This window comes from Cupressus sempervirens, chromosome 8, assembly GCF_028749045.1.
Source record: "Cupressus sempervirens isolate cs-2001-9-10 chromosome 8, ASM2874904v1, whole genome shotgun sequence".
NCBI lineage: Eukaryota > Viridiplantae > Streptophyta > Pinopsida > Cupressales > Cupressaceae > Cupressus > Cupressus sempervirens.
Genome location: NC_143125.1, coordinates 440179945 through 440324123, shown reverse-complemented (window position 1 = coordinate 440324123; position 144179 = coordinate 440179945). Strand labels below are relative to the sequence as shown.

Genomic DNA, 144179 nt, shown 5'->3' with positions numbered 1-144179 from the left:
TGTTTTACATGGAGATATTTTCATACAAAATACCCACAACCTAAAGTATTTTGAAAAACTCTTTCAAGTCCGCTTCAAATTCGGCATACAAAATGACATATGGCGAGCAGTATTCAAGGCACCACATAAACCTTATTGTGCTAACAGTATTTCTTTAATGTTGCATACAGCCCATGTCCAAGCTATGTTGTTTTTTTTAACCACTTTTTTTAAACTTACGTTGCCATTTACCTCCTTTTTAAATGCCACAACATTTACGTCTTTAGCATGTCTCGTGTCACGTAAACATAAACCTTTTAAACTTGCCAATTTGCCACCTTTATTATATTAAAACAATTTACCACCTTATTTCAGTATGGTCAACAATCTCCCCCATTTTTTGAGGCAAAAAATTTCATCATCTAATATATATACAAGATGATATACAAAAACATAGATTCAATCTCTTTCTCATATACCATCTAATATATAGAGGATAATGTACAGATGTTTTGAGAATAAAGGGTAAATATGTTGAATAAAGAACAAGTATGCTATAAACAGATTACTGGCTAAACACATAATATTGAACAATGTTGATACTGAACTAATCACTGGTACATCAAAGAATGTTGAACATAGAGAACACAAAACACTGATCACAATATGCCACAGAACATTGATTCTAATATGCAGAGTACATTGATCATATGCCACAGAACACTGATCACAATATGCAAAGTATACTGATCACAATATGCAACCAATTGTTGATCACAATATGCAGCCAACAACTAAAACCAACTAATGAAAAATATACTGAAAATATGCTAAATTATGCTAAATGCTACACCAAAACCAAATGAGTAAACACCAAAACCAACTACTATCTCCCCCAAAAAATTTGCATCAAAAAATTTAACCATCTTCTTTTAATGTAGAAGAAAATTTTGTGAATAGGAGCAGAAACCTAACATAGAATATGTGTTTGCAAAAACTTTATATCAGCATTGGTTGAGAGAAAACTTTCAATCGAGTTCTTTAGCGTTCAAATGATTCCCTAGGTAGAGCTTTAGTAAAAATATCTGCTACCTGTCCTTGAGTGGGAACATAGATCAGCTTGAATTCATTATTAAGAACTTTATCACACAAGAAGTGAAGTTTAATAGCTACATGTTTTGTACGAGAGTGCATTACTAAATTTTTACTTAATTGAATAGCACTCATATTATCACACATGATAAAGATAGGCTTTGGGACTTGAATACCTAAATCAGTCAATTGATAATCCATCCAAATCAGCTAATTGCAACAGGCAGTAGTAGCAACATACTCAGATTCATAGGTAGACAATGTAACACATTCTTTTTTTTTGTCATGCCAAGCAACTAAACAATCACCAAGAAAGAATGTTGCTCCACTAGTACTCTTTTTATCATCATATCCACCTCAATCTGCATCAGTATAACCAGAGAGTGTAAAATCATCATTGTGAGGATACATAAACCAAAGTCAAGTGTACCTTGAATGTACTTTAGAATTCGATTTATTGCATTAAGATGAGATTGTTTTGGATTAGACTGAAATCTTGAAACCATGCACATTGCTTGCATTATATCAGGTCTAGGTGTTGTAAGATATAATAGGCCTCCAATCATGGATCTATATATTGTTTGATTTACAGAAGGTGAGTCACCATTCTTTAATAACTTGCAGCCTATTTGCATAGGAGTACTAACTGGTTTACAATCAGTCATATTAAACTTCCTCAACATTTCCTTTGCATATTTTGTTTGAGAAAGAAAAAGACCGCGTTCAAACTATAAGACTTGCAGTCCAAGAAAAAATGTGAGCACACCCAATAGTGACATTTCAAACTTAGATTACATAATATTTGAAAAATGTTTTGCTGATTCATCATTAGTAGACCCAAAAATAATATCATCCACATAGATTTCAACTGCCAAAATATCATTATTTATAACTTTGATATATAGAGTACTATATGCTTTTCCATGAGAGAATCCATTAGCAATTAGATGTTTATCCAACCTGGAATACCAAGCTCTAGGAGCTTGCTTTAGACCATTTAATGCCTTTTTGAGTTAGAAAACATAATCAAGTTTGTCAGAAGATTCAAAACCTTCTAGTTGTTCCATATAGACTTCCTCTTCAAGATACCCATTCAAAAATGCAGTTTTAACATCCATTTGGTAACTAGTAAACCTTTTATAACTTGCATATGCCAGAAAGATTCTAATTGATTCCATCCTTGCAACTGGTACAAATGCTTCACCAAAATCAATTCCTTCCTATTGAGCATATCCTTTGCACACAAATCTAGCTTTGTTCCTTATTACTTTGCCATCTTCATTCAGTTTATTGTGAAATACTCATTTTCCACCTATGACATTTTTGTTATCAAGTCTAGGAATAAGTTCCCAGGTTTTGTTTTTCTCAATTTGGTTTATTTCATCTTGCATAGCATTTTTCCAGCAAGGATCTAATAAGGCTTCAGTGACAGTTTTGGGTTCAACATCTGATATCAAACAAAAATGTTTAGCAATATTTGTTTGTTCATTTGTTTTGGCCTTTCTTCTAGTTAAGATTCCTTTTTCTACATCTCCAATAACTTGAGACTCGGGATGTCTCTTAGCAATTATCCTAGATGAAGTTTTTATTTTTGAACCAATATTTGTTACTTTGGGAATTGAACAGTTTTCTTATTTAGTTTCATCAACAATTTCAGACTCAACATTTTCAAGGTTTTCATCATGCAAAGTTTTTGATTTTTGAAATGATGCTTCTTCAAGATCCTCTTTATTATTGCAGCATACAGAATTTTCATCAAATACAACATTTATGGCTTCCACTATCTTATTCAACCTTTTGTTATAGCATTTAAAGGCTTTGCTATGTGTAGAGTATCCAAGAAAAATCCCTTCATCAGATCTTGAATTGAAATGTTCTAAAGAATCATCATTCTTTTTGATGAAGCATTCACAACCAAAAATTTTGAATTTTTTAACATTAGTTGTTTTGCCATTCCATAATTCATATGGAGTATGAGCTATTTTAACTCTTATTTGTTCTCAATTTAAAATGTAGACAATTGTATGAACAACTTCTTTCCAAAATTTATCAAGTAATTTTGTTCATTTAGTATAGTTCTAGCCATCTCTTTAACCATTCTATTTTTCCTTTCCACAACACCATTTTGATGTGGTGTTTGAGCAGTAGAGTATTGTCTTTTAATGCCATGTTTCTCAAATTACTCAATGAATTCTTGAGAAGTGAATTCTCCACCCCTATCTGACCTTAAACATTGTAACTTTAAATCAGTTTCTCTTTCAACCATTTTTCTGAAAATTTTGAAACGATCAAAAGCTTCTGATTTGTGTTTTAGAAAAGTTACCCAAACCATTCTTGAATAGTCATCTATGAATAACATAAAATGTTTTTCACCATTTAATGATGCAGTTTTAGTAGGTCCACATAGATCAGTATGCACAAGTTCAAGTGGCCTATTAGATAAGTATTCTTTTGTTTTAAAAGATACCCTCATTTGTTTTCCTTTCACACATTCTTCGCAAATGTTCACTGGTTTTCTGATTTGAGGTAGCCCTCTGACCTTTTTATTCTTACTAATCCTAGCAAGATTATCAAAGCTGAGATGTCTCAATCTTTTATGCCACAACCAATTTTCTTCTACCTGACTCATAAGGCAAGTGTTAATTAATGATGTTTCCTGAATTGTAGAATCAATTAGATTATAAAGGTTTCCACCTGTCCTTAAGCCAGTAGCAATGACTTTATCCCTTCCATTTTTAATTAAGCATCCTTTAGCATTAAAGGAGATAGAATATCCACTATCACAAATTTGACTAACACTCAAAAGATTATGTTTCAAACCTTCTACAAAGTATACATCATGAATAGGTGTATCTTTGTTCAAAATTATTGAACCTCTTCTGTTATATAGGCTCTTGAATTATCACCAAAGCAAACAAACCCTCCATCAAAATATTCTAGGGTTTTGAACTTGCTTCTACATCCAATCATATGATGTGAGCAGCCACTATCCAAAAACCATGTTGCAAGTTTTTGAGCAAATAGGGTTGTTTCAACTATTAAAGACTTTTCAGATGTCTTAACTTGTTTCCAAATCTGTTTAGGTTTTAGATTTAGTTTGCATTGATTTGCAAAGTGACCATAATGAAAACATCTTAAACATATGATGACTTTTCTCTTACTTTGACTAGTACTATTTTCACAAAAAATCGCCTTATGCCCAAAATTATTACAGTTAAAGCAATAACCCTTAAAGAAGAATTTAGTTTTATGTTTAGAAGACTCTTCAAATGAGCATTGCAAAGCATTCATTTTTTTTATCCTTTCCAACAAGCTAAATTTTGTGATTTTCAATGATCTGATTTGCTTCTTCTAATTCTCCTTGAAGTCTTTTATTGTTATTTTCATGATTTAAAATTATTATTTTTAATCTCTTAAGCTCTTGTAGAGATTTTAGAAGTTCTTCTTCAAGATCAATTTCTTCATCTAAATCAGATGAAGATTCAGATTCACTAGATTCAAATTTAGAAATGTTGATTATTTCAACCATGAACAATCTTTCCCCTTCTTCATTCATCAAGATCACTAGACTCTTCATTTGAGTCTTCTTTTGCTAGAAGACTTTTCTTTTTGAAATCCTTGAATCTTTTGTTTTGATTCCAAGGTTTCCTTTTTGAAAACTTTTCAGTTTTCTCATCATTGTCTTCTAGTTCTACATTTGGACATTTTGCTGCAAAATGTCCTAATTGACCACAACTGAAACATTTTGGCTTTCCTTTATATTTCTTTCTCATTTTCCTAACTAATAATGCTTCTAAAGCATCTGTTAAATTTGAATCACTTTCTTCAACCTTAAAGGCTATCTCTTTTGATGTAGAACTAGCTTGATTGCTAATTCTCATTTCATAAGCAGTTAGGGTTCCTTGTAATTGATGCAAAATCATTTTAGAAAAACTTTTCTTTTCTTCTAAAGTGGAAATTTCAGTTTCAAATTTAGGTAGAACTGACCGTATAACTTTTGAAACTATATCATGTTCTTCAATTTGTTCACCTAGACCTTTTCTAGCATTGACTATTTCATCAATTTTCAAGAAGTATGCTGAAATATTTTCATCTTTAAGTTATCAAACTGTGTTTTGAGAGTTAACAATTTTGACTCTTTAACCTTTTCATCTCCTTGATAAATAGTTTCCAATTTTTCCCAACTATCATTTGCTGATTTACAGTAGACTACTGTAGCAAACACATCTTTGGTGAGACCACACAAAAGAGCATATATTGCCTTTTTATCCAGTTCATATGTCAGTTTATCATTAGCATCAGTAGGTATTGTTGGTGGGACAGTATACTTCATAATAACAACATCCCACATTCTAACATCTAAAGAATGTATAAACGCCTTCATCATAACATTCCAAAAAACATAGTCATTACCATTAAATAATGGAGCCTGGTTAAGGGAAGCTCCTTTAGCTTGTGCCATTTTACTTCTAATAAAAATCCTTGGAACAATTCCTAAAAGGAATTCTATGCTCTGATACCACTTGTTGGAAGTATTATTTAGTTCTAAGAGGGAGGGTGAATCAAAACACATTGATTTTGCTTAATCAATTTACAAACTTCAACTTTAAAGTTTCATAAACTAAATGCATTCAAATCTTACTCAAATAATAATCATTCACCATGCATGAATAAGAAAAACATGAACTCACAGAAGATAGAGACACGTATTTTTGTCGAGTGGGAAACCCTCAAAATTCCTTAAGGATTCATCATAGAGAGAAAAACCACTCCATGAACCTGTAATCTTTATTGAGCTTCAACTCTTTACAATCAACAACAACAACTGCTCAGGGATTCAACCCTTTCTATCTCTTTTTCAATGGTATTACAACCTTACATACATATATAACTGTATGTAATACACCATACACCTATACATGTAGATAAGTTTATAATCAACCCTTTAGATTTCTTACAACTTCAAAAATGTTTTGTGTCTCTGCCTTTACATCACTGTATCACACTATATTTTCAAGTGTTTACAATAGTCTCTTTAAATAGAGATGTAACTCATACAAAAAATAATCAATTTTTTAAAACTGAACTAGTTAGGGCCATTTTAGAAATGCCCACAAGATATGTGCAGTTAAAACAACTTTATACAAGTTAAACCACCTAAATCAAAATTAGTATAAGCCATTTATAATGACAAACGAACCAGTGGAACCAGTAAATCTTCAACCTTTTTAGAAGCCTTTTTGAAACAATGTTGTTAGGGTTTATGAATGAAACCCTGTTATATTTTTACACAACAATCCATTCCTTGAAACGATGTTGTTAGGGTTTATGAATGGAACCCTTTTATTTTGCACAAAAAATCCATTTCTTCAAAGGAAAACTTTTATCTTTTCAAAGAAAACTTCATTACCATCCATCAAGATTTTCAAACGATATTTCTACTAGATTGTGAAATATTTAGTCAAAAAACCTTTTAAGAAATTGAACAAGAAGTCGGCCATTATGCATACTTGTCAGAAGAAAATATTCATCCATTTACCTCTTTCTCAATTGTGGTTTTTACCACTTTTCTTTTGCACTGTTCATAATCATTTTGTCTCTCTTTTTCCTTTTTCCTCAGCCACCATTATCATGCACAGAGAGAGAGATCAAACAATAGTGAGAATCCATACAAAAAAAAATGCAGATGAAGAGAATATCAACAAGTTCGAACTATAACATTTTACATTTCTATTCACTAAGCAAAAACCCTTTTTACTTCACAAAGCAAGATCTTCCATATTTTTCAGCCTTCTTCACATTTGTAGAGCAAAAACAATGTTTTACATGGAGATATTTTCATGCAAAATACCCACAACCTAAAGTATTTTGAAAAACTCTTTCAAGTCCGCTTCAAATTTGGCCTACAAAATGACATATGGCGAGTAGTATTTAAGGCACCACATTAACCTTACTGTGCTAACAGTATTTCTTTAATGCTATGTACAGCCCATGTCCAAGCTGTGTTGTTTTTTTTATACTTAAAAAAAAACTTGCATTGCCATTTATCTCCTTTTTAAATGCCACAACATTTATGTCTTTAGCATGTCTCACGTCACGTAAACATAAACCTTTTAAATTTTCCAATTTGCCACCTTTATTTCAGTATGGTCAACAAGACTTTCCTTTTAAACATTTCTATCGACAAAAATCCATTTTGAACAAATCATATATTCGTGGCATTGCATAAAAACATGATTTCTTTGAAGACATTTGGTTAAGCAGCTCAAGTGCCTTAGTCATACCATTAAAACATATATATAACCATAACCAGTGCCACCAACAAAAGAAGCTCTATTCTAAACCTAAAATATTCATCACTAAAGATAGATCTGGTAGCTAGGTATATGATTTGTTAGTTGTAAGTAATGCAATGAATATAATGAGCCCCAAAAGAACTCTTAAAGGAAAACTAGTGGCATATAAGTTTAATTTATCTATCCAAATCGCATCATCGTGAAAGGACTACAATATGTAAATGTGAGCATTGATTGAAAACCCCACATGGCCCAACAATAGAAAGTGACCTTAATTGATGATTGTGATAACCAAGATTAGTGTGTAATTTTTTTGCTTTATTTTAATTCTTTTACTCCTCCAATGGTGAGGGTCACTGATCGCAAGAAAATAGAGGAAGAAAAAGTTCTTTTTTTGTGCAAAGACACAAAATGAAATGGGAACCTGGCTTTAGAATCTTATTATGCGAATGATAGTTCAAAGATAACCTTTGAAGAGTCATATATTATGGGAAGGGTTTTCTGGGGGGCTTAAGTTTTATTTTTGAGGAAGATGACCTTGAAAGAAAAAAAAAATTAGTTGTAGGGATAGGGGGGATGTCCTAATAGCTGCCCAAGCTAACTCTTATACAGTGAGTCAAATTTCAGTAATTTTTTTTAGTATGTTGGAAATATTCAAGACTAGCTAGGTTATTGAGAGGGGAGGGGTGAATCAGTAACCTCAAAAACTTTATCAAATTCATATCTTAATTGTAATAATCCAATTACCATTTATTGATCTATTTGTATGCATGAGAAACTGAAAACATAAAACATTCATAACACTTGAACACAATAATTTGGTGACCCAGAAACCTTCCAAATAGAAAGTAAAACTGGGGTGGGGATGATACCCACAAAACTTCAATACTGCACATAAAGTTGGTTGGTTAAGGCTTACATCGATCAATTCTGATGATCTACCCTATTAGGTGCAATTAGGACTGCTAGGTCCACCTTGTTAAAGGTTTTACAAACACATAACGAAGTATGCACTGGGTGAAGAGATTTGAGAAAAGACTATTAAGTCTACCTTGTTAAAGGATTTAGACTAGTTCACTTGTTAGGATGAAGAAGTAGATCTCTAACTTACAACTGAATTACTAATAGAGATTCTTCAAAGTATTGATCACCTTTATGTGATAGATATGACTCTACTGCTCCTTTACTGATATGACCTTACAATACACTTTGTCTACTATTGATTCGCATTTTCATGCTTCTTTATCACAATATTGTCACACTTGGATATGATACAATACATTACATATATATACCAATCCAATTTACATAATTACAAAGTCGAGCATCATGCAAGTTAACACTAATATTACAAAGTTGGCCCATATGTAGATACTCGGGTTTTGAAGATTGACTTGGTGAAGTTCTGATACTCAGCATCCACTATCATTACTCGACATCATCATGCACTTGGTAGAAGTAGAAGCTCGGTCCATACTAATCACTTCAATGTAGTCTTGAACTCGATCTGCACTGGTGACTTGGTAAATACTATGTAACTCAATAGAAACTGAATTACTTGTTTACCATGACTACACTTGGTAAACACTAATCTCCATACAGCTCAATTAACACTAACTTCGCTTTACATGAACTGCTAGCTAGGTAGAAATTGCAAAGCTTGGTAACCACTAAAATGCTCGGGTTGAACTGCTAGACTTCACGCTGACTAAATTCACTTGGTAACCACTGAAATGCTCGGTAGGAACTGTAGTGCTCGGTGGCTATTGAATTACATGGAAAACACTGTAGATTGTTTAATGATCTCGGTAACCATACAAAATCTGAATAAGTTTTGTCACTAATAACAAACTTGATTGAATGTCAACAATCTCCCCCTTTGGCATTAGTGACAAAAACACTTATTAGCCAAAAGTTATATACATCACAATGTGATACTAGTTCAGTATGGTATATTGTTCTTGAGAGAAGAAATTCAAAAATTTGTCCTTGTAAGTATATATAGTATACTATATCTGCAAATTCTCTACTATATACACTTTCTCCCTTTGCATGATTCTCCTCCATACAATATATACAGTATAACAAGTATCTCTCCCCATATATAGCATATTAAGTGTCTCTCCCCCTTTTTGACAATAATGCCAAAGATTTATTCAAAACTTATCTGCATGGAGACACCAATATGAGAAAGAAAATCAGAATGTACCTTAAGTATGAGTGCTAGAGTTTTATCCCAATTCTCTTGCAAGACTTTGCACGTATATAGAGCAACTTGAACTTTTGCAGATAGTTGTATCATGTGGTCTACAATCGAGAAGTTGTTGTCATGGATCAATGTTTTTTGAATAAACAATATGCTTCTACATTGTATCCATGATGGGAAGGATCATATTCTGAATATCTATCAGTGTAGACTAGATCCTTGCTTCTTCTCTCAACAACTCTGCTTGCATATATGACAAGAATCTAATTTTCATATGATGTGCAGAGCTTGAACTAGAGTCAAGTTGCAACTGTTGTGCACTAGCCTTCAAATCTTCATCAATCTTTGTTAGTTTGCTCTTTATCTCCTTTGTGAACTCAGTAACATTACACAACTTTCCAAAAAGTGATGTTACATTTGTGCAAGAGGTTTCAAGATTGGTCTAAATTGATGAAAGCTCCACTTTCTGGATAGCTATTTGCTAAGCAATGTGCTCAAGCACTTTATTATCAAATTTATTTTCTGCTTTCTCAATCAATTTATCTTGACTGCTAGAGTCCTCCTTAAACTTCTGGACTGCCTCTTCTAATTGCAACAAAATGTGTTGAGAAGTATCAACTTTAACACCTATAGCCTCAGTCAAAATATTTTTGGCATCATCTATGATTTTATATTCCCTATCTCTTTCTTCTCTCAATTTCTTATGCTTTGCCTTCTTTTGGAGGAGTTGACTAGCTATATGCATTTGGTCTACAATGATATTATCAAAGTCTCATTTGGGAATTTCAATTTCCTCATCTAGGTCTATATCCTCTTCTATCTCCTTTCCTCTACTCAAAAATATTGTACTTGGTTGAGCCTTAGGTTCAACTATCTTGTACTTAATGCCTTTGAATTCAGAATGGAAACAATAGTAGAGATAGTAGGACTAGCAGTGAAAATTGATATAGTGCCAACAGATGGAGTACTAACTGATATGCTTACTAAAACCAAAACTAAAGTACTTATAGTAGTTTCCAAAACTATAGTAGCCAAAATTGTAGTACTCAAAACTGAAGTACTTACTGCTGAAGAGCTCAAAATTGTAGAACATACTATATCGATTGCTGATGATGTTGACTCGGTGGCTGAAGAAGAGGGAGGTTGCAGCTTGGTAGATGAAGTGGTAGACACTTCTATCAGTGATGTGCTGAGCTGTGAGGGAGCGAAGAGTGATTGGACATTTGATGTATCTGTTGTGGTCACAATCAAACTTGTTGAAGCTGTCTCTGAGCTTGATATGGCTGCTGGTTTGCTTGGAGACTGAGGAAGTGAGGCAATGACTATGGCAACTATCTTCATAGGGTCAATCTCCTCATCATCATCTTTGTCTTCCTCGGTAGCTTCTTCCTGTTTATCTTCTTCAACATCCTCATTCTCAAAATGTGTTGGCTCAGTGTAAGTTTCTTCTTCCTCATCATCATTGTCATCATCCTTAACTTCTATAAGGAAGTCACTTTGTTTATGCAAGTGATAAGCATTCTTACACATACTTGTGGCATTATTAACCACATGCTCTATATCCTTGATCAAAATTAAACAAGTATTAAATCTAAAAGTCATCTTATCTTCATTTTTCTTTAAGGACTCTTTTACCTCAACATCTGTCATGCTAAGTAGCAACTACCTCAGGGTTTGTGCATAGTTATATTTTGTTGTTTGTGTAGCAAAGTCCCATCTTGGCATTATTTTCTCTAATAATTCATTAGAGATTTGGGAGGCTATCTGATCTAGCGAATACTTCCATTTTCCCATCTTAGTTAACACCAATTCTTCAACTTGTTTCTTCTCAACCTCTATCTAGTTTCATACTTAAAGGATTTGAAGTTTGTTATGCTTGCACCTTCTTCCAATTGTTTCAATTTTTCTTGGAAGGTGGGAGGAGATTTGCTGAAGACAACTTCACCGCCTTTCTTCCTAGACCTCCTTGTAAAAACTATAGTGGATGGCTTGGTGATGATCACCTTGCCTTTCTTCTTTACTAGTTCTTCTTCCTTTTTTTATTCCTCTTCATCCTCTGCTTCTTCAACATCTTCTCCTTTGCCCTCGATCAACATAAGAGGTATGCTTGTTTTGAGTTTGGCTATCCTCCTCTTACCTTTGTTAACAGCCTATGGAAGCTTGATTTCAAGCTCTATTCTTGCCTTGGCCTCATCATATGTTCCAAAGTGTGGTGCCTTTGGATCAACAGGTTCATTAATCGAGGCTTCAATTGTGTCCTTTACTTCATCTATATCCACCTCATAGGGAAGAGGTTTTACCCATACAATTCTGGGTTTTATTGCCTGAATGTAGACTCTATCATAGTCTACCATGAAATAGACATCATCTTTGTAGTCTTCAACCAATTTCTTAGGTTTCTTAAATTTGTTATTCATTTTCTCCTTGAAGACATCAAAATGGTTATCCATTATGCTAACAAAATTTTCTCCCATTTCAAAAATATATTCATTAATCTGATATGACACTAGTACATCCTTTCTCCATACTACTGTGCCTTTTGAAGGGAAAATCTTCTAAACATAAAAAAAATAAACAAGTCAACAAAGAATCAAATTTGCAAGGGTTTTTTTTGGAAGTTCTAATACTTTCCATGTTTTTGTTGAATTGCTTCAACAACATATTTGCAAGATCATATGACAAGTTGTTCTTCACAACCTTGTATGCCAAGTCAACAGCTTCACATGACACACTGTTTAGACAGCTAGAACTATAAATCTTGTAAGCTATCACATGTATGCTGAATTTTAGTTCTACATCAGTTACATTGCTGATCTTCATACCTCTATCATCCCATTGGCTAGGGTTTTCTTTTCCAACTCCACCCGACCTAGGGTTTTGGTGGTTTTAGCTTTGGTGAGCATGGGGAGGCCGGTGATATGATGAATCATTTTCTTGGTGATCAAAACTAGTTGCTCAAGCCATAACTAACTATTGTGAACTTGACTAAGGATGTATCTGATCTATTTTATTTGAAAACTTTGGGGCAGGTGGGGAATGTGAGTTAAACCCTTGTCTTCCAAATGTTTGTGTTTGGGTTTAAGAATCCCATTCACACATAATTCTCCTAGGGCATCATCCATTTCTAGGGTTCCAAATTCCTAAATTGCACATTTGAAATAAGTTTGGACATCGTTAATGAGTAGTACGTTAGGAGGGATCTGCAATTGCACTCTGTTTGGGTCGAGAGTTTTAGCAATCGCCGACACAAGTTTGAAATCAAGTGCTTTCCATTCTACTCCTCAGACCAACATCTCTAACCCTTTCCTTGCTTTGCTACTGATGCTTGATGCCATGGCTACTTGGTAAGCTACGAAAACTTTGAATAACTTAGCTGCAAATTCTACTCAAAGTCACTTGGTCCCTTTGCAATTCACTTCTTTGCAATAACACTTAGTTTCTCGGTGAAAATGAATTTGATTTCCTATTTTTTGTTAAAACTTTGCCATTAATGTTCGGTATGAAGGTAGCTGTGATCACATCATGCTTGACATTATACTCGACAGCCTGTCATCCACTATTCAATTGATTACTCGGTGAAGGCTTCGTGACTCAATAACCATGTGTGACTTGTTACTCCCGACCTTGCTTGGTAGAGTCCATGACCCAACCTTGCTCAATAGAGAAGTCAACTCAGTGATAACTTTACCAATCTCACTTGATGATCCTTTTGTATCTTGAATACTGATTTGGATCTTTGTCACCTTTTAATTGGAATTGTTTGAATGTGATCATGATAACGTACTTCCAGTTCTTCCTTAAGAACTTAAGTTGGAAATGGTGGAGTCACCTACTTCTTGAGTCACATGACCATCATTACTTGAACTAGCTTCCTTGATAGATTTAGGAATCCATTACTGCCTCATCTTCTTTCGAATGTTATCTGCTTTTGTTCTCTTTTCATCTTCAACTCTACCTGTATTCATGCAATTCTCAGCTAGATGACCAAGTTTGGTACAAGTGAAACATCTTATGGTGGTATCTCTTTTCCTTGTGTGATGTTTAACATAGTTCATGCCAATGTGTCCTTATTCTCCGTAGTAATGATATCTACACCAAGTGTTGTAGTCCTAACTAAATCTTGCTTTCACAATTTGTTCTATTGGATTGAATGATTTAGTTATGCAATCTGATGCCTTGTGACCTTGTTTCTTGCATTTGTGACACTTTCCTTCAAATTTTGGTTTCTCTTTGCATTCATTGGCCTTGTGACCATGTTGATTGCAATTGTAGCATTTACCATTGAATTTTGCTTTACCATTACTCCAACATTTGTTTAATGTATAACCTATCTTACCACAGTGATTGCAAGTAGGTCTTTGGTTCCTTTGAGCACCTTATTTGGAGGATTCACCTTCTTCTTTGTATCCAATTCCTGCTTTACCTTTCTGTCTATAGAGATTTTGCTCATTTAGTTGATTTAATTGATTCATGTTTGCTTGGGATTTCATCATTCTTTCATTGATTGTCTTTTTAGTGTTTAGGTCATTGTTCAATCCTTCACTGATTTGCTTTTTAGATCTCAGCTCATTTATTATTCTTTCATTGATTTTTCTTTCTAAATTTAGATCATTCCTTAATCTTTCATTGATCTATCTTTGGCTCATGATTTCCTCATTTGCATTGGAGATTTGATCCATAAAATTTGCATGTTCAAGGGATTGGTTCTGGATCTCATTGTTTCTTCCATCCATTTCTTCTTTCATCTTGTTCCTCTATTCCAAGATTTCACATAGCCTTACTAACTAAATTTCTTGTTCTCTTTTGAGCTTTCTTACTTCTTCTTGCAGGGAACCATTATTTTCTAAGAGTTCTTTGATTGCATAATTTTCTTTATCTGAACTGCTTGAAGGGAAAAAGTCTTCAATTCTTTATTCAATGTACTGATGATCATTCATTTGATTTGCAAGTTCCTTCCTTCTTTTCAAGGATTGAGAAATTTGCTCCTTAGCTTTCTTAAGTTGTGCAATGGCCATTTCTAGATCCAAATTTTCATTGTCAATTGCCTTATCAAGTTTGAATATCTCCATTGTCCTTGATCTTTGCTCAAGCTATCAAACTTTATCCTGACAACCACAAAGCTCTTATACCAATATTTGGAAATATTTAAGACTAGCTAGGTTACTGAGAGGGGAGGGGTGAATCAGTGACCTCAAAAACTTTATCAAATGTAGATCTTAATTGTAATAATCCAATTACCATTTATTGATCTATTTGTGTGCATGAGAAACTGAAAACATAAAACATTCATAACACTTAAACAAAATAATTTGGTGACCCAAAAACCTTCCATGATCCATTCCTTGTAAGCTATACACTTATTTTTATGAGTAGATGCATGCCTAAGGAGTCATTAAGCATTAATTACATTATCATAATAAGGTTTTTCTTATTAACTTATATAGAACATTTTATAGACAAGAATGGAACAGTACTAGAGGTTAGACCTTTAAAAGACTTGGGGCTTACTATAGATGGCCTTGCCAAGCCACACACAAAGTCTTTGTAGTTCAGTTATTGGATCTTGTACTATATGATTGTAATATCCCTTTCAAAATAATAATTTATTTATTTAAATTATATAATAATATTGATATAACTATAATATCATCAAAATAATAATTGTATTTAATAAATGATCTCACTATACATTAGTATTATTCACTATTGATATAATAATAAATAAAATATGATATTATATATTAGTATATTTCTACTACCATAGCATTATATGATAATAACTTAATAATAATAATAATAATAATAATAAAATATAAAATTGAATATAACATAATTGATTTCTATATATATATATATAATGTTTTCAACTACTATAAAATTAATACTAAAAGACATTAGTAGAGTCACACCATTTCAGGTATGAGAAGTATATAAGGGATCTTGAAGCATTCTTTGAGATCATCTAACAAGGAAATTCATTCAATCTTCTAGCATCATTCAGTTTCAAGCCCAACAATTTGGGAACATTACAATTGGTATCAGAGCACCGATTCTGCTAACCTGTGAATTCACTCAAAGAGGAAATATGAAAGATTTACAGACAAAATTATACATTCTTCTTATATATTGAAGATCTAAAAGGGAATAGACTGAATATTACTTCTAATTACCTATACCAATGCATATTTTAAAAAGAGAACACTTTTAAACTTCACATTGATAGTAAGAGTAATGCTATGTATAATCCCACAAAACCAAGAGTAATAAAAATAATAACCAAGTGATTATGTGACTATATGGTTATATTGTGTGAGATTGTGTGAACCTTGACAAGTCACTAACATATACTATGTTTGACGACAGAAAATAATAAAACAATCAATAATGATATCTAATCATATTCACTATTATTGTATTAATTGATATTGTCAATTTTTACACAATCAAGACATGGAACCATACAAAGGAAAAGAAATATAATGATATGGAAATATTTAATATAAATCTTACACTTATTAAGTTGAAGGAAGTGAAGAATTCGGAATAGTTTTTTTTCCAATCAATACCAACTTCCTCCTCTACCACTACTTCTCAGTTAGCTGCAACTCAAGGAAAAATTCCCATACAAAACTAAGGGGTTGGACCTAGCACTCCAAATTTCTTAGGATTTCAGAAAAAGGCCCATTTATATGGAAAGATAAACAAAGATGTCCTTTATAGGTATCCTTAGTTTACCTCATCCTATCTCCAATGACTTGAGAGATAAAGTCACAGAGTTCTTAGGAAACAATGTCATCGCTAGTGAAGAATATCTCATAAAATTCACTAACATGTTGAATGATTATGAAGCAAAACATGAAGATGTTGTCATGAAGTTGTTTGTACATTCACTCATAGAAGATGTCAAAGATTGGTTTAGGATACTTCCCGATGATAGCATTGGTTCTTGGGATGATCTAGAGAAAATTTTCAAGGAGCAGTATAGGGATAACACTAATGCAAGCTTCATGAGGAATAAGTTTAACAATATTAAGAAAAAACAAAATGAATCTACATTTGATTTTAATGCGAGGTTCCAAAGAGGAATGTACAAGTTATTCCAAGTTATGAGATTATGTGAGAATGTATGTCTCACTACCTATTTCAATGCTTTTGATAGTAAAATGGCTTATATTCTGAGAGACAAAGATCCTAGGACACTAAGAGATCCTTTCAAGATAGCCATTAATATTGAGAATAACATAAGAGCATCTAGAAAACTTGGAAGGATAGATGATCCCAAATTGTTTAACCCTAGGGAAAACAAGAAAGATGGTGATAACCCTATCATAGCCAAAAAACTTGAGGAAGACAAAATAGATCAGGTCTTGAATTTTCTTAAGAATTTGAATCCTCCAATATGTTAGAAACAATAATCCACCAAGATAACTAAGAGAGGGGGTGGGGAGAGGGGTGAATCAGTTATCCAACAATTAAAACATTTATCTTCTTTAAACAAACTTAATTATTCAACCAAAGTAAACAACAACCATAATAAAATGCACATAGACAATTACACTAGATATGTTGACTAGGGAAACCCCCGGTGGGAATGATGCCCACAAGATGATGTACTAATATAAATATTCCTTATTAGAGGATGGACCCTGTTAGGAGTCTATTGCAACATTTAGTACATAGAGTCCCTGTTAAGAGACTTTGAATCCATGTTAGGAGATTCCAACCCTATTTGGAATTGTGCCAACCTTGTTAGCAGTTGTAGTACAATGTATGCAAGATGAACCCACTACCCAAACATGCAATTTCAACTACAAGAAGAGCTCACTATTCAAACATGCAATTTACTATTATGTTCTTCTTTCCTTTTTCTATCAACCAAACCAATCACTGTTAGACCTTGTAGACCAAGTCACAAACCTCGAATCCAAATATCAAACCTCAGATCACTTAGTAAAAACCTTGGTAATAAAGTTTCCTTCACTTCTGCACTACTCTGCTCAACTTCACATTATGCTCATACTATTGTTTATCATAAATTATAAAACCATATAATTCATACCATACTTGATAGAGAAAAATGTCCTTCCTTTATACTACATCCTTAAACAAATCCCTCAGTCGGTTGTTAGATCTTCTCAATTAATTATTATAGGACCACATTAAGAACACGTTACACTTTAGCGATAGCATTAATCTTCTACCTTGCAACTTGAATATCTTTCTATACATGCAATATTATGACGAGCGATCTTAGCCACGTCATCATCAACATGTCCTCTTCATGTCCTCAATCTTGATTCTCAAAATATCAACTCTACCAAGAGATATAACAAGTTTACCAGAACATGCCTCTATAAACTCTATCTCAGAATAGACACCACCAACACTTACATAACTTCTTCTAGACTAATCATTTCTTCTTCTGACATTAACTGCATATACCAGATACTCAGAATTATCTCCCATAAGCTCAGATAGTTAGAATACTCAACTAGTCATTTGTACCAACTTGATCTTTCTGTTGTTCTTTTGTCAGATACCAAATAAAACTGCTATGTTGACATCAATGACAAACTCAGTCATGAATGTAACATATCATCATAGTAACATATCTATAATACTCCCCCATAGGAATATCATCAATATTCATGCTTTCAACAATGTTGTAACATAGTAAACCATGCAACTAAGCCTAATACTGGTGAAAAGCCATAGTTCAATAATAACTATAATAGGGAAACCACGTTGTAGAATTAACCATACAACACACAATGGAAAGCCCATCAATAACCCTACATAATGAACTAATGACAAAATTACACCATATCCACTGCAGAGGAATTTTGTGAATATGATATTTGAAATGCCTTGGTGTTGTCAATCTCCTCATTCTCCTAACTACTATGTAGTTGCTTGCCATTTTCTACATCTTAGTAGACCCAACCAGAAAAGGGGGAGGAAGAAAAGAACCATGATGATGTAGCTTGCAACATGATTAATTCATGTGATAATTATGAAGAGTATGATAATGAAGAGTTTGAAATAGATGTGAGTGATCAACAAAATATATAGCAGTTATACCATCAGCAAACAATTTCAGATGATGAAGATCAAGTTGATGGCAGGACATGTAACATGATTTTAGGTGTTGAGCATATGAATATGAGAACACCTTCCAAGGAAGAGATTGACAGAATAATCAAAACATTGAGATGGTTGCTAAAGTTCATAGTACCTATAATCTAAGAAATAGAATAGTAAATAATATGTTGGGAAGGCATTAGGTATTTTCATTAAGGATATAACCCACAAGATGAATGATGGCCACAAAAAAAAGGTTCAAATGGTTGTTAAGATCAAGGACAATAACCCAAGAAAAAGCTGTAAACTCAAGGTGTAGAAGTAGTCAAGATGAATACAGCTGAAAGGAAGTTGAATCTTGATGTTGTTAGACAAATTGAGGATCCAACTATTCAAATACAAGCAACTAAAGGTATTTTATGCAAACCCCTTACTTATGACCCTGTTGATATGATTTTTATGTTATCACAAATTATCATCAAGGTCCTTTTATCCAAAAAATTTAGGATAGAGTAACATACAAATAAGGTCCTTTCTTGGTTAGGGGGAATTGGGAATAGCATTGTTATCAAAGGAGAGTCATCATTAGCACATGAGGTACAAGTTGTAGTAAAAGAAAATGAAGATAAAGGAGTCATATCCCAAATACCCAAATGTATTTGGATAGTTCATCTAGAGCTTATATAGATAATATTGACCCTTTATTCCTTAGCTTGATTATAAATGGAAAAACCTTGAAGAATTGTATGATTGATTTAGGAGCTTCTAATAGTGTCATGCCTTTCAAAATCATGGAAGCCCTCGATCTAAAGGTAGATACCAAATAGGGTAGATATTGAGCCATGGATGCAACAAAAGTCCTTGTTATAGGTACCATAAATGCATTGCCATATAGGTTAGTTGCTTATCTTGATGTTGAATTAACCATGAGTGTCCTAGTAGTTGACATCCCTCATTAGTATGGAAGGTTATTCTCAAGAAAGTGGAGTGTTGCAATTGGAGGAAGCTTACAATATGACTTGTCTTTTACTACTTGACACATAGAGGAAAAAGATATCAAGGTTAATAGAGAACCAAGGGCAATTCATATGATTGAGGATAACATTGATACTAATTCTACATGTTTCTTAGATATAAAAGTAAATTCTTTCAGGGCTGAAATTACAATTTTAGAAATTGAAAAGATAGTCTCATTGATTTCACAAGAGGAAATAAGATGCATAGATTCATAGAATGTTTGGATGATGTATTTTGATGGGGATGTTCCAAAGAAGGATCAAGGACCGGAGTAGTTTTTATATCACCTGAGAAGAACACATTCAAATACTCCTTCACCCTAAATTTCAATTGCACAAATAATATAGTAGAATATGAAGCACTTTTACTTTGACGAAAAGTAGTTGCAAGTCATGGCATTAAAAAGTTGCATGTTACTGGTGATCTTGAGTTAGTGGTGTCTCAAATTAAGGAGACATATGCATCCAAGAACAAGAGATTGAAACAATATAGAAATATTGTATAGATCTATTTTGCATCCAAATGATAATTCCAAGAAGACAAATGGAAACAAATTACTTGTATGAATTGAATGGTATAAAAAGATGAATTCGCATTTTATAAATTCAAAGTCGAAGAAAGAATTATCGTGCAAAGGGCACTCATTGTTTTAAATAATCTACAAGTTAAAGGGCTTCACTACATCAATACAGTGTAGTAGACCGTGAAAACTAAAAATAAAAAGGCATATGATAGCCAAAAAGTGACAAGGATTTTAAATAGTCATCTTATGGAATATAAATTTTGCAATTCACAAAGTCAAAGAATAAACAACAATAGCATGCAAGAGAAGATAACCGTCCAAATAATCTCATCCAAGAAATGATGAGACAGAAGATAAGGTGTGCAAACCATGAGAAGTTTTTAGGATACAGTTTCTATCTTTAAATAAATGACAATGCAAGCGGATTAAACAAAGAAAGAAGGGCGTTGACATGATAAAAAGGATAAAAAATGAAACAAAGGAGAAAATAATTTGATGGATAAATTAATTGAATCATAAATGACACAGAGTTATAATAGAAAATGACTAAATTCATCCACACGATGACATTTACAGACAATGTGTAGAGGAGGAATCAAGAGTCTCGATGGGGGTATCACAACTACAAGAAATAGATGATATAAAATTATTAATATAACATTTTATTATACGAAATAACATAAGCTAATCGCATACCTAGCACAGGGAAAAAAAAGACAATGAAAGAGATGGAAAATATTATTACAAGCCAATGATAACATAAGAATGCAAGGCACTGAAATATAAGGATATTTGAAGAAGGAAAATATGATATACTCCTTGAAAACTATCAAACAAGTATATGTATGCGGTCAACCAAGGTTTGAATGGTAATACTGTGACTTTAAGGTACAAACCCCATATCCCTTCCATTAGTAAAGCTCTGTATTTGTCTATAATATATTATATTAAAAAGAACATTTATTGAATAAAAATAGAAGGAAGTATGATAAGTTAAAAGGTAGATTTATAATATAAGGAAGAAAGTAAATTATTATGTGGAAAGAAAAATGTAACAAGAAAGACCTCATATACATGGAAAGTAAGAGGGACAAGTAAAAGTAAGCTTAAATAGAAACTTTGCACATGGATATGGTAGGGTTAGTAAAAAATAAAAAATAAACTAGCCAAAAGTGATAAGGCTACCATATTAAAAGGTAATTTGATTTATTTAAAACTTCAATAATTAAGTAAAGTTTAACTTTTATATTATATATATATATATATTGAAATTATAAAGAATCAAATTTATATTTCTTTCAATATGAAAATTTCATCTCTTACTCTATATTGAGGTATTTTTGGATAGGGAGTTTGTGGAAAGTAAAGGCGGAGTAATTTCAAGCATGTGGCAGATTATCCTAATACTAAGGGTTAGGCCTTGAGGGACATTGCATGTAGTATGGTTCACACGACCTTTGCACAGTAAACCTACCATCTAAGAATGACCTTAGTAATTAGAGAAAGTAATGGAACTTTTAAATAAGAAATAAAGTGAACAAGTTGATTATACTTTCAATTTGATAATATGTTTAATGATTCCATAGTGCAAATAGCCCTAATTGGCAAATATTATGATAATGGGTCAAGTATATAAAAAATGATCATTATGAGAAGGTGTCTTAAGGTAGGGAGTTTGTGGAAGGGAGAGGTGGAGTAATTTCATGCACATGATGGATTATCCTAATACTATGTTTAGGCCTTGAGGGATGCCACTTGTAGTTTGTTTCCTGTGACCTTTGCATAGTAATTCTACCATCTTAGGAATAAACTTAATAATGAGAAAAGTCACAGAATTTGATAGAATCCATATGACAAATATTTTGAAACAATGGGGAAGATGCACAACATTTACAGCCATAATTGGTAAAATATTTCCCTAACCTTCTCTTATTTCTAAAATGTAGCTAACAAAGTTTTGACACGTATACTGTGTGTATACATCATTTTTGCTTTGTGGCTTCATGCATTTATGTGTCTACATCATGTCTTCTCTGTGTCTTCATGCATTCATGTGTTTACTCCATGTCTACTTTTTGTCTTCATTCCCTCATGTATTTATGTGTAAGAGTCGTATGTTCATGCATACCATGCATCATCCTACATCCACTTATATGCTTCATTTATTGATTCTCTAAGAAAAGTTATGTATAATTGATTTTTTCTTGAGAACAAGAATAAATTGAGAGGGAGGATTGTAATATCCCCACCAAAATAATAATATCTATTTAAATTATATATAAATATTGATATAACTACAATATCATCAAAATAATAATGGTATTTAATAAATGATCTCAATATACATTAGTATTATTCACTATTGATATAGTAATAAATGATTATAAATAAAATATGATCTTATATATTGATATTACCATAGTATATATGTTACTAATTTAATAATAATAATAATATTATTATTATTATTAAAATATAAAATTGAATATAACATAAATGATTTCTATAATAAATAAATATAATATTTTTAACTACTATTTAATTAATATTAAAAGACATTAGTAGAGTCGCATCATTTCAAGTATGAGAAGTATATAAGAGATCTTGAATCATTCTTTAAGACCATCTAACAAGGAAAATCATTCAATTTTCTAGCATCATTCAGTTTCAAACCCAACAATTTGGGAACATTACAATAATACAAGTTCATAATGGCAAGACCACAAAAAAAGGAGAAGCGTCAAAATCTAATTAAAGGGTGACATCATGAGATCCAAGATACACTACACAGCTCAAAGGTTTCTCAAGGGGCACTAGAGGCAAACACAAGGTTAACTAGAGAGAATCCTAGGGTACAAGGAAAAGAGTGTCATCACATAGCCCTGTAACTTTGGATTTTTCCTAGCAGTCTCTCATAGAACCTCGATCCCTAAGTGAGGACTTGTGTGGAACTAGCAACCTTTGGTAAGAATAAGGAGTTGGGTATGTGCAAGATCATGAGGGGTTAAACTATGGCCTTTCGTAACAATGAAAAATTAACAAATTAGGGTTAACTTGACAAGAAATTTTGAACTAGTTATGAACCTTATATCAAAAAGTTGTAATAATAGAATCTGTTGGAAACTGAATGTAGTTTCTAAACTACTGGCCCTTTTCTAAAATAAAAATTTGATTGGTCAAAATTTTGGATTTCAATGCAGTAGTACACAAATTTTGGAAAAATAAAAAGTAGGTGTGTCTTCGTCCATCTTAATCACGATCAAATGATAATATTCTTTATAAAATTTTATATATAAGAAGTATACTCATGTCTAGGTGTGACACATATTTTTTGCAATTTTCTTCAAGAAAATGATTAATTATGAAATTTTTGCTATAACTTTTTTAGAATAAAAAAAATCTCATGTCTGACAACCTTATCTAATTCAAAAATTTACAAAATTAAAATTTTATTTTTTTGCCCTGTAGTAAGCAAGGCATAGAATGTGATGCATCTTTGAAATTTCAAAAATGTTATATTCTTTGAAAGTTATAGTTGTTTTTGAATTAGTATATCAATAAGCACTTTATAGGTAACTCCATTAGAAAATAAGTAACAATTACTTAATCAAATTATAATTTGACAAACATTATATTGATGGAAAGTTGAGACTGCTCTTAAGAAAATCCTTTTGTTTCATCAAATTTGGGTGGACAAAAGTTGTCAACTACATGCTCGAGGTCAGAAATTCACTAAAACAAGGCAAAAACACATCTTTGGGATGTTTTTGGCATTGACTATGTAGGTCTGGTATCCAAATCAATACCAAGTCTAATCAACTACCTGATACATATTGAGTACCCGATTTTCCCGAATAAGTTATTTTTTTAATACTCATAAGCCCTTTTAAGGACTCTTAATATGTATTTGTTTAAAGGTTTGAGGACCCTCCACTTCACATATAATGGACATTGCAAAGGATCAAAAGGTGTCATAGGATACCTTATAACCCCTTTTGACCCACTAGATTGCACACTGTCTTAAAGGGTTTGGAGACCCCTTAGTACACATATAATGTTTTCAAAGGGTCAAAAGGGGTCACAGGGTACCATTGGTTTTCACTAAATGTTTCCTTAGGGGTCCAAGGATCCCTTAGCACACATATAATAATTGTAAAGGATTAAAAGGGCTCATATAATACCCTACGAACCCTTTTGACCCATTAGTTGACATGTGTGTGTCTTTAGTGGTCCTTGGACTCTTGACCACACACATAATAGTTCTACTAGGTCAAGAGAGGCCATAGGGTACACTCTGACCCCTTTTGCCTCCTTGGATTGCATTATGTGTGTCTTAAGGGGTCTAAGGACCCATTAGCACACATATAAAAGTTCTAATGATCAAAAGGGCTTATAGGGTACCCAATGACCTATTTTCACCTATTAATTGTCATTATTTATGTCTTTAGGGGTCTAGAAAACCCTAACCACACATATAATAGTTCTAATGGGTCAAAAAGGGTCATAGAGTACACTATAAGCCCCTTTTGACCAATTAGTTCACATTATATGAGTCTTAAAAGGTCTGAGGACCCCTTAGCACACATAATATTATTGAAAATGTCAAAATGGGTCATAGGATAGCCTATGACCCCTTTTGGCCTGTAGGTTGTTAATATTTGTGTCTTTGGGGGTTTGAGGACCCCTAACCACACATTTAATGGTTCTAATGGGTCATAAGGTACCCTATGACCCCATTTGACCCATTAGATCACATTATGTGTGCCTTAACAAATCTAAGGACTCCTTAGTTTCAAAAAAAAAGTTTCTTAAGGGGACCCATAAACATACATAATATGATTGAAGGGACAAAAGGGGTCATAGGATGTTCTATCAAATAGGTGAAAAAGGGTAATAAGACCCCTAATCACACATAATATGATCAAATGAGTCAAAAGTTCATATGGTACCTTATGACCCATTCGAACACATTATCTAGTCATTAGGGTGCTAGGACCCCTAACCACACATAATGTGATCAAATGGGTCAAAAGGGGTCATAGTGTACCTTATGGCCCCTTTTGACCCATTTAATTGCAATATGTGTATCCTTAGGTGTCCTAGAATATCTAAGAAAACATGACCCCTTTTGACTCATTGGATCACATTATGAATCATTTGATCAATTTGATCAATTTGTGTACTTAGGGGTTCTAGGACCCTAATGACATAGATAATGTGTTTGAACGGGTCAAAAGGGGTCATAGGGGAGCCTATGATCCCTTTTCACCCCACTAGATCACATTATGTGTGCTTAGGTATTCTCAAACCCTTAAGGATATGGATAATATATTCTAATGGGCTACCCTATGACCCCTTTTAACCTTTTGGATCACATTACGTGTGCTTAGGAGTCTTGGGACCCCTAATGACATAGGGGAAACCTATCGCCTTTTTCTCCACTACTATATTTAACCTTGATCTTTGACATTTATTTTCGATGTCAGGGGCACATTTTGTGAAATTGGTAATTTTTTTAATTTGCCCCCTATGTTCTTATAATTTTGACTATCTATTTTGAGACTATCAGAATGTCGACGATCATGGGAGATACAAAAAAATGATAAAACACCAAATAATTTTTACAGTCAATCGCACACGCAAGGAACAAATCCAACATGATGAGGTTTGAGTGCCAAATTCTAGTGTGAGTCACTCAAGGCTACAAAGCCCACATATCATCAACACTACTTGGGTAAGGACGTGTACTGCTTCAAGTTTATGTGATTTAAAAATGAAGCATCTTGAAACCTAATTTATTTTATTTGAAAATGAAATTTTTTGAAACTTGATTTATGTCATTTGAAAATGAAATTTCCTAGCTTGAAACTATATTTTGTTTGAAAATAAATTTCTTGAAATCACAAAAAAATTGTACAAAAACACCATCAATTATGCCCAAAGAACACTAAACCTTTGTCACATTTGAGTAACAAAATTTGTAGCACCAATCTTTTTGGGATGATTTCCTAGCTATCAATACCAAGTTACATCACAAATTTGACGCCCTATCCCAACTATACAACACACTCATTCCCATGGCATTCATATATTCATTTAGTATATATATTGACCTTGATTGTGGTTTTTTTATTTTATTCTGTGGGGTTTTGATTTATAAAGATAGGTGCAATTTGATGGGAAATAGTTGGAAATTTTTCAACGGGAGTAAGAATATATACATTATATTTTGACACCAAGAAAGCTTGTTGACAATAATGTTTTTCTTACACATGTACATACCAAGTTAATAGAATCCATTTCAAATTGGAAAGAGAATTCATTCATATTCATCCTTGATCTTTGCCTCTCCATACATCTCATCACATCCCATTTTTCCACATCTAGTCCTTTACACCCTTATAAGAAGTCAACACAACAACCCACATATCAGATGTTGCAAAGGCTAAGTGGACATCTCACAAATTGAGTTGGGTTGGGTTTCCTTGGCCTATATAGTGGAGGACAATTGAAATGATCCATTTGTTTTCTTGTGTGATTGTGAGCAGATTGGTAAGTGAATTCAATGATGGAGGGTCTTAAATTTGGTTACAATCATGATAAGGGTGATGCACATTTGCCTCTTGGATTCAAGGGTCATCCCACTGATGAAGAGCTCATTACACATTATCTCATGAAAAATGTTTTGGACAATAGTTTCGCTAGAAGGGTCATTGTTGAAGTGGACCTCAACAAGTGTGATCCTTGGGATCTCCCTAGTATGTTCAATTCCCTCCCTTGTTCTTCATTGTGTGTATAATCTCACACACCCATTTGATCACAAATGATGATATGTGCAATATACTGAATATCGAGTATTTGTATTGAGTACTATAATCCCTTCCATTTTATACATTCATAGTTTCTTTTTATTTATACGCTCATTTCATTTCATATGATCATCTAAAAATTATGTCAATCAAAGCTCTCAATTGTGTCCTCTTGTTTGATCATCTCAAAACTTGTTTATGTAGGCTCGCTCCCACATATCCATGTGCACAAATTATGCCTAGATAATCTCACACACCCATTTCTTCTCATGGTGCATCATATATATTGTATGTATACACTACCTCTTACCCTTGTTTGATACATAAATTATGTCAGTGTAACCTCACACACCCATTTCTTATTATATCATCATCTATATTGTCTATATATATACTATAACCCTTGTTGGATGTACAAATTGTTCCTGCATAATCTCGCACGCACATTTTTTCTCATTTTATCATATATATTATGTGTATATAGTTATAATATATATTATAGTATAACCTTGGTTTGATATAGAAATTGTGTGCATAATCTTAACCCACCCATTTCATTTCATGTTGTCATATATATTGTGTGTACATAACATACTTCAACTCTTGCTTGATGCAATATGAATTGTTTAATCTATCAACACCTCCCCCTTCCCCTCCTTTAGTGATAATAATATATTCACATACTCTTCTAACAACATGCAAGCATGTCTATGGTGATTCTTTTCTTACATATGTACACACCAGGCTAAGGGAATCCATTTCAGACTAGCAATAGGATTCATTTGTATTCATCTTTGATCTATGCCTCTCCATATATCCCATATTCATGTCCCCTTTTCTCATCTCTCCTAACACCTGTATAAGAAGTCAACATAACAATCATGGTAAGAGTGATGCACAATTGCCTCCTTGATTTAGGTTTCATCCAACTGATGAAGAGATCATTACACATTATCTCATGAGAAAGATTTTAGACAATGATTTCATAGGAAGGGTCATTTCTAAAGTGGACCCCAACAAGTGTGGGTCTTGGGACCTCCCTGTTATGTTCAATTCCCTTCTTAATTGTCCATTGTGTATACCATCCCACACACCCATTTGATCTTGAATGATGATATGTGCATACTAAATGTTGAGTATCTCAACTGAGTACTCCAAAATCATCCATTTCATAACTTAATTTGTACACAATGGATTTCTAGTTTCTTTATACTCACACACCCATTTCATTTCATATGATCATCCAAAAATTGTGTCCATCTAAGCTCTCAACTATTTCCTCTCATTTGATCACTTCATAATTGCTAGATGATGATTATTGTAGAGGAGTAGTTCCAAATGTTAAGAATAATAATCATTTGGACTTATTAATTTGAAATGCTAAATGATGATGATTATAGAGGAGTAGTTCCAAATGTTGATGGAAATTATTAAAGAGTGGCCTTGGGGCCTTCTCCTAGGGCATTTGACCAACATTGACTCATGGACTTGACTCTTGGTCCACATGACCTTTTTGGGTCCAAAAGAAAATACATCAAACAACATGATGATCATAAACACATCAAACAACTTGTTTGGTGCTACTTATATTTCTAGAAATATAACAATGTCATTCACATATATGTTTGTTTGGTTATAGATTTTTGTCTATAACATGGTTTATCTAAGGTTAATGATATGAGATTTCTTAATTCAAAATATAAATAATTTTGATGTTATTTATGGATTAGATTGTGTCTTAATATTTCAATCCAAGTTTCAAATCATACTAATTGTGATCTATTATCAAAATGGTAGATGAAACATTGATTAAATACTAAGATAGTTATCTACATTCTGATGGTAGATCACAAAAACTAATACAGAGATCTTAATAAAGAAACTAAGACATGCTCTAATCTAGAAGCAACATTAATCAAGCCCTTACCATGAGTTGAGTGTATGTATTTGAGTGTAGGGAATCTATTATATTTAAGTAGATTGAGGAAACTTTCTTCTTCAAGTTTCTCTTAATAGGGACATGGTTCACACATAGCAAACCATCTAGATCATTGATATATACTCATTTTTGGCCCCTTTTCCAAATCAACAAGTCTAACTATTGGTACAAATCATCTATGTCATACACTCTATCCTTGAGGCCCGATTAACATTACAATCAAGACTTTTATGAAGCAATAGTTTTGTGGTTATTTTGACTACAATCCCATGACTCCAATCATTATTATTTTCAAAAAATTTCATTGTTCTTTTTAGAAATATAGTTTGAAAAGACTGTGGTGTGAATTTGAAATATTTTAGAGGGATTTTAGATTTAATTGTGTCTAGATCTACTTTGTATTGGTTGAAATATTTTAGAGAGATTTAAGATTTAAGATTTATCTTAGAGTAGGTCATGGACATTCACCAAAGCATAGTGAAAATAATATTATTCTCAAAAAAAAAAATATAGTTGGGAATGCATTGGTAGATACATATGCAAAATACAGAAGATTAGACAAGGCACGTTATTTTTTCACATAATGCTTTAAAGAGACATCATCTCATGAAAATCTACGACTATGGGATATACAATAAATGGATATATTAAATATAGGTTGTTCAAACTTATAAACAAATGGAACTGTACATTTCTAGATGCATACCTCTAGATTTTATAGGATTATGTTAGTTGGAAAGGAAGACTTCCACCATCAACCACTATGCATAGTTCCATTTGTTTACAATTTCAAACATCCTATATTTGATATATCCATTTAGTGCATATCTCAAAGACATACTTTCTCTTCCATGGAATGGTCATGTTGTACAGATGGGCCAAGGGGTTGTGTTTGTGTTGCAACTTAGTGCTAGAGCGGAAGACTTCCACCATTTGATAGGAAACAAACATAATATATAACTTCTTAATGATTACTCTAAAAACATGTTGCAATATTGGATATTGATGACTCATCTAGTGGTCAAAATTGGTGATGGTTTATTCTTTCACATAATGCTTTAAAGAGATGTCATCTCATTGAACCCCATGATTGTGGGAAATGCAATAAATGGTATAGGTTGTTCGAACTTGTAAACAAATGGAATTGGTGATGGTAGCTATCATGAAACATTTCACAACTTTTTAGCATGCTTCTTACCTATGCTAAAATCGAAGTTTGGGAATAAGGTATGGACATCAAACAAAGCATAGTGGTTAGTGGTGGAAGTCTTCCTCTCCAACCAACAGAATCCTATCATTCGTGACAACTACCATCACCAATCCCATTTGTTTACAAGTTTGAACATAAGGGTGGACATCAAGAAATTATATTTTGTTTGTTTCTTATCAAATGGTGGAAGATTTTAATAATATTTTAGTTCATAGATTGAACTAGACAATAGTTCATAATAATCTAAATTATACATTAGGTTGATCTTTTATTAGTTCATAACAAAGTTAGGTTGAACTTGTATAACTAGGATAGCTCATAATAATTTAACTATAAAAAAAGACACATGCAAAATCATTTTCATAGTGAACTGCAAAATGAAAGACATGATTCAACTAGTATAAGGTTGGAATGCCAAATTTGCATGTGAGTTACTCAACACTGCAAGCACACATATCATCGACACTACCCAGGTAATGATGTGTGCTGCTTCAAGTCTATGTGATTTGAACTACTATATCATCTAAATTATACATTAGGCTAAACTTTTATTAGTTCATAACAAAATTAGGTTGAACTTGTATAATTAGAATAGTTCATAATAATTGAACTATTCTATGTATGATTTCCAACCTTTAACTATTCCAATTATAAACTAATAGTTCATACAAAATTGTAATGTATTCCAATTATAAACTAATAGTTCATACAAAATTGTAATGTATGAAGCCAACCTTTAACTATTCCAATTATGAACTAATAGTTCATAACAAAATTTAGTTATGAACTTTTATGGACCTAATGTAATGGGGTTGAGCTTGGATAGACCATTTTAGATGCTAGTTTGTACTTGGGCACCTTATGATGAGGTAGAGTAACTTGTGCTATGCCTCTTTGTAGAGATCGTGGCTAGAGGTCTTGTCCTATTGCACTTTTAGTTGCCCATTTAAGGACTTTGTGAGAGGTTTTGATACTCTTTCAGATGAGATTGATACTTTCAATTGTTGTAACAATGGATGGTTAGAGATTAGAGTGAGTTGGTTAGACTTGTAGAGAAGTCAAAAGACTACTCTTGCATTTGATTAAATTTTGATCCTACAGTTGGTGTGACTCATTTTGTTTGACTTGCATGCTTTTAGGAGTAAACCTAGTCTTTGTGGGGGATGCTCTAGTGCCTCTCCCATTTTCATTCTACATGTCATCCTCTTGGATGAGACCTTGATGTTATTGTCTATAGAGTGGTCATGTTGGGACTCATGATTGGTCTACACCCTTGGGGTGATTTTACTTATGTTGTTGTATCAAAAAAAAAATGCTTTACGTTTAGCTTATGAGATGTATGATATGTTCCAACGATTTCATTGAGGCATGTGTTAATAGTTACCTAGATGTTGATGGTATTACAATGTCATTTCACAAGTACTCTTGATATGTGAGCAATGGTTGCACTATGTGGCATACTTGATTGTTGTACCTTATTCTATTTCCTATCGTAGCGTTGACTTATATGATAGATCATATTGCTATTAGTATATTTATAGTACTTTCATTATGATGCTTATGATGTTAGCTGGTGTACTTTGCACTTGTGATTATGGATTTTATATTATGATGATTTCATGGGATTTTATGATATACCGGGCCATGTATGTTTTTGGGTATTTTAGTTATTTACTACCATGGATATATGCTTATAATAATGAGGAAATGGTTTATTTGTATTTGAGTTTGGGATTAAGGATTATTTATCTAGAGGATGTTCACTTGGACTCATGGTTATCGTGTCATTATGTTGCAGATATTTGTCTTTTACTTTTAGTTGGTATATGCTTGAATAAGTTTGAAATGATTATTTAAATGCTTTAATTTAATGCAATGTTATATGATTATATGTTGTGTATAATGTACTACACCATTGCTACACATTTTGCTTATTGATGGTACAAAGTGGGAATGAAGGTGTAGTTGCTTGCAAGATCTACATGGTGTCCCCATTCTCCTTTAACTATGATTATGCATGTATGTTCTTAGGATATTTATATATTGACAATCTGTACTTGATGTTTTCTTGTTTGCTGAATAGGTAACACGTACATTAATCTCAAGTTACAAGAATTGAGTTTGTACCTATATCCCCAACAATGGTACTAGGAGATAGTGAATTTGACCTTTCATATTGAGCTAAAGTCGTCTGTATATGGGTGATGTATTCAAAATTATTGTTATATTATTATCCATCTGGTATATGCTAGTAAATCTAGACTTCATAATGGATTATGTGATTAGACCAGTAAGTGTGTTCATGCATTTGAGATTTCATGGTTGTTGTGAAAGCTATTAAATTAATATATTGTTTTAATTGTAGTTTGGTATTTTTAATTATTTAATTTATTCACCAACGAAATTTTCATAATTGGATTCCATATGCATTGAATCAATTTAGTTAATTGGGAAAAGGTGCCAATAGTCTATTAAGTAGATTAGTAGTCTATTTTATAAGTCACTATAATAAAGTTCTTATAATAAACAACAAGTGAGTTTTTCACACTCAGTTGTTTTATTTGTGTTTTGAAAATTGATTTTTTCTTCTCTAAACCCCTTTTAGAGAATTTGAAGATTTTCTTGTTGGATGATGTTGACTCATTGAATCTTTATGAAGAGCGACTCATTGGATCTGTGGTTCAATTCCTGACATTTGTCATGATTTTTAACCTATTTGAAGCTTCTGATATTTTTTCTTCTCATTCTCATTTTTTTAGCATTTGGAGTGAGGTAGGGCCATCTAGATTTTCTAAGTTACTTCCTTTTAACAATTTATTTGTTCTATTTAGAAGTAGGGGTTGAGAACTAGTGATCCCCCTCAATTTCATGCAATTCCATGATCTGGTTGGATGGGTGTATTTTATTTGATTAAATGGGTGGGAAATAAGGTTTTCATCTTGTTATGTTGCCAAATTTTGTATGTGTATTTGAAACTTGAATTTTATTTGATTTTTGGGAGTTCGGGCACATTTTGGAAATGTGTTTTAAAGAAGGTTGAATTTTGGGTATTTTGTGTCCTGCCTCCTTTTGTGCAGTACCCAGAATATATCTATCACCATCTTGGCTTGATTGGAATTATGATGTTAGTAGCCTATGCTACAAGGAATAGGATTGTTGAGTCAAAATGGTTATAGAACATTCTAGTGATTTAATATCTCGATTTGAAACTATACTTTCAATTTTTTAAATGATGATTTTTGGTTCCTTGTTAGTTTTTGCTAGAATTTGAGCATTGGTTGCTTTTGGGCATTTTGTAGTATTCTCATGTGCTAACAAGATGAATTATGGATTCCATGGGGATTCATGCTCTTGGAAAAGTGGCCAATTGATCTATGTGTTGTTGTACCACTTTATGGATTCCACTTAGTTGCTTTCATCAAGTGTAATTTATGCTTTTTATTATATTGTTGCATTCCTTGAATCTATCTCCATTACACAATTGTTTGTTTCATTGGTAAGCATGAAGTTGGTCATACGCACCCATGAGCACATGAGTGTTCCTTGTCGAGATCTTATGAGACAAAAACTCTTGAATTTAGGCCAAATGAGTATTTAAGCATTGGAGTTGGGTTAGGAAATTGCATTTTCCTTGTAATTCGCATTGTATAATGAGAAATGTGTGTAGGATTGACGGGTGAAGTGACTTCTCATGGCATCTCAGCTTAGAAGTGGTTGATAAGGTACATGGGGAGGTTTAAACAAGTGATAACCAAACAAACACATGAGCTAATAAAACTTAATGCGAGATAAGTGATGTAACCACATGGATGATCGCTGGGGTCTTAAGGAAATCAATGCAAGGGTGGTGTGTTTGATGGTAAACAATCTTCTATGAAAGTTCATGTGATGGCACATTATGAGGCCTCCTAAAGGCTTTGATTTACCATACCATTATACCACTTGGGTCGATACGAGCCAAGTGATGACACTCTACTAGAGTCCTTACATAGTAATCCTATAATGTGTACTAAGTAGTGACCCAAACTATTGCATTATGACATTCACAAGTGTATTTTTACCTTGAGTCATGCATTGGTTAGCATGTGTAGCCTTTTGTGCATGTCCTTTGTGATTGTGGTCAGGTCATTGTCTCCATAAGCACAACAAGGTGGGCCTATGAGTTCCACATGGTTGGATAATGTTGCTAACCTATACCATAAGGATGGATTCGAGAATAGGGACGATCTTCTTCCAATTGTAGGACTTTGACTTTCTTTCTCACTCATCCTGTATATTCTTGTTGATGCTTATTGTAATAATTATATGGTAGATGTATGATGTTAGATCATTTGGATTCTTTTATGTGAGTTATAATTATATGTTTTTGATGTGATCGAGTGTCTACATCCTCAATATGCATGTTTTTGATACTCCTCGATATGGAGCTAAATTTTTCTTGTTTATGGTCATCAGACAAATTATTGTACGCCATAAGCATTATCTCATATGAGAGAGTATTTTGTCACACGAGGAAGAAGTCTTTTGTATGAGAAATGCTTGCTTGTATGATTTTGGAAACTATATTCTGTGGAGTTATATAAATTATTGTACAAGAGTCAGTCTTGGCTCGTGCAAGTATCTGACAAGAACTATCATAACTCAAATAGTAGGTACATTCATTATTGATCAAAAAAATTGATTTGTTTTTTTGGATTCCCCTTTTGGAGACACATCTCTCCAATTCAAAACATATCAATTAGCAATCACCCTAGCAGTAATAAAATGCACATCCATATTTGTCTATGTGGTTAAACTGACTAATGAACTTGTATGATCAACCATGGTAGGAATTGTACTTTGGGCTTAAAATGAACACCATTATGGAAATGTATATTGTAGTAAAAGGTTAATTTCATTTAATTTATTAAATTTCCTTTACTCCCTTCTTAAGGTTTCCCTTTATGCACTTGCATTTCCATTTCATAATTAATTAGAATTATTATTAAATGTAATTTAATTCTTAGGTTTTCCCTTTTAGGTTTTCGATCTCCTTCTATAAGGATTGATCTTTTGTAATTATCTCTAATCTTTTCCATCAGATAATATAATTTTCCATATTTTCAAAGCAAAACCTATGCCTCTTATTTGTCTTTTCTTCTCTGTGATAGGTTCTTGCATGTAGGTGTTCTTTGGGTTTTGTGGATTTGTATTGCTCAAATCCTACATGATATTAAAGCTTGACCTATTATAGCTTGCTCTTATTTGGAGAAAAAGAAGAATGAGGGTTTGACAAGACATATATGGTTTTTTTCGGGTATTTTCTGTGAAAATAGGAGGGTCTCTAATTTTTAGAGCACTTTAAGGCCAAACAGACCTTATGGTTGGATTTAGAAGGTGTCACAACCCCCATTTTCATATAACATTTATCGATTTTGGACAACGGTGATTGGGGAGGCAATTTATTTTGCATACCAAGGTAATAAGACCTCTAGCAAACACATGAAGAAAAAATCACAATTTTTTAATTTAAAAAATGCATTTTTTTTTAACTTAGACAATTTTAAAAAAACTGCTATGGATTATAAACTGCTAGTGGTTTGTTGTTAATCACAAGTGGTCATAGCTAAACCACTTGTGGCCAATAGTTTTGGCCACCCCCACACCACCACCATCGGTGTTTGCTACCAGCACGCCATTGTGCCTCCACTTCGCTCACGCATTTCTTTGTGACTCACCTCCACCGACCGCCCCACCCAAGCACCACCTAATTCTTTAAAAAAAATATTTTCTAGCCTTCTAGAGGCCCTAGCAGTCTTTTTTCTCTAACTTGATCATGCAGAGTTATTTTTTTGATCCAAAAGAAGCACCAGAAAGGTGATTTAGAGACAAAGATGATGGTGAAGGTATTTTTTGGATTTTTTTCATTTTAGTACATGTTTTTTTTATCAAAGTCAGATGGTGCCTTCTATCTTTTGGGGGGCATAACTTGCTCGTTTTAGATCCATTTTTCAATCTAAAAGAAGCACTGGAAAGATCTTCTCAAGTCCTATCTAGATAATTTGTTATTTTCATCATTATTTCTCAAAGGTACATGTGATTCTTGTTAGATTGTGGTGACTGATCTAGAAAGTATTGTACATACTTCATAAATTCTTTAGGGCTTGAGGTGCTTGCTTCATAAATTCTTGGGGGACGAGTTTGGTTTTTTGTAATATGGGGGGTGTTTTGTATTATTATTCTATTATTTACATCAATAAACCATGATTTTTCAAAAATAATCCAACACCTTCTAAAACAATGGTTGACACATCTTCTTCTCTAGAACTTCTGACCCCTCATAACTATCACACATGGAAGTCCCTGATGACACGACTTCTTTGACCAAAAGAGTTGTGGTCTTATTTAGATGCAATGCAACCAATTTTACAGAGGCCTTTTGAGGTCATGCATTACATGAACAAGATGGATGAGGTGATGGGGTTTGTTGCTTTATAGGTATCCGATAGTCTACATTTTCATCTTGATGGGTGCAATAGCCCTCTAGCTATGTGGACCAAGCTTGATGGCTTATTTAGTATAGTGAATGAGTTCAAGGCACTTCTAATTGAGGTAAAATTTACCTCTTTTATACTGGGTTCTTTTCTATCCATTGAGGACTTCTTGATGAAGTTCAAACAATAGATATCTTTATTGTAGGGTTGTGGGAAAACCAAGATTGACACTGCATGCATTTACCTGATCCTTTCTAAGCTTTGTGGAAACTTTCAAAATTTTGCTTCTACCTTATATTCCACCAAAGATGCTTTGGGTAATAGATTTACCATGACATCCTTTGATATTTCTTGTGATCATTTAACTTGAGGACAAGCTAAGCTCTCTTAGTTGGATTCTCGCACAAGCTCATAGACTTATGCATTGGTAGCTTAACCATCTTCTAGGACAAAGGAGAAGAAACATAAGTCACATCCTACAGAGTCTCAAATTGATTCTAGCCCCCACATCACATCAGACCTACCTCCTCTTTAGGGAGATAAACCAAAGCTAAAAAGACCAAAGAGTGCTTATTGTAATAAGCCCAATCATGATGAGTCACGTTGCTATGAGAAGAAGTTAGATGGTTCAAATTTGACAACTCTCCTTCAAAAGAGCAACATTGATATTCTTCTACTTCTCACATATATTCTTCAGCATCATCATTTCATTCAAATGGTAAGGATATAGGAAAGGGTCATGCACTATGTGCAACTACTAGTCCACACTCTTCTAGATGGTTCTTAGATTCAGATGTTTCACACCATATGTCATCTTCTTAGGATTTGTTCTCTTATTTTGAGGCTTCTCCTACTCACATTTTGATGGGGAACAACATTGTTATGACTATATGTGGGAAAGGTTCTATTAGCATTGATGATGGTACATTTTATGATGTACTGTGTATTCCATCTTTGTCCTCTATTTACCAGATTATAAATAGTGGGGTAGGGAAGACAATTGAGTTTGCATAAGATTTAGTGCACATTAGAGATAGTGAGACATGCAATATTATTGCTACAGTGACTATTGATAATTCTTCCTACCTATACTCTTTCTCTTATTTTGGTCCACCATCTCCACTATCAGAGACTCACTCTTCTTCTTCACAAGAGACTAGTGAGGTGAATTTAGGTCACTTGAACTTATGTGTTGTTCCTGAGACCAATGTTGTGACTTCTACACCTCCACCTCCTATTTAGGTTTTATCTCTTATATATGATTATTCGTCAGCATTACCTACCATTGCAGCTCCAGTCATCAAGCTACCTACTACAGTTGTTGAGGATATATCAGAGGACACACATCTCCTCTTAGATGATTGATTCAATGCAAGTGTTATCCCACCTCTATTAGAGATTCCATTTCAGGATTCTCATACATTCTCCTTTGAGCACCAACTAGGACTTCCAGCTTCAACTTGCATTCAGGGGTTTCACCCTCTTGTCCACTACCTTTGTTTCTTTTAGATTGGAGACACATTGGTATGCTCATCGAAACAAGAGTTCTACCATTCTGGGGGGCTATGCAGACTCAAGCCTCTATCATGGGGGGTTTCATTGTACTTATGGTCTTGAGAGAGTCTCTCGAGATATTTCATTTGTGCATCCTTTTCTACCTCTTTTTAAAGTAGGGTATTTTCCACTAGGTTTTCTCTATTTCTCCATTTTATAGAGATTTTGTTGTGATTGGGTACCTCATCAAGCCTTTGCTAGGACCCAAGTTTTGCTTTCAACATTGTAGTTTCCTTGTTTTTTCTTGAATTGTTTGTAGTTGCATTATTGTTCATCTTAAGTGGGGGTGTTAGAGTAAAAGGTCAATTTAATTTCATTTATTAAATTACCTTTACTCCCTTCTTAAGATTTCCCTTTTATCTCTCAAGGATTCCCTTTTAGGTTTTTCGATCTCCTTCTATAAGGATTGATCTTTTGTAATCATCTCTTATCTTTTTAGTTTGATAATAATTTTTCATATTTTTAGAGCAAAAGCCTTGCCTCTTCTTTGTCTTTTCTTCTTTGTGATAGGTTCTTGCATGCAAGTGTTCTTTGGATTTTGTGGATTTATATTGCTCAAATATTACAAAAATATATTGTAGTATGTTAGCATGAATGCTGATGATACTACTTTGGGGGAGTACCGTAAGCATTGGAGAACATTGACATGTTGCATTCATGATTGTGTTTGTCATTGATGACAATATGGTAGGGTTTCTATAAAGACCAAAAGTATAGAAGTTAGAGATCTTGTGTTGCACATTAACTGAGTAAGGGTTAAGTGATGTGCAATTAAGGACATGTTCCTGAGAGTGTCCTGATGAGGTGGTTAAGAAGACAAAGTCTAAGTCGAAGATGTATGACAGTTGTGTTTGATTTACTGTGAGCAGCATAGAGAACAGAGCATCTGTTTGGCAGTTTCTGATGTTTGCATTATATCTTTTAGCCAATATATAATGAGGTGATGTGTATTCAACCAATGACAAAGGACAATCAGGTGGTGATGTCAATAAGTGTGCAAGACCTAGAGTCACATATATAGAGTTTTGTATAGACTGTCAGTTGACAGTTCTATTGTAATTGTAATTAATTATATGTTTTATTTTAATTAATTAGAAAAGCCTTAAGGCCGAGTCAAGGAATTATTATGAAGATATGGTATAAAGGAAAGATGTTATCCTTGATTGTACAGAGTATCAAGTATTTATTGTGTATTGTATTTGTGAAGTGCGAAAAGGAGTAGAGTGTTGATTGAATGTGTGTATCCAAGGGATTATTGGATGTGCAGTCCATGATCTAGTTACATGATCAAAAGGAGTAGAAGTCTGGTTGACAGGATAGAGACATAGGAAGGAATTACAATTTAGTTCTATTATTTTGCAAGGAATAATACAGAGATCATTTGGATAGTGGATTCATTGATCTTAACCTTGAAGCTGTTTGGGTAGTGGGTCTAGCTGTCTTCCACAATTCTTAATAGGGTTGGCACAAGTCCTAACAGGGTTGGAATCTCCTAACAGGGATTGAAAGTCTCCTTACAGGGACTCATATGTACTAAATGTTGTAACAGACTCCTAACAGGGTTTATCCTCTAACAAGGGATATTTATATTAGTACATCATCTTGTGGCTACTATCCTCACCAGGGGTTTCCCTTTGATCAAGGTTTTCCCTACTAACATATCCGATGTATTGTGTATGAGTTTCTTGTTGTGGTTTCAGTTTACATTACTCATATTGTTAAGATTGTTTAAAGTTGTTATTAGTGATATTAGGAGGATAACTGATTCAACCCCCCCCCCCCCCCCCCCCCCCCTCTTAGTTATGCCAGTGGACTATATATTCTAACAATTGGTACCAGAGCATCAAGTCCTTGAAGGATAAACTTAACAACTTTGGGAGATTGATGGTGAATCTTTTCAGAAAGGATAGTCCGAGATTTGATGGGGCCAACTATGATAGTTGGAAGGAGAAGATGAAGACTCATTTATTGTGCATGGGTCCAAGATATTGGCTCTTGACAAAAAGTTAGAAGACAATCATTAAAGAAGAAAACCTTAAAGGTTGTAGTGAAGAAGAGAGATATCTATTCATGTGTAACATGAGAGAAAGAGAAGCCCTACAAACAACTCTTCCAAAGAATGAGTATAGTCAGGTAAACTCATTTGCAACATCTCATGAAATTTGGAAAGCATTAGAATCTACTTGTGAAGGTGATGATCATGCAAAAGGAATGAGATTATAGAATTGGATATGTACATTTCAAGATGCTAGAATGATGGAAGATGAATCTGTAAGAAGTTATATTGGCAGAATATAAGAATTTGTTGTAGGTATTCGGTCTCGTGGTAGAACTAAGGAAGATGATGAAGTCATCTGGAAGATCATGAAAAGTTTTACACCACCTTTCAAGCCAATAGCACAGATGATTTAGCTGGTGATGCCTTGCACTAAGGATTTCACTAAGGAAACATTACTTGGAAGAGTAGAATCAACAGAAGCAAATTTGAGATAGTCTGGTGAACTTACAAGAGTCAAAACAACCTTTAGTGCCCTAAAATTCAACCTAATTTGACAAGGAGTGCAAGCACTCGTCGAGATTTTGCTGGCAGCAACAGAGCTGATGAGGACAAGAAGATTGAGGAAGGAATAGCCCTTCTAGTGAGAAGAGAAAAAGATGATAACACAATATTTAAATGTTGGACTTGTAATGAATTTGGTCATTATGCATCTAAATATCCTAAAAGAGAAAATAAGTATAAGGGAAGGTTTAACCCTAGAAGAGATAGAGATATAAATTATTTGTATGCAAATGAAGATGAAGAATCTGATAAGAAAGGTCAAAGTGAAAGCGATGATGAATTAAGATTTGTGGCTATCAAGGAAGACGATCTTGATAGAGAAATTAGAGAAGAAAGAGCTCTAGTTACCCAAGTAAAAAATAAATTTGATTTGGATAATTGATAGTGGTTGTTCATATCACATGATTGGTGATATGAATAAGTTTTTTAAGTTTAAGAATCATGATGGAGGAATTGTTAGAGTTGGTAACAATGCAACGTGTCATATAACATGAATTGGATCCATTACTCTTGATGGTAAAAGTAACATTGATGTTTTCTATTTTGTTGATGGATTGAAGCGTAACTTGTTGAGTGTTGGACAATTGATGGACAAAGGTTATCAGTTATAATTTACTGAGAAGACCTGTACTATCAAAGACAAAGATGGTAAGATGATTGGAACTGACACTAGATCTAGAGGTAATGTATTTCAGTTGAATCCTACTGAGATGAAATGTTTGGTAGCAAAAGTTGATAACAGTTGGTTGTGGCATAAAAGATTTTGTCATATAAACTTTGATAATATTGTGAAGGTTAGTAGTACATTTTTAGTGAGAGATATGCCTAAGATTGTTAAGCCTACTAACATTATATGCAAGGAATGTATTTTGGCTAAGCAGAGGAAAGTATCTTTTTCTAGCAACAAGTTCTCTGCTACAAAGAAATTGGAGGTTGTTCACACATATCTGAGTCGTCCTACAACAACTAGAGGATTCTATGCTGAAAGGTATTTTATGATTTTTGTTGATGATTTCACTAGAATGATGTGGGTAGCATTTCTTAAAGAGAAATTTGAAGCTTTTGAGAAGTTCAAGATATTTAAGAATAGAGTTGAGCATGAATTTGGTGTTAAGATTAAGTGTTTGAGATCTGATAGCGGAGGATAATTCACCTCTAGAGAATTTAATATATTTTGTGAAGAAAATGGAATCAAAAGACAACTATCTGCACCTACAACACCTGAGCAAAATGGGATTGTTGAGAGAAAAAATAAATCTATAGCAAAAGCAGCTAGAGCAATGTTATTTGAGAATGATGTTTCTAAGACATTTTGAAGAGAAGTAGTGTACACAATAGTATATACTCTAAGCATAGTACATATCAGAAAAGGTATGGACAAAACACCTTATGAGCTATGATTTGGACATTCATCATCAGTCAAATATTTTAGAATATTTGGGAGCAAATGCTATATTAAAAGAGATGATGACATTGGTAAGTTTGATCCAAGAAGCAATGAAGGTACGTTTCTTGGCCACTCTTTGAAAAGTAAGGCTTATAGATGTTTCAACTATAGAACTAAGAGAACAGTTGAATGCACAAATATAAGGATTGATGAGAAGTTTGCAACCAAAGAAAAGATGGTAGATTATAATTTAGATGAAGAAGAGGATAACTCTAGAATTGTTAAACAAAAAGTTGAAGTTTTGTTTAAGACTAACAATGACTTGCAGAATGATGTGCTGACTTTTGAACACAAAGGAGAACATAGTTCTGAACCTAGAGAAGAGATAAGAGTTGAAATGTCAACTCCTACTCCTAACAAAAATTTGACAAGGAATCACCCACCTAAGCATATAATTGGAAGTAAAGAAAAAGGTGTCATGACAAGGAATAGAGTAAATGAGGAGATATGCTTGATATCTCAAGTTGAATGAAGTGCGTAGAATGAAGCAATCAAAGATAATCATTGGATCCAAACAATGAAGGAAGAATTAGAACATATAATAAAGAATGACACATGGGAATTGGTTCCTAGACCTAAGACAAGAATGTGATGGGAACTAAATGGGTTTTTAGGAATTTAAGATGAACGAGAAAGGAGAAGTTGTGAGAAACAAGGCCTGACTTGTTTGTAAAGGTTATGGAAACATATGCACTTATAGCAAGAATGGAAGCAATAAGGATGTTCCTAGCTTATGTAACAAATAAGAAATTTAAGGTTGATCAGATGGATCTTAAATCAACATTTCTAAATGGAGAATTAAAAGAGGAGGTTTATATTGATCAACCTGAAGGATTTCCCTTAGCAGAAGGTAAAGACATGGTATGCAGATTGAAATAAACTCTTTAAGGTCTAAAGCAAGTACTAAGAACCTAGTATGCAAGGTTGGATAGTTACTTGGAAAAGCTTGGAATTGCTAAAGGTACGATAGGCAGTAACTTGTATCTAAAAGATATTGAAGATGGTTTATTGATCATTGCAATATTTGTTGAGGACATCATTATTGGAGGTAATGATGAAGCCAATGATAAATTTGTTGAAGAGATGAAGAATGAATTTGAAATGAGCATGATAGGAGAAATTAGTTTTTTCTATGATTGCAGATTGTGCATAATAATGATGGTATATTCATTTTGCAAACTAAGTACCTAAAAGATCTATTGAAAAGGTTTGGTTTGGAAAGTTAAAAACCTATTGGCACACCTATGATAATTGGTCACAAGTTAGCCAACAAAGATAAGAAACCTACAGTGGAGCAAAAGAAGTATAGATCAATGATTGGAGGTTTGCATCATCTGACTCACACTAGACCAAATATAGAAAATGCAGTTGAGATTGTAGCTAGATTCCAAGTTGATCCTAAGAATATCATTTTGTAGCAATAAAGAGAATATTCAAATATCTGAAAGGGACATCTGACTATGGAATTTGGTATGACAGATCAAATGATTTCATTTTGTATGCATATATTAATGCTAATTGGGCAGGAAGTATGGATGACAAAAAGAGCACCAGTGGTGGAGCATTCTTTCTTGGAGAAAGATTGGTTTCTTGGTTAGGCAAGAAGCAAGATTGTATTTCACAAAGCACTGTTGAGGCAGAGTATGCTGCAACAATAAACAAGTGTAATCAAGTTATGTGGATGAAGTAAATGTTGAAGGATATCAAAATTGAGACTGAAGAACCTATTATCATTTACTATGATAACACAAGTATAGTGAGTATGTCTAAGAATCTCATATTACATTCTAAGACAAAGCATATATCTATTAAGTATCATGTGCTGAGAGAGAAAGAACCATAAAAGGAGTTCAGATTGGAGTATGTAAGTACTAAGGATCAGATTGCAGATATCTTTATGAAGCCTTTGCCTAAAGATACATTTGAGTACTTGAGAGGTATGCTCGGGGTTATGCCCTTGCCTACTTCTGAATTGTTGATGCAGAGAGTGCATCAATCCAGTGGTGTAGAGCACTATTATTTGACTGGACTAAATGATGATTCCTGTACAGGGGGAGTATCTGGTATGTACTGAGTCATTGAGGACTCTTGATATTTGATATTTGATATTGGTATTGAAGAGTGTCTTTGGACACTCGATCTGGTTAATAACTTGGAGCAACTAGTTAGTAATTGGTATGTAACAATTGATATTGAGTTTGACACCTTTGACATTGATGTTAAATGGGGGAGAGAATGTACATGAAAAACATATTGTAAGTAATGGGGAGAGAAGTACCTATTGAGATGGCAATGGAGGAGAGTTATAGAAAGATTCATGTATGTGCACAAACATAAATGTAAGTGCACAGAAGGAAGTGTAAGTGCATAGTAAGATATCTCTATGGAGGAGATATGTAGCCAGAAAGTATTGTAAGTTATTTATTGTGAACAACTGTTGCCGATCCTAAGAAGATGAGTAGTAGCAGCAACAACAAAATTTAGTTTGGTATTCTTGGAACTTAGATTGTTTTTCATCTATGTTGATATCAATGCCAAGGGGGAGATTGTTAGCATGAATCCTGATGATACTACTTTGGGGGAGTATCCTAAGCATTGGAAAATATTGACATGTTACATTCATGATTGTGTTTGTCATTGATGACAAAATAGTATGGTTTCTGTAGAGACTAGAAGTACAATAGTCAGAGATCTTGTGTTGTGTAGTATTTGAGTAAGAGTTAAGTGATGCACAGTTAATGAAATGTTCTTGAGAGTGTCCTGATGATGTGGTTAAGAAGATGAAGTCTGAGTCAAAGATGTACGACAATTGTTTTATTTGATGTGGGTAGCATAGAAACAGAACATCTATTTGATATTTTCTGATGTTTGCATTATATCTTTTAGCCAAGATATAATGAGGTGATGTGTAGTCAACCAGTGCCAAAGGACAGTCAGGTGGTGACATCAATGAGTGCGCAAGACCTAGAGTCGCATGTGTAAACTTTTGTATAGAATGTGAGCCACTAGTGCTATTATAATTGTAATTAATTATATATCTTATTTTAATTAATTGGAAAAGCCTTAAGGTCGACTCAAGGAATTATTATGAAGATATGGTATAAAGGAAAGATGTTTTCCTTGATTGTATAGAGTATCAAGTATTTATTGCGCATTGTATTTGTGAAGTGCGAAAAAGGAGCAGAGTGTTGATTGAATGCATGTAAATGATCCAAGCGATTATTGAATGCGTAGTTCGTGATTTGGTTACAAGATCAAAAGGAGCAGAAGTTTGGTTGATAGGATAGAGATAGAGGAAGTACAATTCAATTCTATTATTATGCAAGTAATAATACATAGATCATTTGGACAGTGGGTTCATTGGTCTTAACCTTGAAGCTGTTTGGGCAGTGGGTCCAGCTGTCTTCCACAACTCCTAACAGGGTTGGCATAAGTCCTAACAAGGTTGGAATCTCCTAATAGGGATTCAAAGTCTTCTAATAGGGACTCATATGTATTGAATGTTGTGACAGACTCCTAATAGGGTCTATCCTCTAACAAGGAATATTTATATTGGTACATCATCTTGTGGGCACCATCCCCATCGAAGTTTTCCCTCTTATCAAAGGATTCCTTAGTTAACATATCTTGTCTTATTGTGTATGAGTATCTTGTTGTGGTTTCAGTTTACATTACTCATATGGTTAAGATTATTTAAAGTTGTTATTAGTGATATTATTTGGATAACTGATTCACCCTCCTCTCTCAGTTATATCAATGGACTATATATTCTAAAATAGTAATCTTGGATGAACTCTTGCATGATGATATAGTGAACTAATGGACATGAGTAACTGTCGCATGGACTTAATAGACGCTTGAGAATCTTTGGTGGTGTTGTAAGACTTTTTCTTGCATTGTGTAATGTATTTAATTACATATGATATCAATGTTACAACCTTTCCCTAAAAAAAAGTGTTTGTATTTGTTTTGATCCTTATATCCAAGGATTCTCATTAGGGTAGTAAAGTATGCAAATTTTTTAATTATGGAAAACCCCCATATTTGACCCATATCTTGCTCATATGCACTATGGCCGATCTTTTGAAAAAAATGTCAATGCTTTTAAAAGTGGATAGAGACTGCATGTATTTTGTTGAAATTTTCTATACACAAAATACTCTAAAATTAGTGATGGAAAGGCTCTCTCTCTCTCTCTCTCTCTCTCTCTCTCTCTCTCTCTCTCTCTAAGAAGAGACATATACCTTGGTGTTTGGTTCTCATTCAAGATCTTGGTACGAGGGCCTACCTCTATTGATTGATTCATCTTATTACAATTCTTTGTTTTAATCAAATATGAGGGTTCACATGTATTGTTCTTGATTTTTATTTATTTATAGAGGCTCATCTATTTTTCAATGGTATCATCTATTTCATGTCTAAAGTCAAAAGCAAAGATGTCTAGCAATTGCCATAATGGCCCGTTTGGTTGCTAGAATACAACTGGAATAGGAATAGGAAATTAGAGTATGATTTGTATTCTTTGTTTGGTGCGTGGAATAGGAATAGGGAATAGGAATACATATTCTCATTTTAGCCCCAAAATGAGCTTTTGTCCATTCCAAAAAATACCTGTAATTAGAATTGCTATTCTTGCATTCATTTTAACTTTCTCAAATTTGATTAAATTTTCAAATTTGCTTTGACCTGGGGTGAGTGCTGGAACTTTGTTTTCAATATTTTCAAATATTTCAGCGATTTTCCAATGGTGCCAATTGCATCTTCAAAAATATTTTCAAATATTTGCAAGAGATGCTGCTATCATTTTGCTAGGCAGAGGTAAATTTCCACACTTCACAATATCGCGACCCACCTCTTCCAAGTCCAATGAACAGATCCCAATTGGAAAAGTGTAGAATGTGAATAGATCCCAGTCGTCATCATCTGATAAAATATTCATCTTAAAAACATGAGCGTTTGAATTTTGGGCAACCTCCACATTTCTTGTGGTCACCACAACATTGCAATCTCTATGGGCTGGCATACCAAGTTTATCCATGAGATTATTTTCTGTTGAAAGCTCCCACAAATAATGAAGGACTATAAGACATCTTTGCCTTTGCAGACGGTCATTAATCAACTTGACCACTGTTTCTTTAGAAATGGCACCAATTGCAAGTTAACCCTATTCCAATTTAAGCTTGCATAACCAAACAAGGGATAAACAAGATTGGATTGCAGTTTTCCATTCCTATTCTTCATTCTCCATTCTCATTCAAATTTTCTATTCTAATTCTCAATTCCTATGCTTGCAACCAAACGGGCCCTAATGGAATTGTGGAGCACAAATGGGTCACAAAAGAAAAACTGTGAGTTGTAGTATCATTCTAGATATTGAGTTTGACATGTTAATGCACCATTACAACTACATGGAAGTCTATAGATTGATGGTATTTGTCATATTTTTAGTGGGAATAATCTTATTTGGCTCTCTCAATTGACAAGAGGCTTGAGATAAATTTTTAGACATTAATTTTACTAGATGGTAAATATTGATTTTAGAACTAGATTTAATAAAAGCTACAAAAAAATTCAAGAAAATTCTTCCTTATCAAGAAAAATATTTTTTATTTTAAAATATAAATATAAATAATTTAAAGTCAAACTTTTATGATGATTATTATAATTAAGCCGATAGGCTTATATGTGGGAGCTTTGCTCCCGGATTTTACAATTTTCCGCCGGAAAATTGTCAGCCTTTATTGGATTTCATATTTTTTTGACAATGGATCTTTCCTTTAGCAATTTCTATTTTCGACTCCTAAAAACTATCACTTTTATTTCTAATTTAGTCTCTAATTTATATTTTCTATTCAACTCTTCATTTAATATATTTTGTTTAACATTTGTTTATAAAAACAAACTTTTCAATCAAAGTAGAATAGTTAAATTTTGTGTGTGAAGGTTTTTCTATGGTGTGAGGAGGGTTTCACCTATTTTCAACTATTTGGATTTATAGGTGCAATAATGTTCAAAAATCCTTATAGCCTCATTTATTAGTTTAATAGTGCTGATTTTTCTTGGTTTTTTAATAGATTTTTGAGTTTTATATTGTGATAAATTATGTGAATCAATTAATCATTTTCTTTACACCATATTTTTAAAACTATGTAGTACAAAAAAATTAGTCAATCATTGAATCATTGGTGCTGGAAAGAAGGTAAAAGAATGTCCGAGGACTGTATTTTATTTTTGTGATAGATTATTCATTTTCAATTAGGCAAGAATCTTTTTTATGTTAATTGTTTAAATCAAGAGAGCTATATTTCCACACTCTATTCTATTTGGATACCATTATTTGATTCAAGTCTATTGAGAATCTACTTTTATTGATTATTTGTGATATTATATATAACAACAATTAAAATTGGGGTGTGTTGCTTATATATGCAAGCAATAAGATTTAACAATAAGAGCTTTACTGAAATACATATTACATAGATTTGATATTGAAGACCTTGAATAGGAAAAATCATTTAAACATCTTCACAAGAGAGAAGTTCAAAAATAAAATGATAAATATAGAAAATAAGAAAAATATACATTTAAAAAAATAAAGAATGACTTGGATTAAAATAGAAAAAAATATAGAAAGTATTTATGCATCTAAATTTTACTTTACTATTTCTTGAAATTAAAATTTAATTTAATTTTTGAATATACATTGATTTGCATGAGGTTTATATTGACATTTTAGAAATAATTTAATTTAGATTAACTTTCTATAGTTAATATGAAGTGATTTAAAGTTAAAAAGATGAATAAAATAGAAAGATTGCTATATTGTTCATATATCTATATATTAATTTCTATTCTATTTTAAAATTATAATAAAAATATATTTATAAATATAATATAATTTATTTCTATTTGATAACTATTATAATTAAATTGATAGTTTAGCATTACATAATAAATATTTTCCAAATTTAAAAAGCTTGATTTTAATTTAATGAGGATTACATTTTATAAATTTAAAAAGTTTGACTTTAATTTAATGAGGATTCACCTTAGTTCAATTAGAAATAGATAAAATGAACAACTATGAAAATTTATAATTAAACAAATAAAAATTTATACAAATTATATTTTGAAATATTTTTAATTATGCTTTAGTAAAAATAAATATATAGAAATGTTTAGTTGCATAAAAAAAAATATAGGCTTGCATATGTCTAGATATTATTAATAAAAAAATTTAGTTAAAAATATTAGATTAAAAGTGTAGATTCATTTTTAAAAATGTGCAAATTTTTCATTTGATTTTTATATGAATATTAAAAAATTGTCCTCTCTAATTCACTTTTTTTTGGTTTCTTAAATCTTTATTAAACCAGAATCTTAACTTAGATTATTTCTATTAATATTTTTAAAAAAATCTTAAGCTACATTACTTCTATATGGTGGTTAGATATTTTAAATATCTTGTATAATAGATTCTTTCTATTTTCTTGAAGTTTCTTAAATTAATACAAATAATATTTAAAGATTTTTTAAAAATAAAAGCTTTTGTGAGTTTGTTGAGTTAAAATCTATTTGCAAACTATGAAATTAAATTTATAAAATAAATTTCCAAAATTTGTGCAAAGATTATGTTTCTTGCAACATGGTTTTCCTCATGAACTTAATTGACTTTGTAGTTTGCATTTTCATCACTAATTTCAATATAACTTTTTGAAATTTGTGTATGAATGTTAGAAAAATAATCATAAATAGATGATGTTAATTGAAATGATGTTTACATAGTATTTTTATGTCATGAAAAAATTTATATGCAGATATTTATATTACATTTAACAAAGATAGATTGTTACTATGCAAAACAAATATAGTCAAGGTAAATTATGAAATGGTTAGATATAAAAAAATAAAAAATTATATTTTGATTTAATGATACAAGATATTTATAACATTTATTTCGTTGTATTTAGATGGAATTATTGATAAAAAAAAATTTAATTATTTATATATTTTTTATTTAATACATTTTAAATTTTATCTAATTAGTTCTAAAAATGAAATATTTTCTATCGGCGCATTGTTGCATGCACAAAAGCATGCGACTGCTAGTTATAGTTATTGTTAGAAGACATTAATCTATAGATCTCGTACAACTTACAACAGTTTCAACTTCCAATTAAAAACAGAAACAATTGCGTCAATTTGGCTACATATGGGAGAGGCAAAGTGAATGGGTTTAAGTAAAGTAGAGAGGGCGAGAGGATCAGAAGATAATGGCTTTCGGTGCGTTCAGACCCCCCGGTACACCTTCCTCTGCATTCGGCGGCTTCGGTTCGAATCCTGCGCCTTCTTTTCAGCAGCAGCAGCAACAGCCAAGTGTGCAAAGCCAGCAACATATTCATCTATTCACCAATGAGAAAACGCCTGTTACATACCAAACCAAGTGGGCCGATATTCATCCCGATTCACAGAAGCTTTTATTGCAAATCGAGTACTATATCATTTTCCCGCCTTCCTTTTTAATGTTCTTAATTTTATTTTTTATTTTTTCTTAGTTCTGAATGCATGTTGCTTCCGCTGCTCCTTTTGTTTTATAGACCTTTTTAAATCGGTTATGCCCCTGCAAATGACGAACTATAATGGTTTTATAAGCCGAGCTTTCTAGAATGTTTCTTTCTGGAGAAATAGCAAATACGAAATAGAGAAAGGAGGAAGAAAAAATTGAGCAAAACAAACAAGACTTTACCGAAATTCTTAAAGTTTACGAATGACGGCTTTCGTAGTTTGTATTTGGTTATTTTGACATAAAGTTTAGGCCACTTATGATCGACTTGATCTATGAACTGTGGATGCTCTCAGCTGCGGTTTTCAGTTGAATAATGACAATAGTGCAAATGTTGGATAGTTTAATATTGTTATGGTCAGTCTGAAAATGAAAACAATAGTCGCAAAAATCTTTCGGGTAAAAAGATGTGTAAACTAAAAATACAAGATTTTTTTCAAACGATGGGAAAATAGGGAAAATCTCAGATTAAAAACAAAAAAATAGAATGCCAATCAAAGGATAAAATCTTGTTATCATTTTGAATCGGAAGGCATTTTAAAACCATAGAGTTATATGGGGCAAACATGAACGAGAGTCTATGAAAGGAAGCTGAAGTTCGGAAACAGTTCGAAATGCTAAATCTAACAGGAGAGATGGTGCTGAAAAACTTACGAACCCTTAAGCTGTTGCAAACTAGGGAAACACATATGAATTCAGATTTAAGCAAATAAACTCACAACATGGGAAATCCCTTTTGGGAAAAACCCCACCCATCAAAAGCCAGATTCAATTGTATTATCAGCAACAACAATAGTTACAATACAATTTTTGAGTCAATGCTCATCAAGAGATATTGTAGCAATAGAGAATTCTAGATAATATTCGGCACTTAAATGCTTCTTAGAAAATATCCAACCTAACCACACAAAATGCACTGAGTGGCTGCATATTTATAAAGCTCAACACAATTGGAAAGAACCCATGGTTTCCAAAACCATCTCTAATACCAAATAGGTATGTGGTGACAACATGCTAAACCAATGACATGTTGCACATTGAAACTTCCACTGCAACAAATCATAACTCAACCATAACGAGCACCATTCCATTTGCAACACCTACGTCACTCCACTTGTCAATGATTAAATCCAATATAAATATAAATTGCCCAACATTAACTCTCTATGACTCTTTTACCAAACTAGTAACTGCCATAATCATTACATAGATTAAACATAGCAACTTATTACACTAGCTCCTTAACTTGAGGACTTCTAAAGTGGGTTAAAAGAAAGAAATAAATAAAATAGCATGTTTGGACTCGAAGGTTGAGATACCTTTATCCTAACATTCTCCCACTCATTGAAGACTTGTCAAGAGTCAAAACTCTGTGACCTGCTCAAGGCTTCAAGGCCCATAGAACCAACACACCATCTGAACTTCTCAGTGCTCACTAGCTTCGTTAATGCATCTGCCACATTTTCCAAAGTACCAATTTTTTCTAACTTCACCTTTCCATCTTCCACCATATCATGAACAAAATGATACTGTACATCAATATGCTTTGTTCTGGCATGGAAAGTAGCATTCTTTGCTAAACAAATAGCAGTTTGGCTACTACGATAGATAGTAACCTTTCTTGCATCAAAACCAATATCAGAACAATCCCTTAAGCCAAATGGTCTCTTTAGAAGCATGATTAACTGACATATACTTTGCTTTTGTAGTGGACAAAGCAACTGCAGCTGCCACTTATTCATCCGACTAATTGCACCACCAAACATTGTGAAAACATATCCACTGGTGGATTTTCTTCTATCAATATCACCTGCCCAATCTGAATCCACATCCACGAATGCAAACTTGAATGTCGAGATCCAGTAGGATTACCATGAAAATACAAGGAATACCCAAATGTGCCCTTTAGATAATTGAACACTCTCTACTTGGGCAATGTCTGGCCTTGTACAGACCATAGCATACATTAAGTCGCCTACAACACTTGCATAAGGTACTCTAGGCATGTCCTCCATCTTAGTAGGAGATTTTGGACTATCCTCCTTAGAAAGTTTCATTCCCTGTAACATTGGAACAACTAACTACCCACAAGCTGTCATGCTGAATTTCTCCAAAACAGAGTTAACATACTTCCTTTGGCTCATCCTAAGCTTTTTGCTAGCTCTATCTTTAATGATCTCAATCCCAAGAATATATCCAGTTGCACCTAGATCTTTCATTTCAAAATGTGCTGCTGAGAGACTTCAAATCTGAAATTATCCTTTTACCATTGCCAATAAACAACATATCATCCACATACAGGACTATGATAAGAATGTGACCATTTTTTAGATTTATAATATGCACAATGGTTAGACTTGGATCTCAAAAATCCCAATGACAACACATAGGTGTCAAACTTTTGATACCACATTCTAGGAGATTGTTTTAAACCATATAGAGATTTCTTCAACTTACAAACAAGGTTTTCTTTACCTTTTTCAACGAAATGCACTAGGTGTGACATATAAATTTCCTTCTCCCAATCAGCATGAAGGAATGTTGTCTTTACATCCATTTGCTCTACTTCAAAATCATAAGTTGTTGCAAGTGATAACAAGAATCGAATGGATGTCAACTTTGGTACAGGAGAGAATATTTCACCATAATTAGTTCCCTCCATTTGAGAATATCCCTCCGCGACCAACCGTGCCCTATACTTCTCAACACTTTCATCTTGACCCAATTTCTTCTTGAATACCCATTTACATCCCATAGGTTTCCATCTTTCAGGCAAAGGTACTAGATATCTTGTAGCATTCTTCTTCAATGTTGCCATCTCTTCGTTCGTGGCTTCCATCTAGGAATTTGCATCATTCATACCCATAAGCTCTCTAACAGTCCTAGGTTCACCAGTGCTAGTAATCAAAACAAATATACAACTGGAAATTAACAAAAAATATCGAAACCGTTCAGGCGAATAACAATAACTACTAGGTCGCTTCCTATCAAAAGTAGACCTCCTCAACGTTTGAGGTTGAGGGCTTTGCTCTTCTTCAGAACTTTTAGAGCTACTTGATCTCTCCTCATTATCAGGTCCATTAGGAGCTTGTAGTTCTTATTTCTTAGGGGTAGAAGGAATATGAACCACTTCTTTTCTCTATTTCTCTTCCTTCTCTAACTGCAAATCAACCATGGAAGGTTTTAGCTCACGAAATATTATACTTCTACTGTAGAGCACCTTCTTTGCAACTGGATCCCAAAGCTTGTGACGGTTCACACTGACACCATAGCTTATGAAGATACACTTAACTGTAGTGTTCTCCAACTTTGATCTTTTCTCACTTGGCACATGAGGATATGCCTCACAACCAAAGACTTTGAGATGTCTCAATGAGTGTTTCTTGTCAGACCACGCCTCTATGGGTGTCTTCTCAACAAGTACTGAAGTAGGAGATCTATTTATTAAATAACATGCAATTTCTACAACTTCAACCCAAAACTTTTGTTCAAGTCAACACCACTCAGCTATTGTTAGCCCTCTCCACAACGTTCTATTTATCCTCTTTGCAACTCCATTTTGTTGTGGGTGTATGGAGTTGTTATTATGGGAAGTAATTGGTAAAATACTTGCTTAATATTAATAGAGATCAATAGATAAATATATACAAGTGAATAAACGATGTTTCCTTAGGAAATGATCGTTAAGAGTAGAAACATTCTATTCTAGCTAACAGATAACTAATAACTAACTAAAAGCTAACTAAAGGCTAACTAAATATTAGAAAGATTCTAGTATTTACAGTAGATTACAATAGATAACCATTAAATATAAATAGAAACTATCTATTATTGTAAAAGTTGTCTTATGTCTCTCAATTCCATGATCCTTAGAGAGCCTGTCAAATTCAGTTGAACAAAACTCACTGCCATTGTTAGTCCTCAAACACTTAATTTTTCTACCAGCCTAATTTTCAACCAAAGACTTAATTTCCTTAAACCGACTAAAACATTTAGATTTACTTATGAGGAAATACATAAATGTTCTACTATAATCATCTACGAATGAGATAAAATACACATATCTAGATATTGGAGGAACATTAACTAGACCAAACACATTTGAATGAATATAATCCAAAACCCTAGAAGGCTTATGAGAATTGGAATAAAAAGAAACATGGTGTTGTTTACCATAAACTCAATGTTCAAATGAATAAACGATGTTTCCTTAAGAAACGATCAGCAAGAATAGAAACATTATATTCTAGCAAAACAGATAACTAAGAGCTAACTAAATATTAGAAAGATTCTAATATTTACAATAGATTACAATAGATAACCATTAAATATAAATAGAAACTATCTAATATTGTAATAGTTGTCTTATGTCTCTCAATTCCATGATCCTTAGAGAACCTGTGAAATTTTGCTGAACAAAACTCATTGCCATTGTCAGTCCTCAAGCACTTAATTTTTCTACTAGTCTGATTTTCAACCAAGGACTTATATTCCTTAAACCGACTAAATAATTTAGATTTACTTCTGAGGAAATACATAAATGTCCTACTATAATCATCTATGAATGAGAAAAAATACGTAGATCTAGATATCGAAGGAACATTAATTGGATCAAATTCATTTGAATGAATATAATCCAAAACCCTAAAAGGCTTATGAGAATTGGAATAAAAAGAAATATGGTGTTGTTTACCTTGAAAACAATGTTCACATAAGTCGAACTCCATATTGCAATCATCAAGGCCTTCAACAAGGCTCTTATTTTGTAACGCTGTAAGACCCTTCTCACCAATGTGACCAAAGCTTTGGTGCCATAACATTGTCTTCTGAGCTGGGAGCTTCATTTCTAAAGCATTTGCATCCTTAGGTACCTAGAAAGCACGATCATCAAATGTAGAAATAACTGTCTTCTTCTTTTCTTGATCTGATGTTGAGGATGAAGAATCCAAAGCCTTTTTCTTGGACTTCACAGAAGCACTATTGCACTGAATCGTGCATGCATCCAATGTATACAAGGTGCCAATCCTAACACCCTTAGCAAGCATCATAGATCCTCTTGTCATCTTATATCCACCACTCGAAAAAATGACTTGCGCACTCACATCACTAAGATTGTTGACTGAAAGTAGGTTACAAGCCAAACTAGGGATATACAACACCATCAATCTCCTTCACTCTACCACCAGGGAATTTGATATTGACTTTACCACAACCAACAATATTCAAGTGAGAATTATTATCCAAATACACCTTCCCACCATCAAATTCTTCATACTTTGAAAACCAATCTTTGTAAGATGTCATGTGGAAAGAAGCATCTGAATCTATCAACCACATATCTTCTAATGCATGTGTTGCCAAGTCTGCGACAAAAGCATCTACATCATGTTGAGGGGATTTTTCAGAGTAAGAATTAGAAAAATCCTTGTTACCTTTATTTCTCTTCTCCTCCTTGCACTCTTTTCAAAGATGACTAGGTTGCCGTAGTTCCAACATTTTGTTTTGGAGATTAAGATCTCCAAAGGAGACTTGAATTTACCCTTCTTGTCCTTCTTCTTGCCTTTCTCCATTGTTTTACCATGAGCGACTAGGGCCTCTTATTTTCTTTGCATCTCTTTAGATAATAGCGAACCAACCACACCCTCCAATTTGAAAGTGGTAGTTATGCTTCCAATAGCCATAACAAGGTGATCCCTTGAGTCCGACAAAGAACATAACATAAGCATGCATTTATCTTGATCATCAATCTTATCACTAACAAAATTCAATTGAGCAACTAGCATATTAAATGCGTTCAAGTCATCAACAACATAACCTCCTTCCTCCATCCTGAGGGAATACAACTTCTTTCTTAGGATTAACTTATTTACCAAGGTTTTACCTTGATAAATATCACCAAGCTTCTTCCCAACATCAGCTGCAGTCTTTTCTTCATGGACATTGAGGAGCACTGAATCAGCCAATCAAAGTATTATCAAACCATTGGCTTTTCGATCCATCTTATCGTAATCATCTTGCAATGTAACTTGAGGTTTCGTTGAAGAAACCACAACCCATAGATCTCTATCTACTAGCATGTCCTCCATTTTGAGTTTCCACAAATCAAAATTGCTGTCATTAAATTTATCCAAATCTACTCTACTGGATGTGCTTGCCATATCTAACCGGCAACAAGGTTATGAAAAATTCCCTTGCAAAACTCCCACTAAAATTAGATCAGCACAAAAAATCCGTCTATTCAACAACAATAACAAAGCTAGCTAGGCTCTGATACGAATTGAAAGGAAGCCAAATTGCGGGAACGCTTCCAAATGCTAAATCTAACAAGAGAGATGATGCTGAAAAACTCTTTGGAAGCCTTAAGCTATTGCAAATTAGATAAACACATGTGAATCCAGATTTAAACAAATAAACTCACAACACTAGATATACGTGGGAAAACCCTTTTGTTTACCGTACCGGGTAGAAGGATACTTATTGCATGTAGTACAGTAAGATATAACACATAACAGATACTTTATTCATATACGCAAGATACACTTAAATGCTTACAATCTGATTATTCTCCTTACAATGATTCCAATAATTACCATTATGATCAATAGTCCCTTCCGGACGATGTATATATACTTTCCCAAAGGGGTGACTCAACTGTTGCATGCCCGTTCAGATATAATTCTACCCGCCGGCTACACTATAGAATTTACCGACAACATCATCCCTCCCAAAAAGTAAAGTCGTCTCTGGACGACAATTACAAAATATCCAAGACAGATTAACAAAATGGAATACATTAACTGACTAACTATAACAAGATAGATTTGATTCCGTCACATCACATTCACATTCCTCCCATGCCTGCACCAAATTGTTCTCCAAAAACATGTTGCATCTGTAGCCTCTGCTAATACAATGCTGTCACCTTAGCCAATCTGACCTTGATAGCCACTTGTGTCGCATTCTGTGCTTCCAACTCTTGGGTACGTTGAGCCAAGTGTCACTTTACTGCCTCCAATTGGATGATCAGCTCCTTTCGAGCTCTCTATGCATCCACTAAGACAGCCTCACATCCAACACCTACTCTGAGTGCCTCAAAGCGTAGCACCCCTCTCGAAAGGCTTGCTCCAGTGCTCTCTCCACCTTTGACAGACAAACACTCCATGGCTGCAGCAGCTCTAGGTCTCATCAACTGGTCACGGTTCCCATGATTGATAACTGAACTAATTGGGGGTATAGGGGACAATGCCCCTAGTGGGGTCGATGGGGTGTGGGGTCTTGGAGCAGAGCCCTGGGTGCACTCCCTATCGCGATACAAGGCAGGGTCAAGGGGCAGTGCCCTCGCCGCCAAGACCAAATTAGCACTCTCAAACCTACACAAAAGTCCATGGAACACACAATTTTTGTGATTTTCTTCCGATCCCATATTCTTCTTGCCAACCGCTTATGTTTTCTTCATTACATGTTGAGGTCTTTTCCTCCGGTACGATGTCTTTCCCTTCGGTACTATATCTTTTCCATTGTCAACTATTTTGATTTGTCGCCTTTTTTTTAGAACCTCCACGAGTGTCTCCTACTCGATCGTACAGTGTACGACACTTCATTGCTTTTGATACGTACAGTGCTTCCTCTTCTTATACCACAACTTTACTTCGTATTGTGTGCGGCCACACGATGGATTGCTTCTGCCGTAGTCGTATGGCCGTTCAGTCTCCTTACTACCGTACGGCCTCCCCACTCTGATTGTTGCTACCGTACGATATGGTTCTCCTGCTACCGATGTCCGTACAAATTTGTCATACGGTCTCTCTCCTTCTTCGCTGTACAGTCATCCAATCTCCAAGCAATTTGGCCATACGGCTACATGGTTCACTTATGGGCCTTTCCCTGCAACTTTCCCAGCCGTATAGTTTATCCTGATTTATTCCTCTGTATTGCCGTACGTATTCCGACCTTTTGCCATACTGTATGGTGTTTGTTCTCTTGAATGTATTCTCCAAGTTTGTATGATATCCCTTGCACTAGATGGCCGTATGGTATGCCTTTCCTTCTGCTTTTGAGTGTTGTACGTTGCCTTTGCAATGTCTCTCTTCTTTTGTCTTCCGTACAGGCCGTACGACACACTTCTGTGCCACCAAATTGTCGTACGGTGTTTAGTTTCACCCTTCCCTCATGCTGTACAGTACCTCTCCCTTTTCCATATGGTCGTACGGAGGCTGTTTGTGTGCACGATTCCTCTTTGCACTTTCATGAGCCGTACAGTAAACTATTCCTTCCCAATAGCAGTACAGTTCCGATTTTCTCCTTTTTATGCTACTGTACGGGTCTCAAAGGTCGTATGGCACTTAAATATTCTATTTTTTATACTCATCCTTTTATTACTTTCGGGTCCGTACTCAGAAATTATGCTCAACTTTATATTTTATCTACATTTACATATATACATTAATAATTACTACTTTTATACTGTCTTTCAATTGTTCATCCACGGAGGTGCGTTATTTCTTTCATGATAGACTTTCAGCTTCGACCCATTCACTGCATCGGCTACTTCCTTCCTGTCGACCATCCATAATTTTATTGCTCTGTTATTGCCCACTTCACGGATTTTATATGGTCCTACCCACTTTACTTTGAACTTTCTTGGTTTGATCTCATTCCGCCCATTATACTTCAAAACTAACTGGCCTGGTTGAAATTTATTCAATTTCAAATGTTTGTCATGACATATTCTCTGCCTGGTTTGTGTAACTTCCGTGGCCCATTGTGCCTGCAATTGTCGCTCATTCAGTTTATTTAAATTGTACAACCTCTCTTTGAGACTTTCCATATCTCTTAGTTTGTTCTCGATCGTGATCCTTAAACTCAATACCGTGAATTCCATCGGCTGCCACTCTTTGCCGTCAATAATTGTATTCTTGATTCTAGAACATTCACTTCGTACAATTGCAGTTTTTATTAAGCCCTTCCTCATTGTTTCCTGTGAAGACCGTATGATGTGTTTTCTTTGCTGTCGACACCTTTTTGCTATATTCGTGGTTTGGTGTAACCTTTTCTTTCCACGCAGTCTGTTCACCGTGTACCGTATGGTGGAATCTTTCCTTTTGTTGGGTTTGTACGGTATGTTCTTCCATTCAGCTTCAGTCATAACTGCCTTTCCTTCTTCTGCTTCTCTGTATTCCTTTGGACATTCATTTTCCTCTCCTTTCTCACCTTCGTCAACCCTTAACATATTAGAGCTTGTAATCCTCCATCTGCCAGTGAAGTAGGCCATTCACCGAGTCTAGGTCTCGACTCTCAACACTCCTTCATCTGGTTCTATTCTTTTCTTTTCTTCATCGTCACCTTCATTTTCACCTTCGAAATTTGACGACGCTGCCTCCTCACCTACCATCTATGTGTGTAGGTCAATTATAAATCTTTGGCCTCTGCATTCCATGGATATGGTATTTCGTTTCTAGTCATGTTTTACTTTTTCTTGTACCAACCAATCCCGTCCAAGGATAGCGTCATACCCTTTTCTTTTCAGTGGAATGACTACAAAATCTAATAAAAATGGTTGCGTTCTGATAGTTATCCGCTGTGCCATCAAGGTTCCCAACAGTTTGATTCTATGTTGATCCGCCATGAGTAATTGGAATGTAGGTGGCCACAGCGTAGGTTGTCCCAACTTTTTCCATATATCTTCTGGTAACACATTCACGCCTGACCCTCCATCCACAATTGTGTCTGTAAGTACAGTTCCCACTTCCCAGAATACCCATCTTGACTACTGCCAGATGCCTTCCTGTCATAAGTGCTAGTAGCATTGGGTCTGCTCCAATTGTTCCACTATCGTCCTTTCCTGTTTCCTCCATTGCTTTCGAAATCGGTGTCATATTCAAAATCACCTCCGTAATTGAGGCATTGTAAGAAGAAGGTCATTTAATTTTATAGGGACTTCTATTTTCATTACCTTCTTTATCATGTTTTGTTCAGCTAAGTTCCTCTTTGAGGTATCGGCAGTGTCTTTTACTTGCAACTTTTTTGTTTTCATTTGTCTTTCCAACTCTCTTCATGCTTGCTACAACCTCTCCTTTTCTTCTTCTGCATCAGGGTTCTTTGCCTTCTTAGCTTGCTCATGTGTAATGGCTAGTACCTTCTCATCACATGCTTCGATGCTTAACAAACTTACCCTCTACTTCGGGCATTTTGAATCTTTGTGGTCTCTCGGACCACAACATCTGCATAACAGCTGCGACGTCTCCTTCATGGTACAATCTCTAGAGAAGTGCCCCTAGAGGTTGCACGTGCAACACTGGATCATCGACCGTCCACTCGCATCGTACTGTATCCGACTCTGGCCTCCATTGTTATTATTATTACCACCCCTTCCGCGCCGATTATTGTTGCAATATCCTCTTGAGGTTGCATCGTTGTTCGTGTTTGTTCCGGCAAACACTTCCTGTGTCAGTAATACAGGCATTCCTTTATGAAATGTCCTGCAACCTGGCAAATATCACATAATTGTTTTTTCGGGTAGGAGCCCTTTGTGTGGCCTTCCTCCTTAAAGTCCGTATACCACAATTCCCCCTTCATCAAGTTAGGATTCTTTTTCAAAATTTCAAATTTTTTCATCATCCGTAGCATATCCTTCTGTAATGCTCGAACTTTCTTGCTTGATTCTTCATTGCTGCTTTCAGACGATGAATTGTCTGAATCCAACGATTTGTGCTTCTTCTTGCTTGTTTTCTGTCCGCTCTCCAGATCCATCACCTAATTATACGCATTTGTGTATGATGCTACAGGTAGAATCTTCACTTTCTTCTTCAGAGCCGGCCTTAGCCCCTCAACAAACCATCGTTTCTTCAATTCGTCAGCCGATTGACTCTCCATCTTCCCAACCAGCTCTTTCAGTCGTCTTGTATAGGCATCGATTGTTTCACTCTTTCCTTGCTTTGTGTTGTATATTTCTGCTACAATCTCGTTATCATCCCGTAGCAGTTGGAACTCTGCTATGAACTCCTTTCTGGCGTTTGCCCATGTTGTCAATTTCTGAGGATCTGCGTCTGCAAACCAATCAATTGTACCCCACAGGGTAGCTAGAAACTACTGGACCCAATCATCCTCGTCTGTTACACCATTTGTTGTTTATATTGTTTCACATGTCTTGCAATGTCTGATTAGATTTTTTGTTCTGTCACCATTAAACTTTGGCAATTTTTCTTTTGGTCTTGCCATTGCTACTTTCTTTTAATTATGTGGTACTTGCTATGTACCTGCGCTATTCTGAGCACTTGTGTTGTACTAAGTACGTGCGTTGTTCTGAGCACTCGCATTGTTCTACACAACCGTGTTGCTTCGGATAACCGCCCTACTTCTAACAAACGCGTTACCTGGTGAAAGAAAATCTTCATCAAGCGAAGTTGTTAGATTCTCTGCTTGTATCTATTTGTCGGGTGTATTGGGAATGAAGAGTTCACTCCATGCTTGTGCTTCCTCGACTTCGAGCCGTGCAAGTTGCTTCCCTTCCGTTCGGATGCTCTACCCTCAACGTATACAAGTTAAGGAACTCCTCCCTTGTTTCTTCCACCAAATTCAATCGTTGTGGAGACTTTTCTAGCAATTCCTCGGCACTCCTTGGCTTGCTAGGTGAATGCACTCCCTCCATCTGTGCCCCTTCACCCCCTCGGTGTCTATCAGCAATCTGCTGAAGCTTCTGTCTGCACTCCGCTTGTTGTGCTAAAATTAAAGCTTCTTTGTGTTGTTCGTATTTAATCCTTATCTTTTATCTTATTCCTATCCTTGTTAAGCAAATTCGGCATTAATCTTCATAACATTTCTTTCGTTCCAGGTTTGACTGGCAACGACGCCAAATGCTTACCGTACTGGGTAAAAGGATACTTATTGCATGTAGTACAGTAAGATATAACACAGATCAGATACTTTATTCATATACGCAATATACACTTCAATGCTTACAATCTGATTATTCTCCTTACGGTGATTCCAATGATTACCATTATGATCAATAGTCCCTTCCGGACGGTGTACATATACTTTTCCGAAGGGGTGACTCAACCGTCACATGCTTGTTCGGATACAATTCTACCCGTCGTCTACACTATAGAATTTACCGACAACACCTTTTGGGAAAATATCCACCCTCCAAAAGCTAAACTCAATTGTATTATCAGCAACAACACTAGTTACAATACAATTTTTGAGCCAAAGCTCATCAAGAGATATTACAGCAGTAGAGAACTCTAGAGAATATCGACACATAAACGCTCCTTAGAAGATATCCAACCTCACCACACAAAATGCACTAAGTAGCTACATATTTATAGAACTCAACACAAGTGAAAAGAGCCCATGGTTTACAACACCATCTCTAATACCAAGGAGGTATGTGGCTTCAACATGCTAAACCAAGGACATGTTGCACATAGAAACTTCCGTTGTAACAAAGCATAACTCAACTAGAAAGGGCACCATTCCATCTACAATACCCACCTCACACCATTTGTCAATAGTGAACTCCACCATAAATTTAAATTGCCAAACATTAACTCTCCATGACTTTTCCACCAAACTAGTAACTGCCATAATCATTACATAAACATAGCAACTTATCACTCTACTAGTAACTGCTAGAATCATTACACAGATTCAACGTAGCAACTTATGACACCAGCTCCTTAACTATAGGACTACTAAAGCGGGTTAAAGGAAAGAAATAAATATAATAGTGTGTTTGGACTCAAAGGTTGAGACACCTTTATTTTAACAGTCTAGCCTCTAAAACACAAAACTAGGCTCTATCCAACTTATTAAGTCATCCTATGGACCCGTATGCTGTAGGTTAAAAACTTAGGACCTTTTTTGGGAAAAAATACTGGTCAAATTCAAAGGCAATGAAAAATGATCGAAAACCTTGATAACGTGTGTCACACGGTTTGGTTAGATCTAACTAAACATGTGGATTTGTTATTACTAGAAATAAATGTCTAGTTTTGGCTGTTTGAAAGTTGGTAGTCTTCGCAGACAAGATTAGGTTTGTTCCATTGATAATGAAATGCTCCGAAGTGGTGGCCTTTGGTCTCTTCCATCATGACCTTGATTTACTCACCTTATGCAAATTCAGTTGATTCTGTTAGGATTTGGGCAGACTGGAACAATCCACGAATATTAATTAAAATGCAAAAAATGAGAATTTTAAATAACACAAATTTAATGTGGTTCAATTAATGTGAGCTCCTTTTACAGAGAAAAGTTTTTGTACAAGCTAGATTAGTACTAGGATGGGTGACTTTCTGGGAAGTCCTAGTGCTTCATGCCTATGAGCACCACCTAGATGAAATGAGTGCGAAGTGTTCCATTACTTCTCATGAGAGGTAGGTTTGTGTGAACTACTCAATACTCATGACACATGGGTCATTGAGTTTGACTCAAAAAACTACACAGTTGAACTAATAAATCCTGATAGCTATATCAGAATTGTCTACCTTTCTGTTATTATTGAACAAATAATGAATCACAATCTTCACGACATAATCTATTGCTCTGCACTGTATCAACGCATTTATGTTGCCTTTTGTCTCTTGACCTTGCATATTCTTTAGCCATTTAAATTTTATATAATAACCCTTTTTGACATTTTACAAAGTTGGTTTACATACCGAGCTAACAGTACTCCTTTATCAAATAGTGGGGAATTTTTGTTTTGGAGGCATTGCTCTTGAGGTCCTTATTGGGGTGCTACTCTCACCAGCCCTTAAACCCCATAGGAGGGGCTTTACCCCCCCCCATTAATAAATTTGTGGTTAAAATCAGGCTGCCAAAGTCACCAAAGTTTAAGCCTTGCAACATAATGAATTGCCACATACTAACAGATTCGATTGCTGCTGAAGCTCAATATGGAAATTAAAAAAATCTGACTTTATGCTGATCTATCTAATAATCACTATATTACAAGGTTTAAACCATGTTGTTTTGTTGGGATAGGTCTAAACCAAATTTGTATTTTTATTTTTGTGTTGGCACAATGGCTGTTTTGGTAAGAGGCTTAGTTTGACCCCAAAAAAACTCACCTATTAAAGATAAATGTCATTAAAAATAGTAAAGAGTAGCATGTTTGAAATGATTTTTTGGGTGAAAAATATGCAATTTTCTTGAGGGTAAGGATCACAAAATCTGACATAGAGTGGTATCACAAACATGTGATATTACATCCATGTCACCACTTACTAGGAAAGGGTCCTTTAGTAGTAGGTAAGACTTCAACATCCAAAAAGAAAGCAAAAATAGGCATTATTGGATGCTATCTTGTAATGCCCCGCCCAGAGATCCTTGGAAAAAGGATAAATAAAAACCAAGATATTTTATTTTGAAATAAGTAGCATGGAATTAAACAATATCAACATGCAATCGATCATAAGATCGCAACCGAAGACTTAACTAACTAATCTAGGCAACCAATGAATCTCCAAGCGTCACTACTAATCGACGCGCCCCAAACTGAAATATGAGAACAGAGACAACTACAAAACTTAGAATCTCCTATCTGTCAAAGCCTAGAAAGACGAGCAAACCTAAAGGTTACTCAAAAAACCAAGATGCGTTTCCCGAAAACCAGTGGAGATACCCCCTGTTTTTTGCGTTAGGAAACACAAACCTCTAGACTCGCGTGAGAGAGTACTCCTTCGCGCAAGGAAGTACCTCTTTGCGCAAGGAAGTGCGTCGCTGTGCGTGAGGAACTACTTGCTCAGGCGAGGAAACACCATTCCTGCGTGATGAAACGCTAGGGTTAGCCAGTAAAACTCTTAGCTCTTCTACCGAGGTTCACGTGAGAGAATACTTGGCTTCGTGTGAGTGAATGCCATGTCTTGCGTGAGAGGATGACTTTCTCGTGCGAGGAAACCCTTCTCTGATGCGAGGAATGAGAACAACAAAAAGGAAAAAACATAGGACGAAGTAAAAATTAAAACAATTTCTCCACATCGGGGAGTGCCGAATCCACAAAATTGAGGCTTGGACACTCGAACGCAAGAGAAACATGACACTAAGCAACAAGAAGGAGAAAACGTCTATCCACCTAATTTGTAACAGCATATGAAGGAGCATGCAGGAAACAACACCGCAATGTACATACATGGTTTATAAAACAAACATCATAAGAAGGAAAAGCATGAACAAATAAACACCCAAACAACTAAAACTCGTGCTCAGTTCCTCCCAACCGTAATAACATCATGAAACCTGAAGTGCCCTAACCATCCCCTGAGCGTAACATCCCAAACTGCCAACTAGATAGTTGGAGCTATCTTATGAGGGCATCACTACTATAGCGTAATAAAATCATAAGAACAAGAAGATCTAACACGTTAATCCAACAAAGCATAGATACTCCAACTAAGTGAATTACATCATCTAACCATATGCTAAAACATCATAATAAAAGAATGAATCAATGAAACTAACATCATCTAAACATGATATCAAGCATTCCAATTAAAGCATAAATCATCTAAACATGATATCGAGCATTCCAATTAAAGCATAAATCACAAGGAAACATACTCTGGAAATCTGAATATACCAAGTGAAACATCAAGCATCGGTCTCAGCTGGAAATAGACCATTTCTGTACACCGGTCCCCAGTAGTGGTATAGGTAGCTACGCCTCCCAACCACGTGGAACCTGTAGGCCCACTCCCGCCATGCTGATGGAGATAATTATCCAACCACAAACACACATAAAACAAGTGTCCATGGCTAACACTCACGCCAGACAGTAAAGAGGATTGAAACCATGAGCATGAGACAATGCAAGTACAATAGGTCCTAGGCAGACACTCTATGGGTCAACTATGTAGGGATTCGATGGAGGGTAAGTCGCTCGGCATCATGTAGCCCAAGCTAAGTATTGTTTGGAATCAAAACTCCCCCAGGAAGCACATCACATCGTGTCCTTGGGTCAACTCCGGGTGCTCACATTTTAAGTGTCCTCGGATCAACTCCAATTGCTCACATTTTTATTATCTTAGATTTATTACCTAGTAATTTATTTAATTAACATTTGTTTAGAACTTCTTCACTCCAACTTGGGAAATAGTCACCAAGGTAGCAAGAGAAGCCTCTCCATGGTGCTATCCTACATACCCATGCTCATCACACGATGAGTGCCTGTAGGCAATGCATATTCCCAACCCAACCCCAATGAACATAACTTTGTCGATAACAACCGAGAGATTGGGCCTCACAAGCACCCGACAAATGCACACGCACGTGCTTGTGTGTGGGCGCACCAACAACACGAAGATCATAAATATCAGGGCTGGATGAGAACACAAGCAAAATAACACTCAACAGAAAAGAAGCTCGAGAGTACAGATGCGACACGCATCCCAATGCAACAGTGGTCGGATTGACATCCTACAGATAATCCAAATCCACTACCAACATCATGCCAAGAAAACTCGAGGAAACTGGGCGGCACACAAATTGAGGCAAAAACCTCAAAAAACCAATGTTGACGAAAATAAATGAAAATAAAACCCATTCTACCCTTGGGCAAATGAGCCACAAAAATCAAATAAAAATCGGGTTTGAACATCGTATGCAAAAACTGCCAGCATAATAGTGCGAAACCCCAAACTCCCCTCTCGAAAATCAGGAAAATGCTCATACCCAACCAACCAAGTAGACCTAGCAATCAAAAACTGAGGGGAACACTATTTCTCAACCTCCTAATATACAACTACCAAAAACGGAGTTGAAACAACAAAACAAGAGAGCCCTAGCTGATTGCCAAAAGGGCTAAAACGAGAATTTGAACAATAAAATAAGAATCCCGTAGAAGTTGCCAAAAATCACGACAATCCAAGGTCTCCAACGAGATTGATCTCGCGAAGATCCTACGCCCGTAGCTCCGACAGTGAACAAAAATGCAATCCTATACAAGAGGATTTGGAAATTTGCTCTCAATTTTCTTATTTCAAAAAGTGAGAAGTGAGGAATAAAATTCCTTTTTGGATACTTATTCACTTTTTGAGTGAATAATGGATTAGGGTAAATAACTAGGTCACCTAGTTAAACCCTCAATCAACCCAAATGAAAACAGGTTATTCCAAGTAATTGGAATTCATCTACGACAAAGTTGTTGGGAATTAAATTAAATAAGATAAAGTCCAAAATTTCTCGTAAACCAAAAACATAGAATTCCTTAATAACTTTCGCGACAATGTGAACTTCTAAATGCACAAACATGCTCACGGGTCTAATCACATAATGCAAATGAGTCTGGATTTATTAAATCACCGGAATGTTTAATTTATACAATTAAATAGGATATGACGACCTTATAGGGTTCGACATTGGTTAAATATGAATAGCTGAATCACTAACTCCATGTGTCATTGCCAGGGACGTACATCCTGTATACTAAAACACACGATGAAGTGCAATTGCATATAATAGCATAGCCGAAGCAATAAATGACCTAATTTAACCATTTACTTAATTCTATTGAAATAATCCATTTATATCACTCACTTTCGCATAAAACATCACAAGCAAGAATGAAGTAAATAACCATAGCATCAAATCAAATCATATAAACGTAATTAGAGGATATGTCCAAATACCGGATAACTAGATATCATCACAAAACATACTTGTTGATGTCAGTTTTGTACCACTACATAACATATAGCAATTGAACACTTGATATGGAATATCAAATCCTCAACTCCTCTCTTGAAAAGTTAATACTCATGCAGAAATAAGCAAAACTCCAATGTTCCTTACACCTGTGGATACTAATTTAGTATAGCGATGTGATTTGCTGGAAATCACGTAGGCGGCCTTACGCTATTCATTCGAGGATAAATTGGACTTTGGGATGATGGTGATGGTGGTTTGTTATGAGTGCCAGATGATGTTGATAGTGATGGTGATGGTAATGGGAGATGTGTATACTAATGATGCCTTCCTAACCTTCTTCTTTAAAACTCCAAATAATATACTACTTGCTATTCTACTCCTACTCCTATGAATGGGAAGATTAGCAAATGGACGGGGATTGGATCTAATGAAAGCTTACCAATGGCTCTACCTCCATAGATGCAATGATTCAAGGGAAAAGAACTAGTTTACCACACAAGGCTTCCCAACAAGCCACTAGGATGCTAGTGGCCTAGTTATAGATCCCTATTAATCATCCACTAATACTACCATGCAACTATCCTACTTTTCTCTCTACTTAACAACTTCAAATGAAATCTATTTTAACAACTTCAAAGAGAATCTTATTCTAACTATTGGAAGAAACCATGCAACAATACCAAAAGTTCTTAATCACCATGCAAGTCACAACAATGAGAAAGAAAAGCAATTTTGGCATTATCTTAGCAACAATTTTTTCCGACCTTTTACAAATGAGAGCAAATGGCCTTATATAGAGGCCAAAATTACAACTGACGGTAGAGATAAAGAGGCAAAACGAATGATCCAGATTGGATTCTAGAAACCCTAATTAGGGTTGCCACCCCATCGGCCAATGAGAAGATGCCACCTCATCAATGGACCAATGAAAAAAAAAGGAAAAGTGGCAACCAATGAGAAGGCACCAAAATGGTAGCCAATTAGAATCAGACACCTATCCTACCCAAGAAAAAGGAGAATTTGCCACTTGGGCTTACATCAAATGATCTTCTAATATCTTCTTTCATCTTTTTAGCCAAAGTGATGAACTTGGCTAGCTTGTCGTTGACTTCCTTCATGGGAGGGCAAGGTATATGTTTCATCTTGAGCTTAGCTGAATTCATCATGTTGCTTGCTGCTTGCAGTGTTTTCTCATGATCCTTCTCATATTCTTTTGCATATCCGATAAAGGCATTGAGGGAGGCAAGGGTGCCCAAATGTTTCTTCTTGATGGCAACTTTCCCCAACTCATCCAATCTCGATCCAAATTCTGTCTCATTGATGTTCTCTTTGATATCTTCAAAATCAAGCGTACCCTAAACATCGCTCATCATGGTTGAAATGGAAGTGTCAATGCCTGGGCTGTGCTGTGCAATCTCGTTTTGTACCTCTTCAAGTATTCTTAGTCTGATAGTCAAGGCAACAAACCAAGATTCTACTGTACTCAATCCTCCATCTATCAATTTGGCTCTTTCCAAATATTTCTCCGGGAGCTCAATGAATGCCTGTAGCTTGGGAATGGCTAAGTCCTTGGCTGGAAGGAAATCCTTCCATTCACCTTCAAATATTCTAAATTTGTCTCTAATAGCCACTAATGACCTGAATGTCAAGACAAAGGGAGGCAAGAAATTTCGCCCATCTTGGATTGTATTATGGATCCAATCCTTGACTTCATGCAGCTGGGACAATATCTCTTCTATGTTGCCCCCGCTGTCTTGAGGAAGGGCTGCCTGGTGCAACTGTTGGATAGGTTGGCAATCTCTTCAACACTTATTCTCGGCCTCCAACTTTAAAATCCTTTTGTTTGCCTTCCTCAACCTTTCTCTGATTGAAATGATGCCTTCCTAGATCTCTTCACATTCCATGTCATCTATGATTCTTCCCAAGTTATGTTCTACTATCTCATATTTTTGAGCCACAATCTCATCTAATGCCTTGTTAACCATTGGTATAGCAATCTGAACCTTTTGGTGACCATCATTGTCGTTCCTGATTACCTTTGCCACCGTTTTTGCAATTTATTTCTGGTTCTCGCTATCACCCTTTTCCACTAATCCTTGGATATTTTCAAATGTTCGGACAGTCACTACCTTGCCTTTTGGCATAAGCATTTGCTTTAAACCATAGTGGTGCAGTGCATCTCCCTAAATCTGGATTCGGTTCAACTAGCAAAGCATCACCAATTGCCTCGGATGCCTGGCTTATTTCCTCAATATCAATTGGCCTATCTTCTTCTTCACTAGTGACTGTCATATCTTCTCCTTCACTAGTGACTGTCATATCTTCTCCATGTTGGTTCTCTGAGAGAGGAGAGTACTCAGTGCTATCGTTGTAACCATTTAATTCTGAATCAGAGCTCACCTCTACCGTGGCCCCTTGTCCACTTGTATTATCTTCTTGGCTTCTAGCCTCAATTATGCTTTCTCTTGATGGCACTGCATCCTATCTCTTTGCTTTTCTTGACCTCCAAACTTCTCTTCCTGTTCTTAACTGTTCTTTGTTGCTGGCTACTGCCCTCACCTTTCTGTCCGACTGATTCTGCTAGACCTTCCGTTGGTTTCATTTTCTCATAAGTAAGGTGTACCCTTTGACTTTGTAATTTCCTTAACTTCGTGTTGTACCACGACTCGTTGTGCAAATCAACTGTTCTTATAACTGCCTCCAAGGAAGGATCTTGATGATCATCCCAATCCACTGGGCTCAACTCTGTTCCATCCACTATATCATAATCTTCTCTAAACACATTTTCATCATCTTTTAGTTGATCGGGAATATCAAGGCCTCTCCATCTGATTGCCCTCATCATGTTCATTGACAATCTTGAGAAAGCTAGCTTTCTCACGTGAAAGTCATCCCGTGCATTGGCCCATAAATCCTCTATAGTAGGAACATGTTTGAATGTATTCCCATGAGATGCCTTGATAAGACCATTAGGATCAAATCCTTGCCTTGCTCTATACCATGCTAGATGATACCATTCCAATTCTTTCTCTGCAACTGCAAAGGCGATAGTATTGGGGCAACTATTATTGCTAATTCCAAATGAGAAGGTAATCCCTGTCTCACCTTTAAGTTTCATCATTTTGTCATAATGTTCTAGTTGCCTAGCCAATTCCATCAAAACTACCTTGTCGGGTGGGTAACTTGGAAGTCTCTTGGGACAAACTATACTTCCTGCTACTCTAATATATGTGAATTGTGGAAATTGGATGAACCAACTCCCATACTTATTGACTTTTGCTTCTGCTTCTTGATGAGAGCCTCTTAGCAGGTGTCCCTTGCAATATCCTTACCATTTTCATGGCAAAGGTGTCACAAAACATCTTATAATCTTTGGTGTTGTGCAAATGAAGCTGTGGATAGCACTTGTGCATCAAACATTGCCCTGACCCATGGCCAATTACTCCTAAGGCCTTAAGTCTAGGATTTTCATATAATCTTGCAATCAGATAGAAAAGATAGGAACCCATATAGAATTGCTTTTGATTTTGCACAGTCCTAAGTTGCAATTCTAAATTTTCGCTTATAATCCTAGCCCAATCAAATCTTCTCTTTCCATTTACAATTTCATCAATAAAGAAGTACATCCAATTTTCGAATTGCATACCTTGAGCTAAGCCCATGATACGGTTGAGAAGCACAATGAGATCACCATATTCTGATTTGAAATCCAACATGGTGAGCCTTGATGATCTGGTAACTCCCTTCTTGGCTTCGTGTAGCCAATCTTGCTTTAGATGAATGAAATAAGCCTCCTGGTTATCTTGAAATAACTTAGTCGCCTGATCCATCATTACCATTGTCATGCTTTTGTACTGGGGGATATTGAATGCTTCTTCGATCACTTGTCTGTCGATTTTGGCTAACACTCTCTTCCTTTCATCAAAAATGATGGACTTACTAATCAAATCAAACAGGGATGCACATTCTATTACCAATTCTAGACAAGGCAAGGTAGGAGGGAAGGCTGCCACATGTACAATTCCGCTTTTTTATAAATCTTCTTTGCCATGGGGGATTGTCCTTCCTTCAGTTTGCCCTTTAGCTGTATCATATTTATTGTGCCGATATTGGTATCACTTATTCGCCTCACTTTCAAGAAGAAGGTGGTCTTAGGCATCATGTTTTCCTTGTCTTTCTTGGTATTCATTCCCTTGGGGTTCGTGCTTGCACTAACATCTACCATCCTAAACACTAATTTCTGCCCCTTCGTTCTAAGTGATATGGACTACTCTTATCGATCTCCAACTTTTTTTTCTATCGATGGAATCCAGCTTATTTCTGCCTCGCCAATTTCTATCACTACACTTATAATTCTCCAATCTTTAACCTAGGGGTGGGACTACCACTTATTTCTGCCTTTTCGTTACCTTAGGATGGACTACACTTATATCTCCAACTTCATTCTTAGGGTGGTCTAGCTTATTTCCACTTCGCCAAGTGTCCTATCATGAAATCTACACTTAGCTCTCTAAACTTCAGCCTATAGATGGGATGATGAAGTGGTGGATGATGAATGCAAGAAGAACATAAGGGAAACGAAACCAAGCAAGAACAAAGAGTGGAATCCGCCTTTGAGACCAATCTTCAGCTCTAAAATGAATTGAATTTTACTTTAATTTTACCTTTACCAATATTCGGGCCTTCTTTGAATTCGGATCAGATTCAAGAAAATTCAAGCCTCCTTGCAAAATCAGAATTTTAATCTCTTGGAAACTGCCCACACATGCCAAAAAATCAGATCTTCAAATATGTATCCTCTATCAAACAAAATTGCCCAGATCTGAAATTGAAATTGCAGCTCTAGCAAGAAAATCAGATTCCCCAAAAATGGCCAAACAAGAAGAAAGCACTTAAATCTGCTCCAACAAAATCGCCAAGGTCTGAAATTCGCTCAATTTGGAGGAAGGAGAATGCCAAACACATGAAAATCTGCTCCTCAAGGAAAATCGTCTAGGGCAGAAAATTGCTTCCTTTTGTGAAAAATACCAAGCATAGAGAATATTCAGGTCTGCTCCGTCATTGCCAAGGTTGAAATCTGCCCTCCAAAAATCGCCAAACCCATAGAACTGCCCTTCCTTAGAAAATCGCCGAGCTAGAGAAGAAAGCTGCTCCACAAAAAATTGCCAAGCAAGAGAAGGCTGTGATGGAATGAAGAAATGGGAGAGGGAGGAGCCCTCTTATACCAATTTCCCTTTACTTCTCCAAGCTGGCCAACTAGCACCTATAGGAGAAGACAATTAAATTAATGTCTTGTTAATGGTCCCAATTTAAATGCCAAGCCAAAATTAATTTTGCATATAGTGAAATTTGCATATTTAATTGCCGGTTAGGACCAAAAATTGCAAAATAAAATTAAGAAAGCCTTGGAGATGCCAAAAATTATCATTTAATGACATTTTAATAATTAAAATATCATTAAAATAAACTCTAACAAGCCACAATCAATTTTCAATTTTAATTTACCAATTTCTTTCAATATTTAAAAATCTTCTAGGCAATTTTAACCAATTTAATGCAAAGTTTTGCAATTTAATCCATTTTCGATTTTGCAATGCAATTTCAATTTACCAAAAATAAACCATTTTTCTAGCATTGAAAATCGATTTTTCAATTTAATTTCACTATCACAAAATTTTTTCTTTCACCAAAAAATTCAAGATTTTCCAAAACAATTAAGTCTAAAATTTTTCATTTTGAAAATGTTCAAGTCTATACAATTATAAATCCGTCTAAGTCCAAAATTTTGCAAATTTATCCTGCCAAATGCTGTTCTAACTATCGAAAAATGTTGTTTTTTTGAAATTTGTTTGGCTTAAGGATTAAATTACATTTTCCGGAAAATCAAGTTTCGCACCGGGTGAAAAAGACAAATCACATTCCTCTTGACCCGAAGGTGTCCAAAGTGTAACATTTTCAAATCGAAAACTTTTGGACAACTCCGGAAAACTTACTAAGGCAATTGAGAAAAAATTTCGAAGATCCGCAAAAATTGCCAAGGCTTGCCTAAAAAAGGGGGTCCCCAAAAATTTTGGGGCGATGGTGTGAAAACCTCACAACAATACTGTCACCTCAAAAAGGCATCATCATGCAGATATGATCAACTAAACAACATAGTAATCTAACATCCATGATACTGGAAATCAAAGTATAATATTTGACCATTAGGTCATCTCAAATGTAAAAATAACATGAGTAACAAGTATATTTTGGATCAAATATAACAAGGTACAGACTGCAAACACGAGAGGCACTACATATCTTCTGCTCATCATTATATTTATTTTCCCTAAAATTTGTCATCATTCTATTTAAATGAGTGCTCTATGCATAACTTTATTCTAGACACAACTTCGATTATTCACTCCCCTTGCACAAACAATTTGTTTTTACTTATGGCTGAAATTAATGTCTTCAATCTTGGACTGAATCTAGCTAGGCATGCAGTCTATGTTATTGAAGACTGCAACAATAAGCCTTTTATTGCATATCTTGTTAATCATAGCATGCCTTGGTTTATATACTTATGGTACAGTTGCTTTGATGGAAGAATAAATTAATGTTCTGAGTAGATTTGACATTCATAGATTTTGAAATTGCTTTTGACTTGAACAATATTGCTTGAATGCAGGGAAAGAATTTTGGAGTACAGGAATGAGAGTCAGATGCTTGATCAATGTGGCCGGTTATATGATATTTCAGCATTGAATGAGGATTTTGAGCATGATGCTGCACGTATATTGCAGGTTTTGCACACTAATCTGATGATAGGCTTTGCTTTTTTTACTGAAGTTTTCTAGGTGTCAATAAGTTGTCTGCGAGAAGTGCAATATTTGTGTAGTGAAAATGAATACTTTTCTTCTTTGGGAGGATATAGTGAAATTCTACACATTGATAATTGGCAAAATTAATATCCATAAAAAATTGAACACCTAAGGATGACACGCGTGGATGAGCTGAGGGGTTTTGTGCATTGCAAGATTACTTTCCAGGCCATTTTCCTTCATTATTTACGTGCTGAGTGTTGTGTGTGGTAGGCCTTTGAGCCTGTGAGGTGTGGATGCCCATTTTCTCTTTTATTCTAGTTTTTTGATCTTGTTTTGATCTTGTTTACCTCTAGTGTAAGGAGTCGATTGATATGGCAGCAAGTGGGGTTTGGGAACTTCCAAACCTTTTTTATAAAGAAATTTTAAATGCAGGCTGTTGGTTCCCAAAACCGCAGATTGGAATCCTACGAGCCTTGCCTGCTCGATGTTGGGATATCCAACTGGTTAAGGCCAACTTAATGGGATCAATCAATGTGATCTAAATCCCCTGCTCTTCCGGCTCTGCAAGACTGAGGCGGGTGCACCTAATCTTGGATGAAACACGTAGATCCAAGACACTTAAAACAGATCAATCAGAGCACAAACACAATAAATATTTTCCAAATGGCGAGAAGTATAGGATAACTTCAAACTTGAGATTTATGAACTAAGAACGAAAGAAACTGATGGAGATAACGTTTAAATAAAGGATAAATATAGATTAATGCAATATATGAATATATTATTTTTTCAAAGGCAAGAATTCAAACAATTGCCAGCATCTGGATTTTGAACTAAGAGGAAAAGACCAGTGCCTAATTAGATGGGCAATAGAGTCAGAATTTATCAACTGAAGCGTACAACTTTATAAAATCTAATATATTTAAATTATAAATAATTTTAATAGTCAGACGTGAGGGATCAATTATTTAAATGCAATTTTAAATAAGTCTAAAACGCACTTTAACTCTTACAGAGACAAATTAGACATAAATATGGAAACAAATAAAATATTTCACAATATTTATGCTTATCGAATTTAAAATGCGATAATGATCCTATCCAATTATCCTGAATATTAAAATATTTATAAAAAATAAATAAAAGACATTTATAAAGGACACAATTAATAATAAGTTAAACTCTAATGCAAATATATTAAATAAATTCTTCTCACAGATCTTGCCGGAAAATAAAAATTATATGTAGACACTCTTCAGCAAATTTTCAATCCTGAACTTGCATATAAATCTGCTCAATAATCCAAAATCCAGAAGCTTTGTTCAATTGTTCATTTCTCGATCAAATAAATGATGTAATATATCCTTGTACATAGGCTGGAAAATTATTTTGAAAAATATGAATGAGTATCTCGTCCCTCTTTGTTTGATATTACATCTGTATTTATAGAGAGTGAAGGGTGCTCGTTGCTTTTCCAAGCACCGCACCCTTTCTTAACTAATACCAAATTTTTAATATGATTTTACTTCTGGTATAAGCGGCAATTAAATTATTGTTTTATAATCCGGAATGTTAAAGCAGCGGCTATAACATGATTCATATGATACGTGCATCTCAAAGCACAACTTCTTTCATATGCTTTGTGTGAATCAACGCCATCTTCAGATGCTTTGAGTACATTAAACCTGCAATGAACACAGAGAAGTGTTAGATATAAGTCCATCAAATATTAATCAATACGCAATAATCCTCCGGCTTCTATAGAAACGGCCGGCAAAGTCTCTTATGATAGCAAAATGCAAAGCATAGAAAGAATCGCGTGAAGACACCAAAATCTCCTTCAAAGGTAACTTTCCGGCATTCGAAACTCATGTTCCTCTATCTGCATTTATATTTGGATGTATGTTCTTCTAAGACTGATTGGTCATGTCTTCCTTCTTTGCAACTCCTATGTCTCTATACATGTTGTAGTAGTCCTCAAATGTATTTCTTCTTTTTTTTGGTATCACGTGGAATGAACAAGTCTATCATATTATTTGTGATTGTTGTGTATGAGAAAGGTCATGAATTTCATATTACTGTTGGCTTGCAGATTTCTCGTCTCACAAATATTTTATTAGTATGACTATACATCTCTATTCTCATAGCTGACGTCATTCCTTTATACTTAGCATACCCTCTTCCATTGTGGTGTTAATACTGTGACTAAAACTTGATGCTGTAATCCTGAAACACTGTTCTGCTGTAATTTACTGAATGTTGGCATTATTAATATCAACGGCAAACATTATTTGGGCCCTCTTCTTCTATAGTTGCAATCAGTGTTTGATCCCCTGTCAATTCTTACTGTATCATAAACATGCAGATGTTTATATTATATTCAATTTGATTTGGAGAATATTTGCTGGGACTATTTATTTCACTGACTAGATTAGACTCTGTTGCTGTCTATTGGATTAGATATGATGTATGGTTCCTTCTTGTGTATAAATATCACCTGCCCTCCAAGTATGTATGCCTGTAATGAAATTCCATATTTGATATTGTATTACAGTAATTCCTAAATCAATATTTCATTTTGCTGACAGTTCATCTTTCTTTTCTTCAGTTTATGAATGTGAATCTCCTCTATCCTCGGTTTGCGCATTCCTCAATGATACAAGTAACCGTGTTTTTGCAGACGTGTGTTTGTGCATAGAGTAATCTTCTCCGTAGCTCTTAAGGGTAAATGACTTCCTTTCTTTTTTGTAATTCCCCTTCATGAGTCCTGCGTCTCTTTTGTCCACTATATAGCGATGCCCAGATATTCTCCTCTATTTACGCTGGTTGGTCTCTTGGTCCGCTCTGTCCATATTTCTCTGCCGTCTGCTCTGTATGAACCTGAATGTCCTCGCCACCCCCCCAATTTATTAGTAAGATGGATAAAAACAAAAATTCCAGCGTAGAAGAAAACTTCTGTGAAAAACATAATGAGAAAAACAGTACTGCTGCTCCCAAAGTCAATAATCATAATATCTGCTAACTGCAAGCTTGTTGAAAATGTATGTTTTCAAATGTCAAATCACAGTGGATAACACTTGCTTCTCACGGCACAAGCAATGCATCCAGGATCTGTTTTGCAAATAACCTTCACTGGCAAAGAGATATCCCTTTGTATTAATTCAATTTGAGTAGTTCAGATACATTTACTCCAAGTATTTCAAAAAGCAATGTAGAGATATCTTTGATACACAAAATGGTCAATAACGCAAACAATATGGTGCCTGTACCCTGTCACAGCAAATTTCCCCTTAATCACATCCCAGCCTTGGTTGCTGAAAGGATCCCCAAACCTGCACATTTCAAGCTAGTGAATATGAAGATTCCCTCCTTAGCATTTCAAGCATGACATTTGGGAATTTGAATATTGCAAAAAATGTAGAGTTCCATCACAGGCGATAGCTCCTCTTTGGGGCATGGAAAAGCAGTCCATTTTTCTTGCATGCATTGAAAGATTCTAGATTTCAAAAAAGAAGAATTAATTGTTCAACATTTCCTTTAGGGAGAAAATACTGACCACTTTTGGTGATTAATTCAATATCTATTGAAGATGATGCCGTCTATCTGTTGAAGCATATGTTAATCTACAAATTTATGAAAATTTGCGCTTCTTTGCCATTTCTTGAATCTTGGGCCCGAAGGAATTGAAGTTTGAAGGGAGACATGGAAACATTTTTAGCTGCAAATGGATGCTTGTTTTGCAGTTTTTACTAGAATGACATATCGTAACATGATGTTCAAGGAGGACTTTGTTTCCACAACTAGGTGAATATATTTATCAAGCCTTGGAATATTGGGCAAACCTAGCTAAGATACTTGTTTGGATTTGTCTTCCTTGGATTTTTACTAAGTTCTAAAGATAGGATATTCTCCAATCAATAACAATAGTTACTAGTAGGTCTTCGGAACCATCTCAACATATGAATACTTTTGATTGTCTTTGAATCAAAATAAATTTGAATAATGTTCTTCTAGAATCTTTGGAAATTAGATTGGGTAGTAAGAATTGTGTTCAACAAATAGATTATGAAGCATTGCTTTTGCAATGCCATGTGTGCTTGGAATATGGGCACCTGCAAAGAAATTGCCCAAAGTTGGAGTCTAGAATCATAGTGACACATAATAATATGTACTTTATTTAATAGTCATTTTATTAATAAATTATTGATCAATCAGACTTGGATAATCATGTGTTATAACTCGTTAGAAAGGTCTCAGTGGGACGTGCTCAGTCCAATTTTGAACTTTTAATATCATTGAGCTCATTGCCTACTTACTAAAAATAGCAAGTTTATTGAAACTCTGCTAAATCAAATCCGATTGGCCTAACATCGGAATTGCCCATGCCAAATCTCCTTCTGTTCCCTGTAAAGCCCTGGATAGCCCACGAGATCAAGGCAAAATGAGCCAATGACACATCATGAATTTATTGGCTAGACTATGTTCCCCCAATTTTTCGGGATGGGGACAGCGGGATGGGTTTCCGAGATGCCAAATTTTTTTGTCAATTTTGGGGACGGCAAATGGGGATGACAAAATTGACATTTCTTTTATTTTAATTTTAATTTTTTGTGTGTTAAAAAATTGGGGATGGATGCAAGTCCCCAATGAAGTTTCGGGGATGGGGACGTCCCTGTCCTCGAAACACTAGCTTTTTTGGGGGGGGACGCGTCCTGGGGGAACATAGGGGCTAGAAAGGGGACACTACAAGGTGGATGATGAGGTTATTTTAGTATTAAAGGCACTTAATGAGAACGAGTAGATGAAAAATAGTATGGATTAATCAACATTTCTTGTTGAGGGAGAGTATGAAGAAGAGTAGAGGAGGTACACCCTATGGATGATATAGAAAATTGATAAGATTACTAGGGACGTGTCACAGTCTTGCACTTTGCATATGACTATCCTAGATGGCATCAAGGCTAGGGATGAAATTATTCCCAATGATGACCATTATCTCCTCATTTGACATTGGGCCAACAACTAAGAAGCAAGAATTAGAAATTAAGGTGTGCTACAATTGTCATTGATGGATAAGTTAAGAAGGAAGATGGGCTGAATTCAGAAAATATGATGCTAAAGGAATACATAGACAAACATATGAATCCATTGGGACATGAAACTACAACAGTTGTTCCATATGCCCCTACTTCTCAAGATTCACAAAGCACTGGCAACATGGTGAGGGAATGAGAGGACCACAACATTCATAAATAAAGTGTAAGGATTAGAGGACACATGGAAGGAATTTTAGCCTATTGAAAATAAGATGATTCCTTGTCTCAAGGTATTGATGAGTGTGTTCGCATTAGTTTTGACTCAAGGAGGAGTATTTGATAGGGGAAGTGCATATGACATTGGTCATTGGTATCTGTCACTAGTCATGAGGAAGTCTACATATGAGCATGCACAGTTGAAATTTGTGAATGTTGAGGGTTCTATCCTGGAGATATGTTTGAGGGCCCTAGTTGTCATCAAGGAATTGCTCGGTCTTGACATTAATGCTTCTAGTTGTAACATAAAAATTAGGAGGCACCCAATATGTTTGATAGAAAGTAAGGTGTGTGTATTGATTACCCTAATTTTAGGTGTCACATTAGGGAAAGCGAGAGAGAGACCTTCAAGCGTAACCCTCAAATGGACCTAAAGTTGATTAGCACTACTCCAATGAACGTACGGGTGCCAATGTTAAATCCAAGCCCTTTCAAGGATGTATGCAAAGGGATCTCTTTCTATATGATGTTCTTTCCCTTTATTTGTTATATGTTTAGTAGATTTGATTATGTATGTGTAAAGTGCAAGTAGATTGACCAATTGAAATACAAGTGATGAAAGAGCATGTATGAAAGCTAAGCACATGGATCGAAATGAAAAATGAAGCACAAAATCACCTCAAGGCCATTTAGGGAGCACAACTTGGATTTGAGAAATTAATATCAGTTTGTTAGAAACAAGAATATTTCTAGATTTGGAATTAGGAGGTCTGAATTTATAAAACCTAGAAATCTGGAAGCCTGAGGACAGGGATGACTTTCCAGGTCCAAGTCAAGATGGGGTATGGGATGACGGGTCAAGGTTGAGGTTAACCTTGACTTGCCTTGCAAAACCTAGAAACCCAAGAGTTCGACAGAGAGCAAAAGCCCTAGTTTTGAATTCTAACTTCGCTGCTCCGATAAACTTTAGATTTGCACCTGCATAGAAGGAAAATGAACCTTCTTTAGGGGGGAGGTGCTTGCCTCGATCAAGCCTCAGTTGAGGAATCAACCTTAAATCAAAGTGAAAGTAAATGGAGGAAAGCTAACATGTAATAGAAGTAAATGTATCAATGGAGAATATCATAACAATGTAGATGCAATTGTGTTTAATATCTGATCAAATAAGTTGATGTAATAGCCTTGAATCAACATAAAAACCAATAAGAAATCATGTAAGACAAGACCTCATGTGTATGGATGCTTGCTTGAATGCTTGGAGGAAGAACACCTTGCTTGCTTGAAACTCCTTGAATGCACTTGCTTGATTGTTGCTTGTGAACTCCTTGAATACAATTTGATAGCTTGAGCATGGATTGCTTGTGTGTAAATGAGATCCCCAAATGAGGAGATAAGCCCTTAATTATAGCGATTTCGGAGCAAACCCTGAGAAGGGACGACTCAAGAGACCAAGAAAAAATAAATATTTGACATCGGGCCTTGAATTTCTTCAGGAGAAACACTTGGGTAAGGGATGACCTGATCCCTAACTTGGAGGTGATGGGGCCCAAAAATGGACTTTGGACCCAAGAAATATTGCAGAGCCAAGGAAAAATGGTGATATATGCAAGGAAGATGGTCGAAAATGCATTTAAAGCATGATTTATGTGATTGGCGGAATAAATGGATAGCCAAACATAGAAATTGGTGCCAACATAGATTTTTGAGCAAGGTTGGAAGCATAAAGGACCTTGATTAAGCAATTAAATGCAAAAGGAGGTCCTAATGTACCAAACCACGCTAAGGAGGGCTAAAAGATTTCAAATAAAAGTGCTTCCATTTTAAGACGGTACACTAGTGAGTTAGATTTGAATAAGTTGAAAGAAAAGATGGACTCAATATATATTAGAGATATGAAATCTCTTGGGAAGTGTCAATTAAATAGATTTCTCTCAATTATCATTTCCATAGATGATCTACAAAGGCACACTTCAGAACGGGAGGAGTTAGAGGTCATGGAGTTACATCACAACCACCTTACCAATATTGGCATGGAGGAACTTACTGCAATTTTGGGCAAGTTCATTGCTTTCGCTACAACATAAAAGGAAAAGGGCATGCTTCTCTTGGATTATGAGTTAAATTTCTTTATTTGTTATTGCTCCTCAAGCCATTGAATTTCTCATTGGCTTATTTTTTGGTGCTTCATCCTCATTGCCTCTTTGTGATTGTCCTAATTAGGGGTTTTTATGGATTATTGGGCCATTGATTATGTTTTTATCTTGGCCGTTCATTGTAATTGGGGCCCCTATATAAACTCTACCCCTCTCATTTGTAATAGGGAGATTGTTGCCGCCAAATTTGCTATACTATTCATTGTTGTGTTTGCATATTTATCTACATTCCTCCCTTAGAATATATTTGATTTCAAATTGTTTAGTTAGAATTTGCTTTGAATAATTTAGTGGATATAAGGTTGCTTGGCTTGATCATTAGACCAAACCACTAGCTTCTTATTGATTGTGAGTCTTGCCTTGCATGGTCGAATGACATTTATATGCACTTCAATCTATACTTGATATTTGTTTTGCAACCATTGATGGGATTAAGGAAATGGTATTGATTTTAAGAATTATTTGAACACAGATTAGAAGCTTGCATTAGGTTGGAGTCATCAACAAGACTACATCTAGTAGAGTCTAAGTGTATTTAGTCTTTCTTACATCCTCAGGTACAAATAAAAATAGTTTAGATTTTTAAGCACAAGTTTAAGTTGCATTTAATAAGTTATAAGTAAAAAGTATATTGCCATTGCACATTGTGAAGCCATATCAATTGATTTAAGTTTGGCAAGTTTTAGTGAACAACATAAGTGCCCTTGTGATACTAGCATATCACGTTATTATCACTGAGTGAGTATCCACATTAGGCAGGAAAATAAAACTCACATCAACGGGTCCTTGACCTCGATATTTTAGTCACCTTCCTTTGAGTTATTGCATTGGGGGTCTAGATGTCGAGATATTAGTTTGAATACATTATGAAGGAAATAATGTCAAACCATGATTTTCATCAATCATCAATGGGTAATTTGAAGATTGACAATCGTTGATGTGTGATTAAGCTCGACTATGAAAGATCTTGTGGTATTTGAAGCCTTTGCCAATTTTGAGTAAGTAATGAATTGATGACCAAAGGTTGTCGTGGAACCTTTTGTAGAACAACAAAGATGTAAAGGTACAAAGAGTTGATAGTGGAGATGTGTAAGTGGAAGCTTCCAAAAAAATGCAAATTTTGATAATGTAGAGATTTGGTGACAAACAATATATTCTAGATGTTGGTTTTCAAGGGATCAAGGATGTAAAAGCACATATCTAGAAACATGAATTACAATGAAAGAGATTATGGAAAAAATGTGAAAAGCGAAGTTTACAGCCACTTTGTAGGGGATAATGTAGAAGAAATATTGTAAGTTTGATATTAATTGGAGTCACAGCAAATGAGCAATTTAAACTGAGGATCTTGAATGAGTTTGAATATGTCAAGATGAACCAATAAAATATCTTGGCAATGAGAGAAAGCAAACAAGATGCAAGACAGTTGTAAGGAGTATGATGCATGATTCAAAGAACTAAAATAAAAGTTGCATTTTGCCATTGATCATCATTAGCAATTGTTCATTGATGCATTTTTCTAGCTTGTATGTAGAAAGGTGAGGAAAAAGGTTCATGCGATACAAAAAATGAGTTTGGAAACAACGTGAATGACTGAGCTGGATTTGATACTGGTGAGGAGTGGAATGAGATCAGTTAAGGGTTGCATAGAGTTGATTGCATGGTAGTGGTAAGAGGAGAGCCAAAAGTGGGAAGATTGTTGGTAAAAGGAAGTTAGGTATCAGTCTGTATGTAGGGATGGTACACATCAAGAGGTAAGTTGTTGACTATTGACATAGCTTAATAAGGCATTGGTATATAAATTGTATGTTGTTTGCCTAAGAACATTCATTAGAGAAAAGGATGCAAGGATTGAGGAAAATAAGTTGTTAGAATATAAAACTTGATCAGATTGGTTAGGAGAGCATAATAAGACCAAGCACCAACAGGAGGCAAAGAAGTTGGTAAGGTAGTTTTGGTCAAGGTAAAGAATCATTCAAATAAGATAAGATGGCATAATTGCAAGAGTGAGGAACATGGTGTAATGGAGAAAAAAAATGAACATGTTTAGTTGTTTTCACGTAAGCTTTTTACTAGATAACATTATGTTTTGGTTCTCTTTATCTTTTGATGAGGTTTGACTGTAATTTTGTAAACAAAAAGCTAAAGTAAAATCCTATGTAGATAAATTTGTCCCTTTCCCATTTCAGCTAAGTGGAAAAAGAGAGTTGGGTTAAAAACTAAAATAAAAAATCACAAATATACTTGTTGGAATATGAAATAAAATGCAAAACTAGAAAGTAAAGAAGATACAGAATCTGGTATTATAAGTCAGAGCTCTCTATAAGGGCATTCTTGTGATATGTTGCTGTGAAACTCATGTTCTATGTCTAGGTTATGTGGCATTGTTCAAAATTGTTGCGAAACATGTTCCAGTATATGCACCTTTGGAGTTCCAACACACATAGCACAAAGCATAAAAATGACAACACTCAAGGATGTAACAAATACTATAAAATTGCTAAAAGAAAGATGAATAAATAGAAAAATGTATGGAAAATAGAACACGAGTATAACCAAATTTTTGTGAGTTTGTAATTTTCCAAAACTTGTTAACTTGATCTAAGACGAAGGTTGAGGCTGCTTAGTAGCTTGCCGAGAATGTTCAAGCCCCTATTTTGGTTTTTTAACCTCCACAAGCAACCAATGATAAAGAGGGAAAGAGATGGGTGTGATTCTAGCCTTTGCGTGTCTAGAACTAGAGAAACAAGTGTAAATGCAATTAAAATTATTTTTAGGTGGCTACAAGAAGCAATAATCCAATGTGAATAATTGTCAAACAGAAATGAAGATCCCAACTATTGTCATGAAAACACCAATAGAGCAACAAATGCTATTAAAATTAAAAAGTTTAAAAGCAAGGTTTTGAACACCGACTCTGTATAACATGAAACCGGAGCAAAATCTGCAAAAGTCACAATCTAGATATCCTCCAAATATTCAAAGGATGTCAAGGAAATCATGCTGAACATCAATCTATGATACCATATCATAGATAGCTTATTATCTCTAATATCAGAAATATTATCTTTGTTTAAAAAACATTCAAGTATCAGTGAGCTTCTGGCTACCCTTCTTGATTTATTATTAACTTATTCCTCACCATTAATACGTTGATGGTATTGTGGTGACATATTATATAAGAGTAAGAAAACTGAAGAACTTGCAAGATAGCTTTGTAGATTGTCCAAGAGTCAGATTGAGAGAGATTTTGACAGATTTTAAGAGATAGATACAAAAAATGGATGTATAGAGGAAGATGAAAAGGATAGGGATCACCATTAGGATTTGATCCAAGCTGGTTACGAAGCTTGATCATCAAGATAATGTGGCAACGGCTGGCAGAAACAGTGGCAAAATTGAGGGTCAATTGGTGCTAGTGCATTTTGTGGATGTATGTGTTGTGTTGGCTTTTGAGCAGATTGGGCTTTTCAAAGAGACATTGCTTTACACAAAAAGGTTGAGAACAGAAAAGCATAAAACACAAGTTGACACTGAGGGTGGGAAAGGCTAAGGCATGGGCCAAAGCAACCTCAAAACACAATGCATTGTGAACCCTAAAGCAAGCCAAAATATAACATGAAAATTGCAAAGGTATTTAATTTCAAATTCTAAATTTTACCCCCACTTTAGCAAGTTCACGACAGTAAGTGTAAAGCTATGCTATAGTATCCTTTTGATGAGATAGGTAATCTTGGAAACAAATTATTTACAAGATGGATGAGGATGGCACTGATAGGGTACTATACAATATTGATAATGACTAAGTTTATTTGCGACAAAATAACCACTAGCTTTGGATGCTTCTTGAAACTTGAGCCTTTATGGTGATTGTGGATCTCATTCTTTGGCAGAATAGAATAAATTTTGTTGAAAGATTTCATGGTAGCATCACATGAGTAGATCTTGCCACCCAGAGGCAAATGGTTTGGTAGAGGTCCTCAATAATATTCTGAGTGGTGTCTAAATAAAAAATTGAAGTGTGCGGTGATTAAATTGGCACACTAGTGTACCAACAGTTCCTTGGTTTATAGGATAACCTTTAAGTGGTTGAACAAGTAGGATTTATTTAACCTCGAATGAATAGGAAGCAATTATACCATGCTAATGGAATTTTGGAGCCAAATTTGAGGGTCACTCAAGCATCTAGGCTATGCAAGGAGGAATGCCAAAAATGTGAATTGAAACATAGAAAGATTAGATGACTAATGCCTTTTGGAAAGATGGAGTCCAGTAATGGTGAGAGTTAGGCAAATAGTGGCATGATAGGCACATAACTAACAAAAAACTAAATAATGGCAATATAATCTTGTTATATGGCTCAAGGTATTCAAATATTTGGGGGAGTTGCACATATTATTGACGGGATGCTATAGGATTGTTGCCACATTGCTTGGAAAGGCATTTGAATTTGAGAGCTTGGTGGGAAAATAGTTGGTTGGGCACTTTGATGGAACTATGCTTGAGCCATACAAATAGTCGTGAGAATAAGAAAGAAATAAGGCATAGTTGTCTTTGAGTAGATTAATAGTAGTTCATTTAAATTTTTTATGTGAAAATGTTTTTGAGATAGAGATTTCGGTAATAGAGTGTGAATAGCAATGTCCTACAGGTAATGAAAACGAAGCAAAGTGTCAAGTGAGAGTTGGCTTTCCCAAAACTTCAATTTGCAACCAGACAAATATTTTAAGAAGATGAACCAAAGTTGAGATGTATGCCAGCTGAAGAATAGGAAAAAGTGGAGAAAAAGTGTTTGTCAATGGAAAAATACCTAGATTGAAGATTGGCACACCTAGGTGTTGAACTGTTAAGGATGAAAGAGGATTGTAAACTATGGTACATATTGTGGCGGTATATGTAACAACATTGATGAAAGGCAATGCAAAATGCCCATTCTATAAACTCAACAAGATGATGATCAATGTCCAAGGTGATGTTGTGATGATGTCATGGAGTTTGAAAATAAAGTTAAAAGTTAAAGCAAAAACCCAAGAGAGCATTTTGATTCATAAGCACTTAATAGTTAGATCAAGCAGCATAGAGGGAAAGAAAAAGCTACAAACCAAGTTATACAAGTTAATATTCTGAATGTCCTAGAAGAACCTAATATCTTCTAGAGTTGAAGGAAGTTCCATGAGGGAGGGTTTTTGACCAATCAAGCAACAACGAGAATCTATGAATCCAAACTTGAGGAACCAAACCAAATTAAGTCAGTTGGGGTTACAGTGATTGTGGTAGGCCTTGAAACCAAGCTAGAATAGAGGAATATATTGAAATACCAAGGTGAATATGGTCATCTTGAGGATTAATGTTTTCATTTTTTTTATAAAGCCAAAATTTCGAACCAAGTTTTGTTTAGTTGAATGCATGATGAATAATATGCTTTTGGAAATAACAAAGTAATTTTAGATAGTATGGTAGTGGTGAAGTTGATTGATACGCTAGGTGATGGTTAACCACTAAGCATGTTGTTGAATAACTCGAAAAGAAAAGTTTTGCGCAATGATTTACTAACTGACGAAAGGGAGGGTGAATGATACAATATAACAACCAAGGTTGCAAATTGTGCAAGAGTGATCACAATAAGAATAGTTTGCCCCAAATGATATTCATTTCTAATGATGAGTGGTTTACACAATGGTGAGCATCAATAATGCAACATATTATGTGAAAACGTCAATTAGATGCATGAATTGGGATAGTGTTTGCATATAGTATAATGCTAATTTGGTGATGCTAATAAAGTATGGAGTGGGGTTGAACCTTGAGTAGATTACAAATGTTGACCATAGAATATAATTTGGCATATTGAGAGACCAAACTGTTTCAGTGCAAAGGCAAGATATAGAATCACTGACAGATGGTTGGATGGAAGAAAATCAAGTAACAACAAATTGGATAGATTTAAGTGAGATTTTGGATGTCTAATTTGTGACAATTGTGATTTTGAGTGCCTTGAAATCAATAAGGAGGCAATTGATCTGGAATAGTGGGATGGATAACTTGAACTACTAGTGGCATTTAAGACTAAGGTAAAAATAAAATTGGCTATGGTTGATGAGAAATGATTAGAAGCAGTGATCATGTTGGCATTAGTAGTAGGGCTAAATGAATTGAAGAAATACATCAATATACTGATCGCTACTCTTCTACAAGACAACTAAGATACATGGATTGTTGAAGAGATGACAAAGATGATTAAGCTGATTAGTTAAACTATTGGAAGCCATTGGAGAGTTTAAGAGGATTTGTGATGAGGTATTAGGTTGGGCAATGAAAAGGGAAATCTGATATTGTCAACTAAAGTGATCAATACCAGTTTAGCAAAGAGAATGTTAAGATAGATAAGGAAATTGTGGAGGCAATGACAACAGGAAAAAATCAAAGCACTAGGACTTGGTAGGTAAGGCAAAAGGAAAAATTAACTCAATGAAAGATGACTGAGCTTGAGGTGGATTGCAAAAATCTGGTGATGAGCTAACGACAATTTTGGGGTAGATGCAAAAGATCAGATTCAAAGATGATGAGTTCATCAAGAAAATACAAGGGAAGGTGGCAATAATCAGTAGAAAATTGAATGTGACCAACACTATTATTAGAGAGCTACAGGCAGCACACAAATAAGATATGGTTGCAATCAAGTTGCAGTTGGCATTCAAGATCAGCATCATACTTGTCTATCTAGAACGTTTACCTGAATATGAAAAAAATCATTGGTTTGAGTGATGTGTTTGAACCGAATTTTGTTATTGCATAACCATTGCCAATATCCTTGCTGCTAGAGTATGAAAAAGAACCAAGACACAAAGATCATGAATCAGCAATCGACATCAGGTGAAGGATGATGACAAATGAAGGGTCTCGAGGATTGACATGGTTTGTAAAAAGGTGATGAGAAGTTGAAGAAAATGAGGATCCACTCAGCTGTGTCAATGATTACGAATCTGATGCCATGTGTATATTCATGGGGGCAGTTGTCAATGGAAGAGATGGCATGGTTATGTCAGTGGCTGGACTCTAATTTAGTGGAGGCCTATAATACCTTTTATGGGCAATTAAGAGACAGCAAGGAGTACTGTAATCAGGAAGAGGAGACTAAGGACTAGGATAGAGTGAACTGTGGAGAGAGAGCACAGAAGTGTAGTCCTAGAGGCTGATCAAAGGGATATCACCAACTGGAAATTGGATATATTGCGATCATGCATTTTAATTGAGGATCTATTTTAATTTCTAACTTTCTCCTTTGCAACACATTATCCATGTTTGAAGTTTGTATACTTATCCTAATTATCTTTTCTTTATTTATTTGTCCTTATTAGCTTATTTCTGTTGTCTGCTGTCAAGCTTTCTTTCATTATGTGTGGCTTGGGCCCTCAATGCGCTTTGGATGAGCTTCCACGAAAGGACATACACTACAGTTGATGATAGGTCAGTGTGTCAAGTGTCTGAATGCTGGGGATATTAGTCTCAGTGTTGCGTCAAGAGAAAACACTCAACATCTCAGCCAATGTAGGAAATACTGTAGGAAGTGGCAATATAATTTTAAAAAATGAAATAAAATATTTATGCTACAAAAAAAGATAATGATAAAGAAATTAAACTAAATTTGGAATCATTTCTTGCAAATGGAAATAGTTATCAAGTATTTCTAGCCTACCCGATGTTTTCAGCAGGTTGCAAATACTGAAAGCAGAAAATACATTTCCAGTGGCATTTCCTGGTCATTTTGTCACTGGGCTGCTGGTTCATTTCCTCTTTCCCTGCTTTGTTAAATGAAACTGATGTTCTTTTAATTGAGATATGCATTCTCTATAGTTGTATGCCTTTAAAGTATCTCAAATTAAATTTTCAGTTTGAAAATAAAGTAATCTGCAGAAATTTTTTTCAAGTATTTTTGCTTTTTAAAACCCATTTGTATTTTGATGTTTTTGATAAGATTTAATACTGAATATACCACATTCAGAATGTAAAAAGTTGGAATGTGCTGGGTATTTTGAGTTTTAAAAAGATTATTTGCCAGTAAATTGGAGAGATATTTCTTCTGAATTGTTATTTTAGATTAGCATTTCGTTTTTTATATATATCCTGTGTAACAGTGCATTTTTGTTCGAATGTTTGTTTTGTTGCATGACTGCATCTACTGTTGTTCACTGATTTCTACATGATCTGTAAGAATAATTAGACTAGAATTAAATATTGGCTATATGTTAGCTCATGTCATGCTCAGATTGTCAACAGTTATTGTTCATGTTATATCACCTTTCTTGTGTACTGAAATGCATCTGTTTTAGTAGGAACTTCGAGGGAATAGCACTGCTGTAGAAAGGGAGAAGGTGCTACTCCAGGAGCTGATGAATGTTGTGAAGGGTATGCTGAGAAATGCTGAGGTTGCAGTTCGATCTTTTATGATTATACAGCCCAGATTCATTCGTGCAGAGGCTTCACCTAGTACTCAGCCTGCAACAACAGCAGCAGGATCGACCAACTTTACAAATTCAACAGCCTCGCAGATGTCTACTTCTATGGCATCTATGATGGATTTTTATAGCGGGTTACCTAAAAAACCCTCTCCATTTTTACAACAGACAGTTGCCAGGTTTGAGAGACAACTTTCAGAGTACAAACAGTGGATTGAAGAGTTAGAGCGCTTGCTTCTTCCTGCAAATGATGAGGCTGGGAGCTCAAGTTCTGATCTGACACTGTTGCAGTCTTTGCCGTCAGTAATATCTAACGTACATGATTTCTTTATATATGTTGCCGCTGAGGTAATTGCATAATTAGGATCTTGTCATTTTGGATATTTGTTCTATTTAAGCTACTATTAATATAGTCATGTTCTATTCACAAAAGTTGCACCTGTATGGCAAGTTTATCTTTGAAAATTTATATCCCTGATACACCAACTTAAATTGTCCTTAAGGTGAAGTAATTTCCCTGTTGAAATATAATCTTGATAAAATAGTCTTAATGCTTCGTATCTAGGGTAGACATGCTTTTACCCAGTATTGGGACAATTCTCTATCAAAGTTGAAGAACTGTCTGCCTGTGTTACTGTTAAATAATGAAGACCTTTCCCATATAATTTTGCTTCTACATTAAAATCCGTTGTGGAAAGATAATGAATGATTAAAGTATAAGCATATGCGATTGTGATTTTATGGTTACTTTGAGTCTTAATACTCTATTTATTATTAATTAATAATTATGGGATATTTGGCCATCAGTTTGTCATGTATGGATGAAAAGACGTGAACTCAGAATTTGAAGATATATTATTGTGACTAGAGGAATCAATTATGGCATTAATATCTATAACCCCACCTATTTTTATAAGATAGCCAGTTTCTTGGTATGAGGCTGTCAGTTATAAGTCTTTTGATACTTAAGGGGGAAGCTGTCTTTAGAGTAGACAAGGGTCCATTTTTAATGCTGCAGGCAAGTAATAGTTCGCTCTTCCATACAAGAGGATTATCCACATTGAGAGGTACATGTAAGAGGGCTCATCAATGACGGATATCTTCAGCACTCTAACATGACTCATAATTGTTGTTGGTAGGATGGGTATGATAAGTTGGTTGTAGATGTGAATCGGTGAATTAGATCCCACCTGAATGTCTGAAGTGAACATGAAATGATTCCTCTCACAATACATATGGTGACAAAGATACTTCAGTCCTTCTCTGCAAGCTGTCAGAAATGCCCGGAGTTCTCTGCTGTCCTGAGGACAGCCATATGTACCAGCAGCATTCCCTATTGTGGATGGTGTCTTGGGGATTTCTGGAAATTGTCTACAAATTGGGGATGGGCAGCACATGTTTCCAGGCATCTTGATGTCTTAGAAATGACTGTAGTGATGGTGATTGGGGGTTCAATGGGGAGATGTATCCCTATATAACATACATTCTTCCTTTACATATATGTGTGGCGAGGCTTTCACACCATTGTCCCATTGCACATGGGGACACCCTCTTTTTGCTTCAATCGGTTTAGTTGGTAGAGCGAGTTTAGCAGACAGTTTGGAAATTTTGTAAGCCTTCCCGAAAGTGTCAAAAAATTGGGAAAGATGGTAAAATTTGGCCAAGTGTCAAAATTTAGAATTTTTTTGTTAAATTTGGATAAGTGTGAAAATTGAGAAATTAAAATTAAAATTGAGCCAAAAATAAGTCAATTTTTTTTGCCTACGTAAATCACCTTGAAGGTTAAATAAAAGAAAAAATTATTGCCAAAACTAAAATAATATTTTGCCTTTTAGTGTTGACACATGAAAGAGTGGATTCCATCTTCTCAAGTAACAAGGTTGCCACTTCAAGGAGTAGATTCCACGTTCTCATCTGGTGATTGCCACATCAAGGAGTGGATTCCACCTTCTCAAGTGCCAAGGTTGCCATATCAAGAAGTGAATTCCACCTTCCCATGTGGCAAAGGAAGAAATTAGCCTTATTGGATGTAGGAAGCATCCTAACTCAATGGATTTAATGAGGGAAGGAAACAACAATATAAGAAAGGGGAAGTCTTAACCAATCATAAAGCCCCTTAGCCTAGTTTGAATAGCCTAGGTAGGTGACAAGTTTTCACTTCAAGTGCCATATTATGGGCCCAACCTTGAGCTCACAGTCCCTATTGCCAAGCGTAGGAAGCCCTGGCCAATTGGCAAGGTCTACAAACCAGTTGTAGGAGCTCTTAGTTCAAAGAAAAGGCCTCGAGATCAAATGTATGGGCCCACTTGGTGTGTGGCCTAGGAAGCTATCTTGTGGACTAAAAAGCAATGGGGCAGGCCTAAGGTGAGAAGTCTGGGCCTAATATGTATATATCAGGTCAAAATTTGATAAGAATGAGCTTAAATCAGCCCCCCATGGTTGACATGCAGGCCTAATTGGGTGCAGATTCAAGTAGCCACACCTTTATCATGAAATGTGTGGCCTCAAGTTTTTAAATCAGACCTAAAAGCAGTGAAATATGGCCCCACGTTGTCAAATTTGGGGACTGAAGGCCTTAGATCTGGCCCCTTGCTTGAGCTTATACGCCTAATCAGGTTCAAAACTTAATAAAATAGGGCCTATACATGAAACGTGTGAACTGGAAACTTTGAACAGACCTTAAGTCAAATGATGCAGCCCTAAATCTGGGCACAAAATATGCGGATCAGACCTTTAGACTCTAAATGAAACCTGTGGATTTAAATTTCAAGCATTGTAAGCCTTAGGCCTCAAGCATGGGGTCCCAAAAGTGAGAAGTATGGCTGCCAAATCCAAACATGGGCCCCAAACATCAAACGTGTTAAGCTCTTATTACAGTTAATTAGGCTCTGATTGTTATCAGCGATTTAAACTCCGATTTCTCAAATCTTAGACATTTATCAGCAGATTGAGGTTTGATTTCACTCTTATCAGACATTTAAAGTCTGAAATCAATTGAATCTGGTCATAAAACTTGAAATTTGAGCCTTTCATTACACTGTTGCTACATTTGACTGAGATCGACTTTCATTTTCAGAACTATATAGTTCTGTTTTGAGTAGAATTTCTCAGATTTCAGTCAAATATTTTGGTTGCAGCGAAGTGGAGGTGATTTTAAAATAGTGGTATAAGGATTAGAACTAAAAAAGTGATCAAATTTCTAAGTGGTTTAGGACATTTAGTCCCTAGGATTGCCAATTTAAATTCTGATGTAAAAATTTAGGGTCTGATTTTATTACTTTGGCAATTCTTAACTTTGCAATTTAGTCCAAGTTTGGTGAAGTAAGTTGAAAGGTGATTAGAGGTTGTTGTGGGAGGATTATCTATGGAGGAAAGGGCTGAAAGTTCAAAGTTTAAGGCCAAAGCCAAGGAGGACGAGGATCCACCTGCGAAAGGCAGAGAACAATGATCAAGCGACTATAGGAAAAAGGAACCAGAAATGCTGAAAGCACTAAGGCACGAAGGTTGATACAATTGAAGGCTGATACACAAGAGATAACACCTGAATCCAGCTTCACCTCTATATGGGAAAGAAATGGAGACAACAATCTTGGGCCATTTTGACATGAATTTAGTGAGATAGAATGTACAGAGTCAACCAATTCAAGAAAATCAGGATGATGATTAAGAATGATATGTTGGCATAACTAATTTGGCAATGGAATGATGGTGTGTTTGTTGGCTATTGTTGATGACGAGTTAGTGAAGATTGGAACAAGATTTGATAATAGGTGAATTAGTTTTATTGTTGTCATTGATGTTAACTATTGACTTGTTAACTATTGACTAAGTGTTTTAAGAGCAAAGAATGAGTTACAGTGAGAATTAAGTGTTGTTATCGTACATCAAGGTAATTTGATGTGTCATGATGCTAAGTTTATGATAGCACCCATTTATGTGAATAATTCAGTAAGTTATGAGTACAGGAATCACATTGGGTAACTATTAAGGCAGTCAATAAAGAACAGTTCAATTATTTGAATGTTTCTTCAATTCTATGAGGAATTAGTTGAATCGATCGTTGGACGTGATTTATGATGATGTCAAGATGATATAGTTAAGATAGCACTATATAATGTTTATAGGTAAAGGTAATTTGATTAGTTGGAAGTGATGATGATAGGAATAGGTAAACTGGTGAACTAGACAGATGAATAGGTAAACAAAGTCTTATCAGTAAACTAAGCATATCAATAAACAAGGGGTGAATAGGTTTACTAGCAAATAGGTACAAAGAAATGAACATGTGAATAGGTAAACAGAAAAGTCTTATCGATAAACAAGGAAAAATTAGTAAAGATTCAAGATGTGATCGTAAGATTTGAATTGTTATTGGGATCAATAATTAGTTTTCGAAAACTGGAAGGATGAAGCATGATTTATGGAAGGAATTGACTACACAATGATTGAGGTAATATGTTTGAGGAAGATTCTTCAAGAAGTTTCTACGTGGTCAAAACGACTTATGGAATTGGAACAATTTACATGGTACATATCGAATGCAAGTCAACGCGGTCAAGAGAAATCAAAGAATGAATGGTTAGATTCATCTAATCAATTTGGATTGTTGGGTTTAGGTTAAGGGTTTATGATTGAGGCGAATTCTACTTAAGGGTAAAGAAAGAATGAACAAATTACTGATTGCAAGTGGAATGCGAAGTTTGAGAAGGCTGCGATCACAAAGGAAGTTGTAGTATTGAGTGCAATAAAGCCAAAGGATAGATCATGGTATGTTGATGATTTACATAGCTTCATTGGATATAATCTAGCAGAGTTATTGCAAATTATAGATCATTTTATATCTGTTACTGTCTAACCATTGTAGCAAAACATCCCGTAATCGGGTAGATCCTAACAGGGCCTTTTTAAAATCCGTTAACCAAGTGACATTGTCAAAAGAGTGTTTAAAATCCTCTAACAAGGCTACTCTTAACAGGGTAGAGACTTTAACACGTCTCAATAAAAATCCCTTAACTGGGTAGCACTAACACTGTAGTTGTAACCCTTAACGGGGCAAGCTCCTAACAGAGTGTATTCCAGAAGAGTACACAATTTGTGAGCTTCATTCTCACACTGTGGTTTTCACCCTAATTGGGTTTCCATGAGATATGTCTGGTTTTATACTTGTGTGGATGATTTTCATGTGTTGCTTGTTACTTTAAAGTTTACTTTAGCTATTATGTTGCTTGAAAGTTTAAGAGGTTAAATTGTTGATCAGTTTGATTAGTTTGTTTGGGTGATAGTTAAAGTTTGATTCGGTGATTACTGATTCAACTACCCCTCCCACACTCAATGATCAATCCTATACTTACAATTGGTATCAGAGCCTGGTTCTCAGATTTAGGAAGCTTAATAGCTAAGGGCAAAGATCTTGAAGATGTATAGAAAGGAGGCACCCAAGTCCACAAAGGACAAGGACAATTTCAATACATGGGCAAGCACAATGAAGTTACATTTGTTAGACCTTGCAAATACAACAATTGGCTATCTTACTATAAAGTACACACCCCCTATGTGAAACTCCTATTGCAGATGACAAAAGAGAAGCGTTGATCCATAACTCTAGTGATTATTTAGATTGCTAGTGCGCTATCTAATACATAGTTTGTTGATGTCAAGGACATGTGGGACAAACTGATGAAAAGTACATGGAGGTGATGAACATGTATTGAAAGCTAAGCTCGGCAATCTCAAATGCAAGTATGATGAGATGAGGATGCAAGATGGCGAACACATTTCCCAGTACAATACATTAAGGCTGAAAGAGATTGTTGCTACTATCAGAGGAGCTAGAGGCAAACTTGAAGATGATGAAGTTGTAAGTAAAGTCTTGAGAACTCTTACACCTAGGTATGCAATTAGAGTATTTGCCATTCAAGAGTTAAGTTCTATTAGCCTTGATAAAGTTACATTGGATTCATTGGTTGGAAAGTTGACTGTATTTGAAATGAGTAATTTTGATAATAGTTTACCTCCGGTTCAAACTGCTTTTCAAGGTTTCCTAACCATTGGTTTATCTAGAGAAAGAAAGTCTGACACTCATAGTTCAGATGATTATGCTTGTTTGGTGGCTGAAGAGAAAGAGTTGGAAGAATTTGAGGCTTTAATTGCTAAGAGTTTTCCTAAATGTAAAGAAGATATAAAGGAATGAGTCCTATTGCATGTTGGACATGCAGATAGATTGGTCACCTTGCTCACAAATGTCCTAACAAAGATAAGAAGGATAATGAGAATGAGAAGAAAGATAGATTCAAGAAATTCAAGAACTACAAGGACAAAAGCAAGGAGGCATGCTACATAGCTGAAGACGATGGGAGTGATGACAATGATTCTAATGGAAATAATGATGGTGAAGAGATAGTGTTTGTTGTAGTGAAAGAAGATCCCTCTACCGTATGCTAAAGACAATGAAGAAAAAACATTAATTTCAAGTATGAATAGTAATGTTGATTGGATCATTGATAGTGGATGTACACACCATATGATTGGAGATAAAACCAAGCTCATTACAATGGAAGAATGTGATGGAGGCATAGCAAGATTTGGAAATGCTTCTCCTTGTGTCATAAGAGGTAATAGTTCTATTGCTCTTAATGAGAATATTATTTGCGATGATGTTTATTGGGTAGATGCTTTAAAGTATAATATGTTGAGTGTATCTCAATTGGATAACAAAGGTCTGAAATTTGAGTTTAGTAATGGTAATGTAAGATATCAGGAAAGTCTGGTGAATTGATTGCTACTGGTGAACAGACAAGAGGTAATCTTCTATTAGACATTGTTTGATTGCTAAAGTAGAGGAGTGTTGGCTATGGTATAAAATGTTTTGTCATGTGAATTTTGAAAATTTGGTAAAGGCCAGTAAGAGGAAATGTTTTAGATGTGTACCTACCTTAGTCAAACCTGAGAATGTAGTGTTCAAAGAATGTTAATTAGGAAAGATTACAAGTTCAAGCTTTAGCAGTAAAGTCTATTCCTCAGAGAATATCCTAGATTTGGTACATAGTGGCTTGTGTGGGCCTATTGGTCTTGAGAGGTACCATGGTGATAAGTATTTCATATTTCTTGTTGATGACTATTCAAGGATGATGTCAATTATGTTTCCGAAAGCCAAGTTTGATGCATTTTATATGTTCAAGATGTATAAGGCAAGAGTTAAAAAAGAGACTGACAAAACTCTGAAATGTCTTAGATCTGATAGAGGTGAATTTACTTCACATAAGTTTTCGATATATTATGTGATTAACATGGGATCAAGAGGTAGTTGACAACACCTAAAACACCACAACAAAATGGAATTGCAGAAAGAAGGAATAGATCCATTTTGGAATGTGCAAGGACATTATTGAAACAAAAAGGAGTAGCACAACAATTCTGGAGAGAGGCAGTAAGTGCTGCAGTTTACACATTGAATAGGGTCCAAATCAATGAGGGTACAAATAAAACACCCTATGAACTTTGACATGGTCATACACCTAATGTCATTTATTTTAAGATATTTGGAAGTAAGTGTTACATGAAGAAGGATGAAATGAATGGTAAATTTGATATTAAAGGAGATGAAGGCATATTTCTTGCTTACTCCACTAGAAGCAAAGTTTATAGGTGTTTGAACAAGAGGACCGCCAAGATTATTGCAAGTGCAAATGTGAAATTTGATGAGTATTTAGAGAAGAATGAAGATGATAGCAAGAAGAAATATGAAGACTACAGTAAGATCATCTACTATGAACCGATGGAACTTGATATTGCACCGAGGTGAATGTAGGAGCAAACAGTGCTCAACCGGTGAATGACAATCAAGATCAAACTGATCATGAAATGAAGGAAATTAGAATGCAAAACCAATAACCCCATGATATGTAACAATAAATCACAACCTATTTGAAATAATGGGTGATAGGAATGCTGGAGTGCTGACTAGAAGTCAAATAAAAGCAAGAGAATCAACCTATTTGTTATCGGAGGTTGAACATAAGATAGAGATGCATTAAAGGATGATAATTGGATAAAAGCAATGAAAGAGGAGATTGATTAGATTGAGAAGAACAAAACATGGTCTTTGGTACCCAAGCATGATGACAAAAATGTGATAGGTACTAAGTGGAGTTCAAGAATAAGCTGAATGAGAAATGAGAGGTAACAAGGAATAAAGCAAGAATAGTATGCATAGGCTATGCCTAAGAGGAAGGTATTCACTATGGTGAAACTTTTGCCCTTTTTGACAAATTGGAAGCAGTTAGAATACTATTGACTTATGTAGCGTACAGAGCCCCTGCCAATGAATAGAGGGCAAATAATTCTATAGATGCCGGTTGAGTGGCCCGCCCTATTCTATGGTGAATGTGTATGCCCCGATACTTTATTAGTCGTGGTCCTCCTATACTATAGTTTTTCCAGGGAATGGGCCCCTGCAGGTTGCTAGTATAGTTCTATAATTCTTCCAAGGGCGGGCCCTACAAGAATCTGAGGGGCGTGCAATTCTAGTTCTAGTTGCGCCGGAAGGGCCCTTCGGTTGTTAATCAAGAGTTCCGCCCATAGAACTGTAGGCCCCTTCAGAGGAAGAAGTTACTTGCTTGTCACATCCGTTCTCTGTGGGCCATTACTTTGGTTGGTCGACGGTATCTCTATGGCCTGTATGGAATTCATGGAGTAAATACAAACATAAAGGAGTATTTAAGACCATACGTAATAAAGTAGAGAAGAGAGCAAGAGAGCCATCTCAGAGTATGACAAGCTGAAATAAGTTGTCAACGTATGGGCTTCTTAAGAGACTAAGGTACAGTGGAGGAAGAAAAGCTACTGTACGGTTGATTAGAAGAGTAAGTACCGTACGGTGTTGGAGAACAACGTATGGTTTGAAAACTTCAAAAATAGAGGGTACCGTGTAGAGTATGAACTTCTAGAAGAGTGGAAAGTACGGCCTTTTGTGGAGAGTAAACCTAGTACATCGTATGGCTCTTGAGAAACACTGTACGACCGAAGCCAGAGGTAGAGGCCGCAAGTACACCCCATGACCGTACGACTAGACGTAAGGTAACAGGAGCAAGAAAGTCGTATGACGTGGAAAAAGGAGAATAGGGCACATATAACATCAGCAACTGGAGAACTCAAAATAGGAAAGGAAACCATTCCGTACGCCAAAACAAGGAGCCAAATTTTCAATTATCGTATGGCTAAGAGGATTACATGAAGAGAGTACCATACGGACCTAGTTTTAGTACAAGAGGAGAGTACTGTACCGATTACAACTTGCAAAGGATAAAGGCAATGTGTAGCCGTACATTGGAAGAGAGTAGCCGTACCAAATAACTCTTCAAAGACCGTACGAGAGCATTCAGAGGGAGGAGCTGTACTTTCCACAAGCCGTATAGCAGGGAGCAAGACAAATCTAGGGTGAAAGAGTCGTATGGATCCGTACGGATGCCAAGGTAGGAGAGGAATTTTTGAAACGAGATTGTATGAAGAAGCAACTGACCTAATGGTTTGTGCTTCATCTAGCAACATGACAAAAAATGACAGTTATGCATTTAGCTGGCAAAAGGGTTTGGAAAAAGAAACTGGACGAAGATTCAACCATGAATAGGAATGTGAAGACATTGCCATCCAGAGTCCGTGTAGCAGGAGGAACCAGTATAGGACCAAGCAAGAAGAAAGTAAAGCAACCAAAACAGTTGGCTGCAATAGATATTCCTACAGTGCAGAGTGTTACATTTGTGGGATTGAACGGTGCAGAATACTGGAAGTGGTGGCAGGAGACACCAGATAACCATAAGGTGAAGGCTAGCATTCAGAAAGCACAGGTGGAATGAGTGATACAAATGCCGTATTTTGTATCAAAGGCGATGAAGGGTTTCTACGCATCATGATAGAAACATATGATAGGTTCTCTTGAACTAGTTCGTTTGAGTATCTTGGTTGCAACTTAGCAGTGTCATTCAAATCGGCTGACTTCATACGAGTATTTGGGATACTTGGCCATGCTCAAGGTGGAAGGAAAATAGAAAGTAAACCTAAAAAGATGAGCTGGGAAGTAAAGATGCAATTGATACAACTCGTGTGTGGGGACTTGACATAGGCAGAATAGGAAGCCCTTTCAGACACATCAAGGGGTAGAGGGTTGAAGAAATCCAACAAACGAGAAGGTCACTAGCACTTTTTGATGGATATTGTGAAGAGTCATCTCACAGGCTCTAGCCGCACCTCGAATATTTCATTTCCACATGTAGCGATGATGAACGGGATTCTGCACGGTAGGGCATATGATTGGGTAGCATTGTTGGCTGAACGGATGTCAGAGTTTATGACATTACAACACAAGACATTCTACATGCTGCATTATGCCATCGGTTTATTCCTTGAGGCAATGATGCGGACGATCCCCAATGATGCATTAGAGGCCAAACTAGAACCACTTGCGCCAGGCGAACCACCGATTATGCAGTGGAGACATCTGGACACACTTGACACCAAGACTAGTGGACAGAAATGATTGAGGCCAGATGGTGGAAACACAGGCAATGGTCGAGAGGAGATTTTGTCCAAGGAGAGTGGGACCGATGGGGAAGCGGAAGAGGACGAGGAGGTAGAGGTGATTACAGCTACGCCATTGAGATTCCCACGGCCTGTACTCTTAGCTACAACACATTTGGCTCCTATTGGCATACATGGCATTCCAGGTTTTGGTCAGCTTAGGCAACCAGTAGTGATGACACTAGTTTCAGTGGGGACACAACCCGCCGTAGAGACATGAGCTATTCTGGAGGCAGTAGTCGAGGCACATCAGTCACCAACAGAGATAGCCGCTTCAGAGGTAACGATGGAGCCTGCTCGTGAGGCTTTACCAGAGGCTGGAGATGAGAAACTGGTACCTGATATTGAGATAGACACAGAGATAGGGGTAATGGAGGTACTGGCAGGCGAGGGTTTGGGGTCATCGGGTGTCCGATTGGACGTAGTAGGTTCTGATGCAATGGTTACAGTAGATATGACATTGTTAGCATCACCTGAGCGAGACAGAGAGAGCCGAACCCAGAAGTTGAGTGCATACCTGAGTACGTGGTTCCATCGTACCCCAGCACCTCGAGTGGCGTACCTGCAAACACTCACGTGGGAAGCAGTTTGGAGGAGAACCCCTTGCAGGTACAGGAGGTTGGGTTGATAGGCTGAGGGACTACTGCATAACGCTGTTGAGCGTATGGCGGAGGCAGTAGAGAGGTCTATGGGTGTGCAGTAGGAACATAAAGTAATGCTAGAAGTAGGGCTCAGAGAGACATTGTTCGCAAATATAGCAGCTCTAGCGACTCGGGCTCGCCAGGTTGTGGCCTCTGCAGAGATTCAGGCTTTGGACTCAGTAGTGAAGGAGCTGGAGGGAGTAATATCCTTTATGAGATTAGGATGCCCGAATGCCTTTATAGTTTCTTTTGAGGAGCGGGGATGGCCAGATGTGGAGACTGCAGAGATGCGACAGGATTGGGCCACGACGAGAGATCCTGGTATGGAGAGCTGAGTAGAGGCTTTAACTCACGAGATAGTGAAGTTACATAGGGAGGCGTATTACACCCTTCGGAGGAGCGAGGTAGATCAGGTAGCAGCTGAGAGGGCTCGGGAGGAGTCAGCTGCCAGGTTAGCCACGGAGAGGGCAGGCTGGGAATCCGAGAGGGCAGCGCTGTTAGACAGATAGAGTTAGCTACAAAAGTTGGGAGTGGAGAAGGAACAGGTAGTAGCAGAGAAGGAGAAAGAGTTGGGGCTATTACAAATCTGGCTCTAGTCTAGCCCTATAGTTCCCACATGACCTGTAGGTATGTGACATATAGAATGCCGTACCCCTACCTTGAGAATGGCCCATCCCCTTGCATGCACCAGAAGCAATTATAGAAATGCTCGGGGAGATAGATGAGAAGTGGGCCAAAACAATGGCCTATATTAGAATGGGCTGCGGGGGGGGGGGGGGGGGCGGGCAGGTTAGATTCTATACGTAACATGTCCCCTACAACGCCACTCTATATTGGCGAGTACGGTACCGGCGACCAACCAGAGTAATGGCCCGCAGAGAACGGATGTGACAAGCAAGCAACTTCTTCCTCTGAAGGGACCTACAATTCTATGGGTAGAACTCTTGATTAACAACCCAAGGGCCCTTCTGGTGCAACTAGAACTAGAATAGCACGCCCCTCAGATTCTTGTAGGGCCTACCCTTAGAAGAATTATAGAACTATACTAGCAACCCGCAGGGGTCCGTTCCCTGGAAAAACTATAGTATAGTAGGACGATGACTAATAAAGTGTCGGGGCATACCCGTTCACCATAGAATAGGGTGGGCCACCCAACTGACATCTATAGAATAATTTGCCCTGTATTCACTGGCAGGGGCTCTGTACGCTGCATAAGTCAGTAGTATTCTAACTCCTTCCAATCTTTCAACAAGGGCAAATGTCTCACCATAGTGAATACCTTCCTCTTAGGCATAACCTATGCATACTATTCTTGCTTTGTTCCTTGTTACCTCTCATTTCTCATTCTGCTTATTGTTGAAATCCACTTAGTACCTATCACATTTTTGTCATTAGGCTTGGGTACCAAAGACCATGTTTTGTTCTTCTCAATCTAATCAATCTCCTCTTTCATTGCTTTATCCAATCATCATCGTTTAATGCATCTCTATCTTAGGTTCAACCTCCGATAACAAATAGGTTGATTCTCTTGCTGTTTACCGTATAGGATAAAAGAATACTTAACACATGTACTATAGTAAGATATAACGCAAAACAAATACTTTATTCATGTACGCAATATGCTTATTACAATAACTCCAATGATGATCCAAAGTCCATTTCAGATAGTGTACAAATACCTTTCTGAAGGGGTGACTCAACTGTCATGCGCCCATTCAGATACTATTCTACCCATCGGCTACAATATAGATTTTACCGACATATTATTGATAAAATCATTTGGCTACATAAAAGTCAGTGCAAACGGCCTCTAAAATATTATCATTCAGAGGGCCAATCTTTACCCTCCTCACTACTAGAAGCCATATTCAATCAATTCCTCTTTTTTTCTAGAATGAAAAGTCAAAAAATGTTGTATAGTTTCTTTTCGTTCATGAAGGGAGAATTCCTGTCATGGACAACGATGTGCCATGGCAGCTAACACAGTATCTTCTCCTTGAGTAAAGGCATAATTGAGTCCATTCACTGTTGCCACTAGAATTGGGATTCCAATTTCCCATTCTAGTTTGGGTGCCATACCGTCCAAATCCATTTTGATTATCTCTGTAGTGCAAGTACCTATCCATATAATTACACTAGGATCTCTATCTTTTCTTATTCGAATAAAGAGTTTTTTAAATCCTCATAATCATTCAATTGAGCCGAGATATCTCCTTCCAATTCTGCCATTGCATGGCGAGGTTTTGCAAAAATCGTTACTCCAAGTGCATTTTGCAGAAAATAACTGCATGTCTTTGTACCCACAACTAAAAAGAAACTATCTTCAATCTTTTGATATAACCAAGATACACAGCTTATTGGACAAACTATAGTTCAGCCTATCGGGCAAAAACTGGAGAAGCAGTATGGCCTTGCCTTTGAATCGGGAGATGGGAATCAAATGGCTGCTTTGCCCCCATGCCTTGCAGCTATGTATGGTAGGTAGGGAGAGGGAGAGCACTTATGCAGCATACAGAGGGTTCAAAGTTTATCAAATGGATGTGAAATCTTCTTTTTTGAATGGAATACTTGAAGAAGAGGTATACATAGAACAACCTGAAGGATTTGTTGTAGAGAAAGGTAAGAAGATGTTTTGCAAATTGCATAAAGCATTATGTGGACTGAAACAAACACCAAGAGCATGGTATGAAAGACTTTATGCCTATCTGATTCAAATAGGATTCACAAGAACTAGTTATAACAGTAATGTGTATCTTTAAGCTGAAAATGAGTATAAGATATTGATAGCTGAAACTTTGTTGAGGACATAATCTTTGGTGAAAATGAAGCAATGAGTATATCATTTACAAATGAAATGAGAAAGGAGTTTGAGATGTCTATGATAGGTGAGATTAAATTCTTTATCAGACTTAAAGTACAACAAAGTACATCAGTCAAATAAAGTACATCAAGGAGATTCTGAAAACATTTGGCTTGGAAGATTCTAAATCTGTTGGTACACCTATGATCACGGGCTGCAAATTGTCAAAAGAGGATGATTCAAAGGAGGTAAACAAAGTATTGTACAAATCAATGATAGGTAAGTTGCACTATGTTGTTCATAGCAGACCGGACATCACACATGCAGTTAGAATAGTTGCTAGATTTTCTTCAAATCCAAAGGATACTAATATGACAATAGTGAAGAGAATATTCAGAAATCTAAAAGGAACAAATGACTATGGTTTATGGTATGCAAAACAAGGAGATTTCATCTGAATGTGTTTACAAATGTTGATAGGGCTGGTGATGTGTGTAACAAAAAAAGTACTAGTGGAGGAGCTTTCTTTCTTGGAGAAAGATTGGTGTTATGGACTAGCAAGAAACATAATTGTATTTCACAATCTACAGTTGAAGTTGAGTATGTTGCTGCTGTTATAAATTGTCAACAAGTAATCTGGATTAAGCAAATACTTGAAGGTATTTATGAAAATATAAGAGAACCAATTGTGATATATTGTAACAATACAAGTGCTATTAAAATTTCAAAGAATCCAGTGATGCATTGAAAGACAAAGCATATTGCTATAAAGTATCATTTTCTAAGGGAGCAAGTACAAGAGAAAGAAGTAAGACTTGAATACATTCCTACAAAAGAACAAGTTGTATGCATATTTACCAAGCGAACACCAAAGGAGAGTTTTGAATATCTCGGAGGTAGATTAGGGGTGATTCCCCTATCCACAATAAACTAGAGGAAGATGCAGATTGCATTATTTCATATGTGCAAATCAGAACATCATATTCATGAATTGATGTAAAGGTGGACTTCTCCATAGAGGGAGTAGTCTTAGTAGGAGCAGATGGAGAAGAAGTGTTGGCAAGTTGGCTGAGGTGAGCATTTGAATGTTGTCATTAATGACAACACTATGAAAGACTAAGTTCGATTATAATAGATACATAGTTTGGTATGTTGGAGTAAAGAAAGTTGCCTTGAGTATAACAAGAAAAAACAAAGTATAGGCAAACTATTTTTGTCAGTGAGCTTCACTGGAAGCAGATACAGCTCTACAACTTTGGGATATGTTAGAATAAAGTGTCTACTTGATACATCTATGTTCACTTAAGTTAGTATGACAGTTGGGACAGGTTTTGGATGGAAAATAAGTTAGCAGTTTGATATCGCAGAGGCATAGTACACGAGACAGTTTTGATATTTTGGCTAAAGGACTTAGGAATGAAGGGACAACATCCTAGATGTTAACCCTTACCTAGCAGATGTTAACCCTTACTTAGCAGATGTTAATATTATATTTTGATAATGCGTTACTTGATATTCAGGCCGACTAGTTAGAAAGTTAAGGAAATGAGTATTAAGGCAGATCATTTTGATGAGCAAAGTTGCTAATACTTATGCTATGTGCGAGCTTTGTTTATGATGGATATACTATGTTTTGATGATCAGAGAAGAGCAAAGGTATACAGGCATGAGCAAATGCAAGGGACAACAAAGGACTAATTAGATATTTGAGATATCAGCATAGTCAAGTTTTTGGTGTTTCTCTATACTACATGTAAAGTTGTATATTGTTGTAAAAGCAGCGTGTTCACCATTTTGTAATACAACTCCTAATAGGGTTGAGACCTTTGACAAGTTCAAGTCCTATAACAAGGATAGATACACTATATGTATGTAATATACTCCTAACATGGTCAAAACCTTTCACAAGGTACCTACGATTAATGGATCATTTTGAGGGTACCATCCCCCCCAAGATTTCCCCTTGGCTAGGGTTTCCCTAGTTAACAAAATATGGTGCTATGAGTTTATTTCTATTATGCTTGTTAGTGCTATTAAATTTTATTGTTTATGCAAGTTTAAGGTTAATTACTGATATCCATATTTTTTGCAGAAAGTGTTAGAATACCTATTCACCTCCCCCTCTCACTATTCCCTATTTCTAACAATTGGTATTAGGGCTCAGTTATTTAGAAGAAGTTTAATAACTTAAGGGGGATCACTTTGGATTCAAAAGATTTGCAAAGAAACTACGAGGCAGCTCTTGAGGAATTAGATCAGGCCAATGATGAAAGAGACAGGTTGAAAATCAAGCTTAGAGATGCACAAGATTTCATCAAGAAGCTGAAAGATCATATTTAAAATTCTGGATCCAAGAGGAAAGAGCTAATTGATCAAGTTAAGGAATCAAATTCAGCCGTCAAGCTGAAGAAGGAAAACAAAATATTGAAGCACGAGCTTGAAGATCACATCATTGAAGATGAGTATGATGCTAGATGAACAAAAGACAGAAGAAGATCTAAACACTGAGGTCACAAATCTGAAGTTACAACTTACCAATGTAATATCTAAACTTGAGAGCACTAAGTTGAAATTCACTGAACTTGAGAAGTATAATAGCATTGTGAAAGGAGAACTTGTTCAAACCAAGCATCATCTTGAACAGTTATATTCAAGCACAAATAAACTTAATGAGCAGTTAATGACACAGAAACCTAAAGCAAACATCCCAAGGATTTGTTGCATTGAAGGAGAATCATCAAAGGGATCAGAGATTACAATTGAACATGGACTTGAATAGGAACCTAGTCAACCACGAGATCAGATCAACCAGACTACAGATCAGATTAAGAAACTTAGAGATTAGAGGATATCATTCAAAGGTAGATGTTATGCATGCAACAAGTATGGACACATGAAGAATGATTGTAGAAGTAACATGAATGCTAAAACCTTTACTTGATACTGTTTCAATTGCTTTATTTATATACACCAGATCACATGAATGCAAGAAGCCTACTCAGAGATCAATAATGAGGACAAATGAAAGGACCAACATGGCAACAAGCAGACCTTTGGGAATGAATAATATCATCACTAATGGAGTTATTGAATGCAATAACTTTAGATACATTTCTAGAGATTGCAGATTGCAAGCTAATTGGTTTGGACCAAGGTATGGGAATTCAGTTATCACATGTCATATTTGCAATAATTTGGTACACACAGGTAGATTTTGCAGATTTAATGGATCCATGAACACTATGAGAACACCTAATGTGAGAATAAACAACTTTGGTGGAAGAAGGAATGATAATGCAAACATAACACTTATTGAGAGCATCAATAAGACATTTGTAAGAGAAGGATCTATGGCGAACACAAAAATGTGGAAGGAAAATGCACAGGATAACACCAAGAACAAGGTAGAAGCAATGCCTAGCTCTGAACCCTCTACTTTAGCCTAAATTAGCTATTATAGCTAAAAGGGGATATCTTCACTAGTAAATTATTAGACCCTTGGATGGAAGAATTAAGGTATGCAAAGTTGGTTATAGGTATGTTAGACATTAAGGATCCTGAATCTCAATTTGCAGATGCTAATTTGGAGAATACAAAGATTGCCAAGGATTGTGGTGTATAGCGAGTTTTCATCAGCTTTATGTACTTTCACGAATTGTAATTAATGCCAAAGTGATTTTGAAAGAATTTAAGGGCAAAATTGGATTCATTCTTCACCATTCGAGCTAAAAGATTGAATAGAGAGCCTAAGAAGTGATTGGAAGGTGAATTGAAGGAGTTTGCAAAGATTTCGTTGATGCCCTAGAGTGATCATTGAGAAGGTATGTTATCTATTGCTAAGTGAAATTAAGCTTTTAATTACAACTGTTTGAGAAGTTAGAGAATTATGGATAGGCTACACCGGTGTGACATGAAGGTTAGGCCTAGGAATCAATTTTAGAAGCACCCCTTTATATCAATGGGAGATGACCCTATAGGCTATTTTCACAAACCCCTAAAGGTGTTTTCAATGTGGAAGACATTAGGGCCTATATCCACTTCTAATTAGAGTCAATTGGAGATGGAGACATAGGTTTAGACATATACAAGGTGTATAATGACCACAAATCTTTTAAACCAGGGTTCAAACACTTAACAAACATGAACATTCGACAATATATTGATTATGAAGAGTTTGAGGAATAGGAGTGGATCAGAATTGTTTTAAGCAGAATTCGTGGTGACATGTTTGGTTAGGAGATTAGTCCACTTTGATAACTAAGGAATTGATACACTTAGTACTTGGATTGAACAATGCCGGTACCATTCTAGTAGTACTAAGTTAGCAAAGAAGGAAGTTGAGAAAAACACAAGCACTAAATGAGACAGAAGAGCTATGACACTATCAGATATTAGGCAAACTAATTTAGTGTTAGTTGCAAAGATTCTTGGTTACAAAATGTATTACAACACAAGGCATAATCAGTTGCAACATGAGTGATTCATACAACCTATAAGATGGTCATTGAGAAAGAACACTTTGATGTGTGTAAAATCATAACACAATAGCTACTTGCGAATGTATGGAGAATCAAATGTGACAAGTATCAACCATCTAGGTTTGGATCATTGATCATGTATATATTCTTCCATATGCATAAATTCACTAGCATGTCCCATATAACATGTGTAACTAACGATTTTGGTTGTAAGTTGCTACTATGGGTGGGGATCTTCTGCGCATTGAACCTTTGATGGTGGAGGACAGCACTTGTAAACCGCTGGTTTGATATAAGCCCAAAGAGCGAGGGTTTATCCCTTTTATGGAGGCGCTGAATAGTTATGATGAAAGTTGTTCTCTTCAATTCGTTAACTCATGGGAGGATAGAAAGGTTTCTATTAATGGTATTTTGTTCCATATTTTTGAGGAGGTTATCTCTTTGGTAATGGGCCTTGCTATGAAGGGTAGGAATTGGCAGAAGGTGACTAGGGTTGCTGATGAGGCAAGCCTAAATTGTATTTTTTTTGCAAGGTGAAGAACCCATTCGTTGTAGGGGAGGGTTTATGAGGGAAAAGCTCCCGGAGCCTTGGAATGAAGTCTGCTTAAGGAAGGTATGGTGTCTGCTATTATTATCATTTTCCTCTTCTGAACCATTTCTGTCACTGTGATCACATTTCTATCCCATTTTTTCTGTTACATGATTTGATTGATACGGTTGCCGATGTTAAGGAGAAAATGAGGAAGGGGGTTAACTATACCATTCTATATCAATGCCTGATGTTTCGCCTTTATCAATTTCACTTTGCTCTGCTACCCTCCAGAATTGTCAAGGTGGATATCCTTGCTCTCCCTAACCCTCATCTCCACCAAATCTCGCATAGAATTACTGGACCTAGAGCCCCCACCCCCCAACCTTCCCATAGTGGGTCTCCTGTGAAGAGGAAGAAGAAAGGTAAGGAGAAAGAGCTAGAGGACTCTGAGGATGAGGGGAGAAGTGGTTGGAGGAGGTCCGGGAGAATTGTTAAGTCCAATGCAAAAAGGTAGTTGAGGTCTGGGGCCTCAAAGGAGGAGGATTTTGATTCAAAGGAGATGGCCCACCATAAGCAAAGAGTTAAACAGAAGACCTCGAACTTTGGTGGGAGGAATATGGAGGGGGAGGAGGTGGGGGTCTTGGGCTTCTCAATGTCTGGTTCGGGAGGTGTGACTATAGGTGGGAAAGGGACAACTCATGTGTCGGATTCCATTGCGTTGGGGTGCGTGGACCTCACACGGGACCAATTCCCTGACACGGTGGAAAGAGAGCCCTCCCCCATGACGGTGTCCTCACCGGTTAAGGTTACAACCAAAGACAATGTTTTCCCTAACCCACCGGTTTTGTAGGAAATTACTAAGGATTAGGGGGATGGTGACCAACGTGGTATGAAGGAGACTCCCACGGAGGCCTAGAAACTATCTGATAAAGAGTTGAGGGAGAGAGTCTATGCATTGGAGGAAGGAGTGAGACTTCTAGCCAAGTTCACTATCAAGGTCACTCAAGTTGCGGCTACCACCTTGCACCTGCTGAAGGACAACCAGGAAGGTGCTCTGACCAATGAGGATTCTAGAATGTTATTCAACTTCCTGGCTAAGCACTGGGCTAACATCCTTCTCAAGGGGAAGGATGACAAGAAGCCCAATCAAGGCCGTTTCCTCTTTTTTCCTTATGTTTATCGTCTATTGGTTTATTAACTTTGATAATTTTAAGATGGTTGTGCCTTTGTTTAAAAACTTTTATAGTTTATGTTGTTATGGTATAGGCAATAGTAGTTTAATGCCTACTAAAACTCTTATTTTCATCTATCCGGTTAATGTTTTTGTGATTGTAAGCATTAGGGGGTAATTTTGTTTGGTGGTTGTCTGCTGGGTGTTGTCCAGTTTGACAGTTGTAAGGGCCAGCTCCCTTGTTTGGCTGCTTTATAATTGAAAAACATGTGTAACTAACAAATGCACTATGAAACTTATCATTGATTACCATAACATGCAGAATAAGCAAAAATCACAATATACATCTTTGGTATGATTAAAGGTTTTCAGATTGAGATGAAGTAGAGACATAGGATTCTAAGGGCAGTGGTAGAGAAATATGTAAAGACGATTTGCTTTATGGTAGAGACAGATTATACTTGCATGGAAGCAATCGAGCCAAGGAAAATCTTCATACATCCTATGGGTTATAAAGTAACTCAAGAAATGTTAAAAGGTGATGCTAGATTCACCTAGGGACACTAAATGTGAATGATGGAGTACATACTAAGAGAAATACAGTGCAGTGAGGGAACAATTATACAGTGGCACTATGAAAAGGAAAGTAGAAAAAATGGTAGAAAGGATGGCCATGGAAGGAGGAATGAGCAAGGAAGATTGACAAGAAGTTAAGAAGGCAAGCGATGTTCACACTAGATCCAAGCTTGAAGGCACAAGCTCTTCACAAATAAAGCCTATTTCAGAGGCTACTGACTCTAAAGTTGCTGAAGAAGACACTAAGGAAGCAGAAGAAGTTGAGATTACAAAAGTTAAGATTATTCCTGAAGTTCGCAGTACTCCAAGAAAGACAACAAGGTCTACACCTACTGTAAAATCAGAAGAACCACCTAAGTGTGAGCCTAAGAAAGCTTCAAGGAAAAAGGAAAAAGTTCATGGCCCCAACACCAAGAAGCCTAAGATTACAGTGAAGAAGAAGAGCACCAAAGAGAAGGAATCAAGGGAAGATGAAGAATCAGAGGGTGAACACAATGTTGCAGAAGAGACAAAAGAACCGGAGATAGACTTAGAAGTAGAAAGAAGAAAATTGAAACCAGTTATAAAGAAGGTTACTGCTAGAGTTGAACATGATGGAAAACTGGATCAGATTCAAAGGTTTTACTGGAGGTATGATGAACGCCATCAAGGTATGCTTGTGAGCTCAATTATAAAGCATTTATTAAATTTCAAGAAGAATGTAGTAGAGTTAAATGGTAGTATTCCAGATCGTTTGTTTGGCAAATTAGAAGAAAAAAGACTTAGAGCAATTGAGGAAGATAAGAAAATGAGAGATGACAAAGCAGGGGAACTTTGTACATTGATAAGTTTTGAAGATTTGAATAACATTCTTGAACAAGTCAAGCCTAAATTTAGAACATCGATGAGATGAGTAAAGCTTATGGCTGGACAATATGATGAGGTAAGTGTTGAAATTGAAAAGAACTTTTGGAGGTATTAAATGATCCTAGTTTGAAGAAGATACAACCAAAGAAGAAATCCAAAGAAGAAATCAATTGGAATATGAATTAATTAACCTACCATTAAGACAAGAGAAGATGAGGAGACAAAACATTTTGTGAGTACAGTGAAACAACTAGATTTTTATATCAGTGGAGTACCTATTACATTGGATGCAACACTTGATGAGGCAGAGCATAGGGATGACATGGGCAATACAAGTGATATAGGTGATATTGGAAATATAATGTCAGAAGCAGTGAACTTGGCAGGTGATATAAGTGATAGTGATAATGAGGAGAATAAACAAGAAGAGGATAAACCTGATGAACAAAAAGATGTCGAGGACCAAGGTCAGAGAAACATGGATTTAGATCAGTCTGAGATGCCATCAGTGGCAAATGAGGATAAATCTTCATTACCCACAGCAGATGATACCATTAAGGGAGATGATCGGGCTACTATGGTTGGACAAAGTGTAGTAGAGGAAGTTCAGGTAGATACTCAACCTTCTATTGTTGAGCAGAGATCAGTTGGAAAAGAAACGCCAAGTGCATCATTGCGAACATTGTTGGCAAGTAGCAACATGTTTGAGGATATTACAAAGTTAATCAAGGAAGACATGGATGAAAAATAATTCTTGCAGGTATCATTATATTACTTATGCTAAAGCTGTGGAGCAGCCAGAGAAGAAGTCTGAAAAACACAAGATTATACTTGAAAAAGCTTTGGATGGATTGCAAAAGACATTGCTATACCACCACAATTACAAGGATCAAGCATTGCAGAGAATCTTAGTCAAGTCATTGATAAATTTGATGATCATTTCACTACTTGACTGAGTCAGCTAAGATGAGAGCACAACAAGAGTTTGAGGCTACACAATTTTAGAAGGTATGTGCAAATATTGCAAATGATATCTTAGTAATTCATGAGTGCATAAAAAGATATAAGAAGTTGTATTGCTGAAGCAAAGAAGATGTACATAGCATGCACAAGGTCACACCATAATGTTGAAGATGTTATAAAATATCTCAAATAAGATTAGGACAAGCTAGAACAGCTAGCCAATGAGTTTGAGCAGAATGATCTAAGTGTGATTGAATTCGACAAAAGAGTAAGTAAGACAATCAATGCTATACACACTTTGGAGCATGAGAGAAACAAAGCCTTAGGGAGATTCAATCTATTGAGAGAGTATTTGACTCCTAAATTAGATATGTTACAAAAGGAGTTGGACACCCAAATTGCAACAAAGAAATCATATGAGAAACTCACACCTATGGACTTCAATGGTGTAGAAATAGCTGCATATGCAATTTGTGCAGTGATTCGTGTGGCAGAATTAGTTAAGAAGACTTGGGATGTGGAATGTGAAACATTAAGAAGAAACTTCTCAGATTGCATGAGGTTTTTTGGACTACAGGAACTTTTTGGCATCAAAATTTTGTCTTGCACATACAATTGCAATACTCACCTTTGCCATTGATGTCAAAGGGGGAGTGAAAACAGTGAAAAATATATATAAGTGGTATAAGAAAGGGGGAGTGACAAATAGAAAATATGTACAAAGGAGTATGTGTATAGGTATGATTAGTACAATTGCATATAAAAACGATACAAATTTTGTATTACCACAATTTTGTCAAGTTTTTTGAAGATTTTGGATGCTCAGTCAAGTTTTCACTACATGTTGCCGTCAATGCCAAAAAGAGAGATTGTTAGCAAAATGGTTGAGGTAAGAACTTGAATGTTGTCATTAATGACAACACTATGAAATGCTAAGTTCACTTATGATAGATATATAGTTTGGTATGTTAGAATAAAGAAAATCGCCTAAGTATGACAAGGGAAAACATAGTACAAACAGACTATTTTTGTCACCGAGCTTCACTGGAAGTAGATACAGGTCTATAACTTTTGGATATGTTAGAATAAGGTGTCTACTTGATACATCTATGTTCGCTTAAGTTAGTATGATAGTTGGGACATGTTTCGGATGGAAAATCAATTAGGAATTGTATATCGTAGAAGCAGAGTACATGGGACAGTTTTGATATTTTGGCTTAGGCATTGAATTGACTTGTCAATTCAAAGACTTAAGAATGAAGGAACGACATTCTAGATGTTAACCTGTACCTAGCAGATGTTAATATTATATTTTGATAACGTGTTACTTGGTATTCAGGCCGACTAGTTAAAGAGTTAAGGAAACGAGTATAAAGACAAATTATTTTGATGAGCATAGTTGCCAATACTTATGCTATGTGCAAGCTTTGTTTATGTCATATAGACTATGTTTTGATGATCACAGAAGAGTAGAAGTATATGGGCATGAGCAAATGCAAGGGACATTAAATGACTAATCAAAACTCAACATAGTCAAGTTTTACATATATCTCTATACTTATTGTAAAACTCTATATTGTTGTAAGAGCAACATGCTCACCATCTTGTAATAAACTCCTAACAGGGTTGAGACCTCGAACAAGGTCAAGTCCTCTAACAAGGACATATACACTATATGTATGTAATAGATTCCTAATAGGGTCAAAACTTTTCACAAGATACTTTTGATTAGTGGATCATTTTGTGGGTACCATCCTCATCGGGGTATCCTTTAGCTAGGGTTTCCTTGATTAACAAAATATGGTGTTATGAGTTTCTTTGTGGTATGCTTGTTATTGCTATTCAATTTTATTATTTATGCAAGTTTAAGGTTAAATCTTGATATCCATATTTGGGCAAAGAGTATTGGAATGCTGATTCACCCTCCCCCCTCCCCCCGTCCCCCCATTAGTATTTCCTATTTCTAACAAGAAGGTAAAGCTAGAATAGGTCAAGAGTAATTAGAAGGTCATTGATGAAGAAAATGTAGAAGGTTACATAATTAGTTACCTTTGGCATTGTCGATAAAGGGGGAGAGAATAACCATAGTCAAAATTTAGGTTGATGTCCAAGTGGGGGAGGTGAGTAAGCATAGACAAAACAAAAAGCATAGAAATAAAGAAATTTGATTGACGTCCAAGTGGGGGAGACGAGTAAGCATGGACAAAACTGAGAAGTACAAAGGAGATAAGTGATTCATAGTCAAAGGGGAGTAATATGATAAGCAGAGACAAAATAAGAATAGAACAAAGGCTGGAAGAGACAAAGTATCAACTTAGAGGGAGTATAGGAAAAATGGCGAGGGAGCAAATGTTTTCACTTCTGTCTATAGTGTTTGGAGATCACAAAGTGTTGTCATTAATGCCAAAGGGGGAGATTTCTAGCATGACTGATTTGGCAATGGAATGATGATGTGTTGGCTATTTTTGATGACGAAGTAGTGAATATTGAAACATGATTTGATAACAGGTAAATCAGTTATATTGTTGTCATTGATGTTGACTATTGGCTAAGTGTTTTAACATGTTACCACCTCTGAAACAAAGGATGAGTTGTAGTGAGAATTAAGTGTTGCTATCCTACAGGAAGGTTAAGTGACGTGTTATGATGCTAAGTTTATGATAACACCCATTTATGTGAATAATTTAGTAAGTTATGAGTACATGAATCACATTGCGTAACTATCAATGCAGTCAATGACAAACAGTTTAATGATTTGAATGTTTCTTCAAATCCATGAAGAATTAGTTGAGTTGATCGTTGGACGTGATTCATGATGATGTCAAGATTATACGGTTAAGGTAATACAATATAATGTTAATAGGTAAAGGTGGTTTGACAGGTTGGAAGTGATGCTAACAAGAATACATAAACAAGTGAACTAGACATTGGAACAAATAAACAATGTCTTATTAGTAAATTGGAAGTGAACAGGTGAACTGGACAAATAGGTACAAAGGATTGAATAGGTGAATAGGTAAACAAAAAAGGCTTATCAGGAAACGAGGAACAATTAGTAAAGATTCAAGGCGTGATCGTAAGATTTGAATTGTTATTGGGATCGATGATTAGTTTTGGACAATTGGAAGGATGAAGCATGAGTTATGGAAGGAATTGATGACACAAGAACCAAGGTAATACGTTTGAGGAAGATTCTTTAAGAAGTTTCTACTTGGTCAAAACTGCTTATGGAATTGGATCGATTTCCAAGGTACATATCGAATGCAAGCTGACATGGTCAGAAGAAAACAAAGAATGAATGGTTAGATTCATCTTAATCAATTCAGATCATTGGTTTTAGGTTTAGGGTTTATGATTGAGGCAAATTCTACTTAAAGACAAAGGAAGAATGAATAGATTGTTGATTACAAGTGGAATGCGAAGTTGGAGAAGGTTTCAATCACAAAGGAAGTTGTAGAATTTGAGTGTTATTAAGCCAGAGGATAGAGTATGGTATGTTGATGAAATACAGAGCTTCATTGGATTTGATCTAGTAGAGGTAGTGCAAATTACAGATCATTTTATATTTGTTACTCTCTAACCATTATAGCAGAAACATCCCTTAATCGAGTGGATCCTAATAGGTCCCATTGTAAAATCCTCTAACCAAGTTACATTTTCAAAAGAGTTTAAAATCCTCTAACAAGGTTACTCTTGATAAGTAGGAGATGATTTCCACAGCTAGTCAAATTGTGATGTGAATCATGGGTCATCGAGTTTGACTCAAAATTACACAGTTAAATCCTGATATTCACATCACAATTTGACTAGCTGTGGAAATCATCTCCTACTTATCAATTGATGAGCTTAAGGGGCTTTCTAATGAATGGTTCATAAGGCACAACACTTGGTGAAGGTTTTGCAAATGGGGTTGCAAGCTTTGGGTTTAACTGTGGAGGAAACTCCGTAGTTAAGTGCGCTCAGGCTGGAGTAGTACTGGGATGGGTGACCTCTCGGGAAGTCTCGGTGCTTCACCCCTGTGAGCATCACCTAGATCCAATGAGTGCTAAGTGTTCCATTTATTGTCATGAGAGATGGATTCATGTTGAATCACTACTCATGGAACATGGGTCATCGAGTTTGACTCAAAATCAGACAGTTAAATCCTGATATTCACATCACAATTTGACTAGCTGTGGAAATCATCTCCTACTTATCAATTGATGAGCTTAAGGGGCTTTCTAATGAATGGTTCATAAGGCACAACACTTGGTGAAGGTTTTGCAAATGGGGTTGCAAGCTTTGGGTTTAACTGTGGAGGAAACTCTGTAGTTAAGCGCGCTCAGGCTGGAGTAGTACTGGGATGGGTGACCTCGCGGGAAGTCCCGGTGCTTCACCCCTGTGAGCATCACCTAGATCCAATGAGTGCTAAGTGTTCCATTTATTGTCATGAGAGATGGATTCATGTTGAATCACTACTCATGAAACATGGGTCATCGAGTTTGACTCAAAATCACACAGTTAAATCCTGATATTCACATCACAATTTGACTAGCTGTGGAAATCATCTCCTACTTATCAATTGATGAGCTTAAGGGGCTTTCTAATGAATGGTTCATAAGGCACAACACTTGGTGAAGGTTTTGCAAATGGGGTTGCAAGCTTTGGGTTTAACTGTGGAGGAAACTCCGTAGTTAAGCGCGCTCAGGCTGGAGTAGTACTGGGATGGGTGACCTCGCGGGAAGTCCCGGTGCTTCACCCCTGTGAGCATCACCTAGATCCAATGAGTGCTAAGTGTCATGAGAGATGGATTCATGTTGAATCACTACTCATGAAACATGGGTCATCAAGTTTGACTCAAAATCACACAGTTAAATCCTGATATTCACATCACAATTTGACTAGCTGTGGAAATCATCTCCTACTTATCAATTGATGAGCTTAAGGGGCTTTCTAATGAATGGTTCATAAGGCACAACACTTGGTGAAGGTTTTGCAAATGGGGTTGCAAGCTTTGGGTTTAACTGTGGAGGAAACTCTGTAGTTAAGCGCGCTCAGGCTGGAGTAGTACTGGGATGGGTGACCTCCCGAGAAGTCCCGGTGCTTCACCCCTGTGAGCATCACCTAGATCCAATGAGTGCTAAGTGTTCCATTTATTGTCATGAGAGATGGATTCATGTTGAATCACTACTCATGAAACATGGGTCATCGAGTTTGACTCAAAATCACACAGTTAAATCCTGATATTCACATCACAATTTGACTAGCTGTGGAAATCATCTCCTACATATCAATTGATGAGCTTAAGGGGCTTTCTAATGAATGGTTCATAAGGCACAACACTTGGTGAAGGTTTTGCAAATGGGGTTGCAAGCTTTGAGTTTAACTGTGGAGGAAACTCCGTAGTTAAGCGCGCTCAGGCTGGAGTAGTACTGGGATGGGTGACCTCCCGGGAAGTCCCGGTGCTTCACCCCTGTGAGCATCACCTAGATCCAATGAGTGCTAAGTGTTCCATTTATTGTCATGAGAGATGGATTCATGTTGAATCACTACCCATGAAACATGGGTCATCGAGTTTGACTCAAAATCACACAGTTAAATCCTGATATTCACATCACAATTTGACTAGCTGTGGAAATCATCTCCTACTTATCAATTGATGAGCTTAAGGGGCTTTCTAATGAATGGTTCATAAGGCACAACACTTGGTGAAGGTTTTGCAAATGGGGTTGCAAGCTTTGGGTTTAACTGTGGAGGAAACTCCGTAGTTAAGCGCACTCAGGCTGGAGTAGTACTGGGATGGGTGACCTCCCGGGAAGTCCCGATGCTTCACCCTTGTGAGCATCACCTAGATCCAATGAGTGCTAAGTGTTCCATTTATTGTCATGAGAGATGGATTCATGTTGAATCACTACTCATGAAACATGGGTCATTGAGTTTGACTCAAAATCACACAGTTAAATCCTGATATTCACATCACAATTTGACTAGCTGTGGAAATCATCTCCTACATATCAATTGATGAGCTTAAGGGGCTTTCTAATGAATGGTTCATAAGGCACAACACTTGGTGAAGGTTTTGCAAATGGGGTTGCAAGTTTTGGGTTTAACTGTGGAGGAAACTCCGTAGTTAAGCGCGCTCAGGCTGGAGTAGTACTGGGATGGGTGACCTCCCGGGAAGTCCCGGTGCTTCACCCCTGTGAGCATCACCTAGATCCAATGAGTGCTAAGTGTTCCATTTATTGTCATGAGAGATGGATTCATGTTGAATCACTACTCATGAAACATGGGTCATCGAGTTTGACTCAAAATCACACAGTTAAATCCTGATATTCACATCACAATTTGACTAGCTGTGGAAATCATCTCCTACTTATCAATTGATGAGCTTAAGGGGCTTTCTAATGAATGGTTCATAAGGCACAAAACTTGGTGAAGGTTTTGCAAATGGGGTTGCAAGCTTTGGGTTTAACTGTGGAGGAAACTCCGTAGTTAGGCGCGCTCAGGCTGGAGTAGTACTGGGATGGGTGACCTCCCGGGAAGTCCCGGTGCTTCACCCCTGTGAGCATCACCTAGATCCAATGAGTGCTAAGTGTTCCATTTATTGTCATGAGAGATGGATTCATGTTGAATCACTACTCATGAAACATGGGTCATCGAGTTTGACTCAAAATCACACAGTTAAATCCTGATATTCACATCACAATTTGACTAGCTGTGGAAATCATCTCCTACTTATCAATTGATGAGCTTAAGGGGCTTTCTAATGAATGGTTCATAAGGCACAACACTTGGTGAAGGTTTTGCAAATGGGGTTGCAAGCTTTGGGTTTAACTGTGGAGGAAACTCCGTAGTTAGGCGCGCTCAGGCTGGAGTAGTACTGGGATGGGTGACCTCCCGGGAAGTCCCGGTGCTTCACCTCTGTGAGCATCACCTAGATCCAATGAGTGCTAAGTGTTCCATTTATTGTCATGAGAGATGGATTCATGTTGAATCACTACTCATGAAACATGGGTCATCGAGTTTGACTCAAAATCACACAGTTAAATCCTGATATTCACATCACAATTTGACTAGTTGTGGAAATCATCTCCTACTTATCAATTGATGAGCTTAAGGGGCTTTCTAATGAATGGTTCATAAGGCACAACACTTGGTGAAGGTTTTGCAAATGGGGTTGCAAGCTTTGGGTTTAACTGTGGAGGAAACTCCGTAGTTAAGCGCGCTCAGGCTGGAGTAGTACTGGGATGGGTGACCTCCCGGGAAGTCCTGGTGCTTCACCCCTGTGAGCATCACCTAGATCCAATGAGTGCTAAGTGTTCCATTTATTGTCATGAGAGATGGATTCATGTTGAATCACTACTCATGAAACATGGGTCATCGAGTTTGACTCAAAATCACACAGTTAAATCCTGATATTCACATCACAATTTGACTAGCTGTGGAAATCATCTCCTACTTATCAATTGATGAGCTTAAGGGGCTTTCTAATGAATGGTTCATAAGGCACAACACTTGGTGAAGGTTTTGCAAATGGGGTTGCAAGCTTTGGGTTTAACTGTGGAGGAAACTCCATAGTTAAGCGCGCTCAGGCTGGAGTAGTACTGGGATGGGTGACCTCCCAGGAAGTCCCGATGCTTCACCCCTGTGAGCATCACCTAGATCCAATGAGTGCTAACTGTTCCATTTATTGTCATGAGAGATGGATTCATGTTGAATCACTACTCATGAAACATGGGTCATCGAGTTTGACTCAAAATCACACAGTTAAATCCTGATATTCACATCACAATTTGACTAGCTGTGGAAATCATCTCCTACTTATCAATTGATGAGCTTAAGGGGCTTTCTAATGAATGGTTCATAAGGCACAAAACTTGGTGAAGGTTTTGCAAATGGGGTTGCAAGCTTTGGGTTTAACTGTGGAGGAAACTCCGTAGTTAGGCGCGCTCAGGCTGGAGTAGTACTGGGATGGGTGACCTCCCGGGAAGTCCCGGTGCTTCACCCCTGTGAGCATCACCTAGATCCAATGAGTGCTAAGTGTTCCATTTATTGTCATGAGAGATGGATTCATGTTGAATCACTACTCATGAAACATGGGTCATCGAGTTTGACTCAAAATCACACAGTTAAATCCTGATATTCACATCACAAGGTTACTCTTAGCAAGGTAGAGACTTTTACAGGTCTCAAGGAAAATCCCTTAACCGGGTAGCACCTAACAGTGCTATTGTAACCCTTAACCAAGAAAGCTCTTAACATAGCGTATTCTTGAAGAGTGCACAATTTGTGAGCTTCATTCTCATCACTGTGGTTTTCACCCTAATCAGGTTTCTACAAGATTTATGTGGTGTTATACTTGTGTAAATGATTTTCATGTGTTGCATGTTACTTTAAAGTTTACTTTACCTATTATGCTGATTGAAAGTTTAAGAGGTTAAAAGGTTAATTAGTTTGATCAGTTTGTTTGGGTGATAGTTAAAGTTTGGTTTGGTGATTGCTGATTCAACCCCTGCCCCAGTAATCAATCCTATATTTACATGGCATTGTGCAAGAAGTAGTCTTCCCTCCTACACATCAATGGACATAGTTAGTTTTACAGGTGGCAAAGAATTACAACTCAATCACTAGATAGGTTATCATGCGAAAAGGAAGTGTTGCAGTTTTAGTCATAGCGGATGCCATAAGAGAAGCCTTCTGTATCCTAGAGGATAAGGTAGACGTTTGTAAGACAATGAAGGAAGTCATGAAATAATATGAAAACAAATTCGGTTATTACATTAGCCTCATCAATAAGGAGTGGTTGGCAGGACCTAAAAGAACCTGTTTCCAACTTCCCAAGTTAACGGAGATTGATTTTAGAGAAGAAGTGGGAGATCTCATCTTGATGCTGAACAAAGTAATGAGCAGCCCACAAGCATCACTTTTTGAGTCTTAGATATGTTACTACTTAGAGATGACACTGAGTGGAATGAGATGTTCGATTGGGCAGTGATGATCAATGATAATATATATGAGCAATTGAGGACCTTAAGATATACTAAGGCATTTTACATGACCTCTTACCAAGTCTACATGATGGCATGGATGTGTAAGTAGCATGAGTGGCAATGCCTTGGAACAATAGGAAATAGGAAAGGAGAACTCATGGTTTATGATTGCTACCTTCAACTTCACCTCCAAAACATACCGATTCCAATATTGTTAATTATGCATTTGCCATGCGTAAAGTAAGGTTGTTGCAAAGGAACCAAGGTTGTCAAAAGATGCAGAGGATCTAGTAAAGAAGCATGGTTCATGGTTTATAAAATTCCCCAAATTTACTTACATCTTGATTTTAGGAAGCAGAATCTATCCGAAGAAACATCCTAGGTTCTCACCTAACAAGATAGTACTAATGGAGGCGACAAGTTAGTTGGCATATGACAAGATTCAAAAGCACAAGCATAGGCTAGGGTGTTGTTTCCATTCAATCTTTAGAGTGAAGTTTGCCTAATTCTTCAACCAACATAGGTAGCAGGAGTATTCAAATTCAAATTTAGGTGTGGTGAGATTCAACTACATGAGGTGGAAGCAAATCAAGAAATCGACAAGGATGTTCAAGAACAAAACGAGGAAGAGAAGAAAATAGAAGTTGAATGAGGAGAGATCAGAATGCTGTAATGTCCCCATGAAAATAAGATTTCATAATAAATATTTCTTAACTAATAGAATATTTAATATTAATTAATATTAAAATAATAATAATATAACTCTAATATAATCATAATATAATATTCTAATTATATTGTCATATCATATTATATATATTTTATGATTACATGATATATAATAAAAAATGATGATAATAAACCAAATATCATTTGCCCTAGTTGACACAAATTGTTATAAGTGAGACTAATATTTATGAGGCCTTGCTATCATTTGAATGTTAGTGCAAGGTATATTGGAATATAATATATACTTGGCTAGAGAGACATATGTAGTGATAATACATTAGAAGAACGTCAAAGTAATATAATAGTAATAGTGCTTGTGCTAATAATATAAGGGAGGTATCAATCAACAATGAATTGTGGGAGGACAATGATCAACCAAAGGCATCACTAATATGCATTTGAAGAGAATCTAAGGCAATTGTATTAGAGGTAACTAAGTTAAATTACAAATCCAACACTTTGAAGAGGTGTGACCCTTCCCTTCTCACTCCTGGCCATTATCACAGCATCACCAATAGGAGATAAATATGAGTAAGGGAAGATATGCAACTGATATTTTTTTGGGGAGTGGTAGGAGTGTAGAAAAGATTATCGATTTCAAAGACATATACACAAGGAGTGAATTGGAAAGGATTTCTTGTAGATGGAAAAGAGACTATCAACACATGAAAAGGAGAAGACTGTCACGTTGGATAGAGCAAAGAGATATTCAGGGAATAATTGTTACATCCCAATTTAAAATGTTCATATAGTTGTTGAGGTTTCACGTGAAATTAGTTGACAGTTAAAATTTGTTATGATCAAGTGAAATGGTAAGATGGTTAATCGTTATAATTTCATATGAAGATAACATGTTAGTTAATCGTAATGATGCTATTATATGATTATCTTGAAATCTTAGAAAGTTGTTTATTCATCATGGGAAGTAGAATGGTGGTTAGTCGTTATGATGGTTTATGAATAATAACTTGTTAGGGTAAATTGTTATTATATTGAGGAATATGATATAATCGTGGAGAATTCCTTGTAGGAGCATGTTGAAGGGGTGAAGGCATTGTTAGAAAAGAATTGGGCATGGGGGCACCATCATCACTGGGCAAATAGGTATGGATCTTGAATCACCACGGCTTAGGATAAACGATTGGGCAAGAGAGTATGTTGGACAATACCATGAGCTACTTAGGGTCAATTTTTACAACATTGAACATTGAATATCATGAAAAAAACTATCACCTCTCTTATTTTGAGACCTCGGAAGTGATCAACATTATGAATTTCACATATATAAATATATATGATGTCACAATGATACTTTGTTGATATCTATGAATTATACTTATATATGCGCGTGCACTGTGCGTACATAGAGAGAATATAATAATTATACGTACTTTGAAAATCACATGCATATATATATATATATATATATATATATATATATATATATATATATATATATATATATATAATGCAATAGCATGATGGCACAATAATTATATATAAATATGTATATAAATGCTTCTTGTTTTAAACCTTGGAAATACAATCTTTATAACTCCATATCGATGAGCAGTGACCACCTTCAAGTTGGCATTCACCTTCTAACTGTTCAAATTTGCGAAACCGTTCTTGTAACTGACGTTCCTTGTAACCAAGCATTGTGAAATCATAAATCACCCGCGGTTGCAGGTAGTCGGATATAGCACAATCATTTTTATTATTGAACGACAATATCTAAAAGAAGAGTACAGTATTTTCCTTTCTATCTTCTCCCTATTCTTTCTTCCTTTTATCGGCACCTTGGATTGTGCATCGAAGTAACACAAGTAAGCATATCCCAGGATTTATCTCTGCAAAGGCTGATCGTTATTGTTTTACAGGTCATGGATCGATCACAATTATTTCTTTTTCGATGCTTCACTTCTTCCAGTACAGATAATTATCTATTGCTATCAGTAGAGGGTAGTCGTGTTTTTAGTCTACAATAAGTACCAAGTTCTGTTGTTATTAAACGAATGATGATTCATGAACAATCTGCAAAAACTGTGGTCTACAACCACGGGTCACCATAGTAATTGAACCCAAAAAGTATAAGCTTTGTTCTTTTTCCTTTTAATCTCTGCATGATAACTAAATCGGGACAAATCATTGTCCCCATAACATGTTCTTTTCTATATTAAGCATGAAGTAATCTTGTACAAATCTGAATCCTATGTTATGATTTTCTGATTTACTGGTATTTGTTGTATACCGGCTGAGGTAAGAATTAGAAAGGTATTCAAGGGAAACCATATGATAAAAGACCTCATTATTAATAGCAGTCTTCGAGGATGCACCCAAGGCTAGTGAAGCCAGTGTGAAAGGGTAGAGAGGAGAGGAATCTTGCAAGGAAGAACAAAAACAAACTATGATCAGATCGTCAATTTCATGAACATCTTAAGTTTTTTTTTTGTTAAAATCCAAGATAGCTCATGATTGTCCAAGTATACTTAGTTGTCAAGTCGAGTGGTGAAATTAAGTACCAGGATGCTCTGTGGCTGGTCAAAGTGCTCCATATCTATTTCGGGCAGGGAGGCCTTTCTCGAAAGAGATTATGTGGGGATATTTTAAGGGTCTGCGGTTGAGAGGTTAAACCCTTGACAATGTTTCCCCTCTCCACAAGATATCAAGACATGCACCAGACAAAGATAAGTTATGTATTCAGACATTTGTCGGAAACAGGTATTTTACTTTTATGATGTTTATACGAGTAGAAGATATGATGGATTGATTTATATCATCGATTCAATTATTCCTTTAATGAAAGAAACTTTTCGTCAATGTAATTGGTAACTGGTTAGATCGATTGATCTTTCAACTGAACATGAAATATAACTATATGCAAGAGATAGGTTTATCTGATGGATTGTTATTTCTTTCATTTATTTGATGCCCTAAATGATATAGTGGTATTTGATGCTCTAAATGGTACAATGGTATTTGATGTCCTAAATGGATATTTGACACCCTAAATGATACAGTGGTATTTGATGCCCTAAATGATACAATGGTATTTGATGCCCTAAATGATACAGTGGTGTTTGATGCCCTAGATGATAAAGTGGTATTTGTCATTACGATAAAGTGGTATAGCTATTTGTTCCTTGAGCGGTATTTATGGACTAATTTGGATTTTGCAGAAGCATCCCTAGACGGAATTCGGTTTTAAATTCTATGGTATGTAGATTTTGAATTCCTTGTTAAATTCATTGATGGTGTCTTCAATTGTTAGTTATGAAATTTCTGTTTAACTGATTGTAACCATTAATCTTATTCACATGAACGTATCTGCTATAACTATCTTCCTATGAATATGAAGTATTAACTGTATTTCTTTGATATGCTAGTTGTTAGTTAAGAGCCGAGAAAAGTGGATGCTACAATAATAAACATTCCAATTCTGGGATAATAGAAAAGTCATAGTTATCAGACCCACTAAAAAGAAGACCAAATCAGCAAATAGGAGGAAAAAAATACAAACAGTGTCCAATGCAGCAGACAGTGTTAGTTAGAAAACCACATCAAGTATAGATGTTCAGACCAGTGATAAGGGACACTTGATTCAGCATCAACTATCCATATTAGTGTAACCCGGGTGCGCACACTTGGGTCAAAAGCCTGAAGCACCTGGTGCGCATACGCACCCGGTGCGGTCGTGTCACGCACTAGAGCACCCCCACTGGCCAAAAAATGTGCCACCACACCTCGGCCGCATGGGTCAAGCACCCGAGTGGTTCACGGGTGCTTAGGTGCAAGGGTGCTTGCAGGGTGCTCGCGGGGTGCGGTCGGCTGAATGGCCCAAAAAGTTTTAATTTTTTTTCTTTTTTCTTTTTTACTTTGTTTTTTATGAATGTTTAGAGAGCACTTGGGATGATTCCATTCTCATTATTGACATTTTGTCATTTTGTTGATTGTACTCACTTTGATATGGCTACGATACACTATTTAATTTCACTATTTCATGCTACTCGGCTCATTGTCATCATGAGCATCTTTATGATATATCACATATGATATTCATATTTGAACAATGAATTTTGAATCTTGCATCTTGAACTAAATTTGTTAAATGGTCATTGGTAATGGTTATGAAGTTTCGAGTTTCAAGTTTGAACTTATGGTTTGTGAATCGCATTTCAATTTTCTCTATTCAACTATATTTGGTATGTTATATCATATATTGAAGTATCATTTCATAATTAGCATTTTCAGTCATATATATTATATATATACTATGCAATCACCTCCCCCTCCTTCCTCCCTCCCTCCCCCTCCGCAACCCCGCCACCGCACCCTCGCCATCCCCCCACCGTCCCCAAATTGAGGCCATTTTTTTCCTACACCTGAAACCCGCCCCGACGTCCCCTTGCACCGCTGCAGCCCCGCACCGGGGTAACACTGATCCATATTGGATAGGATATCAGGCATACAAGAAGGGAAGGAGGAGGAACAAAGCCTAACTACTCAAAATGTCCCATAAAACTTACAGCATAGACAAAGGAGCAAAGGGTGATGGAAATCAAATAATTATTATAAGACAACCTTTGATTAGCAATGAGATCTAACATGTGCAAAGCCCTACACAAATAGAGAAGGAAACTTTTATGATATTCACTTTGACTATATAATTACAAAACATATAATTTTGTCTACATACTATTATTGGACCAAAACATTGTCATATCATACCTCTGGCTATGTGGAGGAGCATTACAAAAGTTTTAAATAAGAAATTCCATAAAAGGAAAGAGAGATATAACTTGGTATCTACAAGTAACATTGGGTATGAGAATTGTATATTGAAACAAAATAATTGATAAGCAATCAAATAAACTTATGATTCAGGAAATGTACTTGTGCTTCAAGCAATCTGCATTGAACTAAAGTCATATTTCCAATTCTCATTATCATTTTCATGATATTCAAGAGATGGGTTCATTACATCATTAACATTGCAATTCACCTTGCATTGATCCATTGAAGAATTTTGTTATCGTACATTAGTGGCGAACTGAGGGTTTGAGTATAGGTCTTCCAAACTAAAGGAATCAGTCCCAAAATCCCAAAGGTTATAACTAGGGACATTACAAGTGCCAATATGGCTATTTAAGCAAATAATGAACAAACATCTTACAGTAGATCAGTGAATTGATAGTGTGGAAGAGATATTGAGAAGAGGCGATGGTGAAAAAGATTAGTGTCAGCCAAGGTGTTCTATGACTATCAAGTCACAAAGGGTGCTCCAGGCACTTCCATTGCTCAAGTTGCAATCCTAAAAGTAGACAAGGTGATGGGAGAATTTTTGCTAGCAGACTATGATATACAAGAATACAAATTGGGGCAAACTACCAAGAAATTAGTGGTGAAGAAGCTCATGGATCTATGTTGTTTCTAGATGATAAAAGAGATAAGGAAATTGGAAAGAAAAGGTAATACAAAGATGAGTCAAATAGTTAAAAGAAAGCCCCAGGCAGATAATAAATCCACTTCAGCAAGCTGATCCAACTTTCATTCCTCCCATGCGTAGTTCCAATGCATCTATGGTAGGACTAGGAGTGGGACTTACAAAGCAAAAGGCAAGGAGATGGGTGGCTTCGACATTAGAAGAGGCAAACATGTGCATTAAAAAGTTCAATAAGACTAATGATACCATGCTTTCCCTTCAGGAATGAAATCAAGAAATATTGAAACAATGTGAGAAATTCTTGTCACGCCCTGCCAAGGAACTCGAAAGGACAAGAACAAAAGGTACGTAGCTTAGTGAATAACTTTTTTTTTGGTTTGAAATAACCTCATTTACATTGTTTTCATAAGTAGAAGAGTTCCTTCATTTTCCCTAATGTTCTTTCAGCGCACTACTTAATTCATTTATCCATTCACTTAGATTGTACAACTTTCCAAGTAACATGTCTATTTCATAATTGCATTTGAAAATAAAACATAACGCTATTCATTTTACGAACTTTACATTTTCCTAGTCTTCATAATAGAGAACCAATTACAGCTTTCCATTTACATATTGGATTCAAAATTACATTTCCTTAAATCATTTCCATTTTAAACAAGAAACCATAAAAACTATTATCCTTGCATAATGCATAAAGTAAATCTAACTTCATTATCTTCTCAACAGGAATTCTTTCAACATAAAGAGATAGGGAAGTTTCTTTCCATTACAACTTTTGAAATACAATAAACAATTTCCCTTGGATACATTTTCCTAACTACCCTCCCAAATTACATATCTTCTTTTGAATTACATATTATACATTAACTATATCCCTTTTAGGATTTTCATAATTACAAGACATTTTACATCAAGAATGATACAATAGAAAGAAATCTTCATCTTCATCCATGCTTTACTTGGACCACAAACAATACCTTGAAATATTTTACCACCCATGTGAAGCCATAAATTATCCACTCCCCCGAGCTAGGAGATAAGACCATGATCCACATAGGTTCTAAGGTATTTCTATGGCTAGGGTTCACCCTTTTCCTAAGACAATCACAACATAAAAGAGGGATCAAACACAAAGGACAACCAAAGGCGATAATAACATGAGTGAGGGCTTAGGAAATTGAATAGGTGAGCATCGTCGCATACTCCTTAAATGTTGGGATCAACCTCTTGAACTAATGTCGCCCTACCCCACTCAAGCCTTCTACATGATGAGATATAGTCCAAGTATTCCAACATGACATATGCAGACTCAAATATCATTTAATTTTTATTAATGTGTTAACCCAAAACCCCCATAACCCTTTCATTTTATTAATGTTTCTACTTGTTATAAAACTCACATGTAGAGCCAACCCACTCAGGGTCATAGTCTCTACAATGTAGGATCTTCTAGAGACCACTTTTGGGTCCTAGCATCTATGGCGAGCCATTCACCTAGGGCCTCTGACCCTACTCCACATCTAACACAATAAAACATAGGTTTAGGAAACATGCTAGGGTCCCATAACCCTAGGTTAACCCTAAACCCTAAACCACGCATATATGATTTCCAAAAACATATAATCAAAACATGTAGCATGTATAAGCAGGAAATAAGAAACATGAAAAATACATTGAAGACTTCATAATATAGCTTTACAAGCCTCTGGTGACCCAAAAATGAAATCCAGAAACATGAAGACCTAATCAGGAGGTCAAACTAGTTAACATGCATTAAAGCTGCACATATGTTCAGTATTCCTGCGATTACATCAATTCCTGCTGCGCATATATTGAACTTGCACTTCTATATGCAAAATTGCCCATAGGTGGTGCAGAACTGTGTATATGCAATTCCTGCACATATGTTCACTAGAATGGCACGTGTACAGTTTGTTTCTGCGCTTTTGTTTTCTAACATATGAACAAGAACCTGCACATACATGCTTTGTTCCTGTGCATCTGTTCCAAAATTGTGTTCTAAAAATAGATTGGCCTAAATTGGATGCACTTCACGACCTAGGCATGAGAGGGGCTTTAAATCTGGAATTCGGAGTGCTTCCCAAAGGGATCACTTTATCTCCATTGAGGAATCTCTATCATTCCTTGGCATGGTATGTATTCAACCTAGAACAACCAGGTAGACTCCTGCAAGATCCTATGATGGCTATCTTATATATTCAAATGACCTCAGTAGCATTAACAACACAAAAGACACATCTACTTGCAGAATTTAGAGAAATTGTTATCCAATGCGTAAGGCACTTATTTCTTTTTATATACAATAATACCTTTTGATTTCTAAATATGCACATAATATTATTTTATTTTATTTTTGCAATAGAAATAGGTTCCAAGCCTACTTTGATTAATTGACACACTTTATTGAAGGTTGTAGACTTGAGAACAATTCTCCCTGACATGAGAGTCCTTCCAAACCGCCCATAGGAAATCCTCCACCAACCAGATCTTTCCAACTCCCAATTATTCTTCTCCTCCTTGATCCTTACAATCCCTCATAATGATGAAAATGCTACATATCTAGGCCATTTTTTTTGTAGAATCTCCTTATAGTGTCTCTTCCCAAATTGCTTCCTCCCGAAGCTAGATCCTTGGTTTCCAAGGAAGCCAATATATAATTTTCCAAATCGCTGTGATGGTTGGAGAAGTTGCGTAACCATACAACCATAAGGTTTGATTTAATAAATAAACTTATTAATAAAATCAAACCAATTTAATTACCGTGATATTTATTTATTAATTCTTTTTTTGTTTAAATTAATCAATTTCCCCTCCTCATCATCACATCCTTAGGGGCTAGGTCTCAAGGATTGCCAATAGCCCAAATGGCAAGCTTAACTTGTTACTTCCTTCCAACCCCTAGGTCATAGGTTCAAATCTCTTAAGCTAAATTAATTAGTTTTCTTTGCTTTAATTCCTCAATTGTAATTAACAAAAGCACATTTTTAATCTTATTACCCCAAGGAACACTAATGGCTCAATGACAACTAACTAACTTTGTCCCTAGGAGGTCTTAGGTTCAAACCTACTAGAAACTAGGCTAGAATTATGTTTAAGCTTTTATTTTATTATATTTCTTTTAACAAATTCTTTACTTTGTTTTATATTTTATTTAATTTCTTCAAATATTTTAGTATTCAGTGTACTAATTACGCACAGTATTCATTAACCAAAAAATTAATTAAAACATTAATTTATGCACCTATGTATACCTATATAGGTATCTATGTGTGCACCCATATATGCTCATATGTGTATACTAGACAGATATCAGACACAATTCTACATTCTTACCTATTAATAATTATATATTAGACTAGGATACCTAGAACATTAACATTAGGATCCACAGATTGAGACCACCAACAAATATAAAGAAAAGTATCATAATTCCTAGACCAGGTAACTGACTCCCTAACAGAGTTCTAGAGACACAAGGGTGCCTATGTGGATCACAGTGCAATCTCTGAATCAACAACTATTTGAGGATTTTAAGGTACACTCAGACTTGTATAGCCAGGTGGAGTCAATGCTTGGTACTTGCAAACTTGCATCGTTGATCCAGAAAACATACATGTACAAAGATAGATAGATATATAAAAGAGTAGCAGACAAGGGAGTGGGAGTGTGACATCATGAAGATCTCCTGTAGAAGTGATATGACTGCCTCTCCTCATCCATCCCACAGACACGCCAAACAGTGGATCAGATATAGTAAAGGGGTTAGTATTGTTAGCTCATAAACCATAAATCACAACATAACCATAATCATCAACATATTCATAAACATAATTCATAAATATCCTCGTGTAAACAACTTAGTATAGTAATCATACAAGCAATACTCTAACCAAATAATCTGAAAGCCTAATATGAGGCAAAGTTCAGAGCGTGATACTGGAACAAGATCAAAACATCCAATAGAAAATCTGATCATATAATAGTACCGCTAGGGTCTGCATACACTACTAAAGGACTGAATATTAGAAAGAGGACAAAAGGTTGATTCCTAGCATGGCATCAAGTGATCTCTCACAAGGATGATACACTTAAACTAATGGATTCCGATTGCTCGGCTACAAAGGGCACCATCTTGGAGGTAAAGAATGATACACTAGGATATGTGAAAACCATATTTCACTTGGAGGCAGAGACTAATCTGAAGATAAGTGCAGAAGAACTCCAAGGAAAGGTAAAAGAAATCTTCTTCGTTGAAGGGAATCCACTCATGTTTTGATTATTTGGATGCAGCTGTAAAATTTGTGAGCTTCATGATTATGTGTAATGCAGGTGATTGGAAGAAAGCATGTGCTACTTATACTAGTAAGAAGAGCTATTATAATATATAGGCTTGGATTAATGCCAGGTGTCCCCATGGACGAAATCAATGAGATTGTGTCAAGGTTCATTGAATGTGAAAAAGAAAATGACGATGAAGGACACAATTCTCAAGATGATGATTTGATGTAGGCCCACATGGCTTTGAATTTTCTCATTGGTTAATAAATGAATGTCTGGTTCTTATTGGCCCATTTGGTGCCAAGTGGCATAGGCCTTCAAGGTCTTTTTTATTGGCTCTTGGAAGCATTTGAATTTGTCTATTAGTTGGTGGCTTCTTCTACAAGCTTTCTCTTCTCATTGATCTGTTTGTTGGTGCATCTTAGATGGTGGTTATGCCCATTCTATTTTCTCATTGGTCCTTGGAAGGCAATGCAACTTTTCTACTGGTCCACATGGTGGTGCCTAATTTTAATTAGGTGGGCATTTAATATTTGTAGGTATGGTTATGGAAACCCTGATTAGGGCTTATGTGGATAAATCTAGGCTATTGATTCTGATATAATCTTGGTCATTCATTGTAATTGAGCCCCTATATAAAGGCCTACTCACATCATTTGTAAGAGAGAACTGTTGCTAATATGCTACCAAGTTTGCCCTACTATTGATTGTAGTGTCTTACATGGTGAAAAATTGCGATCTATTGGAGTATTGCATGGGTCCTTCACTCCCTCACTTAGAATAGATTTTATTTCAAGTTGTCAAGTAATCATGGGGCATACTTGCTTGACTTGAGCATAGATCAAATCACTAGCTACTTACTGATTGGGAGCCTTGTCTTGTATGACATCTGAAGCACTTAACTTCAACTTATACTTGATGTTTGATTTGCATCCATTGATGGGATTAAAGAAATGGTATGGATTTGAATTTTTTTTGAATATGCTGTAGTTGGAATAAAGTAACTAGTATGTTTAGTATTTGTCTCCTCCATTCCCTTTATGTCTCAGCTCTTTCCTCTTCCACTCGTAACAAATTGCGTGCTAACAGGCGAGGGATCTCTCCCAGGAGATCTTAGAAGGTTGCACTAGGTAAAGTGAATTGATGACAAGATTACATCTAGTAGAGTCCAAGTGTATTCACTCTTCTTTGCATCCTTAGGTAGAAATAGAAACACTTAGATCTGTGAGTTCAAGTTTAGTTGCATGTCGTAAATTGAAGATCAAAACTTATTTTTATTGCCCATTGTGAAGCCAAATCCATTGAATCCAGTTGATTAGTCTTAGAAAACAACACAAGTATCCTTAGTGAGCCCAGCAAATCACATCATTTCAACTCAGCGAGTGTCCACATTAGAAAGGAACCTTGAAGTCACCTAATGATCTTTCAGTGCAGTCTTAGCATAAGAAGTGTCTTTATTCAAGAGAGGATCTGATATTTGGTGTTTCATCTCGAAAATTTATGTGTATTGTCCTGCATGCTGTATTGGAAGAAAACTCACATCAACAATATGTGCCAGTGAACTTGGATTTTTGTCTACTTATCTATTTATTCTCACAAAATCGGAATTTATATATACATATATTATGTTAAACTAAAATATTGATGCCTTGAAGTTGAAATGCAGTCACTATGGAGATTATAGAAAATCTTTTGAGGACCTGTCCCATACAATGGGGCACAACTGAACATTCCAATCCTTGATCACTTTAGCTTTGATCACATTTATTATGATTCATAATGGTTTTTTCTCAATCTCTTATCTACTCATGGAGTAGCTAGGGAAGTAATTTTGATCATAAATGTATTTATTCTCTAATGTCTAATATTTTGTGCAATTTGCAGGTTGAGAATATCCATCAGCGAATAGAATCAATGCGTGCTGCTTATCTTGCCGATCAACGCCGAAGGGGAGATGCCAGTGATCCTTTCCTTGAGGCTGACAGACGGGAACTAGCAAAGCAAGAAGCAGCAGCAAAGAGAGTTCATCCAGCATTGCATGTTTCATCCTTTTCACAGCCTTCTACTCAGGTTACTGGATTATTCACTAGTTCAGCAGCACCTGCGACTGCCTTTTCTGGCACATCTTCTTCCATACAGTCAAGTCAGGGGGCCTTTTCTTCTTCTGGTGGGGGGTTTTCAATGTTTAATACTCCAGCATCATCCTCTTCGAGTTCATCCTTTCTTCTGTCAGCACCGACAGCCTCGTCAACTGGTGCTTCTCTTTTTGGTTCTTCTGCTCCCTCACAGACACAAACAATGTTTGGGTCTTCACAAACACCCTCAATATTTGGGACAAATGCTTCTTCCTCTCTTCCATCAGCCACAGCAACTGCAAGTACTTCATCAATGTTTTCTATGCCAGCTTTTGGCACAGGTATGTATTATTTGTAGATCATTTCATGCAATTTAACTGAGCACAGAAAACAAACATTTTATTTTTTAAAAATTTGCTTCAAGATATGTTCAAGGCTAAGCTATCAATTTATCGACAAACAAATGTTCAGAATATCAACACCAAACGTATTGTAATACTTGGAAAGGTGTAACATAATTTGAAGTCTATGTTTTCAAGTATTTGCTCTTTTAGAACAGATACAATTTCTTTAGTTGATTGAAAGGTTTATTTTTTGATATCAATTTGCAATATCTTTCAGTTAAAATTACAACTCCTTTGATTGTTAGATTCTTTGTCAGACACTTCTAATGCTTTTTGTTTGATTGTGAGGTTGATTTGCTGGCATACCTAGTTCAATGTTTGCAAGTAACATGAACTTATGAAGTGAAAAATAATTGTTTTGAGACAAGTGGCTTTTCCAGACTGCATGGAATTATGTTATGATTTTTCAGGATTCAACTGCAAGTTCCAACTTTCAAGCCAATCTACGTCATTACAGATTTCGTGTGTAGTGGGTCACGAAAATCTCTCTTACAAGCATGAATGATCAGTCTACGTGCACTCATTGCAGTCATAGTCCACTCAGCATCTCAATCCTGTGAGCATCACCTAGATGCAACGAATGCTAAAGGGACTGATCATTCATCTTGATGAGAGTTGATGTGACATTGGCTCTTGTAAGCCACTACTCATGAAATATAGTAATGTAGTTCGACTCAAAAAAATGCATCTTAACCTTGAAAAAATCATCAGATCACAATACGAATGTCAAAAAATTATTTTTTGCTTCCTTATCATGGGCCACTCATTTGAATTGTTTGGCTGCTTGTTATTCTTCATCACCTTTTCTGGAATAATGTAAATGCAACAGCTGTGCAAAGGCATTAGGTTTGTATAAGAAGCCTTTTTAAGTGATATGGGTATGGAGTATGCCTTCTATTCCAAATTTCAGTAAGAAATTAAGTTTGTAAGGATCAAGGAAAAGTTGGTAGTGTCATTGAAATTTGCCTGCCACTGCACAGTAACAAGAAATACTAAGGTTAATGGAAGATTGTGTCTTTTTAAAGATTTTTTATCAGAAAGAATAATTAATTAAGTTTATCGTGAGTTGAAAATTTTAGACAATAGTGATTTCAACATGTGTGCAGGGTCCACTTCTGGTAATTTGTTTGGTACATCTTCAGGGAACACAAGCAACTTGTTTGGAGCATCGTCTTCAGCTGCTAGCAGCCTTTTTGGTGGTAATAAATATTTGGCAGGGTCTTTCAATTCCAGTTGGCACTTTAGATAAATATGCCTTGTTATCAAATCATGTCTGAGAATGGCAGCTTAACTTTCAAATATTATATTATTACACATTATTTGCTTGGATGTGTGAATGGTAATACATTCTTAGAGGAGGATCCATGACTATAATTCCTCTCCTTTCTCACTTGTAATTGCTCAAAAAAGGATGGTTTTATCTGTTACGCTTTTATACCCTGGTATTATTAAAATTATCTGTTTGAATGCAGGTGCTGGAAATGCTTCAGGTTCAAGTTTTGGGGCAAACTCTGTAAGTTAAAGTTACTTTTCATCTTTTTGTGAAGCTCTATTAAGTACAGCATGTATTCTGAAATTTACTAGGAAAAACTTTTTATTATGTGGTACAAAGTTCAAACACTTTGGGATCCAATATTAGAAAAGAAAGCTGAACCAGACCAGAATTCAATAGAATTACCTGCTTTTTAAAACAGACAAACTAATTGCATATTCCATTTCCTTTCTACTCAGCTTTACCAAAAGAATCACAACGAATTGTGGCCGTGGACATTGAGAGAAATTTTATTATTTGAAAATAGTTTTACAGATCCGTTATTTTTCAGAAGAAATGCTTGCCAAATCATGTAGAAAAAGAACTAAATATATGACATGTTATATGTTTAGCCTTTGGCAGCAGAGTAAAATTCAATATTGCTCCTACCTGATGTTTACTGGCAAATTTTAAACCTTACAAAAATCAGAAATTATGTCCAATATTTATTTATGTATTATATGAAAATCAATCTAGCATATTTAAACATTTTACAGGAGGAATGTAAGTCGAGAAATGTTATGGCTCATGGAACAATAGCTACTATGGTTCCATGCCATTTTAAGTAGGTTAAATTTCTTTTATTTAAATCTTCAATGCAATTATAGAAGACATTCTCTCAATGTGTTAAATAATAGATTTCATTCTAACAGGATGCCCATTCTGTATGGTCTGATATTGTCAAGGGAGTATTTTTTTCCTTCAAAAAGAAGTAATGCCTGGTTTTGACTTTGCAGAAATCTACAAAGCCCAAGCCTCGAACGTCACGGCGCTGAGTTTTAGAGAATGTTTATATTTGAATAATTGTTTTGAGATTGCTGAGTACAAATGTTAATTGACATCGGACAAGATCAAAGAAACTAGATCGAGATATGATTGGATTCTTTGACTATTCTGGGAAAGCATTGAAGTGGTATGTTAGAAGAACTAGTCTAATCATATCTCGCATTGCTTGCTGTTATCTTTGGCCCAATAGATTGTGGATTTGAAATAAAGGAATCACGAATCTCCATTAAAGGCATCGCTAGCTTTGTCTGTCACTTCAAATAATTTCTACACATTACAAGAAACACCATAATTAGCTTATTTTGGACAGTTGATGCAGGTTTCTGACAGACAAGTTCAAGAAGCAGGCAATGTCTATGCTGGCATCAAAATGGCAATTATTAAAAACAGGAAAATTGCCATTTTGATGCCGGCATAGACATTGGCCAAGAAGCAAGCTTAACAGAGATATTCCTCAATAATCATCAGATGAGCTTACCGTAAGTTTCTGTATCAATAAGTGAAGCAACGTAGGATTATTGCTGGTTCTTTGCAAACAATGACAGTTTTTAGTTAAAAATGGTATTTAGAAGAATTCTGTATGCGAAAGACTGCTAATTCATGAGATCAAAGTAGTTTGTTAAGAGTAATGTAGATTAGTTAGTTTGAAATATATTTTGAACATTTTGTTTTACATGTGAGGTAAAGACTCGTAAATATTATTCAGAAATTCCATTTCAGGTTCATCTCTGTTAGCCAATGGCGCTACAGATCTGATTGTTTGACAAGGCCATGTTCTGTGGTATACCTATCAGTAGCAATCACACTTTGGAAGTGAAATTAGGGAAAAGTTGGCCTATTTTTTATACATTTGTATAGAAATGATAGCCCTTAAAAGCAACTGTTCACCTGCTTATACAGATCTAAATATAAATTAAGCATAATATTTGAATCAGGAAGATAACTGGACTTCATTATCGTTGATGAACAAGGTCATGGTATGTTTGATCTAAAGAGAGACTGAAAGAAGGATTCACAACCGTAATTTTAATAAACATGCCAATTAAACTACAATTAAATATTGTTAAAAAATTCAATATTAAAATTTATGCCAAATCAAATCAATATTATCTCTATATAATTTTAATTTTTTTTCCTAATATATAGTAGTTAATTTTTTACTTTTAAAGTTTGATTTTACTTAATTTTTTATTATAAAACTTAAAATATTAGATTTAATGATCTTCCAAATGTATATCTATGAGAAAGTAATTAACAATTTTACCCACTCATGATAGTGAGATTTATATTTGTCTATGAGGATGATACATAATTAAATAATGTCAGGACTTTTTTAATTGAGTAGCTTCAACATTCAGAAATGCTCTTTTATAGAATTCTAAAGCTTTGTGAAGTGGTTTATATTTTTATTAATTTTTAAAGTAAAATATAGAATGACCACCTCAAAATGAGATTCAACACAAACTATACACAGATCTGCCATTAAAGACCAGCTCACTATCCCACCACCACCTACCATAACTACCCCATAGACATGCTTAACCATGTACCAATACTTCAAATTGGGCATTTTCTTGATTAATAGCCTTACATTCAATGAAGTTCTAAAATTAAAATCCTCACTAATTACAACATGGACAAGAAACATACTATGCAAAACAACTAACTAGATTAGATAGCCAAATGTTGACCACACCTTTTGCCTTGTCTAGGTTTGCCATACCTTCATTGTAGTCTTTCGATTCTACTAGGATGAATAGAATGCCCTTCATATCTGGTTGAGTCTTCCTTGTCTTCCTTTCCTTCAGAGACTTCACCACACTAAGCTAGCTGTGCTACTTCATCTTCCTAATTTCTTTGGAGGCTTCTCCTCGCCAAGTCAACTCTAGTGTGTTGCTTTTATATGCTTCTCATCCCCCTCTAGCTACTTCTATATGCTTCTCCTTGCGCGTGGAAATACTCCACAACAAGAATGGTTTGATGGTTTGGTCGGTGCCTTCCACTACCATAGCCCTTCCCTTTGTAGATCAACTCCTGGCTCAACCATCCCAGTAGCCCATTGTGGGAGAACATATTTGACTCATCACCCACATAACTTCCTCCGTCAAACCTAAATGCAAAACCCATGCTAGAAATGTTGAAGATATATTTATATTTCCTAGATTTCTAGTTGATTTTTGTAAACTACTCTCCAAGAATAATGTCCACACAATGCCAAAAATGAGGATCATTGATATTAAACAAATCCTCACATCTACTTGACACTAACTTCCCCTTTGAATGCTTGTAGTTGGTTTAGTGTATGCTAAGTGAAATCTGCCGTCATTCCATTCTACTATCTCCCTCCTTCCTCTATTCCTACCGAACTCGTCTTGGCTTGCTTCCAAATACTATGTAATTACCGATTGTCCTACATTTAATTCCACATGGGCCTACTAACTTTCCAAAGCCTCCCTACTCTGCAAAGGCATTATTAATTACTTGTCAACTTTGTAGTTTAATCAATGATAAAGTGAAATTGTTACAACATCGAACACATGGCCTCTGTTCTTCAAGGTATATTAGTACTTTACTACATCATTGCTAGCTACAATCCATAACAGATCCTTACGGTGGGAAACACATGTAATTTTCAATTAAAACTAACACTCCAGTTACCCTTAGATTCTATCATATCACTATTTAGCTTTCAACGCCATCCCCAAAACCCTCACATATCTTTGTATTTTGCCCCTACTTAGCTCCATGAATCAAAATTTTCTCCATCAAGCTTTCTAAAATACTCTTTTCATTTCCTCTTTCTTTTGCTCCTAAAAGGATATACCAACCCTTTGACATTGTCTTAGTAACCTCATCAACTTCCTCTCTTACATGTGTGAGTTTGAATTTGTAATGCCCCGCTTGAAGATCCTTGGAACAAGGATAAAACATGTGATGAATAATTTTATTTTTTCATAGATAAGTTACTTGGCAACAACATGAAGTAACCCAGTGCAAGAGTGAAACATCTTGAACAAGTAATAGGAATAGGGAACACAACTCATATCACATCTTCACTTACACTAGCATAAGTCTTACAAACACTTCCAAAGATCCCCAAGCATCAAAAGATAACACAAACCATGAGAATATCGAAATGAACTCTGAATTGAAAGAGGGAATACAAAACTAACAGTCCCAAACAAGATATTCTTTTTAAACCCAAAGAACAGGTTCCTAGCATGGTTAAACATACAAGTCCATTTCCAACTAACCATAGCATAATCAAGAATTACAAATAGAGACCAACAATGGCCATGCACAAGATGAAGGCTCGAAGTTACAACCACTCATCTACTAAACACCATGTTGGAAGATAAATGCATAATCTTGAAATTTGGCTAAGTCTAAAATCCTAAAGTTCTGAAATTCCTAGATTCTTTATCTTAAGTCTGAGAGGTTTGAAACCAATCTAAAATGAATCGTCGCATATATTAAAATATATCTAAAGTACTTAAACGATATATTTTAAACCCCATAGAAAGATTGTTTTGAATTGGAAGGTGTGAAATCCAACAAAGTGTCCAAAACCAACTTTCAAACATTTCTCGGCCAAGTCTAGATGCACCTTGTTTTTTGTGCAAGGAAGTGGATTGTTCTCTAGTCTCGCATAAGGAAATGCACCAAACAATGCGAGAAACTACCCTCTTGCGTGAAGGAATACTTGGCCTAGCCACCATACTCTAAAACTAGTGTCAAGACTCGCACGAGAAAGTACAAAGAACCACGCGAGGAAGTGCAATTAACCCTACGAGGAAATGCCGAGTCTTGTGTCGTAGAGTGTACAATCTCACGTAGGAGAGAGTACAATCTCGTGCGATGATTCTTATTAGCAAACACGAAAAAACACTAAAAGAGAAGATAGGGACAAACAATCCTCCACACCGGGGAGTACTAGACCCACAAATCGAGGCATAGAGACTTGAACACAATAATTGCAAGACAAACAACATCTAACCATCTAAAACATAGCAGTAAAAGAAATGTACTGAAAACACCGTTGTAGAGAACGAACATAACAAATTAAATGCACGTTCCTCCTAACCATAATAGCATCATGAGATCTCGAAGGCCCTAGCCGTCCCCCGTGCGTAACATCCTAAACTGCCAACTAAATAGTCGGAGCTGTCTTATGAGGACGTTGATGGGACTCAAAATCACCTTCTTGACTTGAGTACCATTCCAAGTTTTGGAGCCCCTTAAAGTGCATTTAATGCATGTGTACATGATTGTTCGTTTGAGGCCTAAGAGGTGTTAAATGTTTCTAACACCTTGCATTCAATGTATCCATGCGTTCCATGAAGATAAATTGCCATTCCGAGTCATTCTGTGAAGTTTTGTTTCGAGCAATGTCCAAATCTAAATGTTTGCCCAAGTGTCAAACAAGGATAGGAGGTCTAGTTTGCAATTGAATCTTTTCCACCCGGTTATGTTTCATAAATTGCGACTTTGGGAGTGTTTAGTATCCATATCTGAGAACCTAGGTGAGATCCCTTCAAAGAATGGTTAATGACGTAAGGGAGAGCCGACACTACACATTGCGCACATTCTTTTGCTAATTTCTCATGGATTGCCATTAGTAAGGGGCACAAGTGAATCCTAGAAGTTGGACTGGTTTGGAGAGATGGTTGTAGCATACCAACCTTCTTGAAACCTCCAAATACTATTTGTGTTTTAAAAGAAACAATATATTCAATGTACAAAGGGGACTCTGAATGGTTTGAAGTTACGAAGAATAGAGAAAGGGAATGGCAGTCATTTGATCTCATATCATGAATTCGAAAGCATCCACGTTTGCAGAAGGATACATCAATAAAACTTTGTGGTAGTCAGGTGCCTTTTGCAGTGAGGATACTTTCATAGTTTTAGTTCCACATTGGTGGTGGGAAGTATCTCATATGTTTTTATAAACACAAACGCACAATGTCTAAATGTCTTTAAGACATTTGGCTTTTGAAGCCACAAGCAAACTCATGCGAGGGGCCCACCTGGCCGATTGGAGTGCACATGGTGAAATTTTGAACAAACATGGCAACATGCAATATGACATGGAATTCTATACCAACGAAAAGGTGACATGTGGCATCCAACTTGACGGACCACAGGAGGACATGTGGCATAGGCATTTCGAATGTGGCATGCTTCTTGAGGTGCCAATGTGGCACAGTAGGCCACGTGTCACAAAGGTGCATTCTCGCATGCAATGTGGCAGCTGTTGACTGTGCATGTGGGAAAGCACCTAGTCGACATGTGGAAGCGGGCCCCAATAGGCGATGATGTGGTAGGTATAGTGATTTAGCCAATCGCAAGATGCCACATGGCGGTGATATGGCCGACACTAGACAGAGGATGACGTGGTAGTGACCGGGCAGTTGGAGAGCTAATGAGATGTTGACATGTGGCAGTGTTTCAAGGACAAATTAGAGGTTGTTACATAGCGCCCGAGTGGTAGGTGACATGGCAGACACCGACCAATAGCATGCTACCACGTGGCACATATGGTCAAATCAGTTTGACCTGAAATTGCATAGATGGAGGAAAAATTCAAAAGTGGTAAAAACTAATTTAAAAATGTTTTCTTCAAATTCACATGTAAGCTATTTTTAAAATGAAAAAGAGTTTTATACTAAAGTTTGAACTTCAAAATATGTTCAAATTTTGCATGAAATTTAAAAAGCAAGTGCAAACTAGAAAGCCATGCTAGGGACCTAAATTTCAAAATAGGATTCTGGGCATTTCTGATAAGAGGATATTTGACTATTATATATCCTCAAAACCACGAGAAAGAAAATTTTCTATTTTTGGAGTTTGTTTTTGCATAGGAAGCCATCTGTTCAAGTTATTCAAGGTTTTGTATAGGGTACTCGCTTTTCAATTTCATTCAGTTAGGGTAGTTCAGATTTGATTTCCAGTGAAATGGTGAACTGGATGAGCATCAGAGGCAGTATGAATGCAGTTAGGGGTAGATTTTGTCATCTCCAAATCAATTTGATTAAGGTATTTTCAACATTTCAAATATCTTGGCAAAACAAGGGTTTTCATCATTGAGGGAGAGATATTTCAAGTTTGTTACATAACAATGATGATAATCATATTAGATTTTAGGGGTAGAAAGATAAGAGATGCTTTGCAACAGAAAGGAATGAAGATTCAAGTGGACACATGTCACTTCCAGATCAGATCCAAGATTCCATTTTTTCCCCTATATCTCTCTCTTTCTGATTCATTATAGGGGTGCCAGTTTTGGAAGAAAATTTTTCATT

At 35.9% G+C, this 144179-nt stretch overlaps 1 protein-coding gene across 4 annotated transcripts; it reads left to right on the top strand.

Moving 5' to 3' along the window:
* The first annotated feature begins 50424 nt into the window (after positions 1-50424).
* Positions 50425-138820, top strand: LOC149543104 (nuclear pore complex protein NUP58-like). Of its 4 annotated transcripts, XR_016355594.1 has the most exons (9): positions 50425-50677; positions 75063-75177; positions 90937-91407; positions 134966-135497; positions 136667-136759; positions 137033-137073; positions 137829-138004; positions 138188-138356; positions 138598-138820. XR_016355594.1 is itself a non-coding variant. In XM_089798012.1 (7 exons), exons 1-7 carry the CDS (start codon positions 50460-50462, stop codon positions 137865-137867), a joined length of 1509 nt encoding a protein of 502 aa, XP_089654138.1. In that variant the 5' UTR covers positions 50425-50459; the 3' UTR covers positions 137868-138112. The 4 variants fall into 4 exon arrangements, 1 of the variants encoding a protein (XP_089654138.1); XR_016355593.1 differs by having other exon boundaries at positions 138197-138602; XR_016355592.1 differs by having other exon boundaries at positions 138188-138602.
* The last annotated feature ends 5359 nt before the right edge of the window (positions 138821-144179 follow it).

What these genes read in the sequence shown, in the direction of transcription:
- LOC149543104 (XM_089798012.1), top strand. Translation starts at nt 50,460, where the DNA reads ATGGCTTTCGGTGCGTTCAGACCCCCCGGTACACCTTCCTCTGCATTC. An exon ending in AAGCTTTTATTGCAAATCGA is followed by an intron (nt 50,678 to 75,062) that starts GTACTATATCAT and finishes GCTTGAATGCAG; the next exon opens with GGAAAGAATTTTGGAGTACA. An exon ending in TATGCCAGCTTTTGGCACAG is followed by an intron (nt 135,498 to 136,666) that starts GTATGTATTATT and finishes ACATGTGTGCAG; the next exon opens with GGTCCACTTCTGGTAATTTG.